This window comes from Silene latifolia, chromosome 10 (genome assembly GCF_048544455.1).
Source record: "Silene latifolia isolate original U9 population chromosome 10, ASM4854445v1, whole genome shotgun sequence".
Classification (NCBI taxonomy): Eukaryota; Viridiplantae; Streptophyta; class Magnoliopsida; order Caryophyllales; family Caryophyllaceae; genus Silene; species Silene latifolia.
In genome coordinates, this window is record NC_133535.1 from 636856 (window position 1) to 776075 (window position 139220).

The window sequence follows — 139220 nt, forward strand, 5'->3', positions numbered from 1 at the left end:
GGTTGTTGTAGCAAATGAATTCCCTGAGAAATTTTATATTCGGTGGCAAGGAGCAGTTATTCGAGACAGAGCTAGTACTTCAGAAACAGAAGAACCACTCGGGGTATATGGAGAGCTTGGAGTGTTATGTTTTGTGTCACAACCATACACCTTTCGAACTACAACACAATCGCTCTTGTTGAGTATAACTCGGACAGAACTTCTTCGTTTATTGGAACTGCATAGGAGGGAGTTGAGAATCATGATGGAGAATGCATTAGAGGAGACATTAGTGAAAGATCTAAATATTTTATTGGTAATATTATTTCCCTGATTTTTTTCTATTTCTGTTTTTATATGCAAATAATTTTTATTGTTGTCAATAGTGTCATATAAACCCGATTTTGCGATTGCATTAGGTTTTTAGGACAAAATAAACTCGTAGAAAAAATATTATGAATCAATACGTATATTGTCATAATATATCGTCAAAATATATTTATTGTTATGTATATGACCACAATTTGCTAAAATTTTGCCACGGTTTATTAGTATTTTGTCACGGATATTGCTAAGTTTGTTAGTGTTTTGCAATGGTTATTGTTATTATTGTTTTTTTATTTATTTTTTATTTTTTTATTATACTCCTTCCGTCTCGATCATTTTTCTACCTTTAATTATTATTTCATTATAAACAACCAATTTATGTAATTAATTCAACGTAAAAGAAAAATTTCAAAAAAATTATGATAAAAAAAAATTAAAAACAAACGTATGAATATTAATAAATAGTACTCCCTCCATTCAAGACCAAATACACATTTTCATTTACACACTTGTCAAGACACAAATTACAACGTAAATATCTTTAAGTTTACATTATAGAAAAATTAAAAATGTGATATTCTCATTGTACTTAGGTGAATCAAATAAGATCTCAGATGATCATATTTTGTTTTACATAATTACAAGGAATCATAAAGATTCTATTCGTTCATGAATAGTGTAAAAAAAAGGAATGTTCTATTTGGTCTTGAATCGAGGGAGTATAGTATTTGCTCATTATTATTAACCCGAGTTAAATGTCGAATTATGTGCGAAAAAGTTGGTGTATTTCTAAGTATGTTATTTGTCCCACATTGAAAAATATGTTGGTGTGGTGAATATATTACGTATAAATAATAGAATTGTCCCACATCGAAAGTTTAGCATAAGGTGGGTGATCATATGATTATAAATAGAAGGCATCCTTAGAACCTAAATACTAACCCAAAACCTTCTGAGTCTCTTAAGCATTGTCTTAGAGAGCTCTTAAGATTATATCATTATCTCCACGGTACGATATATATATTTTTAATATTATGTCAAAGTGATGTTTATAATTTTTATATAAAAACATATACATCTTATTTAGCAAAAAAGTAACATAATTTTTTTTTTTGAAAAATTATATAATTAGATATTAAACCGGGTTAGATGTTGAATTAGGTGCAAAAAAGATAGTGTATTTCTAAGTATATTGTTTGTCCAACATTGAAAATAATGTAGGTGTGGTAAATATATTACATATAAATAGTTGAATTGTCCCACATTATAAGATTATCATGAGGTGAGGTATCACATGATCATAAATATGAGCCATATTTGAAACTTAGGGGTATCAATCCAAAATCTTTTGAATCGCTTAAATATTATCTTAGATAGTTCTTATAAGAGTTTGTATTAACGGCAAACATTTATTACAACAATACCATACAAATATTAATCACGTAGATGTTTATAAAAGCGTTATATATTACTATATTAGTGATATTATAATGTTTATTTTAAGACAATCAATAGTATAATAACTTTATTTAAGACAAAATCATAATTAAAAAATAAAATGGGTGCTAAATATACATAAATTGGTTATTAATGTGTCATATATAATGATAATCTCTGCACTAAGGCTCCGTTTGGTACGACACTTCAGGTAGCTTATTTGACCAAAGTAGCTTATTTGACCAAAATTTCAGCTACCTGATTTTTTTGCAAGTGTTTGGCAAGTAGCTTATTTGGTGAAATAAGGTACCTGAAATGAAATGCTACCTCAGGTAGCATTTGAGAAATCAGTACACAAATGACTTATTTTCCATTTTTTACCCCTTTATTCTATAATATTAAATAATTTTCATATCCTTTTACGTCATTTTACCAAAATCAGCTACATTTTCAGCTAGTTTGTCAAACACATTTTTATATAATCAGTTACCTTATCAGCTCATAAATTTCAGCTACCTTATCAGTTAACTTTTCAGTTTTCAGTTACCTTTTCAGGTTTCAGCTACCTTTTCAGATAGTTTTGTCAAACAGAGCCTAAAACAGAAAATTTATGAATTATAATACAATCAAGTGTTGCATAAAAAGATCTTGAATCCATAAACAAATCAATAATGAGTTTTTTTCCCTTGATAAATAGTAGAATTAAATCTTTTTAGCTTTCAAATATAGGTAATTATTATGCCTCATTACATTTGAGTAACTAAAACACATCATAATTTTTAACTGTTCCGGGTGTAATTCCAGAGCAAGTATAGTTACCACCCGTGGCTTGTTGAATGATGTCTTGAGTTGGATTCTCCTTTGGTCTTAATCGTTCCTCTCGGCCTCTCCTGCAACAATGAACGAACTGAGGGCTTGGCTTTGTGCCAAGCGTACTCACTCCGACGCTCAAGTCAGTAAACTTAAGGGATAAGTTGTTACTTGACTGAATGTATATTGTAGAGAGATAAGGAAGATATTACCAGATGAATAGTGTATTTAGGTTTAGTTGTGGATTAGTTGGTCCTTTCCTCAATGAAGGTTGAGGAGTATTTATAGGCTTTCACCTTTTGTCACGTAGTGGCCAAGTGGCCAAGTGGCTAGCAGGTGGAAAGACTGATCTACCCCTCGGCCGAGGGACCTATGGCAGGCCGGCGGGCCCTGTTGACTCACCGCCGAGGGGTCTTGGATGTGAGTACGCGGGTATGTGTCCCGGCTGGCAGGTTGCCATGCCGAGACCCAGGCTGACCGGCCGATGGGCTGCATCGGCTAGGCTGTCTAAGTCGTTGACTTGCTGTGGATATCTTTGACCTTGCTCAATATGTTGACTTGGTCAGCGGTGCAGAATATGCCCCATCAATTTGCCCCCAGCGTAGTCTATGCCGTGGTATGGGCTCCGATGTACGTTTGAGCGTATATTCTGCGTAAGTAATTTGCGGAAAATTTTCTGCGTCGGCTTCTTCTGCGGCGGCTTCTTTTACCTCGGCCTGGTCTTTCTTAGGCCTTACCATATCCCCCCTCCACATGGATGTGTAAAGGGCATCCGATGTGGAAAAGGAAGTGACGCTGGCCGAGACCAGGATTGAGTGTGCTTGGTTGTTTTTGATTGCCCCGGCCGCGCTTCTTAGCTTGGTTGACCATGTGGCCGGCGGAGAACGGATGCTTGGGAATTTGTTGAGGAAGGTGAATAGGCAAGGAGATATGAATAGGCGTGTTGAAGACGCTTGTTCTTGTTGCATTGATTGACGTCTAACTGTTGCAACGATTGACATTCCGTGATTGCATGTCCGACACGTGTCCCGCACGCCGATTGGTTGACGCTTCATGGGTCATTTCGATTGGTCCTTCTTTATGGGCTTTTCCCTATAAATAGGGCAGTTATCCCGTGAAATTGGCCACCAATTTCATTCTCCAAAACTTTTCTCATCTCTAAACTTTCAAAGGCTTCTTCGTCTTCTGATTTTCAGTTGTTACTCCGGCGAGTGTTTTTCTTCAAGGTAAACAAAAAAATTTCTTCACTTTTTATTTTTTTAAATAATTGTTGCGATTATGTCTTCTGCTGACGCCGGGACTAGCGTTTCTGTGCCGGAGGGTTCCCCGTCGTGTCTTGATGGGGAGGGGATACTAGACGCCATCCCAATAAGGTTTGGTGGCCCTAGGTCTCCTTCTCCCGTAGCCGATCCACCAACTTTGGAGGGACGGGAGGATGAGGATGACGATGCTGGTGAGGATGAGGGGACTCCTTCTGATGGTGGGAGGCTGTCTATCCCGGATCATGGCGAGCCCTGCACGACTGGTCTTGACCGTGCTTGGTCTCATAAGTTCGCCAGTTGTTCCGGCGGGACACTTTTCGGAGGCCATTTCTCCTTCGGTGAGGGGTACAAGATCGTTATCCCTAAGAAGGGTCAGGCGGTCTGTTGCCCTCCACCGGGTCACACCGGCGTGTACCTCAGGCACCTGGAGTATGGGCTGCGGTTCCCTCTGAATAAATACGTCATGGCCATCATCAAAGCTATGAACGTCGCTGTGGCCCAGCTGCATCCGCTGGCCATGAGGACGATAGTTGGCTTTGTGTGGCTTTGTCTTTTTAGGGGGGAGATCCCGACAGTCAACTTGTTCCGCCGCCTTCATCATCTACGGCCGTCAATCGCTGGTAAAGTGGGTTGGTATAGCGTGCGGCGGAGCCGGGCTTCGTCTCCGTGTCCAAGCTTACTTCTTGCAAGGACGCACGGCGATGGGTGTACGTGCAAGTGCCGGAGGACTACCCCCTGCCTCGGTCTTTCCAGAGCCCTGTTTACTTGCGGTGTGAGAACCGGGAAGAGTATGAGGAGTGTACTTCCCGGGGTAAAGTTAAAATGGACGCTTCGATGGTCCCTCTTACTGAGGATGAGAAGCGTGCGATGCTGCTTGTTGACGCCGAGAAGGGATGGCTGCCCCCCGACTCGGATTATTCTTCGGGATGAGTTGCTCACACGTCGGCCTCATCCGGCCCTCGGCCCGGGGTGAGTGGGGTCGGTGTGAGGCCCATCTTTGCCTGTTATGCTCCTGTTTTTAGAGCTATGTTTTATTTCTTTCATGTAATTCTTGTTTGGTTTCTTGCAGACCGGTTTGGCCAGGATCTGTCCGAGAGTACCTTGAAGAGGTTAGGCCTTGATAAGGACGGGAAGGTCGTTGAGCAAAGATCCTACGGTGAAAAAAGTGATCGTAGACCGGCTCCCAACGAGCTTATGGACAAGCAAACAAGTCACCGGATCGACGGCGGCCCAAGCGCGGTTCTAGGTGGCGTGCTCGAAGAGAGCAAAGAAGGCGGCGTCCGGGGCCGGCGAAGGCGTGCGGGTCGACTCCTCTTCGACCCCGGTGGTTCGAAGGAGCCCGTGGAGGTCATTGATATTCTTGGGGGTCGGTGACCGTTGCTAAGGAGCCACCGCTTGCTTCCACCGTTGCCGGGGAGAAGAGGAAAGAGCCACCGTCTGCTTCCACCGTTGTCGGGAGAAAAGCGACTCACCGCCCTCGAACGAAGAGGGTCCAAACTGCGTACGGATCTAACTTGTGGTTCGGATTTAGGCCGGTTCGTTGGACATCCCGGATGACCGCTTTCGATGTGTCAATGCAAGGTGACATGGATGCTCTGTGTAAATTTTTTGTAGATCCTCCCTCCTCGGCAACCGCCGTTCTTGCTGAACGGCAATCGGGGAAGCGACACTGAGAAGGCTATTGAGAAGGCGGGTGACGAAATGTCATCGTTGACTCCTCGGCTCGGAAGATTCCCGCCTCCGAGCTTGTGGCGGGGGTGTGAAATTGTATAAGAGGTCGCGAAGTGGACCCAACAAGCCGGCTCTTACATCACGGAGCGGGAGAAAACCATGGCCCAAGTGCGCCGCGATTGCGAAGCTTAAACTTGACCTCTCTGCCGCAAGGGGGGAAGCCGCGAAGGCTAAGCTGGATCTTTTCGCTGCCAAGAAGCGCGTGGAGGAGACTGAGAAGCAGCTAGCGGCCGAGAGGGCCAAAGTTGAGGACGTTGATGCCGCCACTGCCAAGATGATGGAGGAGCGGGACAGGTATAAGGGTGCTTATGACGCCGCGGTTGCCAAGGGGAAAAGTGGAAGGATTTTTTCGACAACCGGGCGGAGGTGCTCGGGGACGCGCAGCTACCCTTGCTCAAAGGGAGAAGGATATTGAAATGCTTCAAGATGATCTTCTTCCCAAAATGTGCGCCCAATTCCGGGACCAGGCTGAGGAGGCGACCAGGGAGGCAATCAAAAAGCTCGTTCCCGAGGGCTCCTTCCCGTGGGATAAATTTGACCAGCTTCTGGACGAGATGGCTGAGGCTGCGGAGGCAGCGGCTGCGGAGAAGATGGAGGTGGCGAAGGCGGCTCAGATAGCTGAGGCCAAGGCGGCCTGTGATGCAGAGGTGAAGGAGGTTGAGGGGCTAAAGGCACTTGAAAACGTCGAGCCCTCTTCGAGCCGGCCACCAAGATGTTCTTCCATCGATGGAGGGCGACAACGAGGCATAGGGAGACGGGCGGTCGTCACCAGACTCACCCGGCGTCTCGGATAGCTTTAGCTGTTCGGGGGCCAATTATTGAGCCTTCTCTCCCTGCCATCTTTTGGCGCTTCAACTCACAAGTCTGTAACCTTTTGTTTTTTTGTTTCCTCGCTTTTTGTAAAGCTTTGGTAGGTAGAGTTTAGGCTATCCTTATGGGGACGGCCATCGTCTGTACTCTCCTTGCGATCATTTTCAATAAAGTTTTATCTTTTTGGTCCTCGGCTTGGCCGGGACTTTGATCACGATCCTTTACTTATCTTCTTGCGTTATTAATTGAGTGCCTTCGTTTTTACCGTCGGCATGGCCGAGTCAGTTAAAATGCATATCTCAACTGCGTAACGTCTAGCATTTCTTCTAGCGTATCGGTCATTGTGTCCCCGTCGCTCTTGGCTAAGGCCGAGGTAATCGGGGTTATGGCTCGATAGCAATTCTTCTAGCGTACCGGTCATTGTGTCCCCGTCGCTCTCGGCTAAGGCCGAGGTAATCGGGGTTATGGCTCGATAGCAATTCTTCTAGCGTACCGGTCATTGTGTCCCCGTCGCTCTCGGCTAAGGCCGAGGTAATCGGGGTTATGGCTCGATAGCAATTCTTCTAGCGTAACGGTCATTGTGTCCCCGTCGCTCTCGGCTAAGGCCGAGGTAATCGGGGTTATGGCTCGATAGCAATTCTTCTAGCGTACCGGTCATTGTGTCCTCGTCGCTCTCGGCTAAGGCCGAGGTAATCGGGGTTATGGCTCGATAGCAATTCTTCTAGCGTCGGGTCATTGTGTCCCAGTCGCTCTCGGCTAAGGCCGAGGTAATCGGGGTTATGGCTCGATAGCAATTCTTCTAGCGTACCGGTCATTGTGTCCCCGTTGCTCTCGGCTAAGGCCGAGGTAATCGGGGTTATGGCTCGATAGCAATTCTTCTAGCGTACCGGTCATTGTGTCCCCGTCGCTCTCGGCTAAGGCCGAGGTAATCGGGGTTATGGCTCGATAGCAATTCTTCTCTTTGAGTGCCCGCCTGGTGGCAATTATGGAGGAGACAAACACTTCGAAGGAGAACTTGGGTGATTCATTTGTTTGTTATGATCGTGCGTTGGGGTGTCCACAATGGGTTTGGACACCTCCGCCGCTATACAAAGTATTTTCTTAAGTTATCGGTGTTCCAATGGCTCATCAAAGGCACACCTCCCATGTCTGTCAGCCGGTATGTACCCGGCCTCATCTCTTCGGCCACTTTGTAGGGACCCTCCCAGTTGGTCGTCAGTTTACCATGAATATTTCCTTTGTTGGTGGCAGCCGACTTCCTTAGGACTAAGTCTCCCACTTTTAAGTCCCTTTTGTGGACTCTTCGGTTGTAGGCTCTTCTCATCCGGTTTTGATATACGGCCAAGTTGAGGCGTCTTTGTATCTCGGCTTTCTTCGACCAGGTCTAGGGAAGCTTTCGGGCCTTCCTCGTTTTCAATCGGGTTAAAGGTAGCCGTTCGAATGTTGGCACTTTGTTGCTTCAATTGGTAGGACGCCGGGCAACCGTAGACTAGGTGGAAGGGGTGTATCCGTTGCTTCTTTCTCCGTGGTCCGAAGGGACCACAGGACGCCGGGTAGTTCATCGGCCCACCTTCCCTTAAGGTCTTCAACTGTCTTCTTCAAACCGTTGAGGATTGTTTTGTTGGCTGCCTCCGCCTGCCCGTTGCTCTGTGGGTGGCAGACCGAGGAGTACGCAAACTTGATGCCAAGCTCTTCTAACCAGTTCATTATCAGGTCGCTCCAAAACTCTCGGCCGTGGTCAAATACCATAACTTGGGGTAACCCGAAGCGAGTTATAACATTTTCCCAGATTACCTTTCTGACGGCCGCTGTGGTCTTCGCTGGTACTGCTACGGCTTCAACCCATTTGGTGAAGTAATCAACGGCGACGATTAAGAACTTCCTTCCTCCGGAGGCCGTTGGGAACGGCCCTAGCATGTCCATCCCCCACTGTGCGAAAGGAAGGGGACTAAGCACCGGTTGTAGGTCCCTGGAGGGAGCGTGTATCACCGGGCATGCATCGACGATTCGTGCACTTCTTGGTCTTTGTTCTGGAATCTTGAAGCATGGTGGGCCAGAAGTAGCCAGCGCGGAGAGCTTTGTGGGCTAGTGTTCTTGCCCCCATGTGGTGTCCACAGATGCCTTCGTGAATCTCTGTCAGTATCAGTTCTGCGTCGGCTGGACCGACACACTTCAAGAGTGGTCTTATTACGGATCATCTGTACAGTTCTCCTTCGAACACCAAGTACCTGGCGGTGATCCTTTTTATTTTGGCCGAGGGATTGCGGCCCTCCGGCAATTCACCTGTAAGTTTGTATTTCATTATCGGAGTCATCCACGTTGTCTCGGTCTCTATGTTGCCCACCATGCCGACGGTCTCAGTGATGCTCTTCGCATTCCTGATATCTACCAGCACGGTTCGGCTGACATTCTTGATGGTTGAGCTGGAAAGTTTGGAGAGAGCGTCGGCCCGGTTATTCTCGGATCTGGGAACGCATTGGATTTGGAAAGATTTCAATTTCGCTATGTCGGCTTTTACCCTCTCTAGGTACCTTACCATTCCGTCGTCCCGAGCCTCAAACTCCCCTCTGATTTGGTTAGTAACCAAAAGTGAGTCTGTCTTCAACACAATGTGTTACTGCTCCGTGCGACCCTAGCTAGCTCGACTCCGGTTATCACCGCCTCGTATTCGGATTCGTTGTTCGAGGCCGAGAAGGTGAATTTCAAGGCGTACTCAAACTCGTCTCCGTTTGGGCTGATGATAAGGATGCCGGCTCCTGAGCTGTTCGTCGTGGAGGAGTCGTCGGTGTAAACCTCCCATATGCCTGGGTTTGGTTCTTCTTGATATGTGCATTCGGCCAGGAAATCTGCAAGTGCTTGCCCCTTTATCGAAGGCCTTGGTTTGTACTGAATGCCGAAACCAGAGAGTTCCACTGCCCATTTGATGAGCCTGCCGGATTGTTCGAATTTTTCCAAAGCTTTCTCCAATGGCTGATCGGTTAGGACCGTCACGGGGTGTGCGTCGAAGTAGGGTTTTAACTTCCTCGTGGCAACGATTTACGACGCGAAGGCTGCTTTTTCAATTAGTGGGTAATTTCTCTCGGCGGCAACAACGTATGGGTGACAAAGTAGATTGGGTGTTGCTTTTTGTCTTCTTCCCGATGATTACAAAGATCCGACCGTGGCCGAGGTAATCGCTATATATAGGTATAGCGTCTCCCCCAAAGATCGGCCTGGACAGAGTTGGGAGAGTCGAAGATGAGCTTTCGATTGCTTGAAAGCCGTGCTCTGTTCCTCCCCCACCAAGTCTTTATTCCCTTTCAATACTTTGAAGAATGGGGTGCTCTTGTCGGCTGACCGGGAGATGAAACGGCGAGAGCCGCCATTCTCCCTTCGGCATCATAACCTCTTTTCGATTCCTTGGTTCCGGCAGGTCTAGGATTGCTTGGATTTTGTCTGGATTTGCATCGATGCCTCTGGCACTGACAAGTACACCGAGGAATTTACCTGCCCGGACACCGAAGTTGCATTTCATTGGGTTGAGCTTCATCTTGTATTTCCTTAGTGAACAAAATGTTTCGTGTAAATCGGCCAGGTGCTCGCTGTCAGACTTGCTTTTCACAATAGCATCGTCGACGTAAGCCTCAATGTTTCGCCCTTTCTGATTTTGGAACACTTTGTCCACCAGTCTTGTATACGTTGCACCGGTGTTTTTCAAACCAAACGGCATCATTTTGTACATGTATGTGCCGTTAGCGGTGATGAATGCGCATTTAGGCATGTCTTCCTCAGCCATGAATACCTGGTGGTACCCCGAGAAGGCGTCTAGCGAGGCTCGGATGGTGTAGCTGCCTCGCCGTGGCGTCGATTAAGCTATCTATTCAAGGCAAAGGATAACAATCTTTGGGGCATGCTTTATTAAGATTGGTGAAATCTACACACATTCTCCATGCTCCCGATGATTTCCTCACCATCACAACATTGGCTAGCCACTCAGGGTAAGTGCAAGGCATAATAAAACCCGCCGTAAGTAGTTTATCTACCTCGGCTTTGATGGCCTCATCTTTCTCGACTGAGGAGTTCCTCATCCTTTGCTTGACGGGGCGAGCGGTGGGAAGTACGTTTAGCTTGTGAGTAATTACCTCCCGGCTCACACCCGGCATCTCGGCCGCTGAGTAGGCGAAGACGTCCTTATTCTTCCTTAGCGAGTCCAGGAGTTTGGCCCTGAATTTTGGTTCTAGGTTGACACCGACGGTTACGGTGCGGCTGGATCAATCTCCACCTCCTCTGTCTCTCTCCTTCAACCATGCGATGGTTCGGTCGTTCTCGGGCCTGGGAGTGTCTTTGATCTGAAGGATTTTAATTTTGAAGCGCCGGCTCTCACCTTCTCTAGATACCTTGTCGTCCTATAGTCCCGAGCCTTGTACTCTCCTTTGATCCGGTTGGTCAATAAGAGCGAATCTGTTTTCACCACGACATGCTCCGCCGCCCGGCGGTTCAGCTAGCTTGACTCCGGTTATTACTGCCTCGTACTTGGATTCGTTGTTTGAGGTCACGGAGGTAAGCTTCAAGGCGTGCTCAAATACGTCTCCGTTTGGGCTAAAAATAACGATGCTGGCTTTCGAGCTATCCGTCGTGGAAGGGCCGTTAGTGTGTATCTCCCATACGCCGGGATCCTTCTCGTTCTTCGAGACGAGTTTATGTGCTTCCCCGGTCCGAGACGTATATCAATGTCGGGGCCCGGATGGAGATCGCAGGCGTCGATTTCGCTCAAAGTGACCCGACCTATGAGAACGTTGTAGGCGGACGTGCCGTCGATGACTACGAATTCGGACATGACATTCTTGGTCGCGCCTCCTCGCCGAACCTCATCGGCAATGACGACCCCGGGGGTACCGAGGCCGGCTCCGGAGAAGGCGTACAACGGGTTGGTGCGGGGGCTCAGTCTTGAATCCTCGACCGAGGCCGAGAAAGCATTCTCTGTACATGACGTTTTGTGTAGGCGCCCGTGTCAATCGGGCACCTCTTCACCAAGTGGTTGGCTATGTCCGGTGGACCGCAAGTGGGTCGTTGTGAGGAGCGATGACTCCCTCGTAGTCCTCTGCCCGATGGTCATATCGGGGATGTTGGGAGCGGGGGTGGGTTTGTGTTGGGCACAAAGTTGATGGCCGATATGGTTCATTCAGTGCCGTTTGTGCCCATGAGCGGACCCATCGTTCCGTTGCCCCGATGACAACGTGGATTACTCCCATCCGTTCAAAGACGGGCTTGCTATTTGACCCGCCGGCATCTGGTTTTTTGCCTCCGGCAACATATTTGCCGAGGCTCCCCTTACGGATCAGTTCTTCAATGGCATTCTTCAGATGTCGGCAGTCGTTGGTTAAGTGTCCGGTGTGGCCGTGGTACTCACAGTACTGGCTCGTGTCACCGTCACTCCTCGGCCTAGGGGGTCTTTCCCACTTCTGGCCCTCGTTCTTGCTCAACGCGAAGACCTCGGCGGCCGATACGACTAGGGGGGTGTGATCATCGTACCGTTTTTTGTAGTACGTTCCCGAGCTCCCCCCCGGCAGGTCTGTCCGACCGTGACCTATTATTGTCACGGCGTCTCTCATCGGACCGTGATCCATTGTTGTCACGGCGTCTTTCATCCGGGTTGTCCTCCCGGCGGTTCTTCTTTTCGGAGTGTTCGGCCTCGGCGGGCCTACCCATGTCTTGTGATAGTCTTCTACCTTGATGGCCTGGTCGGCCATCCTCCCGGCGGCATCTAAGCTCGGCCTCCGCACTTGATGAGCTCATTTTTAAGTCTCCCCTTGGGAGGCCCTTCATCGCGGAAGGCCGCCGATTCGGGATTGATTTCCCGAATCTGCTGGACCTTTCCATCGAACCTCTTCACATAGCTTCGAAGAGACTCGCCCCCCTCCTGTTTGATAGTTAGGAGGTCCGATGTCTCCACGACCCTTCTCTTGTTGCAAGAGTACTGGTCTAGAAAGGCGTCTCTTAGGTCGGCGTAATAGTATACCGAGCCGTCGGGAAGCCCTTTGTACCAACTTTGAGCCATCCCATGCAAAGTTGTTGGGAAAACTCGGCACCAGACCTCATCGGGCTGCTCCCATACCGACATGTAAGACTCGAAAGCCTCAGCGTGGTCGGCTGGATCACTATCTCCTTTGTATGATAGGGGTGGCAACTTGAGCTTAGTTGGCACCTGGACTTCTAGGACGTGGCGTTGAGGGGTCTGTCGACCACGTGTCGAACGACACGCGGCGATCGGCTCCTCGCATTCCTAATCCGGCTCCTCTCCTCGTAGCGGGAAGGACTCCTTCTTCGACTCGGGCTTCTTCTCCAACTCTGCTGAGTCGGACTCCTCTGGTTCCTTTGGGGTAAGCCTCGTTCGTGTTGCGGGGACGCTGTCCTCCCATGAGTGCGGGAAGGACTTAGGTCTACCACGCCCACTTTGGGCTCCCCCGGCGACTTGGCTGGGTCAGCTTCTCCCAGTGCTCCGTTCAAATTTCTCGGAGTCACGTTTTGGGCCCTGGTCTCCTGGATGGTTTCCGCCGCTCTTATCGGCGTGACAGTGTGAGCGGGCGTATTACTAATTAAGTCCAGGACCATTTTCAGTTTTGCTATGTCAACCACATGTCCCATGACGGTGACCTGGTTGGCTGGCAGCGGCGTGTCCGGTATTATTGGCATCCCGAACTCCGGTTGGATTACTCCGCCGGTGGAGGGCTGCACGACTCCAGAATTGTTGAAAGTATCATCGTGGTAGAATGCGGTTTCGTCGGTCACGACTGCGTCTTGTTGTTTTGACATCTTCTTAGCTTTTTGGGTGGGTTTTTGTTGTTTTTTTTTTTTTTTTGTTTGGGAATGAATGTGACTAGCTTCTAGTATCTTTCCCCACAGACGGCGCCAATTGTTCCGGTGTAATTCCCGGAGCAAGTATAGTTACCACCCGTGGCTTGTTGAATGATGTCTTGAGTTGGATTCTCCTTTGGTCTTAATCGTTCCTCTCGGCCTCTCTGCAACAATGAACGAACGAGGGCTTGGCTTTGTGCCAAGCGTACTCACTCCGACGCTCAAGTCAGTAAACTTAAGGGATAAGTTGTTACTTGACTGAATGTATATTGTAGAGAGATAAGGAAGATATTACCAGATGAATAGTGTATTTAGGTTTAGTTGTGGATTAGTTGGTCCTTTCCTCAATGAAGGTTGAGGAGTATTTATAGGCTTTCACCTTTTGTCACGTGGTAGCCAAGTGGCCAAGTGGCTAGCGGTGGAAAGACGATCTACCCCTCGGCCGAGGGACCTATGGCGGCCGGCGGGCCTGTTGACTCACCGCCGAGGGGTCTTGGATGTGAGTACGCGGGTATGTGTCCCTTTGGCGGGGTTGCCATGCCGAGACCAGTGACCGTACTGATGGGCTGCATCGGCTAGGCTGTCTAAGTCGTTGACTTGCTGTGGATATCTTTGACCTTGCTCAATATGTTGACTTGGTCAGCGGTGCAGAATATGCCCCATCATTAACCATTAATCAAAATCGCACTAGAAAAAGAAAATATTTTGCATTTGTTTATACATTTTATTGCTACCTCTATTACATCTTAAAAGTCGTGTTACGAAAAAAAATTAATTTAAATCATATCATTTGTACATATTTTAATTATGACAAAAAAAAAATGGAAAAAAACATACGAATATAAATAGATAGTATAGTATTTTCTCATTATTAAATCGGGTTGGATATCGAAATAGATGCAAAAAAGATGGTGTACTTTTTCGTGTGTTATTTGTCCCACATTGAAAAATAATGTAGGTGTGGTAAATATACTACATATAAATAGTTGAATTGTTCCACATCAAAAAATTATGATAAGGTGGGGTGATCCTAAAAATTAATTTAGGAAAGAATTATAAATAATATATTTCGATATAAAAAATAAAGTGGAGAATCTTTTAATTATTATAATATTTATTTCTTATATTATATTCAAGTGATATTTCTAATTTTTATATAAAAACTTTACATTTCATTTGGTAAAAAAATATCGTGAAGAAAATTAAGAAAATAACATAATTTGATTCGTGGTAAAAATGTTATCATTAACGTATAGATTTCATATGATTGTATATATATAAAATTGTGTACTTCTTAGTATGTTATATGTCTCACATTGAAAAATAATGTGGGATTATATAAAAATAATAGAATTGTCTCACATCGAAAAATTAACATAAGATATGGTGGTCTTATGATTATAAATATGAGGCATCATTGGAACTTAGGTATTAACCAACATCTTTTGCGTTTCTTAAATACGATGTTTTGACTTTTGATCATATCTAAATACTCCCTCCTATTTCCTTATATCTTCCCCTTTTTTTGGGCACAAAAATTAAGAAATGGGAAGAAAGAAGGAATAAAGTAGAATAAAGTATTGTAAGTTGTGAAATTTATAGGTGAGAGAAAATAATAAAGAATGAATGATGAATAAAGAATAGATAAAGTAATGAGAGTTGTTGATTTTTTAGGAGAGGGAAATTAATAAAAAAAATGAATGAAACTTACCAAAAAAAGGAAAGAGAGAAGATAATCAAACTTGTGTGAAAAAGGAAAGAGGGAAGATAATAGAAAATTGGAGGGAGTAAATGATTAGACATAAGATATAAATATTAAGACATTATAACCAATTTTTTGTTACTAAGTTAATTACCTTGTTGCAACGCACGGGCATCCAAACTAGTATTAGATATTATCGCCCCATCGTCTTTCCCTTCTCCACCACCCAAATCATCACCTTTATATCTTCTTCCCAAATCAACAACAAGAGAGACGCACCTTCATTGCCATATCAAATCTGGGTTCCAATCTGGATTAGGCATTAATATTGATACTAATTGAAGATAAACAAGGACTCTAATAATCTGGGAGTCATGGTGATAGGGTCAATTTTACATATCCAATTAGAGTTTTATACGAAAGAAGAAGATTCATGAAATTTCTGGGTCTTTTGCTGAGGTTTGGGTGGATTTCTGCCACTGAACTGGTAGTGGGTGGGGCGTAGATGCTTATGGTGTGGTGGGGATGGAGTGGGGTGGGGGAGCTTATGGTTGATTCGTCGTTCACCAGAAACTTTGATTAAAGGGGTAAATTGAATTGAACTGTGCTTCTACAGTAAAAGAAAAACAAAGGGGGTGAGGGTTAGTCATTATAGTAGAGGAAACCGGTTGTTCAAGTTGCCTTTCCAAAGGTTCAATAAAAGTTAAATGTCGTCAAAGATAGGTTTTTTCTCAGTTAAACACTAGGATAGATTAATATGAGAAGAAGGGTCATATGATGGATTATTCACATGAAATAACCCTTAAAAAAAAAAGAGGTACAACATAGAAAACCGAAAAATTCAAAGTACACCGTAGATTTTTTTTTTTTTTTTTTTGAAGAAAACCCAAGAAATTTAGTAATCATTACGTAAATTACTTACATTGGCTTAAAAGCAAAGTTACAATGTCCAACAAAATATCAACTCCCCAAAACGAGAGGCACCCACGAAACAAAATGTGCAAATTTATGTGCTATCCTATTAAACTGCGGACGAGCGAAATTAAAAAAAAAAAAGTCTCAAAAACCAATTAATTACAAGATGCAAAAATGACTCTTTCCCAAATTTGCGGTTTATAATGGTTTTTGCTAATTTTTCAATTTGGATAGGCTTTGCTATTATCCAGTTATTCTTATCTTCCCCGCTGCATTTCTACTCCACATCTTGTGTTCTTTCAAAGTCTCCACCCAGGTATCTATTTTATTGATTTACTAGTAACCTCTTTTTATTTCCAATTAATTTGGGAGTTTACTCTATTACTCTTTCCGTTCGCTTTAATTCCGTACGTTTGATTAAAATATACCGTACAATATGAGTTTTATTCATTCATACAGTTATCCTCCCTTGTTATTTCAGGCACAGACAGACAGCATAAGCAAATTTAATGGACTTGTATTACGTCTCCATTTTATCCACCTTTTTACTAACGCTCTTGTTCTTCGTCACTAAACAATTTTTACCGATTAAAACTAGACACGGAAAATGGCCACCAGCACCACCTTCACGCCGTATCATAGGCCATCTCCATCTAATTAAACAACCCCTTCATCGCTCGTTGCAGCAACTCTCCTACACCTACGGCTCCATTTATTTTCTTAAACTTGGCTTCGTCCCCACTGTAGTTATATCATCTCCAAATTTAGTGGAAGAATGCTTCACCAGGAATGATATCATCCTAGCAAATAGGCCACGTCGTCGTACAGGAAAGCACCTTAATTATGATTGGACTACCCTTGGATCAGTCCCGTATGGCCCACTGTGAAGGGATCTTCGTCGTTTAGCCAGTCTTGAGCTTTTCTCAACTGTCAGACTGAATATGTTGTCTGAAATAAGAGCTGAGGAAATGAGATCACTTGTTAAGGGACTGTTCGTCGTAGGGAAGGAAGGACGTGTTAAGGTGGAGTTGAGGCCGAGATTTTCAGAGTTGACATTTAATATCATAATGAGGATGGTAACAGGGAAGAGATACTTTGGAGGTGAAGTAGGAGTTGAAGAAAGCAAGGTTTTCCGGGATATTGTGAGAGGTGTTTGAGCTTAGTGGTGCGTCAAATCCAGTGGATTTCTTTCCGTTCTTGAAGTGGGTTCCGTTTCAAAAGATGGAGGGGAAGATGTTGGCTGTCGGGAAAAAGATGAATGTTTTTCTACATGGTCTAATAGAAGAATGTAGGAGAATTCGAAATGATACTAGTCCAGAAGTGGGAAACTGGAAGGCCATGATATACAAGTTGCTTGATCTGCATGATAAGAACATCAAGGGAATCATAATGAGTATGAAATCTGTATGGAACCCTTACCAATCTGACAGTTCTCTTAGAAAAGCCAAAAGGGAGACTAGCATAACAGTAGTCGAGGAAGAGATTTTGTACTGCTCCTTTTCTATGACAACTATCTATTTCACATTAAAAAAAAAAAAAAAAAAAAAAAACAAACAAACAAACTAAACTAAATATTTTGAATGTAATTATGCTTTAAAGTTGTGTTCCTTCCTGTTTTCATTTTCTAAGACAAATTTTCAGAGTCGAGAACCTTTGGTAATGCTGAGTACGACACTTGGGTATGTAGTTATGTACACAAGTTGAGCAACATAGATGGTAGGTATAGAATTATAACAATAACATAGAGGTCATGATCACATTAGTATGCAAGCTACAAATTAATTATGTTTATTTGCTGAGATGAATGCAGTAGATAATCTGATAATGATAATAGCAGGGACAAATTACCATGGAATGGGTGCTATCGGTGCTGCTCAACAATCCTGATATACTTCAGAAAGCAAGAGTAGAAATAGACAGCATTGTTACCCATGCTCGATTAGTAGATGAGTCCGATCTCTCTGAGCTTCCACAATATCGTCAATGAGACGCTAAGGCTCTTCCCAGCTGCTCCCCATCTCGTACCACATGAGGCCTCGGAGGATTGCACCATTGTCGGGTACCATGTGAACGAAGGAACTATGGTGCTAAAACTGCTAATCAATGCTTGGGAAATACATAGGGATCCGGAATTCATGACCCCATGAGATTTAAGCCAGAGAGGTTTGAGGGTTTGAACAGTGAACAGTTAAGTCAAGGTGGATTCCATTCGGGCAAGGGAGAAGATCCTGCCCCGGAGCAAACCTTGCTAATAAGGTAGTAGCGCTGAATTTGGCTTCCTTAATCAAGTGTTTTGATTGGGACAAGGTTGATGGGAAGAATGTGGATTTAGATGAAGGTTTTGGTCTGACCAAGGCCGCTTGAAGCAATTTGCAGACCGCGTAAATGCATGGTTAATGTCCTTTCACAAATATGATGTGAATTGAATACTTCCGCAAATATGTAGTCTTGTTTTAGAGAAGTGTATCCATAACCTGTACTTTCCACTGTTATATATAAATAGTGACAAGTTACAACTTCATAGAACATATTGCATTTTCAATCATTTTATATTTTAGAAAAGTATTAACGCCAATTTGGACAAATACGACCACAAAAGTCACATATTCTGGACTTCCCTTATGTAAACCAACAACTTGATATATTACTGAAAAAGTACTGATGAAGTAAATACCTGAAATCTTCATCTTCTTTTATCTTTATAGTTCGTGCGGTGTCTAGTGTAGCTCTAGCCCCACCTGCAAGCAGCAGGTAAACACTAAAATCAGGTCAGTCTACTAGCAGATGTGCAGATAAAACAGAAGGTGGTGAGCACATAAAACAGAAAATGTACATCATTCTTGCCCTTTTAAAGAAGATATTAACTGGTAAACATACACGGTATGAAAAGCTCTGCTGCCTCTTTAAGGAGACTAAATTACTGAAATCCTGAGCCAGCAATCCCAAAAACATACATTTTAAGCGTTACAACATCCCCAGCCTGCAGTCCCAAAAACACATATTTTATAAAGGTTATATATCCCCAGCCTGCAATCCCAAAAACAAATATTTACATGGGAAATCATGTCTTTGTCTCTAAAGACGAATGCCTATAGTGAAGCATATGCACTATATGTGAATGTTTCATTCCATGGCTATAACTTGTGACATACACAAAACATTATACAAATGGAAAGTCAACGACATATCGTAAGAGACTCAAGATTTACAGCTATAGTTTTACTTTAACAAAAGACAATCGGTAATCCACGTTACCAAAGGCGAGTGGTTAACAAGAAAAAGATATATTTCGCATTACTTTTTCTATCCACCTACTATAGGTCGGTAACAATGTAACCAAACAATGTATTAAATTTTACTCGATATGAATCCAAAAACAGTTATAATTCCGAAAAGGAAATTATTAAAGCAACTCCTTTTAAGTTCAAGTGTCCTGCCCTTGAAAGAAGTTAAATTGTTTCCCCTTTTGTAATGTCCTGCAACATACCAGTGTCAGCGTATCTTACATTTTTTGAAAGGCAATGTAACTTACTCAAGAACTAATTCAGTACTCATGAATCCTCAAATATCACTCAGTATGAATCCTCAAAATGCAACCATGATCAAATACCCCAGCGCACACACTGAGCTAAAACGCATGAATCACCTCATCCAAGAGCTTCACTATCGGCAATGAGATCCTGCCATTAAAAAGAGCATGGTGCGGATTAGAATCAATTGACCTACAAGTTACAACTTATCTACCAAAGCAATCTAATTTTGTGCCCTGAAATGAGGTAAAAAAAGAAGAAGTTATTTTAATATGTCAGCCATCTATTGTCAAGGTCATGAGAATGACGAGCTACCTCGCCACATAATGTATCATATACATAGAGAAGAAAGGGACAGTAAAATTAAACCAATTTAAACCCTAACCTACAAAAGGACCATAATAACACCATAGGGTTGGAAAATGTCTTGCAACGACATTTTAAGGTTTTACAGTATTTCTAATAATACAAGAGAAAAAAGACCAAATCATAAGTATGTTAGCCGTATCTCAGCACCAACACTAAACCCAGCAACAAGCACGTAGAGTCAAGCACTTTGTGTACAGGGAGTGAAAGGGCTAAAAGGAAAGGTCTAGAGGTTCTATCTCCTAAAGCAATTTGCTTGTACACAACCCCAACAAACAAAATCACAGAAACCCACTTCAATTAAGGATTGAGATGATTATATTCAAAAAAAAAAAGCATAGCCACGTATAGAAACTTACTAAATGAAACACATTAAAGTAGGGCATACATAAAAGTTGGTTCAGACACCTGTTATAGTGAAGAAGCGAGTGAGTTGGTCGAGGATTGCAGTTGTTGACTAAGAGCAAAAACTGGTGTTTTTGGAAAGAGAAACTGTGTAAGCGTAAAATAATAACAGTTATAACCATGTACAGGCTTACATATTCGAAATGTATAACGCATAATCTCAGGTGTTTTCATGATCTTAAGGCAAAAAAGGACACTATTTCAGAGGATAGGACCATTTCAGGTTTATCAATTAGAAAAAAGAAACAATCCCCTAAAAGTAAGCATCAAAATTCCATAACTCACCACGATTTGGAAATAAATAAATAAATAAGCATACAGTGATAGGAGACCCGTATCCAAGATACGTTGACCCCGAATGAAACCCTCACTCAGTAGCATTCATAGTAAGTTTCCTGACCATGTCCTCACCCCAATATTAAGCAACCTCCCACACCAACCCTTAATTGTTGGATAGATAACGCAAATGAAGTCTCCGAATTAAACCTAAACCGAGTACATTTTGGCTTTGAGGATGTTGCGCAAAAAGGTGAGAAGACACCAACAATGAGACCGCCTATACGCTTGGCTTTTACTTTAAAAACGGCTGCAAACACATTCCCCCATAAACCAAATTTAAGCAATGATTAAGCCAATACAATTTAAGGTGAACTAGAATCAGGAATTCAGTTGCTAATACCGATATACTCCCTCTGTCCCGGTCATTTGTTGTCCTTTTCTATTTTGGGGTGTCTCGTTCATTTATTGTCCTTTCTATTTTAAGAATGAATTTGATGAGTAATTTGATCATTCACACTCAATTTATTCCACTTGTCATTTAGTAATTGGTCCCCTTCCCTTTCCTTGGTCTTTGTGCCAAAACCAAAGGACAACAAATGACCGGGACGGAGGGAGTACAAAACAAGACAATATATACGAAAAAAAATGTATAATTAGCCTAGCTATTAGAAAAGACAGTCGCGTCCATTCCTCTAGATGGAAGAATTAACCTTACGAAATAACCATATAAATCAACACTACACCATCATAGATACAGTTTACAAGTAAATGTTGAGTTGTACATTATTTCTTGCATAACCTAATTGCAATAAAAAGAACTCCTAGGCTATTTAATCATTTAACTACAAGCTTATCGGTAGACAAAGATATTGGTATCAGGCACACTAGGTTAATCTAGCTAGCTACTCAAATCATACACAAATTCAATTAGTTATGGATCTTCTGAAAGAGTTTCAAGGCAAACTCAAATCAATCATAAATTCATACATACTCAAAAGTCGAATTAACACGATATTTCCGACTATCGTAGCTGATTTAATTGTTCTTATGATAAAATTCTATCATGCATTCGCAATGGGTTCTCTTCTGTAAAATTAGAAATAAAATCAAGTAATCAACTAAAATTGAACAAAGATCATTGCAAATAATAAAATTCATAATAACAAGAGAGAAAATAAATACTTGATATTGTGATTAGGGAGGAGAGGATGATCTTGGTGAATACTTGATACTCGCAGAAGATGGAATACATGAACAAATCAAACGAATTACGATCACCGACAGAAATTCACGGCAAGATCAAACCTAAACTAACCGTTTGTGTGAGGATAAATACCAGAGACAAATTGTTTGATTAAGAAAAAGAAACAGACTATTATAATGACCAATTTATATGATGACGAAAATGACGATCCTGCCCTTAATGAAGCGCCATATTTCCTGCCCGTTTAATCTAACGGTCTAACTTCTTCCAATTCAAAAGAAACAGATTTTGATGAAAAAAAGAGGAGGCGGACGATTGTCTCGTGGATAGTTTTCGCTTCTTTATACCATGAGCGTAATTGCTGAATCCCGCACACTCTTTTGCTAAATCCTACACACTTTGTTTTAAGATTCCACACCTATCCTTCACCATAAAAAAAAACCCTAATCTCCCACAAACCTAACCAATTCAATAACTAGTCGAGGATTATGGATTGTATTTCGCACATACCACACGTAATTTTTCCATTTTATCAACAATTTTATTAATACTGTTTTTAAATTGATTTAATTTATTTATATATTTCGAAAATGGTTTTTTTATACAATTAGGGTTTGAATTAATTTGATTAAACAATATGTCGATTACACGATTAGTTAGATAGACATGAGGAAGGTTAAGTTGAAATGACGAACGCGTTTTGACAGATGAAAAACACCTGCAAATTGCACGTTGCTTCAAATTTAAGATGATCATATTTAACTCCTTCGCTTTTGATTTTAATTGGTGCTAATCGATTTAATTGATGCTCAATCGAAGATGGCGTGTGTTCTCTTACTTTGTATACTGAAGCAATTGCCGGATTTGGTTGTTGTAAACATTCATCACCGGAGTACGGTGTTAATGAGAGAGGGGGTGAGTGATTGGGAGGGGGCGAAGAGAGAATGAGATGTGTTAATTTTTTGGGTGTTTTTATTTTTCTCTTGGCTGGGGGTGAGAAATGAGGAGGGTATATTTGGAAAAAGGAGAAAAAATGTGCGGGATTTAGTAAAATGGTGTGCGGGATTTAGCACGTCCTATTATGAGGGAGAACTTTTTTTTCTTTTTTTTTTTGGCAGCGGTAAAGAAAGTGTTTTACATTGTGATGGTACGGCTCTCGAAATAATACCTATAAAATACAACATAAAACAAAGTACTACTAATAGTATAACCTAAAAAGACAAATTAATTGCATCGGTTAAAAGCAACGTGTTGATGTCGTTTGACGGAAGTCTGAACACTGCCTTCAAAATCAACTCCCCTTATCATCTTTAATTGACGAGCATCGCTGATCAAAGGAAATCACTCATCTTTGTTCGTCTTAATTGATGAAGTTTCGGAGAAATACCTACAACAAGACCCCAGAGAAAGTCTCGGAGATTCATCTCCTTGGCTGTGATAAACTTCCTCAGAAAACCAACAAGCCCCCATAAACTCATCTATTCTCGTCTTCATCGATACAGCTTCAGAGAAATACCTACAACAAGACCCAAGAAAGCGTCTTGGAGATTCATCCCCTTGGCTGTGGAACACGTCATCGGGAAACCTACGAGCCCCTTGACCCAACGAGAGAGAACAAAGTGCACTTACCCCCAAGGACGTAGAAAGAAAAGGCGGATAACAGACCACAAAAATATGTCTCCAAAGGAGAAAACACTCCTACACTTTGGACCATAATCCCCGCTGACCCGGACCTCGTAGCTTTGAAAAACAAGTAAAAAACTGGGTAATAATGGAGAAGACCATTTGAAAATCCTCCTTACCAAAACCTTATCTGAATACCACCGAGAGCTAGGCTCAACACAAACCGCATGCAATGTACCATTCGTCCTACATGACCCATGGATAAGGGGATAGGACACCCCAAACCAATAGGGGCTTATTATTTGAAATAACAAAAAACATGCTAACACGGAAATAACCAGTATTTATATAAGGATCCACCGCATCCGACCCAACCAACACCATAACCAGCAAACCGACTCCACACTACCCATCATGCCTTCATGACCTCACAACAACCAAAACCACACTCCAACCAAAGAACGGAAACGGACCGGACAAGCCAACCACAAAACACTGCAGACCCAACGAACACCCACCCCGAAAAACACTGAGACTCCAAATTCCGACCGACTCCCCCAGGACCATCGGCTACATGCAACATAACCACCCACACAGCCCGACACAACCCGAAGAGCCAAGAGTGGTACTATACGCGAGGGTAGTAGCACTACATGTAGTCAGCGGAGTACTACCTAGTTTACTATTATTCCCCGGGTGACGCTCAATTTGAGTACTACCTGGTGACGCTATCTCGTTTTCCTAAAACAAATTATAAGACAAACTTTTATTTTGACAACCATGATATTTTGCTCTTATTTTATAAAAATATTTATCATGATTATATCTTTGTATAATCGTATCAAATATTTTCTTTGATTTGCCAAATATTTTTATATGTAATCTTCAAGTTCTGTTATTGAAACAATCGAAAGAAAAAACGATAAATTAACATTTATATATAGGCTCGAGTTGAGCTCAAACTCGACTCGAGCTCCGGTTAAAGCTCGGGAGCATGATAATAAACCCAATTTTTTCAAACTTGAGTGAGCTCAAACTCGAGTTTTGTTTCATGAGCACAAACCAAGCAAGGTCAATGTCGCGTCTGGTTATCACTTATTATCACCCCTGCTACTCCAAGCCATGAGAAGATTGGTCGTTGTTACCAATGATATGTTGGCCTAAATTTAAGATGGAGGTGGTGACTATAAAAAGTGAAGCAGGGACAAACCACAAAAGTAGAATTTATCCCAATTTTAGGTACGGTCACAGTTTTTTTAGGTGTTTGGTAATCAAACTATATTTATGGCCTAACAATTCAATGTTGACGAAAAGAGAATATATATATTAGTAATATACACTTAAATAAATGGGTTTTATACAATTAAATAGTACTACTCCATAATATCTTAAAATGTATTTCTTATAAAAATATTTTTTTTGTTCTCTAAAATCCTTTTATTTTATTAGTATAAATTTTATGTAAGTATGTATACAATCTGGTATTAGTGAATAACACAAAAAGGTTAGTTACATTGATAAGTGTTAGAAGTTAAAAGGAATTAAGCTTTAGTGTGAGAGTTTGTAGGCACCATGCAATATTCTAGCTATTTGTTAGAATTGTTAGGTTTGTGGTTGTTTATATTCCTGCTCTTCAACATCATCAACCCTATTCCTATTGCAGCAACAACCAGAATGAAGCTCCCTCCGAACGTGACGGTACCGGCGATATTTGGGTTCGGAGATTCCATAATTGATCCTGGAAACAATAACAACCTTAACACACTATCAAAGTCTAATTTTCCACCTTATGGCAAAGATTTTATGGGTGGAATTCCTACTGGCCGATTCAGCAACGGAAGGATCCCCACTGACTTTATAGGTACATACGTTTATCTACGCACGTAGGGTATACTATTCAAGGGCTTTCCCCTTGAAATTATGTCATGTAATCAAGGGCTTTCATTTTATTTTATATTTAAATTTTTTTAATTTTTGTATGAGAAAATATGATACGTAGCATTTACGTTTAAGATAGAGTACGTACTCTATACGTGTTGCAACACAAGGCAAAAAGATGTCGAACATGTTCAAAACTAATGAGGTTACATTTGTAAATAAGGTATAAGGTTATATAATTAACCTAACATACATTTTCACTACTACAAAAATCAATTAGTACTACTACGTGGAATTATGTACGTATCTACTAAATATACACTAATTAAAGCTAAGGTGACAAAGTAAAATATTTATTAATTTTAATGGTTGTTCTTTAGTAAATATTGTATGTATGTACCTGACAGCGGAAATGTTATCAATAAAACAAAGTGTGGGAGCATATCTTGACCCAAGTATAAGTCCACAAGATTTCCTTACAGGTGTTAGTTTCGCTTCTGGAGGTTCTGGTTACGACCCTTTGACAAGTACCATTTCGGTATGTACATATATACACCTAATAACAATGCTCCCATATTGTTTTTAATTTCACACGATTAAGATCCGCCACTGAGTAGAACCATTTTGGTTTAATCTTATTTGATGACACTTGATTGGTGATAATGCAGTCAGTACTATCACTATCGGAGCAACTAGAATATTTGAAGGAGTACAAAGCGAGAGTGAGAGAAATGGTGGGAGAAGAGAGGACGGAATACATAATGAAGAACAGTATGTTCCTAGTTGTGGCCGGAAGTGTTGATATTGCCATCAGCTACTTTGATATCCCGATTCGTAGGATTATGTATGATGTTGATGGTTACGCCTCTTTCTTAGCCAACTCCTCCTCTACTTTTGTACAGGTTACATATATATATTTATATATAAATATACTCTCTTCTTTTTTTTAACGACATTGAAAACGTTTTGAGGTAAACAAAGATTGGATAGATAAGATTAAAAATATGATATGGAATTGAACGTACAGGATCTATATGAACTAGGGGCACGACGAATAGGAGTATTCAGTACACTACCAATTGGATGCCTGCCATCGCAAAGAACACTAGCTGGAGGGATAAGTAGGAAGTGTGTAGAGAATTACAATAATTTAGCACAAGTTTTCAAGTCCAAGCTGGCTATCAAACTTGATTCACTTTCTAACAGCCTTCGTGATGCGAAGCTCGTCTACATTGATTTCTACACTACATTGCTTGACATGATCCAACATCCTCTTAACTATGGTACGTAATCTCGACTTTTATTTCTAAAAGTAGTAAAAATCAGAGGAAACCCTTACAAAACTGTAGTATATTAAATTAAATGCCCTTTTTTCTTAAATGAATATAAAATGGATTTTTTTTTGAACTATTCAGGGTTTGAACAAGTGACGCGAGGATGTTGTGGTACAGGGTTAATTGAAGTTGCAGAATCATGCAACAAGTTTGATACAGTTTGCTCGGACGACACCAAGTACTTGTTTTGGGATAGCTATCACCCAACTGAAAGAGGCTATGAACTACTTAGTACTACGCTTCTTAATAAATATATCAACGGTTTTTTCTAAATTGATTTATTAGTACTCGTATTAGTCAATTTACTCAACCATCAATATATTAATTGTTCTTTTTTCAAAAATATCTCTACTTTTCAAAATTAATAATTGAGTCAAATACTCTAGTATAATTCCTATTATCTTTTATAGTATTCAAAATAATAAGTATAAAAAAAAAAAAAAAAAAAAAAAAGCAAACACATCTTCTTCCAATTATTGGGATTGCGTTACGACGCATGAATAACAAGAAGAACATCTTCCAGTGTCCCAATACTGGTGTTTCAAAAGCTTATATAGAACTCATTAACATATTCTGATTCGGATTATCTGCAATAGTGCAATATTAGGTAAATGCATGTTATGTGCAACTATTACGTAAAGCACCTATGTATGTATGGTATCTATTTATGATTTAAGGGAATGGAATCATTGTATAGTACGAGTAGTACTTGTAATTGTAAAAGCCCTTGTCCACAACATCGTGATTCACAACGTTGGATCCCGATCAATAAAATAACTATAGAGCCTATCAAGAAATAAATGGAACTATGGTTGGTAATCTCTCATTTTAATTCTGATTGATCTCAATCATCTATTTGCCTTTACTTAAATTATGGAGTACCTCTTACAATAAATTTAAAAAGTAAACAAATGACAAACGAAAAAAGTACGTGTTTAAGTGTCAGTTCCGTGGCCAGTGGCTACACGCCCTACTCATTAACATTATTCTAGCCGTATTTGTATCAACCATATAGTATGTCATACGAAGTAGTAAATATCAGAGGGAAACCGTATGTATAAAACTGTCAAATATATTAAATGTCCTTTTACTCCTTGAAGAAACATAAAAATAGTGATGTCAGACGAGTTACTTAATACGAAGTACTATATATATCCTTTTTTTTTTTTTGATGACGAGGGGGTTGAGTCCCCTCCATTCCCGCACCACCACATGGACCATGTAAGTCACCCCCTTCGGGGGCTGCAGTGGCCAAGTGATCATCGCCCCAATTGGTAGTCGAACCTGGGACATCTCAACTCCTGCATTTCTGCAAGCTTCAAGGTTTAACCCAGCTATCACTGAACTAACACCACTTGGTTGTACTATATATATCCTGCTTGATAAATATATCAACGTTTCTTTTAAAAATTGATTCAAAAAGTATTAGTCAATTTATCGAACCATGCATCAATAATTCAATATACTAACTATGGAGTATCTCTTTGCAAATACATATATTTCTACTTAAATGAGTTTGACATTAATAATGGAGTCAAATACTCTAATCCAATCCCCATTATCCTATCACATTCGAAAAAAAAAAAGAAAAAAAAATCTTTTTAAGATAAGCAGCACACAATGCCATTCAAGTTCCGGTTATTTGGATTGCGTTGCAACACATGAATAACAAGAAGATTTTTCAGTGACCCAATTCATTCTGGTGTTTCGGAAACATAAATCGAGCCCATTGACATGTTTTGGGTTATCCGCAATGAGAAAAATTAGGTAAATGTTATGTCCAACTTACGTGAAACGACTGACTATACATAATTTCTACTTGTAACAACCCTTGACTACAGCACCATGCCACTGTGTAAATCAAAAAATAAATGAAAGAATAAAAATATAAATTAGCCTCACTATTTGCATTGATTTTTAACTAGGTTTAAACCCGTGAAATTCACAGGTCTGCTTCAAAACTTTATATAAATATTGTAATCATAGTGAAGATACTGTGCTCATTATCAAGATACAAAATATTCAACTATACATATTAAGAGTTTAAGTTGGTTTTTAACTAATTTCAAACTATACATTCAACTTTTAATACTTTGTATATACTAAAAGTTTAGCCTAAACACTTTGATTTGACATGAATCATGAATCTCGAGCAACCAAACTTCCAAGAGAGTGTCTCACTGAACTTGCAAAGGTAGAGACTACTCTTTCATATATATTTTGTTGTGCGCTTGATTTAATTCTTTTAGTTAATTTCCATTGCGCCAAACCAACCCTTTAATTTAATTGTTATTTTCTTAATAAGTGTAATTATTTTTTATTCATAATTCGTACCTATTTAATTCCTCATAACAACATTTTAAAAAGACTTGTTAATAAAGAAATAATCCAAAATAAAAAAAAAGTTAGGTTAAAAACTTAAGTTTGATTTTATTTACTGAAAGATTGACATATAGGAAGTATCAAATAACATTATTGCATGCGACGACATTATTTTATGAGACGATCTTATTGCATAAAAAGGCAACTCTTTTACTACCATGCATCAAACAAATAACCGTAGTTTTCTTATCAAATTGGATCGTCTTAACAAGTATTAAAACAATTTTAGAGTCTCCGACTTCCGCGCAAAACTGGTTTATCGCACACCGGCAGCTTGAAATGTCTGCTGTTGCTCCTAAAATTTTGTGAGACCGCTTAGCTTGACCCAAGAATTCACATGTGTGACTTACGGACATTTTAGTTTCGGGACCTTAGAATCCCGAAAACATGTACTCCCTCCTATTCCGAATAAGTGTCCTATTTGGACAATGGTACGAAAATTAAGGAATATAGTTAAAATAATGAAAATTATTGTATAGGGGTAAGAATATAAGAGTTAAATAATGAAAAGTATTGAATACGATGGGTTAGGGGTGGTTGGGGTGGTAAATAAAGAAAAGAGCTAAGGGTAGGAAAGTAAAAAACCATGTCCAAATATGACAAATGGGACAGTTATGTGAATTGACGGAAATAGCAAATGGGACACTTATTTAGAATAGGAGGGAGTATTATATATACACTTCAATTTGAAGGTTCGATAGGCCGTTCCGAGTTATGTTTCTTTTTCTCCTGATTTTCTACGATATGTCCGGGGTCACTTCAGGAGATACATTATTCATTTTCAGCTCCAAATAAATAGTACTCCCTCCATACCAAACCAATGGTAATACTTACCTAATACGACTATACCTCACCAATGGTACCATTCCATATTTGGCCCACAATATGACCAAATTATCCTTATACCCATTTGATATTTACACAAAATGTCATTACATACCCCCACCTACCAACCCACAATAACATACCCTACCTATCTTTCCCACTTTACCCCTGCTTTTACCCACTTTTCTTAAAAACCCCATTTTTTTACCATGTTACCATAGGTCTGGTATGAAAAGAGTATTAAACCATTTTTAACGAGTATCCAATTTTCGTCTCTCACTTAAAGAGTACATGTTTGTATCTATGTCACAATCATGCTCTAATCTCTATCGGTTAACGATCGAACAGTGACCGTCACAAGGGGATGTCCACATTAATGATCTAGGTTCATTCGTTACGATGAGCAGGGGTTAGGTGGGCAAATCTGCGCCCCCCACTGGCAATGTTGGTTACCTATTGTGATGGGAACTATTGGATACTATGTGGTTAGAGTGCTGGAGTTTGGTAATCGTCGGCTTGAGTTGTATTGTTATATTGAGTTACTTTATTTTTCTGTCATTATATCTTGTTACTGACTTATGTGGTGTGTTGTGTGTTTCTTCTCTTTGTCTCGTATGCGTAATGATCCATTTGATATTGTCGGCAAATGGTGAGCAATGAGACTTTTCAGGTTGCTATGGTTGCTGTCTCAGTTGGAGGGATCGCATGACATAGAGTTGGCTTATTCAATAGTAGTTCATCAGTTGTATTTTATTATAATGTCATAGCTAGTTCTTGTCCTTTTGTTTCCGCTATAAGATTGTAAAGAGATTTACTAATTGTTCCTTTATGATCTATTTGATGTACTTACATCGGGCAACCGAGATGGTAACGCCCTTACTTATAAGGGAAGGTCTTGTTAAGGCTCTTTGGTAAGTGGGAGTGTTATAGGTACGACCTCACCAACAACTAAAATTGAAGTGTAAATGTGTAATTGAGGTGTATAATACACGGTTTTCAGGATTCCATGGTCTCGAAACAAAGATGTCTTTAAATCATAAGGACGAATTCTCCGTTCAGATTAAGCGACCTCACAAATTTGTGAAACATGAGGCTGCCAATGTGTGATAAACAAGTCTCGAACGAAAATTGGATAATCGTTAGAATATGGTTTAATACTTTCTATTTGGAGATGAAATTGGATAGGGTAATTCCCGAAGAGACCCCGAAAACGTTGTTAAAAAACCGGGAGAAAAAGAGATACAACCCGATACAGCCTGCTGAACGGATCAATTGAACTATATATCATGATTCAAGGGGTCCGTTACAAAATGTCCTTAAATCGCAAAGACGATTTCCGGGTCGAGATAAAGCGACCTCACAACTTTTGAGGAATTACGGATGACATTTGAGGTTGTCGGTGTGCAATAATTAAGTCGAGAGGGAAATCGGATATTCGTTAAAAATGGTTTAATACTATTTATTTGGAGCTAGAATTGAATAATGTACCTCATGAAGCGATTACGGACACGTGTTAAAAAAGCAAGAGAAAAAAAAACACGGTCGGTCCTAACGACCTCTCGAATGTACTCAAATTGAAGTATAATATACGTTTTTCGAGATTCTAAGGTCCTAGAACAAAAATGTATGTAAATCACACGTGTGATTTCTTGGCTCAGACAAAGTAGTCTCACAAAATTTTAGGAGCAACAGAGAACATTTGAGACTGCTGGTGTGTGATAAACTAGTCTTGGGTGAAAATGGAAGGCTTGGTTAAAAGTGTTATAGTACTTGTTATTTGGGGCTGAAATCGATTAGGGTGACTCCTAAAGCGACCATTGACACGTGGTAGAAAACCGGGAGAAAAAGAAGCACGACCCAGTACGACCTTCCGAACGGCTAAAAAAGGAGTTTAATACATTGTTTTCGAGATTTTGGTGCCCCTGGAACAAAAATGTTGGTAAATCACAAGGAAAAATTCTCGGGTTAGTATAAGCGGCCTAAAAACTTTTGAGGAGTATTGGATGATATTTGAGGCAACCATGTGGGATCTTGTTTGATTCGTCTCAAGGAGTAGAACAAAAATACGAAACTTTTAGAATTTTTGCAAATATAAAAGGAAAGATATTAATGAGATAAAATGTGCATTGACATAAAAAAAATTGTAAGTGTGAAAAACATGATTGTAAGTGATATGAAGGGATGGAGCATGTGATTTGTTGCTTGTCCTGATCAAGTTTGAGAATTTGCATAACAATGGAATGATAGATGTTGGCCTAACATACACACACCGTAAAACGCAATTGGGAAGCAACATTTATTTATATATCCCTATGGAAAAGCTGCACCTAATGGGTTATTTAGAGGCTTAACTGTTCCATATTTTCGGCTTAGACTGCAATAAAATTTTCCGTTTCAGTTAAAGTTAAAATGTTTCAATCACTTCTAGTCTTCTCTTATGCACAAGCGGTCATGCAAAATTTATTGCTGTAATTTTGTTCAAAGTCTAAACCTAGGAGTAACATAATAGAGTATTATGACGACATTTCTCATTCGTTTCCAAATTAACAATGAGGTTAAAATGTTAAATAACCAATGTTTATTACTCCCTCCAAGTTCATATTATCTTCCTCTTTCTTTTGGGCAAAAAAAAATAAGAAAAGGGAAGAAAGAATGGAAAGAATTAATATAATAGTGTAAGTTGTAATGTTTATAGGAAAGAGAAAATAATAAAAAATGAATAATGAATAAAGTAGTGAAAGTGGTTGATTTTTTATGAGAGAGAAAATAATAAAGAATGAATAAAACTTACCAAAAAAGGAAAGAGGGAAGATAATAAAACTAGTGTGAAAAGGGAAAAAAGGAAGTTAATAGGAAATTGGAGGGAGTACTTGTTAATTTTTTAGCATATATATAATCAAGTACTAATTACTATGGAGTAGGGTTTAAAACGTGCATTGACATACGTAAAAAAAAAGGTAAATGTGAGTGATTTGAAGGGCTGGAGTATGTGATGTGTTGCTTATTCTAATATCAGGTAATTCCTAGAGTATTTGAGAATTTGCATAAACTTGCACTTGCGCCAATATATATACAATAAACAATAAACAACAAAATGATGGATGTTGCCCTAACATACACTGTAAAACGCAATTTGAAAGCATCATTTATTTATATATCCCCTGCGAAAAAGATGTACCTAATTGGTTATTTAGAGGCTTAACGGTTCCATATTTTCGGCTTAGGCTACAACAAAATTTCCCTTTTCAATCAAAGTCAAAACTACAATCACTTCTAGTCTTATCTTATGCACAAACGATCATGCAATATTAATTAGTGTAATTTTGTTCAAAGTCTAAACTACGGGAATAACATAATAGAGTATGATGACGACATTTCTCACTCATTTCCAAATTAATGATGAGGTTAAAATGTTAAATGACCAATGTTTATTACTTGTTAATTTTTTAGGATATATATAATCGAGTACTAATTACTATGGAGTATGGTTAAAACGTGCATTGACATATGTAAAAAAAAAGGTAAATGTGAGTGATTTGAATAGATGGAGTATGTGATTTGTTGTTTATTCTGATGTAAGGTAATTTATAGAGTATTTGAGAATTTGCATAAACTTGCGCTTACACTTGCACCAATATATATACATTGTACAATAAACAATGAAATGATTGATGTTGACCTAACATATACTGTAAAATATAATTTGGAAGCATCATTTATTTATATATCTCCTATGAAAAGCCGCGCCTAGCTAATAGGTTATTTAGAGGCTTAACGGTTCCATATTTTCGGCTTAGACTGCAACAAAATTTCTCTTTTCAATCAAAGTCAAAACTTTTTTAGACTTGCAATTAGATCAAGCGGTCATGCAAAATAATTACTGTAATTTTGTTCAAAATCTAAACTACGGAGTAACATAATAGAGTATGATGACGACATTTCTCACTCGTTTCCAAATTAACGATGATGTTAAAATGTTAAATGACTAATGTTTATTACTTGTTAATTTATTATGATATATATAATCGAGTACTAATAACTATGGAGTAGGGATTAAAACGTGCACTGACATACGTAAAAAAAAAAAGGTAAATGTGAGTGATTTAAAAGGATGTAGCATGTGATTTGTTGCTTGATCTGATGTCTGGTAATTCATATAATATTTGAAAATTTGCATAAACTTGCACTTGCACCTGCACCACCAATATATATAAACTGTACAATAAACAATGAAATAATGGATGTTGCTCTAACATACACCGTAAAACGCAATTGGGAAGCATCATTTATTACCTCCATTTTTTCTCCAATATAATAGTCGTTTTTTTCCCTAATTTAGAGATTCGTTTATAGTAAACTCAATATCAATTTTTTTTTTGTTTATCAAATGTTCTAGGTCTTGTCATTTAACTATTCAAACGTTGTAAATTTAAAGATTTCGAATTTTCTCCCCTAAGAAAATCTTCATAACATAAAGTTTTAGCAAACAATCTATGCATAACATAAAGTTTTTTATAAGAAAATCTTCAATATCAATTGAGCGACACATGAATTGAAACATCACGTGAATTTAAAATTCTACGCAAATTCCATCTCCTCACGTTGAGCCAAACAATCCCTTCTTTTTTATCACTAGTAAATATAACAATAGTTGTGACAAAAAATCAATAAACCGTGGCAAATGTAAGTAAATTGGGGCAATATACATAACATAAATTGAATTTGATTTTGGTTTATTAAACGAATTTTTAATTATCTAATAAAAAGTTCATGAAAAATAAAATTGAATTTAGTGAGGAAAAAATGAAGTAATAATAACCTTCTATAGCAGGTAAAGCAAGGCACAAATTGAAAATAAACATATTATTTCACTTATGCAATTGCAGTAATTGAAAAAATAATTTTACAATGGCGAAAACAGAACTAAACAACTTACACAATAGCAGTAAAAATATTTAACTCTAACATGATTATATATTTAATAATTAAGATAGAATCGTGTGTATAGTAGAAGATGTAGGAGACGGAGACAAAGTTGTTGTAGGAGTAAAAGTATTCTCAAAAGATGATATTTACTCTGACTTTACAAGTTTAGTTTTACATTATTGGGAAAACGACAAAGTTGCCCCAGCATAGTCCTTCTCATTTTAGCACGACACGAATTTAACACGGCCTAATACGACCTGACATGTTATAACTTCCATCTTGCTTGCTCTTCAGATATTAAAGTATTGAAAATGGTTACTAATGATGTTTAGGTGTTTTTTTTTTGTGCAATTTATTTGTTACGATTGTATTCAGTTTATTTGAATGGAACTAAGTTCATATAATTTAATGAAAATATGAATTACCGGTTACTTGGTTCCAATATCACTAACAAAATCATTGGCAATGTAAAATCACTATCATAGTGGTTGTATTGAAAATGGTTGGCACTAACCCGTCCATAATTTTCAAAACATTGACAAAAGTATTGGCTTTCCGATGCTTGAACTCTTGGTTTCAAAATCATTTTCATATCGACTTATAGTTGACGTCAATGACTTTCCAATAGAACAATGAAAATCAAAGATTCATCTCATTCGAGAGATCGAGTTGTTTTTCCTATGTTTTCAGGAGTGAAAAAATTAATCCAACAAAAAAGACATTACCTTTAGAAGAGCATCAGACATACCCCATAAGTAATACGCCTAGAAATACAACAAGGTCAAACACAAGGCACCGCTGGCTGCGGGAAGCATCATGTCATCACTTTCATACTAGGATTGTAGGGATGAACATGTTACCATCAACAATACTCTCAATCCCGCTTTTATTTACCAAAAAAAAAAATCAAATAATATCCTCCATTTCACCATGTTTATTTTATACATGGTCTACGTAAGCGATAAAATATCATATTGTTATTATATGAATATCATATAGTAAAATATTATATTTAACAATATCTTCAATATGAATGTTTAAAAGATAAATGGGAGAAACAAAAAGAAATGATAAAGGAAGTATACTCTTTTTGATCATAATGTATAAATTTAATTCGTTAAGTAAACTTGCACCAATGTATACATGGTAAAACGCACCCATGTAAAAAATAAAAATATATACTCCATATTTGTAATCCAAAGACTATGAAGTGAGTACAAAATTAGAGTATATAATACGGAGTATCCTATACAAAAAAGTTGCACCCTAATAATAGCTACTACTACTATTTCAGGCTTCACGTCTTGGTGATTTACAAGTTTGGATGCAAGAAAACTTACCATTTCCATCAATCAAAGGTCAAACTTCTTACCACTCTTTTGACCCTCTTGTCAATCAAAGATAACTCAGTAAAATATATTTTCTTGTTTTCGTGGTTAGCTTACCATCTACATCTACAATACTCTACTCCATAAAAACAACAAAAATTCAATTTTCTTCTTCTTCTTCTTCTTGTTCTTTATTACGGCTTCTTCACCTTGCCAAGCAACCACCCAAAAATGTCTGGAGAACCACTTTTGCCTAATAGAAACCCACCGGATGAACAACCCGGAGACCACCGCGAAAAACGTTCAAACTACTTTTTCAACCTGTCTCATTTCTTGTTCAGATATACCTTTTTTCACTCTTCTTTTTAGGTCTTATGTAAAAGAGGCGGCATATTTTCAAGTATTGTACTCTGGTTCCGGAAAAGGTAAAGAAGGAAGAGAAGTAGGGAAGATAATAAGAGTATTGGAAGAATTTGCGTGTTACAATGATGATGTGAAGTGAATAACTTGTGCTGCTTTCTTTTACCCGTTGTTTTTATTCATAAAGTAGACATCTTTCACACCATTTCAGCATTTCTCCTTCCTATCTTTCAAACTTAAGTTCATCTACTCTTTAGGGTTACAAAAGATCAAACCTTTATTAATTTTCATGTTATTTGTTGAGATATTATTATGTGAAATTGTTATCTTGCGTATTACTGTGATGACTTTATTACATATATACGATGTTCATACATTGTAAAGATGACGAGTAATATGCAGTTAATTCCTAAAGTAACTACAATAGTAACTTGCCTTAATTAGTTATTACAATGGATCCCTTTTATGAACCCGAATAAGAACACGATAATACTAAAAAAAATGTCTCCTTTTATTATGTGATGGATAGATTAGAGATAACCGGTTTATAAGAATTGCATAATACTATTTACACACATGTTTTTAAGCCGGACGATTTGTGCACATGTTAGTCGCATAGTCGCGGTAGAAGTGCAAGGTGTGAGAAATAGTGGCATAGAGATTGTTTTCCAAGCCATGCTTTGTGGATAGTTCTGATGAATGTCAAGCAAGTTAGAGGTTATGGGAGGGAACATTCTTTTTTCTTGAAGTTGGCAACAAGAATATATAATTTGACTGTGATGAAACTGGGCCAAATTACCAAATTGGTAAAAAAAAAGTAGGGGTTAAGTGACAAATTGGTAAAAAAAACTTAGCAAAGTGACATATTGGTAAAAAAAAGTTGATGGCAAGCGACAAATTGATAAAAAAAACATTTCCGAGGACAATTTGACGGAAATTTGGTAAAATAAACATTTCGGAGGACAATTTGATGAAAATAAAACATTATTTAGACTAACTTATTACCGGATTGTTTCTACCATAAAACCGTCTTATAAAACTTTCAAATGGGTCCATCTACTATTTCGTATTCTAATTCCTCCGTAAATTCCATTTCGCTAAATACTTAGGTTGATTCATGACCTCATTTTGACATTTAAAAAAAAAATCTTTCGAATTAGATCAACTTTAGAGTTAACTTTCAGGTCATGTTTGCCTTTTCAAAGTCTAATAGTTTGTTTGGCTAGACAAAGAGGAAGGACATGACGGATTGGCAGGAGGAATGGAAAAAAAATTAATTTACAGTGTGAAATGCTAGGTTTCTCCTCCAAATACCTTCAGTTTAAACTTGGCCCAAAACTTTAAAACTTATTATGTAATGTCATAAAATCGTCTATTCTTTATTTAACAAAATCGGGCAAAATCGTTGAATCATGAATTTATTACGTTTTATGGAGTATATATCTTTGTAATAGTAAGTCGCCTGCGATTTAACAACAATAGAATAATAAAAATTCAATCTAACATTTAGTGACTTATTCGTGCCAAGTTTGGAAAATAAACAACGAACATATGTCCATTATATTCATAGTAAACATTTTTTAGTTCAACCCCATTTACGCAATTATCTTATTTTTTAACTAAAAAAAATAATAATTTCACTATAATTGTAATTTTTCAAGAGTTAAAAATTTATCATTTCATATTTTTCAACATAATAAAATTCAACATAAAGAAAAAAGAAAAAAATAATGACTATATTTCATCATGTTTTTTGCCGAATAAACGTAAATACTTTGACAAACAATGATAAAAGTTGCTTTAAAATAAAAATGTTTGATAAAAAATGTTTACTTATTTGGAAAACAAATTCACGTTAAATAAAAAATATTTATAATATTACCGTGTTTTATTTTCAGTTAAATTATCCTTGGAAACGTTTTTTTTACCAATTTGTCACTTATCATCCACTTTTTTTTTACCAATTTGTCACTTTGCTTAGTTTTTTTACCAATTTGTCACTTATCCTCTACTTTTTTTACCAATTTGGTCATTTAGCCGGTGAAACTGGCATGTGTATTGTGTATGTATGTGTTGTCGTGGGTTGAAGGGTTGTGTGGCAAACAAGATGATGAGTTTTTTTATCGATTGAGGTGGCATGTGGGTGTATAGGCTCATTTGGTATTTCATTCATTGTTTATGCAGGTAATAGTGTAATACTGCCCATGTTGAGTTTTTAGATTCTGGATTGTACATTCATTAGTAAATACATGCTTGAGTCCTAGATTTGTCATTCAATTAAGTTGCTATCTTGATGGATATTTTGAGTCAGGGCCGTCTCAAGAAAAGTGGAGGCCCGGCGCAAAAGAAAGAAATGAGGCCTAAAATTTACAAATCAAATAACATTTATATAAAATATTAATGCAATCTACAAATTATTTGAAAAGCGACTCTTTCGCGTAGTTTTTCGTCTATAATCCAATACATAATTCAGCAAACCACCACCAATCCAATACAGTAAACTACTAACAAAGCTAGATAGATAATCAACCTAAACTATAATCACCTTTGATACAGCCCCAGGTTGAACCTTGTTCAACACATTACAAAGGATCTTTCGACGGCTCCGCTGGTAGATCTTTCGCAACTACTACTGCCACCATCTTCCCAAGCCAATTGAATGCTTCATATCTCCTTAAAGCTATATACATACATAATTCAATCATCAAAACCACATTTTTTGCATTAATCACATTTTCAAAAAATTACACCAACTAAATTTGAATGCACAATTTTTTTAAAAAAGAGAGAGTTGTACCAGCTTCCTCAGCTCTTCGGGAATCTAAATCAAGACGTCTAGAGGGACGATTTTCGTGCTGTTGAAGAACATCTTCAACTACTGAAGCTACACTAAACGACAACGCTTCACTAGCGTACCATAACTCTTCGACACTCGATTAAATTTAAATTTAAATTCAAATTGAAAATACATACAAATATTCACCAAAATGGAATTATCCAAAAATCATGCTGAAAATAAAATCTGACTAAAAAGAGGAAAAAATCAAAATAATTTATCAAGTGCGCCTTTTTGGGAATGAACTAACTGTTCTATTCGCTTCTTTTTCTTCCGTTTTTCGGATCCAGAATCAAATTTTCTTATTCTAGGTAACATGATATTAGAAATAGAGATATGTAATGAAATAAAACAACCTTATTGATGCCGGATTCGAGCAATGAAGTATTATATTCACATTTTACCGCCCGACGATCTCCGACACCAACTTCCAATACCTGCAAATGCATTATCATTAAATTCATTAATCATTAACATTATGATTGAATACATTAAAATTCATCAAAATTAAGAAGAAATATTAGTATATTACCAATTTCGTTTGAATTCAAATGTAAATCTGCGATTTTTGCCAACAAATGAAACTGACAAAGTTTTGATTCTAATAGTTTTAATTGAAAACTTGAATGATTTGTGAATAATTGATTTGGAATAATCATCCTTAAATGATTAGAAAAAAGAAACGTTAGATAGGTTGAAGATTAAGGAGTAGATTTAATATTTCTGGGAAGGTAAATAATTTTATTTGGGGAATGATTAGATTTAGGAATTGATTTAGGTAAGTAATTGGAATTTGGAGTAGATGTTACGGTGCTCCTTCAATTACCAGCTTTACTCTTTGTTTTTTGTTTTTTTTGTTTTTTTTTTTTCAAAATTAGTATAACCCTGAAGTTTGGGCCCCAAAAATTTGAGGCCCAGTGCAAGTGCACACAGTGCGCCCATAGTTAGACGGGCCTGTTTTGAGTGAACATCTCCCACCTATATATTGCTGAGCATGGCAAAAATCTGAATAACATGAAAACCAATGAATTAGCGGGTGTAATACTCATATCGTGGCTGTTGTTTTATAAAACCAAGGACTAACGATTTTTTTTTTATTTGTATATAGGTCATGGAAGGTTTTCGTGCTATTGATCGTGGCTGTTGTTTTCTGGATATCCTCATATCTACTCTGTTTTGGACGTGCCCTTGAAATCACACACACACCCCAAATGGAGGATTTGGGATTACATTACGTCTGTGATTTTTCTTATCGATCATGTGGTGTCATTTAACACACCTTATCTTGACGAGAACACAAACGTAAAAGTTCTTAATCGTTTCATGATTTTCAAGCATTATGTCAGTTTATGGACAGTGATAGACTTCTTTGCTAGTATTTCAATCTCCACTGTTCTCCTTGTACCGTTACCAATCCATGCCAGCAAACAAATTGTGTCAATGGGTTGGACTTCAGTACGGTTAGCTCTGGTTAACAAGTTGTTCTTAATACCAAAAAGAGGATTATTCTTGATCTTTGTAAGTATTCTCATTCCAACAATGTTATATTACAAATTTAATTGACAACTTTGGATAATTAGGGTTTATAAGTGTGCTAAAAGAATGAGCTAAAAACATTGATTGATTTTCATGTGCTATTTTACAATTGTGCTGATTACCCTCTTTTCAATCCACTCGATAGGTTGCTCTTTTATTTACTAGCAAGAAAGAATCCAAATGTAACACACACGTGAGTTGACCTTGAGAAAGTAGAAGCGGATAATGAAACGGCTTGGATATTCACCTACGTCATGTCATTTTACTGGGCAACCACGAGTTTCACTACCGTGATTTATGGGGATATTCATCATGTCAATATCAGGGAAATGGTGTTTTGTTGTGTGGTGTTGCTCTTTAGTGCATGTATATTTTCATATGTCTTAAGTGGATTTATGGATCTAATAGTGGCTTATTGCAAAGTTCAAACATCCCCATCCCCCTTACTACTAAGAGAATAAAATTCTCTTAGTTTTCCCTCCAAATGCTTCTATCTAAATAAAGAAACAAGTAAAATTTCTTTCTTTAAACTATTATCCTTTCATTAAAATATAATCTTATAATTAAACTTTAATCTTATAATTAAATTCAAAATTATTATTTTTTCATCAATAAAATTCAATTGATGTTAAACTATAAACTATAAGTTGGTAAATTTTTCATTTAACGCAATAATAATAACTTTAGAGAATAACTTGGCACATACTAACCATTAACTTTATGATATAAAAAATCATTAAAATAATTGGAGAAAATTTATAAAATAAAATCCTTAATTTTATGGCAAAAAAAATATATAGATTTCATAAAAATACCCCTTTCATAACTTTAGTTTTTCATAATAAATAAAACCCTAAAAAATAACTACTCTATATATACCGCGCATTGTGCGGGATCTATACTAGTTTGTAAGTACATTCGTAATGAATTTACTCTGTTGGTTACTTTGTGATGTTTTTATCATTTTAATTCCCAAGTTTATTCACCATTTATATGTTACTGTATATGTTAAAAGGTTTGTGATGTTTTTATCATTTTTAATCCCAAGTTTATTCATCATTTATATGTTACTGTATATGTTAAAAAGTTAAGCGAGGTCAAATCAATGCTGTGAGAGAATTTAGCAATGCCAACTCTCTGTCCCGAGATCTCAGAGAAGAGATGATCTCTTATTTGACACACCGAGGCATAAGGGATGATGAAGTTAACCAAGGATTCTCAATCCTTTCTTTGTTTTCAAGACAACTCTAATCAAGGATTAAAGCAGCTATTTTCACTAAGCATCTCCAAAGTTTAACTCTATTTAAACGATTATTTCATGCCTTTCTGTTTCAATTGGTGAGTTCTTTTTTTATTACTTTGATTTAATGACTTGTCATTTTATCTTTTGTTGGATAGATCTGAAATATTTTTTTTTGAAAGGTTGTTGAATTAGAACTTTAAACTTTCAAAAGCAATGAGGTGATTAATATCGCAAATGAATTTACCGATCAGTTTTATATTCGATGGTGAGACGAAATTATCCGAGAGATTCACCAAGCTAGAGATCTTGGAGTGTGTGGGGAAGTTGGAGTGTTGTGTTTACAACCCCAAACTTTTCGAGCTACAACATCTTTCATCTTGTTAAGCATACGTCGGAGTAAACTTATGTGTTTATTGGAATTCCATGGGAGGGAGCACAATATATTGTTGGGTAATGTATTGATTTGAATTCTTACCAATGACCTAAATATTTTGGTAACTTATATTCTCCCTTTTTTGTTTTCAAATAGAAATAAAAACAAAGACTATTTTTTTTCTATGTCTGTTTTTATATGCTAATAATTTTTATTGTTGTCGATAGTATCATGCAAACCTGAGTTTACGATCGCATTGGGTCTGAAAGACAAAATAAACTCGTAAGAAAAAAAATATTATTAATCAATACATATATTGTCATAATATATTTATTGTTATGTATACGACCACAATTTGCTAAAATTTCGCCACGATTTATTAGTAAATTGTCACGGATATTGCTAAGTTTGTTAGTGTTTTGCAACGGTTATTGTTATTATTGGTTTCTATTTTTTTTTTATTATACTCCTTCCGTCTCCATCATTTTTCTACCTTTTATTATTATTTCATTAAAAACAACCGATTTATGTAATTGATTCAACCTGAAAGAAAATTTTCAAAATAGAAACTTCTATATTTTTATTCGTGAACTATAATTCAAGATAGATTAAATGATTAACATTGTTTTGAAAAAATGCGGTGAGAAATATAAACGCTAAAAAAAATAAATGATGATTTGTCAGTAAAATTTGAGAAAGATGAAATGGGTAATGAAACTTAGTTATTCCCCTACACAATGTTATTCTATTGGTCGACAACTGGTTTCACCACAGTTGGATATGGTGACATTCATCCGGTCAATTCCATAGAGATGGGGTATAGTATTCTGGTGATGATCTTTAATACCTGTTTGCTTTTCTATGTCTCGGATGCGTTCTTGGAGTTAATAAAGGCTAATGTCAAGGGTAAAACACTCGTATGTGTTCTCTAATTACTTTATTAACAATGAATTTACTCCATTCTTCATTCTAATTCATGAAGTTTTTATCACTTTTTGATTTCAAGTTTGTAGAATGAATAATAGAGTATACAGGAGCGTAATAGATGAGTTCATCTTCTTTTGCAAATATTCTAGAGCATGTGCTACACCGAGGGCAATTTTCAACCTCAAGTTCCAATCAAGACACTTATGATTGTCTGTAAAATTTACATATAAGATTACTACCAAAACCAAAACACATGAACAAACATAGGAAAACAGACCACACACCATACAAATAGTCTTCTAAAAAACCTCCAGGCACATACTCATAAACCAACAATCTCTCCCATACCGAGTAGAATACCCAATCAACTTGGCAAGATTTGAGTGAATTGCTTGGCTTAGTAGCGATACAAGAGCCACAAATTCTTCGAGAATATGAGGTACAAACACCCAAATATTTTTAATGGTAAACACCTACAAAACAAAAGATAAAGCTATAAAAATCAAAATCAACCTTAAATCCAGAAATGACTAAAGCATAACTGAATAAAATTTGAATGGGGAAATATGCTGTGATATTTAACAAATAACCTCATCAGTATCCACCATTTTCCCGATGAAAAATTGTCCCAAAGAATCAGCACCAATGCAGCGTTCTGATAGGAAGCCTTGTGTCACATCGGCGAGACATTGATAGTTAAATTCACGAAGGCAGGGAACCTTAGTCTGCTCCAATAGCGGTTGTGAGATGTCGGCCACATAGACATCTCAAAACAAAGCAAAGTGCAAACAAAATTAACTAGTTAGTTAGTGACTGACGAAATATAAATGCAAACAACAGCCGAATAGCATCGCATAAAACCGCCAAATGACACGCAGTTAGCTCATGAGCTCAAGTATGATAAGAGAAGGAACTTAGCATGCATAAAACCGCCAAATGACCCCTTTGTCAAGTGTAACTATTACTCCATCCGTTCAGGTTAATTGTTGTGCTTTGGTTGTTTTGGCACAAAGACCAAGGAAAGAGGAATAAGCCAACTACTAATTAACAAGTGGAACAAATTGAGCGTGAATGATTAAATTGTTCATCAAAACTGAGACATCCCAATATAAAAAGGACAACAAGTAGAGGGAGTATAATATATTGAAAATAAATAAATAAAATTACCAGTGGTGGTTTTGGTGTCTGCTCTTTTCTTCTTATGATCAGAGCGTCTTCTTAATTGAAGCAGAAGATGGAGAAGGGACACCAAAACGGAAGCGACAAACAAACCAGAGCAAACGAATGACCGTATGAACAGAAAACACTCCCATAACAACCAGAATCCAAATTGTTTTTAGAGAAAAGCAAATATTATAATTCAGATTCAGATTCTCCACCAGATAATCCATCTCCAAATTTCAAATTAATTAATGCTTTATACGGAGTAATTAATTGAGATTATCAGGAATTCAGTGAGGCGCAAGAGTTGTACTCCTTCCCAGTCACTATAATGTTCCCTCTTTCCCAAAACGGATTATTCAACTAATGTTCCCCTTTCTATTTTTAGAAACTTTTACTTTTATTTTATTCATTCCTCTCTCTCCTATCACCAAACCCCACACAACTCTTTTACTCCTATTTTATTACTTTTCTTTATGTTTTGACCCCACAATTCTTTATTTACCTACTAATAATTGATCCCCCTCTCCTATCACCAACCCCACACAACTCTTTTACTCCTATTTTAATACTTTTCCTTAAGTATTGTGCTCATATTAAATGGGAACAATATAGTGACTGGGAGGGAGTATTAAGTTAGGATTCCCCTTTTCATTGTAGGAAGATAAATAAACAGAGGGGGGTCTTTGATTTTGTTTCTGCATCGGTTCACTCTTCAAACCCGATACTTGTACGATTTCTCTTCATTCAATTTCACCCAACATAGGAATATATTATACGGAGTATATAGGATGCAGGCATGCGGCACCTAATTTTTTTTTTTTCGGGTTAAAAAGATACACCCATCTTAAAATATTTATTTATTATATCTCTCTCTTTCAAAATAAAACATTTTTTAGAGCGATTAGGTATAAGAGTCGGGTTAAGTTAAGAGTTCTTAGATACACCCATCTCACTCTTCAGATATTAAAGTATATTGAAAATGGTTACCAATGAGTTTAGTTTGTTATTTTGAGCCGTTAATTTATTTGGAGTACAAATTGAATGAAACAAAACTCGAAAGAGTCGAGCTAAGCTAAGAGTTCTATTCTAGCAAAATTAAAATCGGATTCTCAATCTCATTGACTCGATTCAGTTATGTTTACTTTTTTTTTTTGGGATATTCTACGGTGTACTCTCGTGGTTTTCGGTTTTCTACGTTGTACCCCTCCTTTTTTAATATTTTATAGTGTACCCCTAAACTCTATACATTACTCTATACCATGACCTTATTCATGTCATGAATCATAATAGATGTTCTTACTAATAGTTGGTGCTTATTAAAAGTGATTTGTGATGTTTCTCATATAGAATTGTGATATACAATTAATAAGTCAGAATAAAGGTCAAAGTACGGTCGTTTGATAGTGATAAAGTTAATGGAGAGTTAAACGAGCTTATGATAGAGAAATAAGTAAGAAGTTTATGGGTACAATGTAGAATTTAAAAAAAATGAAAGGTACAACATAGAAAACCAAAAAATTCAAGGGTACACCGTAAAATATTTTTTTAATTTTTTTGAAAAAAACCCAGGAATTTAGTAATCATTACGTAAATTGGCTCAAAAGCAAAGTTACAATGTCCAACAAAATATCAACACCCCAAATAAGAGGCACCCACGAAACAAAATGTGCTAATCTATGTGCTACCCTTTAAACTACGGACGAACGAAATTAAAAGAAATAATAGTCTCAAAAACCAATTAATTAGAAGATGCAAAAATGAGTCTTTCCCAAATATGCGGTTTATAATGGTTTTTGGTAATATTTCAATTTGGACAGGGTTTGCTATTATGAAATCAATAGTTGAATTGAATTGGGAGCCAAACTTAAGGAGGTCCGTCCAATAATCATATCCAGTTAGTTATTAGTTATTCTTATCTTCCCCGCTGCATTTCTACTCCACATCTTGTGTTCTTTCAAAGGCTCCACCCAGGTATCTATTTTATTGATTTACTAGTACTCTCTTTTATTTCCAATTAATTTGGGAGTTTAGTCTATTACTCTTTCCGTTCGCTTTAATTCCGTACGTTTGATTAAAATATACAGTACAGTATGAGTTTTATTCATTCATACAGTCATACAGTTGCTGCTATATTCATTCATACAGTTATCCTCCCTTGTTATTTCAGGCACAGACAGACAGACAGCATAAGCAAATTTAATGGACTTGTATTACGTCTCCATTTTATCCACCTTTTTACTAACGCTTTTCTTCTTCGTCACTAAACATTATTTACCGATTAAAACTAGACACGGAAAATGGCCACCTGCACCGCCTTCACGCCGTATCATAGGCCATCTCCATCTAATTAAACAACCCCTTCATCGCTCCTTACAACAACTCTCCTCCACCTACGGCTCCATTTATTTTCTTAAACTTGGCTTCGTCCCCACTGTAGTCATATCTTCTCCAAATTTAGTGGAAGAATGCTTCACCAGGAATGATATCATCCTAGCCAATAGACCACGTCGTCGTACAGGAAAGCACCTTAATTATGATTGGACTACCCTTGGATCAGTCCCGTATGGCCCACTGTGGAGGGACCTTCGTCGTTTAGCCAGTCTTGAGCTTTTCTCAACTGTCAGGTTGAATATGTTGTCTGAAATAAGAGCTGAGGAAATGAGATCACTTGTTAAGGGATTGTTCGTCGTAGGGAAGGAAGGATGTGTTAAGGTGGAGTTGAGGCCGAGATTTTCAGAGTTGACATTTAATATTATAATGAGGATGGTAACAGGGAAGAGATACTTTGGAGGTGAAGTAGGAGTTGAAGAAAGCAAGGTTTTCCGGGATATTGTGAGAGAGGTGTTTGAGCTTAGTGGTGCGTCCAATCCAGTGGATTTCTTTCCGTTGTTGAAGTGGGTTCCGTTTCAAAAGATGGAGGCGAAGATGCTGGCTGTCAGGAAAAAGATGGATGCTTTTCTGAATGGTCTAATAGAAGAATGTAGGAGAATTCGAAATGATACTAGTGCAGACGAAGGAAACAACAGAAAGGCCATGATTTACAGGTTGCTTGATTTGCAGGAATCCGACCCTTCTAATTACTCTGATCAGATCATCAAGGGAATCATAATGGTATGCTATGTTATTTCGACTCTTCTTTTTGTGCGGTTGGACCCTTTTCCGATAAGTAAATGAGTATGTAAGCTACAAGTTAATTATGTTTTTTTTGCTGGAGATGAATGCAGATAATGGTAATAGCAGGGACAGACACATCAGCTGTTACAATGGAATGGGCGCTATCGCTGCTGCTCAACAATCCTGATGTACTTCAGAAAGCAAGAGTAGAAATAGACAGCATAGTTAACCATGAACGATTAGTCGATGAGTCTGATCTCTCTGAGCTTCCTTACATCCACAATATCGTCAGTGAGACGCTAAGGCTCTTCCCAGCTGCTCCACTTCTCGTACCACATGAGGCCTCGGAGGATTGCACCATTGGCGGGTACAATGTCAACAAAGGAACTATGGTGCTAATCAATGCTTGGGCAATTCATAGGGATTCCGAATTCTGGGATGACCCCTTGAGATTTAAGCCCGAGAGGTTTGAGGGTTCGGACAGTGAAACATTCAAGTCAAGGTGGATTCCATTCGGGCAAGGGAGAAGATCTTGCCCCGGAGGAAACCTTGCTAATAAGGTAGTAGCACTGAATTTGGCTTCCTTAATCCAGTGCTTTGATTGGGAGAAGATTGATGGGAAGAATGTGGATTTAGATGAAGGTTTTGGTCTGACCATGCCTAAGGTTAGGCCGCTTGAAGCAATTTGCAGACCGCGTAAATGCATGGTTAATGTCCTTTCTCAAATATGATGGTGCATTTTCTTCTACTGTAACTTGAAGAGCCATTTCGAGTTTATTATTTCCGCAAATGGCCTTTCATAGTTTCATACATACAATAGCTGTAGTCTTGTTTTATACTCTTTTAAGTGTATCCATAACCTGTAATTTCCACTGTCATTTTACCAAATAAAGTGTAATTTCTTACAGAATACCAAGTCTAAGAACTTCCATACGACTTTCAATCGTGTTTATATTTCAGATATATGTTACTTTTCGACTAATAACTTAGAGTTAGTGACTTGTTGCGAATTTCTTCCCCCTATTTTTGGAAATTGCTTCAGTTTTCATAATTCTCTTCCCAATACTCCGGAAAATGGGACAATTCCGAGAGTAGGAGAGAGGCTGTGATTGCTATCTAAGGAGAGTTCTCAAGGCCTGACATCACTGTAACTTCATTGTACAATTGCTAATATTTGCTTGTTTTGATTAAATTATGCCTGGATATTATAGCTGCTAAAATGCGAAAGATGTAGAAGGGCTTCAATCTTGTTTTGGAACAGTATACAACAGCTTCAATAGGTCTGCATATCAATAAGGTTTCCTCGTCGAGGTAAACGAACCTAACCCCTTACTATTTATTTAGTACTGTATTCTACTGTCAATTTTCAATTTTCATTGTAGTTTTAGCATTAGTCTTGCGATGCTTTAATTCTTTTGCGACGTGATTCTCCTGTTACAAAATGCAGATATTGCCTGTTTCTTTGCCTCACGGCTAAATGTTGTTAGGAAGAAAGTGTAAACTAAACCCAATTCACGGTCAACGTCTCAACGATACAACTTCCAGAACAAAAAGCATGTGAACAAGTACGACAACCCACTCTACACCCTTCACGATTTTAAAGACCTGACGGTATAAATTAGAAGAATGCAAACCACATGAGAAAGAGCTGCTATGACTGACCAACTTTCCAACTAATTTTCAAGAAGGCACTACTAATGCATTGTTTCATGCACTTCCTTCTGTGAACATAATCACTCAATTCTGTAGTTAAATAACAGCAGGTGAAGGGAGGGGAGAGAAGGGGAGGGCAAATGGGATATGGGTGTTTGGATAACAAAAATTATGAAGGGAAATGGAAGGGGAGGAAGGAGGGAGATGAAGAATGGATGGAGGATTGAAGGATGTTGGTGGTATAATTAGAGTTCAAATAATGTTTTCTTTCCAAATCTTGCCACCCTTGGAAAGATTATAGTTTGTTCTATAAGAGGGAAAATAAGTCCTCTCATTTCTCTCCCCTTCCATTTCCTTTCTCCCATATTTTTTATCCAAACAAAGGAAATTAAATCCCTCCCTTTCCCTCCCCTCCCCTTCTCTCCAATTCCTTCAATCCAAACGGACCCTTAAAGATATTAGATCACAGGGTCAGCTCTGCTACTCTTCCCCACTGTATATGATCTGATCTAGCTTATTATATATGTGTTTTTGCCACAGCGGAGTCTCTAGGTATTAAGAAGCATGTGCAGGCATATCTGGACCCAAGTTTACGAGTACAGGATCTTGTCACTGGCGTGAGCTTTGCATCATCAGGTTCAGGATTTGATACCATGACATCTCATCTTGCAGTAAGTCCTATACCATATGCATTTAACATTTTTGAATGATTTTGTTTTGCACATTAAAAATTTAACCCATTATGATCTGAATAATTTTGTGTAAATGATCATTTTATTTACGCTGCTCATAAGGGTAATTGATCATTACTTGCAGTCAGTGAGATCATTGGACGAGCAACTAAAGATGTTCAAAAAATACCGTAAAACAGTAAAGTCACTTGTTGGAAGTAGTAAAACTGATTTTATCCTTAAGAATAGCATCTTCATTCTCGCAGCTGGGAGTTGGGATCTGGCAAATACTTACTTTGCCTTGCCGTTTAGAAGAGTACAATATGATGTTGATTCTTACACAACCCTCATGCTTAAGCACGCTAGTCATTTTCTCAAGGTAATCAAGCTTAGGCGGAACAATAGTCTAAAATTATCTACGTCTCTTCCAATAACTAACCAGTACACATCTTACTTATGTATCTAAAATCTAAATGCTATTGTATTTCAGAAGCTGTACAGATCAGGGGCTCGGAAAATTGGTGTGAGCAATGTACCACCCTTGGGAAACATTCCATTAGCAAGAACACTAGCTGGTGGTATAGCTAGAGAAAGTGCCGAACATTACAATCATGCAGTTCAAATGTTTAACACTAAACTCAACCTTGAGGTCCAGTACCTCAACCTCAGACTTCCTCAAGCCAAACTGGTCTACATTGACCTTTATGGTATTATGCTCGATATTTTAAACAACAAAACTCAATATGGTACGTCGTGTCATTCCCTTATTTTTTTTTATCCATCTATTACTCGTTAAAGCAACAATCAGTCAATGTAATCCCCTCCCAACTGTAAACATTTTTTTTTTATAGATCTGCCACTGCCTCTGCCCGAAAAGGACAGACACGTTTTGAGGCACTGGGCGATCTTGTGCCTGAGTTATGTGCATTGATAATCCTTAATTAACTAAATTTGGTAAAATGAACAGGATTTGAAGTTAGTGATAGAGGATGCTGTGGATCGGGGCTAATAGAGGCCGGACCTTTATGCAACCCGTTTTCACAGATATGTGATCCTAAGAAGTTTGTATTCTGGGATAGTTATCATGCAACGGAGGCAGTCAATAAGATTTTTGCTGAACGAACTCTAGAAAAACACTTCCCATTGTTCTTCTAAATTCACCCTCAGCTTTTTAGACTTTACATTGTACTTTATAATAATCATTGATATAGATATGCCCTTGTAACTGATGCACAGGAAAATATTCAATAAAGGGTTTATTTATGCTATTGTTTTGTATCTTTTAAGCCGATTTGAAAAGCCAATAGTCTCTTTTGCTTCTTTTTGGCTGAAGCATCCCTCCTTTCTCTGATGATATTAAAAAAATACCGGTTTTTAAGGGCTGGACAGACCGGACTGTACAATCCATAAACGATGGCCATCAAAATTAGCTACTGTAACTTTGATTAAAACACTTGATAAACGTACAATGTATAGATGTATACGAGTAATCCCTTGGGTTAATCACTGGTTACAACAAACGGACTTCTAACACTGTACTTGTTGTTGGTCCACGTTATCGCCCCAAACAAGTCACCCTTAGCATCAGAAGCTTTAAAAGTTATCTGGTAACTCAACTTCTTAATGTCTGCAGTGAATTTAAGTTCATTTGGTATCACAGTAACTTCCAATCCTTTGGGTGTATCCACAATTACAGTATAACTAGTCTCTTGCTGATCACTGTCAACATTCGTTACAGTCCTCTTTACTGTCTCAACGTTCTTGGATATAGCTATAGATGGGTAATTGATGTTTGATATCATGTCTTTGCTTGAATTACTCGGGCAAGAAAACCCGTCTGGGAGTTGGGCTGAAATGAGTTTTATGGTAGAGAGGTTGTATCCGTAGTAGCAAAGAAAATCAAGGTAGTCTGCTGGTTCAAGTTCATAGACTAATCCTGGTGTTACTCCTCCTGTTGGGCTCACCTCACCTGAACCATAGTCGTAAGGCGTGGCTGCTTGTCCGGATTCTGTTGTTGCGAGTTCTTTTAGATTGTTGATTTGGATTGCTGCCCATGCGAATATTCAGCCAATCATTAACAGTAGAATACATTAGATAAGAATAGATCTAGGTTAAAACAGGAGATGTTTCGTACCAGTTGTCATGATGGCGGATCTTATGGTCGCAGGACTCCAAGTGGGATTATGAGACTTAATGGTTGCAACAATCCCCGAAACATGAGGGCACGCCATGGAGGTTCCAGAAATAAGATTGAATCGAGGAGGGTCTTTACCAAGAGGGGTTGTATCTGGACTTGTATCATTGGCAAACCATGCAGCCAGAATGTTTACTCCTGGCGCAGAAATGTCCGGCTGTAAACATTTCATCAAAACCCTAAATGTCAGCATGTTTTCACGCTCTGACTGAACTCCGAGGATAATTAAACAGTTACCTTAAGAAGGTTCTTGGTGGTATATGAGGGCCCTCTGGATGAGAAATACGCCACTGTCGGTGCTGGCTTATAATTTGTTACTGTTTCTGTTGGTAATATTGTTGCCATTGGATTCCTATTATCAAAATCATATCAAAGTTTTCATTTTTTAGCTACTGGTAATTTTTTTTTACTGTTTTCAGCCTAGAATAAACTGTTAAAGTAATACTATAAGCAGAAGCTAATAAAAGGTGGTCGATCTAACCCAGTAGAGTTGATGTATTGAATGATGTCATCACCATCTTTAGAGGTGACTACAGTGGCAGGGAATGCACCAGTATTAGTAGCAACTAATCTCAATTTATCGCTAATAAAAACAACTCCCACTGCTCCTAACGCCTTGGCCCCGTCCCTCTTTTCTTTCATACTGTACTGACTATTGCTGTCATGTTGACACACTACAATAGTACCGTTGATTATCTTTGCGTCTAAGGCGTTTGGATAACAATTCCTGCGTAGTTAACGATACAAAAAGTTCTGATACATTATATTAGTCGACTAAAAAGATCAATAAAGACGCTTGGTGAAAGTAGATATTTGAGACAAGCTTAAGATCAGAACACCTTGCATCAATTTGGATTACAGAGCTATTCTTGGTAGAGCCACCATAAACCAGTGGGTATACCGGTGATTTTTTAAGATCGGAGAAGTTTATGGATCCACCCTGAAATTCCATATTAAAAAATAATACATATATTATTATTGCTGTTTCAAATATTTAAAAATAATACACCTTGCAGTCACCTGGATAACATTGTTGTTGCCAAGGACTACAGCAGACTCAAAATCACGATCAATAGTAGTAGCCGCAACAGTCAATATCCAAGGAGCCACATTAACTACAGATTTTTGGGAAGGACCATCATTCCCGGCAGAGCAAACCACAGTAATCCCCCTCTGAACAGCATGGAAAGAACCAATTGCGATAGGGTCTTCAGTGAAATCGGGTGCAAACCCACTCGAGGCACCAAGGGACAGGGATAAAAGGTCAACACCATCTGCTATTGCATCGTCAAATGCAGCCAATATTGCTGAACCAGGGCACCCAATGGTGCTACACACCTTATACATAGCAATACGCGATGAAGATGAGCCGCCTTTTGCTGTTCCCTGGGCTAATCCATAGTATGATGCATCCTGTACGGATGCTCCTGCTGCTGTTGATGCTACATGGGTCCCGTGCCCTTCTGAGTCTCTTGCTGTTCTTACTATTGATTCGCTGTCTTTGTCTTGGTAGTATCTTGCTCCTATCAACTTCCTGCAGGCATTGCATCATGTACCTTTTCTGAAATGGGGCCTAAAGCGTGAATTAGTTTGATTAATGACATACTTGTTACAGTTTGAGGAGTTAAAGTCTTGTCCGTCAACACACGTCCCTTTCCATCTTGACGGAATTGCAGTCATACCTTTGTCATTAAAACTCTCAGATTCTGGACATATACCTGCAGCCAGTACCATAGTTTAATAAAACTAGATCAGCTAGCTTACCGGGGTTCAGTCATTTAATTGCGACTATTTAGTAAAATTAACCTGTGTCCAAAATGCCAATGACAGTATCAGAAGGCTGAGATACAGAATAAGTAGGATTTAAGGGAGGTTGAGAGGTAATCAACAAAGAAGTTTCATCCTCGAGAAAATCCCAAGAGCGAGTCGTGTGAAGTTTAAGGATGGGTTCGGGGAAGACTGACACAACACCAGGGTGTTTGGCAAACTCTATAGCTTCTGATTCTGTTAATTTGGCCGCAAATCCTGCAATTCCGTTCTTGTATCTCTCAGTTATTGCATTCTTGTTCCTGTCACACCATTTAATTTCTACATTGTTAGTTTCATTTTTCTTTTTAATATTTTTTGCGAAAATACAAGTTCACCATATAAATTCATTCTTGCATCCGCCACTGCATGCGACACAGACTATAAATATTAATGATGAAGTAGGTACACACTGTTAACAATATTCCCACAAATCAAATCAAATATTCATAGTCAATCACAATAGCTGTCAAATATATGTAAATATAGCAAAGACTTTATTACTCCTCTAATTGTATCAATCAGCTGATTGTATATAGGCTCCTCTCCTAAAATAGCTTACCTTGTTCTACTATAAATATGTACCTCACTTGTCAATAAAAATAACATCTTTCATTCATCTAAAACCTACTGTCTTATATGGTATCAAATAGTCTACATCGATCCAACTATCTCCGACCCAAACGCAACTCCTTCAAACGTTCAAAACACCAACTCCCTCACCCGTCCTTTACCATGGCCACCACTCAAACTGAATCAACCATTCCCAACCCCCATGATGCCGCAGCACCCTTGACGGCACCAAACCTAAACCACGTTGTCAAACTAAACTCCCAAAACTATACCACATGGAGATTTCAACTTACCAATATCTTATTTGGATTAAGCCTGTTAGGCTTCCTCGACGGCACACAACCCGCGCCTGCCGTCACCATTGTCGATGCTAACAACCAGGAATCACCAAACCCAGCCTATATGTCTTGGTTGAAACAAGACGGGCTCATACTAGGTGCCCTTATGGGTACCATAACCTCGGCCCTTCAAACCTTAATTGTTAGGGCCAAATCCGCGAAGGAAGCTTGGGACATACTTGCCCAAACCTATGCTAATCCCTCGCGCATTCACATACAACAAATAAAAACCAAATTCGACTCAATTTCCAAAACCACAGACCAAACAATTACCGAGTATATTCACTCGATAAAAGCTTGCGTGGATCAATTAGCTCTTATGGGCAAAATTCTTGATCCCGAAGACGTAATTTCGAGAGTCCTTAATGGCCTCGATTACGAACTCTATAAATCAGTTATTGACCAAGTTCGAGCCCGCGACACACCAATCCCGTTCGAAGTGCTCCATGAAAAATTGTTACAGCAAGAATTGCTCATTCAACATAACCCATCCACCAATCAAAACCATTACCAACCTTCTGCCAACCCTGCTTTCAAAAACCAAAATCAACAACGTTTCACCAATCGCTCCACCAATACCTATAACCACCAGTCCCAGTCCGTTGCTCCACCACACCACCAATCCAACCCACGACCATTCAAAGGAAGGTGCCAATGGTGCCGCGAAACAGGCCATGTTATTGCTCACTGCCCCATCTTCCGCAAGCTCTTTCCCCACATCACCTTCCCTGCCCCACCACCAAATCGCTACCACCAACCTTCTCCTCAAGCCCATGCCGCAGCCATACCCGCTGGTTACTCGGCACCTAACCCAAATTACCTACTGGATAGCGGTGCAAGTCACCATGTGACTCACGACCTCGATACACTCGCTTTCCATTCACCATATTCCGGCCTCGATGAGCTCCTGATAGGAGATGGTTCCGGCCTCCCCATCGCCAACACAGGTAAACTCAATCTCAATGGTATTAATTTATTTAACGTCCTTCACGTTCCGAAAATATCGCGTAATATTATTTCGATATCTCAACTGTGTCGAGACAATAAAGCCTATGTCATATTCTCACAAAATTGTTTCTTTGTTAAGGCGATGGCAACGGGAACCACGCTTCTCCAGGGCCGAGTTAGAGACGGAATTTATGAGTGGTGTCCTCCGCAACCACGAGCCTACAACGCCACCACAGGAACCACTCCGCTGTCCTTACATCATAGGCTAGGTCACCCCTCTTATGATGTAATGAAAATTATCAATAAAGATTTGAATTTTTCTATTAGTAACTTTGAACACTGTGCATCGTGCAACATCACAAAAAGCAAGAAATTACCGTTTTCGCTTTCTTCATTTCGAACTACTGACTCGTTACAACTAATGTTTTCGGACCTTTGGACGAGTCCAGTACCTTCGTTTGATCACTACAAGTATTATGTTATATTCGTCGATCATTTTAGTAAGTATATTTGGATGTATCCGCTTAAAAGAAAATCCGACACAAACCAAGTTTTTCTACAGTTTAAAGCCATTGTCGAAAAACACTTTGATAAACCAATTAAACATTTCTTTTCCGATAACGGAGGAGAATATGTTAAATTAAATACTACTCTCCTTAATAACGGAATTTCACACTCAACGTCCCCACCACATACTCCCGAACACAACGGATATGCCGAAAGACGACATCGTCATATAGTAGAAACGGGTCTTGCTCTCCTTAAACATGCTAATCTACCCACCAAGTACTGGCCATTTGCGTTTAGTACCGCCACCTACCTTATAAATCGACTTCCCACTCGATCACTAAAAGGTAAGTCACCATATCTTGTACTTCATAATAAACAACCGGACTATACAAACCTTCATAATTTTGGCTGCTTATGTTACCCTTGGTTAAGGCCTTACACCAAACACAAGCTGGAAGACCGCTCCATTCCATGCATATTTGTTGGTTACTCTACCACTCAAAGTGCCTTCCATTGTCTTGACCCAAAGACCCACCGTATCTACACCTCTCGCCATGTCAAATTTTACGATGACATATACCCTTTTACTACCGTATCAACCACTCCCTCGCAATCCCCTACCACCGACGAATGGACTACATTATCTCTCCATATTCTCCCCCCTACCACCTCCCCGCCACCAGTCACCTCACCCATTCGGTCCCAGCCATCACACCCCCAACCACCCGTCACCCTAGTCTACTCTCGTCGACCCACCTCTACACCCCATCCCTCTGTTGAGCCCTCCTCGACAACTCCTATCCCACCCGAACCCATTATTCCTTCCTCAACTGCCAACCCCATCGAACCCACTACCACCACTCATACAACGACCTCCACTGCCTCAAATCCCAGCTCCTCCCGTCCACAAACCAAACCGCCTCCACCGGACAAAACCATCACAACTCGTCTTGCTAATAATATTCGTAAGCCAAACCCAAAATATGCAAAACTCGCTCTTAAATCAACCTCACCTACCACCCTTCCCAACACAATAAAACAAGCTTTAGTACTCCCTCATTGGCGACAAGCCATGCAGGAAGAATACGATGCGCTAACCCGCAATAGAACGTGGACATTGGTTCCGCGCTCGACCGCTCACAATATCGTTGGTTGCAAATGGGTATTTAGAAACAAATTCAATCCCGATGGAACACTTAAGCAACACAAAGCTCGCCTAGTTGCAAAAGGGTTCCATCAAAGACCCGGTATTGACTACACAGAAACCTTCAGTCCAGTTATAAAACCCACCACAGTTCGTCTTATTCTTTCTCTCTAGTTTGTAACCAAAAACTGGCCTCTACGACAACTTGATGTTAACAATGCCTTTCTCCAAGGCACTCTTACAGACAATGTTTTTATGACTCAACCACCCGGGTTTATTAATCAAAATAATCCCGACTTTGTTTGTAAATTAAATAAAGCAATTTATGGACTCAAACAAGCTCCTCGAGCCTGGTACACTGAACTTAAAACATATTTATCTTCAGTCGGTTTCAAACAATCTATTTCTGACCCCTCATTATTTATTTTACAAACACCTACAATCACTCTTTACATGCTCATTTATGTCGATGATATCATAATTACTGGACCTAATTCATCGCACCTCCAAACATTTATCACTAAGCTCTCTACTCGATTCTCATTAAAAGACCTTGGACCCCTATCCTATTTCCTAGGCATCGAAGTCACTCCGAACACACTCGGAATTCACCTAAGCCAATCGAAATATATTCATGACCTTCTAACCAAATACAAGATGGCCGATGCCAAACCAAATACAACACCCATGGCGACCTCTCCGCCACTTACTCGTGAAGACAACCACTCTATTCACGACCAGTCTAACTACCGAGCAATAGTAGGGAGCCTTCAATATTTATCCCTCACTAGGCCTGACATTGCCTTCTCGGTCAACCGCTTAGCTCAATTTCTTCATCATCCTACCTCCAATCACTGGGTAGCCCTCAAACGCCTCCTTCGTTATCTTCAAGGAACACAAACACACGGGATTCAACTGTATAAAGACACGCCTCTTTGCCTCCATGCCTACTGCGATGCCGATTTTGGTGGTGACAAAGACAATTACATATCTACTACCGGTTACATTGCCTATCTTGGAAGAAACCCAATTGCCTGGTCCTCCAAGAAACAAAAAGGAATTGCTCTCTCTACAACGGAAGCCGAGTTTCGTGCTATCGCCTCCGTCACAACGGAGACCCTGTGGCTTCGCAATCTCTTGTCCGAGCTGAATATCAAAATTCTCCAACCTCCTGCCATCTTCTGTGACAATATTTCCGCTACTCTCTACGCCAAAAATCCAGTCTTCCACTCGCGCATGAAGCACATGGCCATCTCCTTCCACTATGTCAAGCAACAACTCGAACTTGGTCAGATACGTATATCTCACATCGCAAGCAAAGACCAACTAGCTGACATCCTCACTAAGCCGCTGCACAAACAACAATTCCATGAACTACGGGACAAGCTTGGTCTTATCACAAGAACGTCCAACTTGAGGGGGCGTGTTAACAATATTCCCACAAATCAAATCAAATATTCATAGTCAATCACAATAGCTGTCAAATATATGTAAATATAGCAAAGACTTTATTACTCCTCTAATTGTATCAATCAGCTGATTGTATATAGGCTCCTCTCCTAAAATAGCTTACCTTGTTCTACTATAAATATGTACCTCACTTGTCAATAAAAATAACATCTTTCATTCATCTAAAACCTACTGTCTTATACACACCTCTTAAGCAAAGAGGCGACAAGAGTATTATGGTTATTCATGTTGATCGGTGAAGCAGCGTCTCCCATATACACAATATAAACTCGGCCTTCATGCTTTGGTTCCGACTCAATTATTTCTCCAAAATGCGGTGAAATTAAGAGGGATAAAATCGCGAAGAATAATAATAGGGCAGCTTTCATTATTGTCATTTTTTGTAGAAGATAGAAAGAAGAATGTGTTAGAAATGCATTATTTTGCAACTAAAAATTGGATGGTAATTTATAGAATTGATGTACCAATAAATTTTCAAGTATGTGTATGTGTATGCATAGCATAGTGCGCATGCGTATACTGCACCGGCCATGATATGTTATACATTTCCTAGTGCTCACCCAAAGTGCGCCATTTCTTATCTTCAAATTACACCACACTGTAAGACTGCTAGATAAATGTAAGGTGCTAATAACCTTGGTGATTAGTATGATTCATATATTATATTGTTCGGATTATAAGTGGTGGTACTCATGAGCTAGACTATATTAGAAAGGAGTTCTGTTATGGAACGGTAACTGCAACCTAACCAAAACCACTTTAAGTCACGGTAAATTTCCCGATTAAAGTTGTTAAGTAGGTAAGTGAGAGCAAAGTTGGAAACTCTTTAAGGACAAGAATAGCACATGTTATGGTAATAATTAACAAACAAAAGTCATTGAAACACATTGCTAAGTTGGGTGAGAATAGTGGGAATTATGTAATTGTGTTTGCTTCAAAGTGGTGATCTAGTTGGAACACAGACATTTGATATGATGCCCTCCCAAGTTTGTGGTTCATATTCAGCTTAATTGCATTCTCATTTGAATGACTAAATGACCAAAAAGAATGTATTGTACAAAATGTAATAACAGATAAATTGGCATGCTTCTTGGACGGCCTGGCCTTTATGGGTTATGACAGCAACTAGAAGTAAGTCGCATTAAACATGCATGTGGTTTTCAAGGTTGCTTATCATTTCTCCAACTCCGACCACCTAAATAATGTATGTTCAATCTTCATGACCTCAACTGTATCTCCTTCAAATACGCCACCTTTCTTCTAACCTACTAACTCTTTCTTCCTATATGCACTCCTAATTTTCATGAACAAAAATAGTACTCCATTATTTTCTGTACCATAAGTCCGACTCATGGCTCGTGCAGGTTCACAGTCTACTGCAAGTTCTAGATCATGATAAACGTCTTAGATGAATTGTTGTATGAGACGGTTTATTTTATTAGTAAGGTGAGTTTATTGATAAATAAGTTTCCAAAAAAAAAACAATTAGTCAATTTTAAAGTCTTGCCAAATGTTACATGTCCTTTTCATAATTCTTGTAGGCCTTAGGGTTTATAAATATAGACACTCCTTTTATAAGTATATATGTATAATTTATTTGATTACAGCCGGCCAGAACAATGTCTTAATACTCAAATCAAACATAAAAAGGCACCATATATAAGTTTCATACCGACACATTCTTTATTTCAAGTATACAAGATTAAAGTTTGTAAACCGATAGATATAGGGTGTAATAATCCAACGTCTTTTTTTAGCAAACAAGATAAGTTTGTAAACTTATATTGGTATGTTTTTTTAGGTTATTGAGGAGTATGAGTAATTCTTATTATGAAAAAAATAAAATAAAAAACATAGAGTAAGTCACTAATAATACAAAAGAAAATACCATAATCTTGTAGCTTGTGAGCCAAGTTTGAAGTCTCCTACTCCAATAACCCACTATCAACAACAAATATGTAGACCTGGTAAAATTAACCCAATTTAAATCGTATTGATCAATACGGTATGAAAAGGAGATTCAAAATTATCGTTCATTACTGTAATCACTATTTATCTTTAATCATTTCTTTCAGAATCAAGTTATACAAATTGAATTTATACATACATCATCCTAAGAAAAAGCACTTTTATATAAAATGATAAGAATGTCACATACACACATGAGTAACAATGATTATCTTCTACGTATAATTGTAGTATAAAACATAATCCAACTTGATATACCTTATACTACTAATATACGTATCTTAATACCAGAAAGGATCTCCTTACTCCTTAGCTTGTCCAAAAGTCTCACACTACACACAAAAACTATACTCCATAAAAACAAAACATATCGCCAAAAATAAAATAAAAAACAGAAAAAACGTACTAAAAATAAGCTATCGTGCTACAAAAGCCATACTATAACTTAACCAACTTTTGAATCTTGTAGTTGACAAAATAGTAAGGCGGTGTAATTTATTTTGTGTGTTGTATATAAATACTCCATCACAACTTTCTTGTTCTCTTCCTCTTAATTCTCTCTACCTTTGCTCTTAATTATCCTTAATTACTAAGTTTATTACAAATAACTAATTATCGTCTCGACTCTCGAATCAAACCATTTTAAAGCTCTTTGGTGTGTTACATGATACTTTCTACTCTTACAAAATCTTATGCTTTATGAGACCATATATTTTCATCCAATATAATGGGTAGTGAGACGCGTTCCACAAGGATGTCCGAGTTTTGGCCCAGGTTGATGAGATCTCCATTTCGTTCTAAAAAAGGTTAGTATATATCTCACTTTTCGTACTTTATAGTTTGTTACATAATATGAGTATAACATTTTATCTCGTTCGATTAATAGGGTTTTATCAACAGGAAAAGGCCGACTAGTCGCTAATTAGCAACCAATTTACCGTTAGTCTCTAGCATTGATCGCAAACTGGCCTTTTTCTTGTAGTGCAAGAAATCATCTCAACCAAAAGTTTAAGCTGATGGTTGGAGTCCCAAAATCGGTTTTATATTCTAACAGGTTTAGATAAAAAAAAAAATTGATTTTCGTTGGTTAATGATTTTGATGATTATGGTTGAATTTTGTTTGTCTACGTCATTAGAAAGTTGGTTGTTTTTGTGGTTGACATGGCATGTAGTAATTATCTAAAATTGTCATTTTCTTAGGAAGATCAAAGAAGAAAGATATGGAAGACGAAGAAGGCGGCTTACGCAAGAAGCTAAATGTAAATGAGGAGTACAAGCAAGTATTTAGGAGTAAATCATACGTAGACATTTGGAGCAGAGTTCAACTACAGCTTAAAGGATCACCTCCCATTTCTCACAAACGTAATTCGTCATCCTCGTCTTCCTCTTCCTCATCATTATCCGCTTCCTGTCCCTTATCTTCATTCTCGAGCAGTCCTTTCATTTCTTCCCCAATTAGCCGGTACACCCATCTCCCCAATTGCCTTCTTGAGCCGCGACAGGAAGTAGTTCTTGAGTCGATAAAATCATCCAAGCTTCAAGTCCTTCTCAAAGACTACTTTGAGGTAACCCTAGAGGCCTACAATGTATGTGAATTGCTCCTTAGAGGAATTCATAAAACCCGGTCCAATCACCGGATTATCAAAAGGGTCTTAACCTTATCTACTACTGAAGAGGAAACTACTGATTATGAAATGCTAATCCAAGAGTTAGCTTCATTTGCAAGGTCAAGCAACCCGTTATCATTCATCATCAATGGCACGGTGGAGTTCCCTGGTATTCACGACCAACACGCTATATTGCTTCAAAAATTGACCTCGAGGAGAAGAAGAATCAAACGCCGTGGAAAATTCATCAAGTTTTACAAGAAGGTGGCAAGTTATAGCTTCTTGATTGTTTACACCGCGTTAGCCATTGCATTGCTAACCCTAGCATTGCACAGTGTGGTAGGATTGTTAGGAGCACCGGCGTTATTATTCCCATTTTCAACAGGTGTGTTCAAGAAAGTCGATTGTGAAAGTCTCAACCCTAGCGCCCTAGAACGCATGGGAGCTCAAGTGGATATCGCTGCTAAAGGAGCTTACATTCTTATCAATGACTTTGACACAATGGCTAGACTCGCAGCTAGGGTTCATGACGAGGTTGAGCATCAAAGAGCCGTTTCACAGATGTGTGTCAGAAATAGTGAGAGCAGTGAAGTTGTGAAGGAAGCCATTAGGGAGCTTAGGATGCATGAGGGTCGATTTGCGGAGCAACTGGAAGAACTTGAAGAACATGTTTACCTGTGTTTCCTTACTATCAATAGATCAAGGAGGCTTGTTGTCGACGAAATTTTGGGTTGAGATCTTGAAGATGGTAGGAAACTTGGTGACGGAAATGCAACCGAGCTGCTATTGTTGATAATTTAGCATACATTGGATTACATTCATTCATTTGAGAGTTATTGGAGAAACAATCAATGTAGAGATATTTGGTAAATTACTAGGCTTAATAATAAGAAATGTAAATAGTAAAAACATCATAACATTTTTTACTCCCATTGATATGTAATAACATTTGTCTGAAGCAACATACGCAACGAAATGTATGTGCTTCTTATATTGAGACGCAATAGTCGTCACTTGCTCTTTTGAAACAAAAATGATAGTTGACATTTCTAAGATTCGTGTATTTCCGAATTACAACTCGCTTGCACAAATGGATGAGTAACTTGTCTCAGAATCTTAATCCCCAGTTCCAGTTGGAACCATATCATTCAATTATAAAATACAAGAAGGAAGGGAATACAATAGGTACTGGGAAGCGTGTCGTTCATACCTCACTGACGGCACAAGCCCTGGATAGAACCTTATTGCCCATGACGTAGCCTGGATCTCTTCCATAATCAAGTGTACACAATTCCTGAGCTTCAGCAACATTGGCAGAGATGTGCAGGTGAAAACAATTTCAACTCAGTTTTTTAAATTTCGTATACTCGTCAAAACTCACGAGAGATTCCTTATTCTTAAGCCAATCTGCTGGTTTTGGCATTACAATCGCAATGTAACCATCCCTGTCAGCCTGAAATATAAGAACATCGTGAGCTTCTGTTTTCAAGAAGTAGAAGATGACCGTCTTGTTCTTGACTATGGGTTACTTGAGGAAAAAGGTGCTAAGTTCATTTTTGCAGTTAGGCTACCAGGCAATAACCATCAAATTAAATCTAACACGACTTCTTAACACTCGTGTTGTACTGTTTCTTAACAACATGATCCATCAAAACGCAAGAAAATGAAGCGTCATTATCTTAGTCCTATTATAACTCCCTAATAATAAAAAATGAAAGTATAAAGGTCAGTAAGAGTAAGGACGTGTTCTCACCGAAGTATTAAGCAATCCTGGATTATTCATTAATCTATTGTTGACTTCAAGTAAAGACCCTTTAACACAGCACCTGTTTAAAACATTGTAACCTCTTAAAATTGAGAACCAAGAGAAATCCATACGAGAAAAAACACACTCGGAAATGATACAATAAAAAAAAAAAGGGTTTTACCTGATTATATAGGAAGTGTCACCACTAGAGACATTGCATAATATACTGTTGGTTTGAAAGAGTTGCGCATTCTGCAGAGACACATTCATCAGCTTAAAACATGATAAATGGAAGAGTAGAAACCCAAATCAATCATGTGAATCATGGAAATAGCTTTCCTTGTCTTTTCTTCACTTCTACCAAAATGGATAAATGTATGATCTAATATAAACAAGTCGCCCAAAATCAAACACTAAATAGGTCGCATGCATGGTCGCTGTAGAGAATCAAGCACCACATGTAAATACCTACGAGCATAAGACTAACTCACATAAGACTTGGGATAACTTCACTACGAGGTTAGGAAGCACGAATCATTACATACTTTCACCTTGCAACTGACTTCTTTCACTCATTAATTGCTGCCAAATATCAGACTTGACGGCTTTCACTCTGCGACCTATATTCCACTATACAGTATACACATGACCGAGCTGCTTTCCCTTGTAAATATTTGATTGACTCTACATATCTTTTTCAGTTTAGAAAATAGAAACCTACTAAAATGCTACATAATACAACTTAAAAGCTCGAAGCTATTCAACAGAAATCTGCATAAGAAGTAATTTTGATCTTCCTCTGGAATTTAACACGGAGGTGCCGTGCTGCAATGTTCGGTTTTTGCAAGTATATAATGTTACCACAATTTCTGAAGACATTAAGTTACCAAAAAACACTACTTTATACTCCCTCCGCCCCGGTTAATTGTTGTCCTTTGGTTTTGGCACAAAGACCACGGAAAGAGAAAGGAGTCAATTATTAAATGACAATTCGAACAAATTGAGTGTGAATGATCAAATTGTTCATCAAGTTCATTCTTAAAATAGAAAGGACAACGATTGACTGAGATACCCCTAAATGGAAAAGGACAAGAAATGACCGGGACAGTATGCTTTAAAGTTTAAAACACTTGTGATTTGCATCAAATTTTGGTTCTGTTATACTTCAGATCACCAAAAAAAAATCACTCTAAGAGCTCAGGACAGCAATGTCAAATCCAAGATCCGTCAAGGTACCAAAGTGGAATTATCTCATACCTAAGCTACCAAAATGAAATTAGTTCAAACTCAAAGTGAAATTTCTGTTCAAAATATTAGGCCTCGTCTAGTTCAGACAACAGCATTCATTCCTCAATTCGAATTCCCTCCAAAAACCCACAAACAAAGATGAATACAAAAAAATTCACAAAGAGAATGAAATACCCTCTTGCGCTTGCCAGTGACCTTGAATTCGCTCCTATCAGACTTGCCGACATTGAAATCTACAGAAGTAACACCTCCTTGAGCCTGAAGCGCCACATGGGTTGGTGCCAATCCAATTACACACAATCTGTTCTTCCCCTCCCAACAAATCAAACAAACCCAATTTAGCCGAAACCTAGTACAATTAACTCAAATCAAAGAAACCAAATAACAACCCAATATCATATACAACCCAAATTTCAGCTTTACATCCACAGAAACTAAAGAAGTTTCAATCTTTTCCAAGTAAAATCATCAATACATGAAAAATGAATAAGTTTCAATCTTTCTTATTCTATATACTCCCTCCGTCTCAATCAATTGTTTACCTTTGATTAAGATATCCCTCACAACGAATACAGAAGGTAAAAAAATGAACAAGACGGAGGGAGTATATAATTAGAAGCGTAAATGAGAAGTGGGCAATAAGAAAGCATACCCATTAGCATGGCGATATACATATTGATCATGCCCTGGCTTCATAAAATCTGGAACAAAAAAATAGCAAAAAGAATGCAAATTTTTCAGCAAATTGAAAGCAGGCAACAAGAACAGAATAAATGCAAGAATGAAGAAAGGAAAAGAGAGGAGACCAATGGTAAAATAGCGGACAAAATTGGTTTCAACAGAAGTAGGCGGGAAGAGAGGGAGAATTGAGACATCTGGTAATATCAGCTTCATCATCTCTTCATCTTCTTTCTGTATTTGCTGTAAATCGACAACAACAGTGTCTAATCCGCTCGTCGCAGTCGCTGGGTGTTCATCTTGAAGCTCTTGTTTATGCACTTCAACTTGTTCATCGCCCATTGTTCTCTAAACTCAACTGCTTCCGTCACCCTGTATTTGACGGCTCCTCAGTCCTCAGTGTGTGTTTGCTTAGTTTTGGAGAGTACTGACTTATTATTATGGGCTTAGTCAATTGATTCATAGGGTGTTAGGCCCATTCGAATTACCTTTCTAATTTGCTCTACTCAACTTGGGCTGCCTTTGCCCCTTCCGATATTCCAACTTTAGTAGATCGTCTTGTGTCAAGCGGTTTTACACAAACATTACTTAAGATGGATCCTATGACTGTCATAGGAAAATCACATATCCATCCATATAATGCAAGTAGTTATCAAAAAACCTGTTTTGTAGGCAAGAATTGCGAGGTCCCGTGTTCGAACCCACGGATGAGCAATGCATGCGGTTATCTCGGCGGCCCCAATTAGGGTGGTTTACATGGTCCAGGTGGTGGTTTTGGAATCACTTTGGCCCGGGGATTAAACCCCTCATCACCAAAAAAAAAAAAAAAAAAAAAAAAAAAAAAAAAAAAAAAAAAAAATTGTGTAAAATCAAGTATTTGTGATTTAAACCATTTTTTGTATGCGAGTTCTATCCGTATCAACACTTCATTAACATTTAGCCTAACCCGGCAGTATTAAAATTCAACATTAGTCAGTACCTGCAACTACAAGCATCTTTTTCAAGTGAGCTAAATTTTTACAATGCTTTTCCTGACTCGGTTATTGAACGGTGCATTTTTTTCACGCACATCAACCACAAACGTATACTCCATCACAATCACAATATGAAAAACTACCCTGTGTGCTATAAACATGAGAATCAGAAGCGTATGATAATGTCACATTATATAAGTTGAAAACAAGTATGTTCCAAACCATGTGAAGTTTCCCTCAGCTGATGAGTGGTTAACTAAAATGACAGCCAGAACAGATTTATCTAAACCGACGATCCTAAACTCGAAAAATTTCAAGGCATTTGAAACACACATACATTTTTGTAAGAAGTTAACAGTCTCACTACTCCGAACACAAGTATATGATTTTTAGAGAGAATGTCACGGAGTAACTTTAAACAGGAGTAGGAAACAACCCCAAAAAAACAAAGGAATTCTAGGTTTCATCAAAACTCATCATCCTCCTCTTCAGCGATATGTTTCGCAAGCTCTTGTTCTTGCTGCTGCCTTTCCCTCCTTTTCTCCGCACTTTCTTTCTCCTTGTCGGAGTTAGGAGGGTACCTTAGGGCCCTAACTGCTTCATTGTGCATGTTGAGGCAAAAAGCAATTCTAGAGTCGAAGGCAGATTGTGGCTCGGTTGTTGAGTAGATGTCCCCTGTCTCCTTTGATAACATGTACCCATTTGCATGATCCAAAGCGGCATCAATGGCCCCATCGCGGATTGCCTTGGCCACTATGCTCTCTGCATCAGCAACGGGATTGGGGGTGTCCAATCTAAGCTTCTTTGCAACGTCAGCAAGGGAGATGCGAGAGTAGGAGATGCTGATGTTTCGAAGCCCGGTCCTGATGACATTGTGCCTCAAGCGAACAATCAGATTGTGGGTGCGATCTTTCTCAAAAGTTGAAGAGAAGGCCTCGTTTACATTTTTGAACAAACCCAAGTCGCCAATTCTAACAGCCTGTACCACATCAAAACTCCTCAGTGTTAAACCAGGAAATAAAAAAGAAAGCAACAAAGCTGAAATTGACTATGTCGATTGTCGACCAATATCCCTGAATTAACAGAAAATTCTGCAGGAAGGCCACAAGCCAGATTCTTTTACACTTACATTAGTTAGTTCAAAGTAAGGACGCAATGATTTCTCCATGCCTTTCTGCATGAAAAGCGTCCTCTCAGGAATCTCCCCCAGCAGTAATCGTACTAAAACTGCCCATTTGTTGCACTGAATCCTGAAGCCACGGGCTGAGACAGGGGCTTTTCGAGCAGCTTGAAGCAAGCTCTCTTTAGCATCAGTGTACTCCAATTGAATCGTCTGGATCTTCCCAACATAGAAGAGATATCGACAATGCTGTGAAAAATAGTTCAAAACATGATCAGATCACAGAGTATGGGCCCTAAAGTACTCAAGAAATTGTGACATGAGATAATCAAAAAGTGAAAAACTTGTATCACTTGATGTAGAGAAAATTTGATACTGTCTCAAAGTTGCATCAACTTGTATCATAGCTCGAGAAAACTGCATGTCTATTCATTTCCTTGATTACTCTCGTTGGCAGTGGGGGTGTTTGGGCAGAGGGGGAAATGGTAAAAGTAAATCTTACATCTCTGATGATAGAAGGGGGTCACAACTCACACATTCTCAAGGCAGACCTTGATATCCTCTTTTGGTAAAGTGTTTGTTGACCAAAATACCCGACACTTGATGCAGTTGATTAAGATTAAATTTAGACATGAACTGACTACATTCCATAACTACCCAATTGACATAGAAGGATTTGATATGGGGAAGAGGAATGTCAGGAAACAAAATTCTCCATAAGACTTGGAAGAATCCCATTTCTAATCTGCTTATGTCATACAGATACAAGAACGAGTACAAGTGTACACCTTTTAGTTTTAGCCAGAACTTTTATTTACTTCAGTAGCAGGTAAAGGTCACACTTTGCACAGTATAGGCAGGCACTACACCTCAAATAAAAGGCCACAGGAAACTACACAAAAATAAAAGAACCAAAGACGATAGAGGTACCTGTTGGTTGGAATGGGCCCCAAAACTAGGTGCCTTGGATCTCAGCTTCTCAGCCTGGTCATATAAGTTGTAGTGTAGATAGTTTCGAAGTAGCAGGTTAAGAAGTGTTTCCTGCACCGAATATAAAATACCATACAAGTTTTTAAAAAATGTGCAATTGAACGGTTTAAAGCTTTGTTTATTTCAAACTTTAATGGTTAACCACCATGCCATCATTCTATTAAAAGGACGCACCTGACCAAGCTCATCATGGTTCAAAGTCGCCAAACGATGCAAGGCAAGGAGTTCTCTGAAACAATAGGCACCAAATTAGAGAAACAAAAGAGTGGAAGTGCTACTCAACGTCTTCTGCAAAGACATGCTGAAGAAAATAGCTGGTAAGTTTGAATTAATTTAAACCTACCCGCGAATTTCAGAAAGATCACCCGTAAGCTCATAACTCAATGAGTAGTAAGAATACAATTTGGAAGCCAGAACATCAGCAACCCTTCTTTTCAGAGACTTCAAGCGTGCAATGCTCGCAGATGCACAAGCTTTAGCCTGAAACGTTCCGAAAGAGCAAGAGGTGAAATCACAAAGGCAGGCATAATGGAGCAGGCAGAAACTGTGGGCTGAAAACAATTACCTCGTTGTACATCTTCTGATCAATCAGGAACAGCAAGACTATCAAGGAACAGAAGATCTCCAGCTCTGGTAGAGTGCTCTTTGCTGAGGTTTGAATCGTGGATGTTGCAGTGTCAACATCCATCTCATGATCAGTTCCCTATAACCAATACCACAATAAAACTAGATAACCCGGGTATCAAGGTAAAGTAGAAATAAGTCGTGCAACTAGCTTGGGACATGTAAAATGATATAAATGTTTATGGCGTGAATGCCTCAGATGATTGCCCACATACATGTTCTCCCTCTGTCCCATTCATTTTGTTTACCTTTGATGAAGAAACTCCTCACAGATAATAAAAAAGGTAATAAATGAATGGGACGGAGAGGTATAACAAGAGTGTATTATATTTATATTTGAACATTTAAAATACTTTTGAGTAACATAATTGTAAGTGAATTTATAAAGGGGGCTTTGAATTGTGTTAGATGTATATCATTCTCAATTTCTCAGCTACTACACTTAAAGCTTTAAGTTGACATAGGTAGTGTGGACGTGTAGTCCTTAACATTCTCTTATATACACAACAAAAGAACTATGTTTCTCTTACTTTTTTGGATAGCAAAGTGGGAGGAAAGGGAAGGGAGGGAAATGGAGGGGGAACGGAGTGTGGGTGTTTATATACAATTTTCCTCCAAATCTTTCCTATGGTAGAGGGATTTTGATTTGCCTTAAGAGGAGAATATACAATTTTCCTCCAAATATGTGTTCACGTTCTCTCTATATTCTATCCAAACCAAAACAATCCTCTACTTGTATTTCAACATAAGCACACAATCCCTTCAACAGTTCACTGAGAAAAACAAGCAACCAAAAGCCAAACTAACCAAACAATTCAGTAAATCACATATGCAATACTACCAAACCAAATGCAAAATCACGAAACGGGTATACCTTAGGGAGATAACCAGTAAGCTTAGCGAGGGTATCAGAACCCGAAACAAGAGCATGATCAAGAAACAACGACAACACACGAGCTGTAAGCTTATGACGAACAGTGAACGTAAGACGAACAGCACGAGAAATACGACGGGTTTCCTTGCTAAGTGAACCCGTTTCAAGTAACGACGCAATCTCCTTCAAATCTACACCAAATCACACCCAATCAAAAAAATTACGAATAAAAAAATCGGAAATCAAATAGAAACCCTAGAAATTGGGGATAATATGAACATACGTTTGAGAGTAGGAGAATCAGGTGAGGCGAGCGAATTGGAGTGAGTAGCTTGAGTCATCTCCACGTCTTCCGTCATCCTATAGATGCAAATCTCAGAAAAATTGAAGAATTGATGTAATTAAAGAGTGTAAAATTGAAGAAATTGTTAAGAAGAATTAAGGAATTGAAGGAATTATACCTTGATTAAATTAATCTGGAGAAGGTAATTAGGGTTTGAAGACGATTGAATTTCTAGAACAGTTCTCCCTCAACAAGCACACTGCCACAGTTTGGTGGTCAGCTAGTAGAGTACGATTTAGAGCCTGCGGGTTACGTATACAAATACTGGGTATCGATGTAAACCATTAGACTGAGACGTTTTCGGTTTAAATCGAAGTCTTGGGACGGGAATATTGGACCAACGGACCAGGAGTTGTGATGGGCCAGATAATTGCGATTGAAGAAGATTTATTAATAAGCCCGTTGTTACGACTCCTTGATGGAGTGTCATTTACCAGATCGCTATTTGTCGTCGACACATTATCTTAACTAGTCGATAATATTTAGAGTATATTTGGCCTAACTTAATGAAAATGAGTTTTTGGTTTTTAAGCTTAATTTTTTAAAAGTGTTTTTCAAGAGTAGGAGTAGCAAATTGCTGCTTTTATTTTTATGGGCAAAAAGATAATTTGTTGGCTTTTGAAAAATTTTGCTTTAACTTTTAAATAATGATGTGTTTGGCCAAAAACTATTTTTAAAAGGCAGGTCAAACACACACATAATAAACTTCCCAAGTTGGCCCCTAATCCAAACATTTCAATCAAACGATCGATAAATAATATGAACTAATATTGATGATGTAATGCTGATGTAATACATAGGTTAGTTAGAATACAGTTGGTATATAAACCAACATCTGAATTGTAATAACTAACTTTGATCATTTACAATAATAACAACTTCTCTCTCTTACATCTCTCTATAACAAACTCTCTCAATATTATAACTATAATACAAGCTTCTATATGTTCATCAATGGAGATCATACATCTTCACTTTGTATTTCACTTGATTAAATCCCTTAGCAAAGAAGTTTATCATAGCCCTTGTCTATGTTGATGATGTGCTGTTAACAGGAGACTCAATTGAAGAAATTGAGAGCATCAAAGTAGGACTTGACAAGGCGTTCACTATTAAAGATTTGGGCAAAATGAGATACTTTCTGGGTTTGGAAATAGCCAGAAATGAATCAGGTCTACTCCTTAATCAGAGAAAGTACACCATGGACATCATCAAGGATATGCAAATGGAAGAATGTACACCTGCAGATTTCCCTATGGCCAGAGGCTTGAAACTTTCCACTGACTCAGGAGAGATCTTACCTGATCCTGAAAGATACAGACGTCTTATAGGAAGATTACTATACTTAAACATGACACGCCCTGACATTTCATACTCTACACAACATTTGAGTCAATTTTTACAACAACCACGAGTGCCCCACATGCAGGCTGCTATTCATGTTGTCAGATATTTGAAAAAGATCGTGAATTACTGATCAGTATTATCCTCGCAAATACAGTCCATTAATCATCACAACTTACATGTGACTCGATCGGGGGTCAATGTGCATTCTCAGCAAGATCTCTCAGTGGCTATTGCATTTTCATGGGAAAATCTTTAGTGTCATGGAAAACTAAGAAGCAAAAAACGGTCAACAAAAGCTCTGCAGAAGCTGAATACCGTAGTATGTCATACACTGCCAGTGAAATGATTTGGATTAATAATCTTCTATCAGATTTGCAGATTGATGTACCCAAGCCTATTCCTCTTTTCTGTGACAATAAAGCCGCTCAACATATTGCACAAAATCCTATTTTTCATGAGAGAACAAAACATTTGGACATTGATTGTCATTTTGTGCGAGATAAGCTTCAAGAAGGGTTCCTTGTTCCACAGCATGTTCGTACAGGGTTGCAGCTAGCAGACTTGCTAACAAAAGCTTTAGGTTCACAGCAACATGCTTTTTTAAGTTCCAAGCTTGGATTACAACAACATAATGCAATCCCGCTTGAAGGGGGGATATGAACTAATATTGATGATGTAATGCTGATGTAATACATAGGTTAGTTAGAATACAGTTGGTATATAAACCAACATCTGAATTGTAATAACTAACTTTGATCATTTACAATAATAACAACTTCTCTCTCTTACATCTCTCTATAACAAACTCTCTCAATATTATAACTATAATACAAGCTTCTATATGTTCATCAATGGAGATCATACATCTTCACAAATAATTTAATCGACAAATCAAAACTGACAATTAATAACGAATAACAAACAATTGAAGAACCTTAGATTTGATCCACAAATGGAAAAACGTTAAACTAATCGACCTAAAACAAATCTTTTTTTATAAAATCAAAACACCGAATTACTAAGTGAAATACGTTAAATTAATTGATGTAAAATGAATCTACTTAAAATAAAATCAGAACAATGAATTACCAATCGTGACAATGTAACTAATCGACATAAAATTAATCAATTTTTTTATTTTAAAAAAAAAAAAAAAAAAAAAAAAAAAAAAAAAAAAAAAAAAAAACTCGGATGTAACCATACACGTCCAAGTGTCCAACCCTAGGTATGGAATTGGATGTGTATGTTCCACTTCCACACTTTTCTTGCACCGTCTTATTTTCGTAAAACGGCCTTATCTCCCATATTTTTTATCTGTTTGGGGATTGTGACCTATCGTTAGAACCGTAAGAGAATAAGCTATCACCTCCAACTTGAATTACTTCATTCTCATGTCTAGTTTTCAAATTATAACCGTTTAAAGTTGACATTTGTTGTAGACTGATTCCAAATTTGTTGTTTTAGGGTGGGATTTATGAGTTATGACTTTATGTTCTTGTTGCTTATGCTTCTAAATCTTTGTTCTAATGCTCATTTATTGTGTGTTAATATTTGTTTTTCATTGAAATCCTTAGTATATGTCTCTCCCATATGTTTACCTTGAATGGTCATACGTGATAGTCGTTGAAAGCGGCAACTAAAAAACTGAATCGATTGGTTGTATTAAGATCAATGATCATCCATGCGTTGAGAAGATAAAGCCAAATGCGACCTACCTCTTACCCTATCCGTCAAATTGGAACAAGTAATAGAGAATAATAGAAGAAAGAAAAGGTGTCAAGCTTCCATACATAACAAGATAAAAGAGGTTTCTTAAAGCCTAAAAATGGTCCATACTGCCATTAAAATAGGTGTTTTGGCATACCAATGTCACTGTTTGATCTGCTTGTTAAATGATAATGCGCTCTGAGTATTACGTTTGATGTTAACTTTTCAATCTGCTTTATTGAGTTAGTGACAAACACAATCGTCGTATTTTTCTAAGTGGCAGGCTTATCTACTTGACATTATATGCACTCTTTCAGCCTTGGTGTATATCTGTTTAAGTGTTTATACTGTAACAATATCTAATCTTGTTAGATATTGTTAAATATGATTGGCTTTATTAGTTTATGTCATTGCTTTCCTCAATCGTTTGTTAATCTCATGCCTACTCCACTAATCACTATTGCTAATCCAATAATAATCCGTACTTATACACGATGATTTGATGATTTATCATTAGTAGTTTCGTGTTAGATACACTTTATAATAGTACTTTATACGAGGCACTTGATTTTGCAACACGTACTATTCACGTAATGAGATACGTGTTTCTTGATGTTTTTGCTATCAATTGATTATTATGAATTGATAGGAGACTCTTGATGAGTTGTTTGGAAGATAGTAGAGTCGGCCACTGTACATGCTCATCATATAGCTATGATTAGGGTTTTAAGTAATGATCGATACACTTCTAATAGTTCTTTATATACGAGGCACTTGATTTTGCAACACGTACTATACTAGGAAACGAGACGTGTTTTCTGGTGTTTTTTTTTTGCTATCAATTGAATAATACGAAGTAAATGTGTATCAATTGATAGGAGCTCTCTTATGAGTAGTTGGAATTTAGTAGAGTCGACCACTGTACTGCTCTATCTTATAGTTATGATTTACTCCGTAAGTTTTAGTAGAGATCAATAAATTAGCTGAAAAAGTCGTTAAATCTTGATAATTTTAAGACTTGTGAGTTGTGACTCGTTTACACCGCCGTACACATAGAGTATAATTTATAAGAACCATATATATTTGATGCTTCTTAGGGCTGAAGGGCCAAACTATGAAAAGATTAGATAGATAACATAGATTGGTGTATCCAAAAGCTAACAAAAAAACTATGTTTCCGTATAGTTCAAAGTGACTTTGAGATTAAGGTAGTAAGTAATATGGACTAATGTAATCGGAAAAGGAAAGAATTAGGTAATACCAAATAACGACGGTCCACGACAACAGTACTTATGTCTTATGTTATTGATAGGTTATATAGTTCAAGGATTCGCATATGATTTCCACTTTTACGTACTTGCTTAATTAGTGGTCGGAACTAATCATATATTACTAAATGAAGTTATCTATATTGTGAGCATCATATTCTTAATGTTCATTAATATTATTGTTGTACTGATGTACTCTCTCTATCCCGATCATTTTATTTAAAAGAAAAGCTGGAAATACAAAGTTAAATATTTAGTACTACGTAACACGGTTGTGATAAAAGTATTCATCAAACAAGGATTTGTTCAGACTTGTTAAGTTGTTATGCTCGTTTCTAACTTAATTTTCACAACAAACAAGTCTACATGGACTCGTTGGTTGTTCGGTAAATCCTTTTAAGTTTTACCCAAACCTCATCTCACTAGAATAATTAATTCCAACATTATTTTAAATAAATAAATAAAATCCAACTTAGAGAGGCCAGCTTCTTAGTTCTTACCTTATGCGAATTGAGATAACTTGATGTATAGATAGTAAATTATAAAGAAAAATGTAAATAGCCAATGAATTGCTTGAGATTTCAATAAACAGAAACAATTTAAGAATCTGCATAATCGTGCACAAATGGTGAGGAGAACTACAAAAGGCATACCCTGCATAATAATATATGCTCCACGTTGTCAAAGTAAGAGATGCGTTCGTAAGCATTCATGCACAGGGGTGGAAAAAACCAAAAAAAAATGTTGGCACACTCTATAATATCAGAGCCAGGTTTCGATCCTGGGACCTGTGGGTTATGGGCCCACCACGCTTCCGCTGCGCCACTCTGATTTGTTGTTTTATTTTGTTTACTTTCATATTTAACCATAAGATTCTGCTGTGAGTATTCTAGTCAAGGTCAAAGAAATCTGATTTGCAGAAGGCCCTTGTCCAACCAAAAAAAGGCATCAGAATAGAGAGAATAGTGGCAAGACAGTTTAGTTTATTTATTCATGCATCCTTGCTTTTTGGCTTTTACGCAGTTAATACTTGCTCTCTCCGCCCCAATTACATTGTCTCTCAAAATATATTGGTGTATACGCTTTGAATCGAGTACTCCATTATTCCCTTCTTTGGTACGAATACATAATAGTCTTGCTTTTCTAATTTGTGTTTTGAATAGCTTAAATAACATCCATGTAAGCGGGGGCGAGCCTAAAACTAAAATTTTAGGGTTACGAATTTTACTCATATTTTTATACATGCTGATGTTAAGGTCTCGTATTAAGAATTTTTGGGTAGCAAAAATCGATAATCATAACTATTTTTTGGATATTTGGAGTAGTGAATGCTACTATTTGCCACTAACTAGGTTACCCTGATTATAAGGTCATATGAAATTTATCAATTAAGAACTTCAAAAACACGACGTTTCGCAAAAAAATGATGAACAAAATGAGCAATAATAGGGTTATACTCCATATATTATTTTCATTACCTTTGTTTGCTTTATATAAGTAGTTAAGTTAATTTCAACTATTCTTGATATATTCTCATCGGATAAATTTTCTTCACTTGCACCGGTGAGGCCGTGATAATCAATCTACAAGTGTTTCTTTTTGTTTTGGTTATATTCCATATGATATATTGTATAGGTACGTAACGTAATAATGGAAAAACATATTATCAATTTTTTCAAAATGGAAAAAAAAATTACTCGTAGCCATTATATAAATACACCGTATAAAGTACTCCGTATATAAAGATTAGGAAATATAATAAGAAACATAGGCTTTTATAGGGGAGTGCATGCTCCACCTTTGACCGTGAAATCCATGGACCGGGGAGATTTAATAAAGCGGAACAAACAAAGGCAATTCATTCAATTATTACGATATGAATCTCAACAATAATACAACGGCCCAAGAAATTCTTACAAACATCTTTAAAATTTAGCCACAGGCTTCAGATGCATATATAGCCTTCAGATTATTTATGTTTGTTGCTTCGCTTAAAGGAAAACTTTTGACCAACATAACAACATGGCTATTCAATGGTTCTTATGTGATTTTGTTTGCGATCCTTTATTTTTGTCACCAACTTTATAGTCTAAGTCTATACTAAAATAAATTAAACTTAGGAATCCATGCGTTTACGGTGTACAAGTACCAAATGATCCTCTTGCTTTTAGTTTGGAGAGGGCTTTTGTTGGGAATAAGTTTCTAGCCTATCAATATTTATATAGTAAAGCTACTACATGATGAAATACTATAGAACTTTTCCGGTCTTAATTGAAAAGAAAGTATCTTACATCAATATTACAATAATACGGACTGAGATAAATGTAAATATTATCTTTGGCTGAATATCAATTTTCACGTATATATATATGTATATCTTAATTCATAACTAGGGTCGTGCAACTATTAGTTTGTTATCATCATAACTTGATATTAAAGTATTGAAACATTAATTAGTCCCTAAGCTAATCATCAGTTTAACCTTTTAATTTGGTTGAAATGATTTTTCTACATAGTTGCAAAGCTAGATGACCTTGAGCGAGGTCCAAAGTTCGAATCTTGGGAGCTGCAGATCTTACGAGGGCAATACCAGTGAAAGGGTCGGTATATTAAGGTGTAAAATCATTGATTAGTCTTTAACCATATCTCTAATCAGACTTAAACTAATTATTATTATTATTGTCTTACTAATATAAAATATTTGCATATGAATTAGGATTTAAGAGTTATAATAAATTAATTAACATTGAAAATAATACAATTTGAAAATCTAAAAAATAAAAAATTACTTATATATATATATATATATATATATATATATATATATATATATATATATATATATATATATTCAGTTTTAACATATTTTAGCTAATTTTCTGTTAGTTTGCATTTGCCATTTGGTACTTTCAATTTTCCAATATAAACTTGAAATGAACGACTCCAATATCATTGGACTCTATTCTGCAATAGATTCTTTCCACTTTACCACAAGCACATCATTAAAATTAGCACAAAAAAGTCAAAAATCAGATGTCTTTAGTTAGAAGCTAGTTGCTGGCAAGCACAACTATCTGCTCATATGCACCTCAGCAAAACATACATCTTTTTAGTATTCAGAAAAAGTATGTGAAAATCACGCAATAAAGTTAAAATTGAAATCGACCCAACTCTACATATCAAAAAAATCTTCTCTTAAGTCAATATGCAATTATCATTAATCACACTATTGATTTTTTTCGACATTAAATAAACGAGTCACAAAGGCAGTACAATATCAAAGGTGGGGAGATTTGAACCCGTTGAAACATATTCACTATATCTTCATCTTAACTACTAACCTAAGACCTTTTCGATATTAATCACACTATAGGTGGAGTCGTGGACATATGGTTTACTTAAAGCTGTGAAAATCATACAAAAAGGTGAAAATTGAAATTGAGCCAACTCTACAAAAGATCTTCTCTTAAGTCAATATTGCAATTATCATTAATCACACTATTATTGTTGAAGTCATGGAGATATGGTTTAAAGGAGTCCAGCTATATGCCCTATGTCACACACTTCTTGATTTCTATTGGTAAATTTACTAAAAAAAATCACCTTGCTTTACAACTCACCATGGTTAATTTCTACATACAAAAAATGTTGTTTAAGAAAGTGCTTGTATAGTGCTCCTTTGACTAAATAGCCAAAAATCAGGTTCTTTTCATGTACCTAGACAACCTAAGTGCCAAACAAATCTTCAATTATAAAACCACTTAATAAACAATTGCTTTGGTAAATTATTTTGTTAATTTTGATTTTTATTAAATGATTGATAGGGAGAACTTGCAAGTTACATGACATACCGCCACATTAAAGTCGCGGGTGTGCTCACGGAGAAGTAAACGCCTAGCTAAAGAGTTTGCTTCATTTTTCTGGGCAGTGATTGAACCGTACTCCCAGTCTCATGGTTTTAGGGATTAGGTTAATAACCACCATACCAAACCCGTTTAATTATACGAAGAATTATTATTGTGAAGTAACAATCTTGAATACAACTCGCAATGTTCAATGACACTTGTTTGTGGTAAGATTATTTATACTTGACGTTTGTTATGATAATGTGTAGACCAAGTCATAGTCATTAGGCTAATTAATAATATCATTGGAAAACTTTAGCATTACATATTTGATTAGGTGCACTATCATCAAATAGAGAGAGACACTATTAACAAATGTAGCAAAACAACATTCAATATTTCTACTCCACTCAACTTTGATAGTACAAGTTGATCACATTTTTCACCCTAAAAACACTAATCTACCTTTCGAAAAAGCAAAAGGAATCGAAAGAAAATAACAACAAAGTATTCCAAAGGAAGAAGCTTGCTGCCCAATAAAAGTGTCATCCCTAGAGTACAACAGTACATCAACTACATGCATAAACCTTCATTTCAAAACACCGCAATTTTATAAAATACACAATAATATTTAATCTTAAACTTAAAACGGATCAAATAATGTACCCACTTTTTCTCTCTCTGCAACACTATTCATGTGGTTCCCTTTCTCCACTAACCCATTTTGTTACCATTTTATCTCACAAAATATCCGTCACAAATGATAACCCGTCACAAGGGAGACCAATTGTTAGTAAACACAAATTCTCATTGAAGACATGACATATCCGTCACAAGCTGAAGACGGATACCATTTTACCTCATAATGTACCCACTTTTTCTCTCTCTGCAACACTATTCATGTGGTTCCCTTTCTCCACTAACCCATTTTGTTACCATTTTATCTCACAAAATATCCGTCACAAATGATAACCCGTCACAAGGGAGACCAATTGATTAGTAAAAGACTTATCAATTTGTCATATCTATACATGGGGATGTTATACAATCCGTCTTAATCTTAAGACGAATATATCCATTTTAAGAAAGATTATAATCGTATAAAATGAGCTAAATAGCAACAAGAAGAGGATTAAAAAAGTGAAAGAACGGTCAAGATTAGAGTGAACATAGGTCCCCCTTTCCTTCTCTACCCTTCATTTTGCAAATCACCAAACACCATTCAAATCAATCAATTAATGATCCATCATAATTACAAAACCCACCACTATACCCACATAAGCACATATATCGCCCCACAACCCTGATCTCCTCCCAATGCTTATCCCAATCTTGAAAATTTTCCGTGTTTATATGCTTTAGTGAGCTGAGACGGTCTCACACGAGATTAACTATTATTCCTGTTCAACCTAGCTAAACACAAAGTTCATATCTTACTTAACATGTACTAACTAAGTAACTACTAAGTTACGTAAATGATAACCAACTAATGTGAAGTCGAGTTCACATAACATCGGTGAACTTAATTAGGAGGAAGAACTTTATCGACCTTTCCCCTAATCAAGCCGATTAACAATAGTGTATACATACAACAGAAACTTCTTAACTTTATTTTACGTGATTAGAGGTAATTATTTTTATCAACAAATCATTCGACTTTTTACGGAATAATATATTTTCGCCTCATCACAAAAATCATTACGTTAGACAATAGAGGGTCCATGCATAGGGAAAAAAATAGGAAACCAAACAAATATAGGCTAAAATAAAAACAAAAAGAAAGATGATCGATTATTCTGAAAACCAAGGAGTCTTCGACTAAAGAAAGTATGGGGTCCGTCCACAGAGAAAATAACGAAGAAAACCATAGGTTAAAAAAAAGAGAAATTATTCATTTATTCTTAGCTGTCACGAAACGCGTCGTTTTGGAAAAATGTCACCTTCTCTTCTTCCCTTTAAATACCGTTTACATCCTCCATACTCTTCTTTCAGCCTTCACTTAATTCACAACACATTCCTCTCATTTTACACGTCACCTCCCTCTTCACGCTTTCCTTTTAACTAATCATCTACTTAATCACGATCACACCTTACCATCTAGCTACGTACGAATATTAATTACTCGTATCATTTAATTATTATTAATCATTATTCACACATCCCTTATTAACAAATAACAACACTCCCGCCACCCTTATTTTTCTCCTTTATAAATCCCTTGCTTTTCATACTTCACCATGGTATACGACACGCATCCGTCCCTCCTTACCCCGCAAAAACGATAACTTTTCCCTATATTTATATTCATATTTTAGCTCAAAACATATTTCTATTACCATATAGCTAAACATCAGTATCGCAATATCTAAATTGCGATACTAAGTTAAAATAACGTTACTCCAACGTAAAATATCGACTGTAACTCTGTAAGAATGTTGTTGTCAATATTTCTAGCCTTGTTCCTGCCATGTGCCGGAATGAGCGTGGTGTTCGTGGTGTACATTTGTTTGCTATGGTACGCGGCAAGCCACGCGCCACAGGAACCGGTTAAGCCGGTGGTGAAGAACGGGTTATCGACAGCTGAGCTAGAGAAACTGCCACAAGTGACCGGTGATAAGCTGGTACATGGGAATGAGTGTGCAGTTTGCTTAGATGAAATTGGTGAGGATGAACCGGTTAGAATGGTTCCAGGTTGTAATCACGGGTTTCATTTACAATGTGCTGACACGTGGCTGGCTAAACAACCCGTTTGCCCTGTTTGTCGTACTAAGCTTGGGCCCGAGTTCTTCGATTCCTCAACAAACCCTTGCTGATTACGCTTCTCAAAATATCAATCAATCAGAATTCAGTGTTCTATGAGACGGTTTTATACTATGTCGTCTAAAATTCAAATGAAGATCAAAGAGACAAAGACATAGAACAACAATATACTTGTGTAAAGCCGATTTACACAAGTTACTGGGCCAAACATTTAACAACAACAATAAAAAATACTCGTAACAATTAAAATTTCCGTAGTTTTTTTTGTTTAACTTTTCTAGGTTGAGATATTTTTCTAGGCATTTTTGGGTCGTTTGTAGAGATGTCATTTTATTAATTTGTTAGATAATTTATATTATTGTAGTAAGTTTTTTTAATGGAATTACTTCCATTTTTCACTTATGTCACATGAATCTATTTGTTTTTATTTTGTTTTTATGTACACATCATTTTGGTGTAGGTAACATCATTTGTCATTCGTAAATATCAATGATACATTCATACTATAACGCTATTCACCAATGAATAAGTACACGTGAATTGTAGTTGCATTTGATCAATCATAGAAGAAGAGTGTGTTTACTTGCTCTTTTTTACAACTGATTTTGCCTCTCAAAATGTTCGGGTTCATAACTTCATATATATTTGATCGAAACTTTCAACAAATATATTTTCATTTTTATCTTTATTACGGAGCATAAGTTTTGACGGATTTTTTTTTGGGAAATGTCACATTTTGTTGGCGAGAAAATCATTTAAATATTCTTTACTGCGCATAAGAAATTGTTTTGTACAATAATACGAGTACTATTTTACAAATTTGAGAAATTTCGATTGAAAACATTGGTATATAGGAAATTGTATTTGATGTATATAGCGAACTTACTTAATATTATATGCCACAAATTCATATATAAATAATACAACTATACGAGTAGGTTATTTATGTACATATAACAATTTTAAACACGAACTTGCATTCGGACAAAGCTAGGAAGTGATCTATTGTCACAATAGCGAAATTGCATGGACTACATGTCTACATAAATTTTATGCGAAATGATCTCACGATAATTTTATATATATTTTTTTTGTCTAACGAAGCATATACTTTGTCGCATTATAATAAAGAGGACAAAAATTCAAACCTGAGACCTATTATACATAATAACTGAGTCTTATACTCTTAACCACAAATATCTTTGACACGGTAAATACTGAATTTTTTCCCGTTTTCCCAACATAGAGAGAGATTCGATTGACAGTACATCATATTGGTCATCAGATTGAATTGGCCTAGAGAAGTATGGTCAGGTTATCAGGTGCAATATGTGGACGGGATTAAGCTTGGTTGATGATTATTCGTTGACATAATTTAATATTTTACTATCCATGAGCACTTAGATCAACTGATAAGGGGTTGTTCTAACTTAACCAGAGGTCTCGTGTTCGAGCTCTGGGAACGCAGCAGTGTTAAAACTCATGAGGGAGAGCTTTACCACCTTAGTGGTCCTACCCGGCTCGAATCCGGATTAAACCGGATGGTTTACACCAAAAAAAAATAATTTAATATTTTACTCAATATTCTATTCTAACTAATTTCAATAACTATTCAAATTTTTTTGAAAGTGTATAAAGTGTACATGCTTATTTGTTCATTGGTTTTACATTAACTTTATTGTACAATAATTTGATTTTATACTAAATTCATTAATTAATATTGTTAAATATGAATCATATTCAATCATATTAATTAGAAAAATACAAACACAAATGTACTCGTAGTATAAATATTGATACTTGTTTTTTGGTACCTTGTTGATGTATCTATATATTAATCAGGTACTGAAAATGGAAATGAAAAAATATGCGTCAGTACTTCTAATTAATCGCCAATGTTTTTTCCGTATAATAGTAAAAGATTTCAAATAATAAGAAGGGCTTAAGTATCCTGCCAGACCAGAGTGGCAGACGGTCTCTCAGTAAATTTATCGAGAGACCCTTTTATAATTTAAAGTAAATAAAAGAGGTACGAATCACCGTTATAGATAACATGAGTACTTTTTTTTATGGAAATATGCATGAAATTAAAGAACTATAAATCCTGGTAAACAATAAAAGGGGTACGAAAAAAACATTAAGAGTATTGAAAAATAGTCTCTCAATGACTTAGTGACTGACCGTTTCTCTCAGGTCTAACCACAACAAAACATTTTATTTCAGAAGCTCGAGAAAGATCTTGTTGCCCTATTATGCGAAGTTAGCTAATTATTCGGAGTACACTGCAAAATTGATGTAGTAGTTTAAGCTTGTGAAACACTTAAGAAGTTAGGTTAGTTTAATTAATGGAGCGATCAACTTTGTATATTTATGGCGACTAACGATTTTTAGTATAACTCTAGACTCGGGAGTTTTAAGGCCTTTAAAAATTGGTGATTGAAATTGAATAAGGTCATAAGGAGCTTCTGTTATGTCCCTCAATAATTGATGATGCAATTAAGAAGTTGCGTATTTTATGGTCGTTACTTCGCTTTCTAATCATGTACATGATAACATGAACCAAATGTAGACATGTTAGTATGGTCTTATGTCATGTGTATGGAAATGAACATCTCATTTAATGAGAGTTTTTTTTTTTTTTTTTTTAAATAGCTTCAAGCAAATACGTAAAAACATACCGCTTCGTTTATAAACTTATAACTAATATCATTGAGACCCGTTTTTTTTGGATGAATAGAGCTGAAATGAACAGAATTGAGTTAAACTGAACTGAAATGAGTTAAATTGAATTGAAGTTAGCTGAGATTAATAGCGTTGAGATAAGCTGAGTTGAACTGAATGAGCAGAATTGAGCTAAAAGAAAGCTGAAATTAAGCCGAAAAAAACATAACCTTAGAAAAACAGATAGTCCGTATTCGACTATGATGTAACCTACTCCATATAATACATTGTTAATAAACACGAGATGGGTCTGGCCTTACCCGCGGTGGAGGAGAGAAGTCTAACTCACAAGTCCAAGAATGCTCTTATCTCCCAAAACCAATTGGCTATGGGAGAAACACCCCAGGCCTTATAAGATAGACAATCTCTCTCTTTTTCACCGATGTGAGACTCACAAGTGGATTTATACTCCAACAATTGTTTTAGTTTTAGACCCTAAGTAAAACTTGTTGAAAAGAATAGAGGCGGGTTCAAACCAAGGTCATAAATATCACCTTACATAAAAACCTAATATCACCAAATTTTTTCATCATTCTAAGTCACCAACTATATACAGTAGCTAGGGGCATAGATATTTAAAAGGGTAAAAATACTTTGTACTCCGTAGTACTTTAGTATGTAATTCAAGCCATCTGATTAATTTAGCAAAGTGTAATTAACAAGTGTTGGCACCACCTGAAAATTAAATAGCAAGCATAACTAACTGTATGTAGTCGAAGCATTAAATGAAAAGAGAGTGGGATCCATGCAACATGCAATGAACGGCTGAAGTCACAACATACAAAATGGCTTAAATTGATGTAAAGGGACGGTCCAAAATCAATCAGGTATATAGGGTAACACATACGTACATTAATACATACAGATTCTGGGGCGCAATTAATAAATACGGAGTATGTACAAGTAAGAGTACAAATTAAAGTTGTATGATGAAACTGAATACCTGAATTTTGAACAAAGGCCATGCTGCAAAGCCAACCAATTGGAAGCCTTTATATCCCTTATTAATTAAACTGAATGTATTATGTATGCTATACTTGTAAAGTGAGGAATCCAGCCTTGTTTCTTGTTTTTTATTATAAAGTTCACAAGTATGCCACTTCTTCTTTACCTTCTTACTAGACTACTAGACTACTTGACACCAACTTCCTCCCATGCATTCACATAATGCTTTACAAGGTTGCTTTTTAGTCAAGGAATCACGATTTAAAGTCAGTTGGTGTAAAAATTATAATAGTAATATTATAAGGTAAAATAAGGAAAAAAAGATTCAATGTATAACTTTGTTAGAGGAATTAGGGTTAGGTTACTAGTTATGACAGCTATATTGGCTATGTATAATAAACCACAATACTCTAAACCCTAGACGATAGTTGTCATAACTCGTAACCTAACCCTAATTCCTCTAACAAACTTTTCGTTGTTCATTAGCTGTGAGCTAAGTGTCTGTGCTAGCCTTCCCTTAGATTCGCCAGTGGTTATTGTAGAAAGGATTAATTGTATTAATTCAAGGATGATTACAATGAGGTAAATACAAGCATATTTATAGTTATAGGCTAAGGTGTGAAAGGGTTAGATGATATCTATATTTAAGGAGAGAATTAAGCTAGAGTATATACACAAATCAATAGTTAGCTAAAATAGAGGAGAATAATTAGGCTCAGTTGACTTCTCTACATCCCCCCGCAAGATGGACGGCCTTTGGGAAAGACCAATCTTGGACATTAACATGGTGAACCGAGGACGATGTAAGGGCTTGGTGAGTGCATCTGCAAGCTGGTCATCATTAGCAACAGGGACTACACGGAGGGTGCCAGCTTGGACTTTCTCACGAACAAAGTGAAAATCAAGTGCAAGATGCTTCATACGGGAGTGGAAGATTGGGTTGGCACTGAAGTTTGTTGCACCAATGTTATCACAGTACACAACCGGTGGGGTGTCGGTCTTGACTCGTAGCTCTAGAAGGAGATTCGAGAGCCAAATGATTTCAGCTGTTGCATTAGCTACGGACCGATATTCGGCCTCGGCCTGAGGACCTGAACCTAGCAACGACGTTGCTTCTTCGAGCTCCACGAAACAATGTTTCGTCCCAAGTAAACAATGTAAGCAGGTAGTGGAGGTTAGATCGTTGGGATTGCCACCCCAATCGTAGTCGGAGAAGGCATGAAGATGGACCGGGGAGTGTCGAAAAATTGTTATGCCATGGGAAGGCGTACCTGCAAGATAACGAAGTAGGCGCTTGAGGGCATTCCAATGACATATCGTGGGGGCATGCATAAATTGAGAGAGCTTGTTGACAGCGAAGGCTATATCCGGACGAGTTAATGAGAGGTGCAAGACCACCCACTAATGTACGGTATTGGGTTGGATCATCGTGGGCGGGATCACACCCAAATCGAGCGAACCGAGGGCATCCATAGGCGTGGTGGCTGCCTTAGCATCAGACATTTTGGCGCGTGCAAGGAGATCAAGAGTGTACTTGTGTTGATTTAGGAAAAGTCCTTGAGAGCAGGGACGCACTTCAACACCGAGAAAGTAATTGAGTGGACCAAGGTCTTTGAGGGAGAACTTGGCAGAGAGAGCGGCAATGAAGGCGGCAACTTTCGATGGACAAGCACCTGTAACAATAATGTCATCAACGTATACAAGAATAAATAGTGGGCTAGTACCGTGGAGAATGAAGAGCGAGGTGTCACAGATAGAGTTGGTGAAACCCGAGCTTGTAAGGTAGGAACGCAGTTCATTGTACCACGCCCTTGGGGCCTGTTTCAGTCCATAGAGAGCCTTGCGTAGTTTACACACATGAGTTGGTTTGGAGGGATCAACGAACCCTTGAGGTTGGGCCATATAGACCGTGTCAGTGAGGGTACCCTGGAGAAAGGCGTCATTGATGTCAAGTTGACGGAGCGACCACCCATTGGTAACGGCAAGACTAAGCAACAATCGGACTGTGACAGGTTTTATAACGGGGCTAAATGTTTCCGAATAGTCGAGTCCGGGTCGTTGATGAAACCCTTTCGCGACAAGACGGGCTTTGTGTTTATGAATGGTTCCATCGGGGTTGTATTTGGTGCGAAAGACCCATTTACAACCCACAATGTTTTGGGATGGGGACGGGGGAACGAGTTCCCAGGTTTGGTTATTTTGGAGAGCACGAAATTGGGTCTCCATGGCGGAGCGCCAAGTTGGGTCAAGGAGAGCTTGCTTGGCAGTGGTAGGTTCGGGAGAGTGAAGGTGAGCACTGAGATTGAGTTTATTAATGGGTTTGAAGATATTGTGAGAGGCACGAGTGCCATGGGAGTGTGATGGGGGAGGGGGCGGTGGAGGAGGTGGGGGAGGCGAGGGCGAGGGAGTTGGTTGAGTAGGAGAGGTGGGGGAAGAGGTAGTGGGTGAAGGGGAGATTGGGGACGCGGGAGTGGAGGTGTCAGGGGGAGTAGATGTGGGAGACGGTTGCGAGGGAGGTGTCGTGGCAGGGAGTAGGGAGGGAATGGAGACAGTACACCATTCGGTGGAGGTGGGTAGGGGAGCCGTGGTGGGTTGGGAGGCAAAAGGATAGGTAGTTTCGACAAAGCGGACATGACGGGAACTGTAAACTCGGTTGGTAGATGGGTCAAGGCATAGATAGGCATGTTGAGAGGGTGAGTAACCAATGAAAACGCAGGCAATGGACCGGGCCTCGAGTTTGTGGTGAGTGTAGGGGCGGAGCCAAGGGAAGCATAGGCATCCGAAGTTGTGAAAATTGGTGTATTTAGGGTGAGTTTGGAAGAGGCGAAAGTATGGAGTGTCATTTTGGAGAGTGGGGGTGGGCATTCGATTGATGAGGTAGGTAGCAGTTTGGAGGGCATAGGACCAATAAGGGAGAGGCATGGAGGCATGCGCGAGAAGAGCAAGGCCGGTATCGACTATGTGCCGGTGTCGTCGTTCCGCAAAGCCGTTATGTTCCGGGGTGTGAGGAGGGGAGGTGAGGTGTTGTATGCCAAATTTGGCAAGGTCAGGTTTTAATTTCTCAAATTCGCCCCCATTGTCGGAGTAGAAGGTGAGAATTGATCGGGTGAATTGTTTTTCGACGAGATTTTTAAATGATAAGAAGATGGCATGAGTGTCGGATTTTTTCTTTAAGGGAAAAAGCCAAGTGAATTTGGTGTAGTGATCAACAAAAATAACATAATAATTAAATTTATTAATTGATTCTACCGGGGACGACCATAGGTCGCTGAAAATGATTTCGAGTGGGGCTGTGGATTTAATTGACGATGTATGAAAAGGTAACTTATGACTTTTGTAGATATGGCAAGACGAACAATCAGTATTATTATTGATAATAGCTTTGGAATCAAAACAAGAAACAATATTCTTTAAAACGGAAAGGTGCGGATGACCAAAACGGTGGTGAAGGTCAGCCGTGGTGAGGGAGGTCGAGTGGGCTTGCGGGGGAGACGACGCCGGCCAATAGTAGACTCCGTCCGTGGCTGATCCCGTGTATAGAGTGGCTCCATTTTTATTGTCCTTCACAACAAAACAATTGGAACAAAAATCAATAGTCACATTATTGTCAAGGCAAAATTTAGATACGGAAATAATGTTTTTGTGCATAGTGGGAACATGAAGAACATTATGGAGTTTAAATGAGGAGATAGAGGCGGAACCAGTGTTAAGGATCGGAAGGCCAGAGCCATCACCAATAACGATTTCATCGGTACCGTCGTAGGGTTGGTGAAGAGCAAGATTGTCGAGGTCCGAGGTAACGTGGTGCGAAGCGCCACTGTCAAGAAGCCACGGGGACGGGGTGGAGGCAGTGAGAACCGTGGGGTGAGCCTGGGCTGGGGTTTGGGTCGATGGTGCGGGTGTGCGGATATAGGGAGGCACTTGGATATGTGGGTAAAGGGATTTGAAAATGGTGCAATAGGAGAGGGTGTGGCCTTGGGTATGACACCACTGACATTTCCCTTTGAATGGGTTGCGTGGATTCTGATTCGGGGTGGAAGGAGGTGGAGTGGCAGTGTTAGCAGCGGAATGGGTTGGGCGATATTGATGGGTATTGTGGCGGGTGTATGTGGGATGGGCAACGACTGGGAAATCAGTCGAGGGAAGAGGACTTGGGGTGGCTTGAGAAAGGGTCAATTCTCGATTTATTAATTTTTCGAGAAGGGCAGAGAAGGGAATGGGATCGTCACGAGCGTTGATAGCATCAATGACGGGTTGATAGGTAGCGTCAAGACCTTCGAGCACTTGGTCCGTGACATCTTCATCAGGTATTATGGTACCTAAGGGGGCTAACTCATCAACCGTGTTTTTGATGCGGGTCATGTAGTCGGATATGGAAAGGGAGCCTTTGGTGATATGTTTTAGTTTATGGCGAAGTTGTTTGATATGACCACGAGACGGGCGAGCATAGGCGGCTGCAAGAGCATCCCACGCGGCACGCGTCGTAGTCACACGGTTGAGGAGGGGGGAAATGGCAGATGTGACGGTGCTAGAGAGGGCGGAGAAAAGAAGCTTGTCTTGCCGATACCAAGAGTCATACGCGGGGTTAGGAGCGGGTTGTTTGTCGATGAGTCGACCCCCATTTTTTGTGGAGGAGGTGCAGTCCCATCGATGAAGGAGGCGAGTCCATAACCATCAAATAACGATTCAAGTTGAATGCGCCATTGACGGTAATTTGTGCCATCGAATTTCACGATGGAATGCACATTGAGTAGGATAAAGGGGTTTTTGGGGTCATTGGGGTTGGGGATCGTTGCGCCTGACATAGTCGATCACGGCGGGGAGGAGGATGGTGTTTGTAGGGTTTGAATTAGGAGGGGATCGGGCCTTATTCTGATACCATGTAGAAAGGATTAATTGTATTAATTCAAGGATGATTACAATGAGGTAAATACAAGCATATTTATAGTTATAGGCTAAGGTGTGAAAGGGTTAGATGATATCTATATTTAAGGAGAGAATTAAGCTAGAGTATATACACAAATCAATAGTTAGCTAAAATAGAGGAGAATAATTAGGAACTAATTATTCTCAGTTGACTTCTCTACAGTTATCTCCTTAGCCTTTTCCTATTTATACTTCTTATACCCAGGCAACCTATGTTTACTTTGTACTTGCAACCGTATTCATTATTAAATTATTTTGTGCTTCATGATAATAATAGTGTATAAAAAAAAATGACATTCATAAACTCAACTCGATCTGCCAAGCTTCTCTAGGTGTCATGAACATATACAAAACTTGGCCCCGTTGTTTGGAACGACCGCAATTTAGGTTCAAGACTCGTACAACTTAAATGTACAAGAAATGTGTTACTAACTCTTTTTTTTTCCATCCACTTTCATTTTAATTTTTAGGAGGCCAAAAATGTGTCACATTAGATTTTGATAGGTCATATTTATATCTTAAATAAAAATTAAGTTGATTTTCTAAAATACTATTGCACGTTTAATTTGTTGCGATGATGATTATTGAGGAGATCGCTACAGAAACATCAATTGTACTAACAAAGACTATACTTTATCACAAAATTTTACTTAAGATCGTCTTTAAGTTAAGACAGACACCGTCACACCCTTACTGATGGATTCATTGAATTGGCTTGGGACCCGTTATTTTACATTTGCACCTATGTGATTTGAGTTACAACCTTTAGTTTCATGTTAGCTAAGCAACAGAATGATTTGGGACCCGTTATTCAATCATTTAAACAGTTCTAATTTCTTATTGGACTTCCTATCAATATCCAAAGTCTGGCCCAAATTTAGAACTAACACCCTAATCGCACAATCCAGTCCAATATTCAACTTTCTAGAACATTTGATGATGATTATCTTTTTTTTTTTGGGGGTGGATTATTAAGAATTAAGATATTGGTATTACTTTGGATTTTCATTTGTTTCCTTTTTTTTTGGGGTGGAGGTTAAGCTAGTAAGGCTTTGAATTAAATTGAATGAAGCTTAGTTGAATTGAAATAAGAGTTAGATCCTGTTTTTTTTGGATGAAAGAAGTTAAAGCGTGAATTGAACTTAACTGAATTTATTGAAGCTGAATTGAACTAAACTGTACTGAAGTAAAAGTTAATTTGTAAAAAGATGAGATGAACTTAACTAAACTAAACTGAATTGAACTGAAATTAACTCCAAAAGAACAAGGTCTAACTCTTACTACGGTTCACTCCATTCAGTTAAATTCAGCTCAATTAAGTTTAGTTCAGTTTTTTTCAGTCGAAAAGAACAAGCCTAAGAGTTACTTTGAGAGGACATGAGCTAAACTAAACTGAACTGAATGAAAACTGAACTGAAATGAGTTAAAATTAAGTGTGTGTTTGGCCTAGTTTGTAAAAGTGTTTTTGACTCAAAAACACTTTTTGGTCAAACACATAGTTTTCTAAAAGTTAAACAAAATTTCTTAAAAGCTAAAAATCCATATTTTTGCCCATAGAAATAGAAGCAACTATTTGTTGTTTCTGCTTTTGAAAAACACTTTTGAAAAATTAAGCTTGAAAAACAAAAACTTATTTTTGAGAATCGAGTCCAAACATGCTCTAAATCTAAAAGAAAAGTGCTTTACCTTGTGAATAGATAAGCTGAACTTAACAGAACTGAATGAAACTGAACTGAACTGAAATAGGTTGAAATTAAGTTAAAAAAACAGGACCTAAGGCTGCCCGCTCCTTTAAATATTGAATTTTCAAAAAAAAAAAAAATATTAAAATCACAAAACTTTTTTTAATTATACTTTATATATGAAATACTCAGACGGTAACCGGTTCGTTCCCGTTGAAAATCCTCACCCAATCACCCTCCAGGCCTCCATAACGTCAAATACGGCTCTACGACATGGCATATTGGCACCCCTTGTTAGCTGATAGTAGTTGAAAATTTGGGTTGGGCTCATTATGGCATAAGCCATAAGGCATTGTGCTACAACAAGTTTGCCCAATTTCTTAAAAATGTTGCTTAATTATTGTTCTGATCCTATAATCCAAGATTTTACATTATGAGACTATATTTAGTTTGATACGAACATGTTTAGGTTTAGTTTAAGTATGTCATATGTGTTAGTAGTTAATTACTAAAGGTTAGTTCATATAATCATCGAATATAAAATTTAAACTTTATATAATTCAAGTGAATTTTTTGCTTAAAAAAATGATTTCCTGTTAATTATAGTATGATACGAGTCCCAATGGTAATTAGTTAAATTATTTTAAGGAGTAACGTTGATTAATGAACCGAATTGGGTCGACGAGAGAAATCCGGGTTCAATAACAATAGGAGCAAGGAATTAGGGTTGAATGTTTATCCAAGGACATGGAGAGAGTGTTGGTCCAATAGTTAAGTATAATGAGAGATCACCAAGTGTGCCTATTCTTAAGCGACAACATTATGTGAAAGTTGGCTTGTAGGTCACGGTGTCACCTCATAAATTGGATCAGTAGGCCTCTTCCATTGCCCCCATTTTCTTACGGCATTCTTCTCTGTTTAACAAGTGTCTTTTGTTTCTTCTTTTACATTTACTTTCCCCTTATTTGACTAACAGTAAGTCTCCCTTATAATGAATATATACGTCACAATTTTGTGACAGTGGCGGAGCCAGGATTTGAGCTTAGGGGGCGAAAAATTTTAGAGGGGATGAGTAATAATATAAGGTACACTCGGAAAGATTTCGAAAAATTTAACTAAAAATTTATACGTGTTTTACCAAATGTTATATCTGTTTCACGTTTACAACTATCCTAAATATACTTTCACCACCTAAATTTACGAGTAAATCACAAATTCTTACTTGTGTTCATTATAAGTTTAATGACGTTCACAATTAATTTAAATAATATTGAAAAATACGTCACAGTTGGTGACAGTCACAAGCCAAACTTGCTTGGACTAGTTCATAATACACTCAATGACTCACACACCTATAATTGTGTTGATGTGATACACAAATTTAGCAATGGAAGAACATAGAAAAAGTGTGCCACAAAAAACAGTAACTTATAGTGCTACGTGTTATGGTGGTAGGGTATTAATGTATTATGACTTTGTGTGAGATAGTGAATGGTGCTCCCTACATACGTACTAACATTGCCAATTTACCATACTCCTTTGAAAAAATCACACGCATTGTATGTGTTGTCATTTAGGTTAAGGATAACAAAAGAATGTGGTTCTTTGGTATTCTACATCATTTCTTTCTTTTTCTCTCAAATTAAAGGTGGCAACTACTTCACCTTGTTTTTATCTCTTTTCTCACTAAACTTCGTAAAATCGTAGAATCGTAAATAATAAGCTGAATTAATGATGGCTTCCTCAAGATTATCTTCGTTGTTAACGTCGAAAGACCGTGATTTTCTACTAGCATCTGATGACACCAAGGTTTGATCTTATGATTCATACATGTATTATGTATACGTGACTATTGTCTCTGTCTCGATTATTTGTTTATCTTTAATAAAACGTAAATAAATGATTGAGACAAAGAAAATATAAATCGACTGATAATTTTATGTATAGGTGAAAGTCTAAGAGCTTCAAGGTATGATTCATACATGTATTAATTATGTATACGTGATAACGTGATTACATACTGCCTCTGTCTCGATTATTTGTTTATCTTTGATAAAGGTAAATATATCGACTTGTGATTTTATGTATATAGGTGAAAGTCACAGAGCTTCAAGGTAATGTAGTTGGAATTTACTTCTCCGCAAACTGGTACACCCCATGTCGAGAGTTTAATCATCTTTTAATTAAAGTTTACGAGGAACTTAAAAGCCAAGGGCACGATTTCGAGATTGTTTTGGTATCGTCTGACGAGGATATAGGTGCGTTTAACAATTACCGTGCCTCTATGCCATGGCTTTCGGTACCATTTTCTGATTTAGAGACCAGGAGATCATTGAGTCGGATTTTCGACGTTGAGGCCATACCTTGTTTAGTTATTTTTCAGCCTAATAATAACGATGTTGAGGTTCATGATGGGGTTGAGCTTATTTATCGTTACGGAACTCAATCGTTCCCTTTTACAAAGGAAAGATTGGATGAATTGCTCAAAGAAGAAAGGGAGAAAGAGGAGAAACAAACTATTGTTAATTTGCTAGCGAATCGAGCTAGAGATTACCTATTGAGCCATCCTTTATCTCACCAGGTTTGCATAATTGTACTCCTCCGTCTTGGTTAATTGTTATCTATTTTCATTTTTGGGTGTATTATTCATTTGTTATCTATTTACACTTTTGTTATGCTTTGCACAAGTGGGCATGTGGGTGTGTGTTGTGGTTAAGTGTAGATATGAGAGAACATCGTTAGTTTATTAATTTTTTTCTCACTTCTTTGGTCTTTGTGTCAAAATAAATAGATAACAAATGACCGAGACGGATGGAGTATTTAACTCCATCTCAGTTAATAATTTACATTTACTTTATTTTTTCCTCACAAAATAAAGCAAATACAAACTTTTCACTAAAACAGAGGGAGTATCATCTTAATCTTGTCTACTTAGGCCTGCTTTTTTTTGGACCAAACTTATCCGATCCGAATCAACTAAACTTATAGGATCTCGAATCGAATCGAATCAACTTATAGATCCGAATCAACTTATTGGATCTCGAATCGAATCAACTTATAGGATCTCGAATCGAATCAACTTATAGGATTCGAATCAACTTATAGATTCGAATCGAACTTAACTTAACTTATAGGATCCAAGTTAACTTAAATTAAGTGAGGTATAGGATCTCGAATCAACTTATAGATTCGAATCAATCGAATCAATCAATCAATCAACTTATAGGATTCGAATCAACTTATAAGATCTCGAATCGAATCAACTTATAGGATTCGAATCGAATCGAACTTATTGGATCTCGAATTGAACTTATAGGATTCGAATCAATCGAATCAACTTATAGGATCTGAAGTGAACTTAAATTAAGTGACTTGAAGTCCAAAAAAACAGGGCCTTAATTATATGGCTACTTGTGAGCTTAATCCGACCCAAATCCAAAGAGTCCAAAATTATAAAATCCAAATCCAAATTACTCAACGATATGCGTCGTTTCAGACATTTTTAGGACTTTATATACTCGATTCAATCATTTAATTACCTTTTATATGCACAAGACATTAGTGAGTTGCTCCTTCCGCCTCAATTATTTGTTTCTTTTGATTAAAATATCGCTCACAACAAATATAAAAGGTAATTAAATAATTGAAGCGGAAAAAGTACAATTTTTGATTAGATTTGCAAGAATTAATTTGTTTCAACACTTCAGGTACCTGTGACATCTTTGGAAGGGAAGACAATAGGACTTTACTTTTCAGCAAAATGGTGTTTACCCTGCCTTAAATTCACCCCCAAGCTAATCTCAATCTACCATAAGATTAACCAAATGTTTAAAACCCGAGAAAATCCCGAAAAGAAAGAGTTCGAGATTGTATTTGTGTCAAGTGACCGAGACAAAACATCGTTTGACACCTATTTTGAAACAATGCCATGGTTAGCACTTCCCTTTGGTGATCCAACCATCAAGGATTTGGTTAAGCATTTCAATGTACGCGATATCCCAAGTTTAGTTATTGTTGGACCGGATGGTAAAACCGTAACCAAACAAGGAAGGAACTTGATTAACTTGTACCAGGAAAATGGTTACCCTTTTACCAAGGCAAGGTTGGAGTTAATCGAGAAGGAGATGGAAGAAGTGGCTAAGAAGTTGCCTAAATCAGCAGTTCATGCAGGACATCAGCATGAGCTTAATTTGGTGTCGGAGGGCTCGGGTGGTGGGCCTTTTATTTGTTGCGATTGTGATGAACAAGGGTCTGGTTGGGCCTATCAGTGCCTTGATTGTGGGTTTGAGGTCCATACTAAATGTGTTACGGCCGTCCAACAACTCAGTACTTGACTTGATCGGAGCTGGAATCACAAATTCTTGTAAAAGACGACATTACCTCTAAAGGGCACTCTCTCGGAAAAAAAGAGAAAAGGTAACTGTAGAAGTAAGTCTTAACGCGTTTCACTCTTGTTGTTCTGGTTATAAGTTTAACAAGATATTTTCCGTGGACATGTGTATATACATTTCCGCTTAGAAAAAAATCATGATGTGTTAAAAATATGGAGCACCACATAAAGAGTGTGTACCATAAAGGCTACAAAATCACAATGTTATTCACTGGCAACTAGAATTGCTAATAAAAGGAAGTGAATTTACTACTTTTTTTGACTGATGTCCCAAATTACGGTAGAAATGACTTAACAATGCTATTGGTTGTGACTTGCGACTGTACGAGATTCAAGCAAATCGTGTAGTTGATGTACGAGTAAGAAGAAACTACATTATGCTTCAGCAGTTCACCTTCAACGGCAAAGTTCCTTAGGTTCAACAATTTTCCAAAACAACGGCAGATGGGAAAGAAATTCACAGCATTAATCCTGCAATTACAGGCAAAGCAGCATTCTCAGAACAGCATGATAGCATTCTCAGAACAAACACACCCCACTCTTTAACTCACTCAAACTTGAACATGATAAGTATCCGCATAATACCATTCAATTGAACTATTCAAAACTCAAAAGCATTAAACTTTTAACATTAGTAATGGCCATTATTTGTCAGTAGTAACTTTTAACAACAATGAATAAAAAGCGTCTCAAACCTGCAGAACTTGCAAATTGTCGTCACATTGGAATTTGTCAGTAGTAAGGTTCCATTGTTTATTAGTAAAATCGTAAACTGCTACGGAATCCTCACGGACAGCCAGGGCCAAGACTACATCATCTTTGTGTGAGTATCTATATCCAAGAAAATACTTCACACCTTCAGGGAGGAAGGGACAGGTAGGGATGCGTAAGGTTGTTGGGTGTATTAGATGGCTGCACACGGAACAACCCCTTACAACTCTCTAGTAGATTACCCAAAAGATTGTGTTCTTGATAAGTGTAAAACCAGACTATCACGAATCATCAATGTATCGCAACTCCGAATGCTTACCCTATCTCTATCTCTATCTCCCATGTTCTCCTTCCAAATCTCTCTAGGGCTAAACCCGATTTCGTACAACATTATTTGGGCAAAGTCTGAAGTGGGCAGAAACAAAACTAGAATCGTGTCAATGGTAGAACATCACAGCTTGTAAACAGGCCGAAACTGTAAAAAGGTTTTTCACGGGCAGCCGGGTTAGAATATTAAAAATCAATACATCTTGTAGGAGATCATGAGAATTAGACCCGGTTCTTGGACGTTTCTTACTCTAACCACAATATCCACCATTTATAAAACCCGAAACCAATCAATGTAAACAGAAAAAAGACGGAATTCAAGCCCAAGTAAATCATTGATCCATTGATCCAAGACACCTGGGTAAGGATAGTTTTCTTAGTAAAACTCGGTTATTGGACTTTCTTGTTATTCTTTAACCACAATATCAACCCTTTTCAAAACCCGAAAACAATCAAACAATACAAATTGTCGTCGTCTTTCTTGAAAAAAGATGGAACTCAAACCCGGGTGAAACGTTGATTCAAGAACCTGAGTAATGGTGATTCTTTTAGTAAAACTTGGTGCTTGGACGTTTATTTTTATTCCTAGCCACAATATCGACCCTTTTTAAACCCGAAAACAATCAGACAATATAAACGAACGTCTTTCTTGAAAAAATATGGAATGTGAGTCCGAATAAATATTTGATCCAAGAAGCCGGGTAAAAGGGTGATTCTTTTTAGAATAAGAGAAAAGTTGAGTCTAATATTCAAGGCAAAGAAAATCAGTAAGTTGTTATAGTACTATATTAAAATGAAGATAAACTACACTAATAGAAACTTGAGTACGCTGAATAAACTAATAGAAACTTGAGTTTTAACCACGCTAAAAGTAAACTGTGATTATATCGTCAAAATATATTTTTCCACAATTTACTAAACGTTTGCCATGGATTATTAATATTTTGCCACGAATATTGTTACGTTTATTAGTGTTTTGTCACGATTATTGTTATTATTATCATTGTCTTCAATTTTGTTTGGCTAGGTAATTAATTCAATATAAAAGAAATTTTTCAAAATAGAAATTTTTATATTTTTATTTGTGAACAATAATTCAAGGTAGTCAATGATTAGCATTATTTTGAAAGATTATGATGGGGATTATAATTTGTATTTAATATTAGATATATTGACTTTAATTTTAAGTTTAATTTTTTGTTTAATTTTCTTAACAAATAAAAGACAAATATTAATATTTATTAGCAGTCCTACACTCCTACTTGAGAATTAGCTACTTATTAGCAGTCCTACACTCCTACTCGAGTACAATCTATATTGAGTTTCACAAATTCTCATAGGCATTCTGCTTTTGTCTTATCTACCTACTTGGGTATTACTTGACCCGCCTTCAGTTTGTGACAGATATATCCGTCTTCAATAAGACTTGCTAATTGAGCTTACTGAATCTTAAAGGCACTCGTATGTGAATTATGTTATGCTCAATGAATCCACCCACGGAGTATAATTTACAAAAAATACTAATTACCATTAAATCATTACTTTTTTTTTTATATTTATTTACGGCAACACATCATCCAAATAACATCAGCAGGTAAAAGAGAGTTATTAGAGCACAAACATAGTCTATTGCAGGCTTGCAGCAAGGTGTGACATGAAGATTAGTTAGAAATCTAAGCGGACAGCATTTGCTAATCCTAAACATAGAAAATTTCTAGTTTAACCTGCAGTAACTTAGGTTAAGCACATCCGAAATAGTAAAAATCTAACCAAAACAACGGAATACATAAATTGCATATAGTTCATCACGATATCTGGACACACTTTACCTCGGATTTATCATTTGCCATGAAATGACTAATCAACCCAACCCTGGATCAAGAAGGATACTTGCCAAAAGGTTGCTAGGGTAACTGTCGCCACAAATGAAGCATATGCCTTCACTTTTAAGGGTAGATTATTATATGTTTACAGTTTCAAGCAACAGGATACCATCAGTGTAGTTTCACTACTCATTCAGAAAACACAACTTGGAGACACTAAGAAACAGAAAGGACGTTATTCAGTCAAACCACGCTCCTAGTGAGAGAGAGCCAGCAGATAGATACCTCTATAATGGCAAGGCCGAAGGGGCTCGCTTTGCTGTTCTTGGTTCATGTCTGTACAGTTACAGCATTCTGGCGCCAAGTATGATACCCTGAAATCATGATCATTCTGCAATCAGAGTTTCCAACAGCAATTTCACTTATCAAACGAAAATGCAAAACCCAAGGCATATTTCATGAAGGTCGGATCAAACGAAAAAAAGGAAAAACTTATTTATTTAACACCGAGTATTATTGAATCACGCATTATTAAGTCACCACCAAAAGATGATGATAATATGCAGGCAACAAAGCCATGAAGCTCATCATTACAGTACAATAATGGTACAAGGACGTCACTACATATGCGACATCAGTAAACGTCATGGGCAGCCAATCACAAGCTTTCCCTGGTTTTCAAGCTCATGAAATAAGAAAAGAGCAGCAGAATCTTGAGAACTTTTCTTATCAAGTCTTTGTTCTCCCATGGCCTCCACAACACCAAAGTCAGGTATGCACAAGGATATCTTCGAAATGAAACTATTGAACCCTTTCTTCTTGTTTGAACCCTCTCCGAATTCAAGCAAAGATCTTGACTGGCGTGCAATAGTTTCAAAGCTAGGCATTGGCCACTGCTGACTTTTACATAGTTCATACAATGAGCACCTGGGTCCTCCTTTCGCCTCGTTAATGGATGAAATGACGGGAACACCCTCGATAGGGGACTGGGTTACCTTTTGCCTTTTCTGAGGCAGGGTCTCCAGTGTGTCCATCTCATTCAACGGATTACACTTCATTTCATGCAGTTCTCGTTTCTTCCCGTTTGCAACAACACGGGCGTATGAGATTCCTCTCTCTTCTAAATCCTTTAATATATGAAAAGCCGCTTCTCCTTTAGCGGATTTTCTAGTTTTACCAACTCCCTCTCCTATAAGTAAAATGTCTTCCAACTGTAATCTAAGCTCTGCAAGTACCGCGTCATCATGATTAACACAGTGATCTTTGAGAAAGTAGCCAAGGCAATCACATAACTCGATCAGTTCTCGGAAAGGAGGCAATTCGAGATTATCGGGAGTTACTATGGGAGATAATAGCGGGTGTAAGACTCTCCAAACTTCCTCAACTTGAAGCTTGGAATCAATTAGTATGGCTCCTGTAATGCTCTCCACCAGGTCACCGAGCGCCTTAGGGCATTGCCTGCCTTGGAGTGTTTTAGCATCATCTACCTCTGTAATTAGCTTCACATAGTCCGTCACTTGTTCAGAAAGCAACGGAGAAGAATGCTGAAGATGCTCGAACAAGTTCCGCCTAACAGCAACCTGAGCAAAATTCTCATTATTCACCGAGGCTGAACGTAAGTCAGTCAATTCTCCAGGGTCAATATTTGTGTGATTCTGATAGAGATACCATGTTATAAGCAAATCCAGGACGGCATCCCCAAGGAACTCGAGCCTACAACAACAACAACAACAACATCAGAGCCTTAATCCCAAAATGATTTGGGGTCGGCTGACATGAATCATCCTTTCGAACCGTCCATGGGTGAACGCACGCCTCAAAATGCGAATAAAAAGGGAAGATGAAAAACAAAAAGGGAGAACGAAAATGTAATGGAAAGTCAAGGTGAACTTAGAGGTTTTAAAATCGAATTCCGTCTTTCTTTTATAAAAATTTAAAATTTAAATCGAGAGAAAAGATTAAAGCGATTTTTAAAAACCGAAAGCTTCAAGTAACAGTCCCTTGGTGGTAAATTCATACCCTAGCTTGGACTCTAGGGTTATAATGTGATCAGATTTTTGAGTGCATGACCGATCAGATGCCACGTCAGTAAATCTGTCGACAAAACCAGGGTCCAGCTCAGCTTCAATGCCCAGCCACTTCATTACATGGAGGGCCCCAACTAATCCACCGGCAACATAATACGCCCCAATAACTGCCTCGACACAATCAGCTATGCTTTTGGAGACTAACCACCTATGTCCGTTGTCACATGTTTTACCGAGTACAAGATTTTCATCATACGTTTGGAATTTGCCATCTAAAGGAACCTTAGATTGGTCAATACCATGCAAACAAGGGACAGGATGAACAGAAAGCTGCCCAGGGGCAACCCAACGACGAGGCTCAAACGGGTTGTCCCGTATGTACTCTTGTAGGCCCCGCTTGATACCCAACAAATGTAAGGTAGCATTGCAAACAGCTTGCTGGCGAAGAGAAGATAATTTTCCTTCATGTTTGTCGGGATGCGTGAGAAATAGGTGGCAGCTCACTGCATACTTCAGCACAGAATCCCCAAGTAGCTCTAAACGCTCGGAAGAAAATTCTTCACAGCATCTTAAAGATGTAATTGCTTCCAGCAGTAGTAAACTCGGAATCTTAAATTTTTCTGAATCTAAGCCGATTTCTTCCCTCAGCTGGCAGGCCAACATGAGACATTCCAGCCTATGCATTACAGACGGGATTAAATATAATCCTCTCAGAACTGATAGAGGGATATCAATACTAACTAAAAGCTCAGGAGGCAGGTGAGCGTAATTCAGAGGTTTTTGATTTGTGCCATTTAACAACTTTTTTCGACGTAAGGCACCTGCTTCACTATTGGACAAAAGATTGAATGGGTTATGAGTTTGCTTCAACAACAACAACGGTTGCCCCGGATATAACAGTTTGATATTATACTTTTTGCTAAAGTAATCAGCAAAAGTAGGATATTTTGATGTGTCGAAAGAGCTATTAGCAGAGGCATCGGCTAAGACATCGAGAACATAATATATCCTCCCGGTGTGAATGGCTATAACAACCATGTCTTTCAAGTTTCTCATTGAATATGAGCAATTTGCTAGATGTATAGTATTTTCACCAACACTCTTTCCATCTAAAGGAGACGGAACACCTCTTGAAGAGCAACTTTTCATATATTCTACAACAGTGACACAAGCGTCAATGGCTTTCCAATTAATACTCCAGGAAGAGGATTTATCTTCAGGATTCGAAGACTCGAGCGGTAAGACCAAATACGTGTTTGCCATGCTCCAACGAAGATTATCTTCATTTTTTAGAAGAAACTCTCGCGGTGTATCCCTTGATTTGGTCGATAGCAAGAGTTTACCAAACAATCCATTAAAGAGAAGTTCATGAAAGCACATTGCCCGTTTGATTTGATCAGAACTCAAATGTATTTCTCCACACGGAGCAACAGATGATTTCGCTGTCTTATCGAGCAAATACAGGTCAATTTTGGTATTAGCAACATCATGATCTAACTTTGAACCAGTCAGAAGAACAAACCCAGAGTACGACTCGCTGTCACAAAAGAAATCAATCTTATAGGAATGAAATAGAGCCTCATGAGTCTCGTCTCTCCAAGTACCACATAGAGCACGGAGTTGAACTGTCCCATGTAACTCCTTTCTTTTTGTGGTTCCAGCACCCGCTAATTCATTGGTTTTCATATTCTTTCGACTTTTGTCAGGCTCGGCAATAGGTGGGAGATGTTCACTCAAAAGTATCCATCAAGATAACAACTTAATTGAATGGCAAATCTAGGACTCAAGCATGTATTTACTAATGAATGTACTATCCTTTCAATGACAAGAATCCAAAAACTCCATGTAGGGAGTATTACCTGCACAAACAATGATCAAGTTCTTCCTTAGTTTAGTAACTTTATTATATACTCTCGTCTTCTCCCTTAAACTCACAACAAGACTCCAAAGTATCGTTGTCAGATGGATACATGAACCTAAACAAGACTCCAAAGTACTGTTGTCAGATGGATACAAAAACCCAATCTGTCTCGAATTCAAATACACTAACTTCCACAAATATATCACTACGAGTACTATTTATCTCCGCTATCTATCGTTTCTTAGCGGTCTCCCAACAAAATTACCCAATGTTTTAGCAAATTTTACTCCAAACCAAGCCTTACAATTTAAAATCACACTCTCTTTGATTGAACCAACTGAAAAATTCCCAATTTACAAACTTGCCAGACAAACAAGACTGGCATATGTTTACTCCGTCCCAAATCCCAATCATTTGTTTACCTTTGATTAAAATATCTCTCACAAAGAATAAAAAAGTTAAAAAAAATGATTGAGACGGAGGGACTATTCAAACAACGAGAAAGTAAACAGAATTGAAATCACAATATGCTTATCAACAGTTTTCCTTCATCCTTGTACTAGATATGCATTCAAAATTAGTTCTTTACTGCATGCAATCCCACAAATAAACTAAGAACAATCAGAAATCTATCATTGCATGGAAACCCCACAAATTGTTTAATACTCCCTCCGTCACGATCATTTGTTTACCTTTGGTTAAAAAATCCTCACTAATAATAGAAAGGTAAACAAATGATTAAGACGGGATTATACAGAAAGCATAACAAATCAATATCATCATTAATCTATCATAAACTGATCATTTGACAAGGATAATAATACAAAAAATTATTCTCATGAAATCATCACCACCAATTCATATTCATTTTATTTCAGATAATCAATGGCCAATAATAAAAAAAAGTACTCCCTCCGTATCAATCATTGGTTTACTTTGATTAAAAATCCGATCATAAAATATATATGGGTTAAACAAATGATTGAGACGGAGTCATACATGCATTATAGTTTATGGACGTAATAAAAAAAACCTGCTTAAAGTGTAAGCATACCTCAAGTGGAGAAAGTAGTAAGATCCTGTTTCAGTTTAGAGTTGAAAGTTTGCGAGTTATGGCTTTATGGGTTTCTGTGTTTATGTTTCAGACTTTCGGTTGTGACTTGTGACTGACTGACTGAGAGTTACTGTGCACTTATTTATTTCAGTGCGGACCCGTAGTATGGCGTACACCCTAATCAATGAGAATGCACCTTTTTTTTCCTTATAGTTTAATGGGTGATTAGATTGCGTTTTTCTTTTTTGGAGAGGAGACTAGGTAATTATCTTCCGACTCAAAATCCGATTGCAAGTTCGAGTAAGTTTAAACATGTTTATTTGAAGACGCCTTAAAATTTGGGTTGAGTAGTCCGCCGTTGATTATCTTTTATAGGGAATAGGAGTATCTATACTTTAGGTAAGAGGGTCATATCTAACACATTTAAAATCATACCAAACCCTTTAAAAATATACAAATTCTCGTTTAAGATGCGTATTAGTGTATTACCAATTTACCATACCATCCAAGCGACTACCAAGTCAAGCCACTTTACACAATGGGCTTATGTACGTTGAGGCCCACTTTCCTAAACCCTTATTCAAAACCCAATCAGACCATGCCCATAAAAGCAACCCAAAAAGTCAACAACTAACCACCACACCAGCAACAAGGAAAAGGATAAAGTAGCTATATTCCTACCAACAACCAACACTTTGTGCTTCTTGTTGTTGTTGAAAAATAATGGGAACAATTACACCAGTGAAAGTATATGGACCGCCATTGTCAACAGCTGTATCGAGAGTCCTAGCTTGTCTCCTTGAGAAAAATGTTCAATTTGAGCTTATTCATGTCAACATGGCTAAGGGTGAACATAAGTCCCCTGCTTACCTTCAAATTCAGGTTTGTATTCCTTTTCCAATAGAATATACCGTATAGAATAATATACTGTTTTTACGGAATTGTTTAAGTGTTTAATCATTTCTTTATTTTTGTATTTTTATTCTTTGTGAGGGGCGAGAGGTAATTTAATCAAAGTTAAACAAATGACGGGGACGGAGGAGTACATATAGGGGTGTAAACGAGCCGATCTGATACAGAACTCACCCTTACTCGAGTTCGGCTCGTATAAAAAAAACCAAACTCGAGCTCGGCTCTTAGCTCGACGAGCCTTCAAAAGTAAAGCTCGAGATCGGCTCATAAAATTTTCTTTGAGCTCGAGCTCGAGCTCGGGCTCTGTTGCACTGCTATTATTTGCTAAATTTAAAATGGCAAAATAAATATATCAAATAAAATGGATACTTTGAAAAGACAATTTAATATTCCGCTTGTTCAACAAAAATAGGAAAAATTACATGATTAGTTGATTACATCCAGTAGACTACTACAAATAAAAATGCAAGGCATACAGCCAAAACTCGATAAGATTAGCATCTTGATTTCGTTCTTTACGTCCAGTAGCTTGTTCGCAGCATTCAAACCTTCAACCAAAACTCTTACGTAAAATTGTAGCAGCAGCAATCCCATAGTCCACAGCATGGAAGCATACATCTGAGACAAAATTTTAGGAATTTAGCATACTTTAGGGTCGATTGACGATGAATTCTGCTATTGATTTAGCATAAAATAAAACAAATGATATTATACAAACAGAAGAAAAGGAGAATGAATTATTACGACCTTATTTTCAAATATCTGGTATAATAACAACCTCGTCAACACTCTCTTCCTTAGTGACCTGTAAAAAGACAATTTCGTATGTGTGATGAACTTGGACAGTATAATATCAGTAAAGAAATGGTACTTAGTAGTTAATAAGTGAATATTACCTTTTGCTTTTTCTTTACTCCATGTAAAGCTCGACACCAATCACCGGCACAAAGCAACACCTCAACTGTCTCGGGAGCTAAAGAAGCACGATATGAATCAATTACTCTACCTCCTGCACTGAAAGTTGCTTCTGAGGCAACTGTTGTTATAGGAACGGATAACACATCTCGTGCCATTTTAGATAAATGTATCATGGAAATTGTTTAAGTCTTTATGAGGGCGAAATAGTAATTCTACAGAATGTTAACTTAGCTAAGCTCAAACATGTATCGAAAAGTTCTAAGGGGGCGAATTAGTAATTCAACAGTGTAACATGGAAATTGAAGAGTGTTGGAAATTAAAATTAAAATTTTGGTAGTATATATTCATTGCTTGGAAGATGGTAGAATTCAAGGGCGAACCTAGAAGTTAAATTTTAGGGTAGCGAATGTTCCTTGTAATTTTTTATACTTATGTTACGATCCATATTTAAGGATTTTGGGTAGCAAAAATCAATAATCTTAATCAGTTTCTGGAAATATGAGGTAGCAGATGCTACCCTTTGCTACTAGCTGGGTTTCCCCGATTTGTATGTTCAGTTAGCCTATCGCTCTTCTACTGTTTCGAAACAAATTTTCTACGAGTTATATGGGGAGCTTTTGCGATAATGAGATATTGTTGTCTGCTAAGAAAATGGGTGATAATAGTTGTTGTTAATTAATTATGTTGATTATTGTTATCAGCCCTTTGGTCAAGTACCAGCTTTTCAAGACGACGACATTTCTCTCTTCGGTAAGCATTCATTTCGCCTTTGTGGACAATCTACCTTAGTACTCCCTCCATTCAACAATTATCACCCCATTTCTCCATTATATGTGAGAGGTATTATATTTAAATGGGGTGATAATTATTGAATGGAGGGAGTACCTTATACTAATGTGTGTTATTGACTTATTGGGACAATTGTCCTATAGTGCCTTAATTTCATCTCTATTGTAAGCATTCGATTTTGACGAATAACCACCGTAAACTTTGAATATTCATTTCTTAAAGTCCTGGTCACGGTCTCATTTATCAAAGCAACAATTTTATTTTTATCACGAAAACCATCCAGAAAATTTAGTCCAATATCTTATTTACTTCTAATTTGATGTCACCTCGCTTAGTCAGTAAAGTACATTCTAATTTCTAATATATCGTATTTCTGTGTACCGAAATTGAAGAGTCAAGAGCAATATGCCGATACATATCAGAGAAGCACGCGAGTGTAGGAAACATAAAGCTATACGGCACAAACCCATTAGAGAAAGCCTCAATTGAGCAATGGCTGGAAGCTGAGAGCCAGAGCTTTAACCCGCCTTCATCAACTCTAGTTTTCCAGCTGGCATTTGCTCCTCGCATGAACATCAAGCAAGACCAAGGGCTTATCGATCAGAGCAAAGCCAAGTTAGCCAAAGTGCTGGATGTGTACGAGAAGAGGCTTGGAGACAGTCGTTATTTGGCTGGAGATGAGTTCTCCCTCGCTGACCTTTCTCACTTGCCTAACACTCAGTACTTGGTGAATGGCACTGATGTTGAGGAGTTGTTCATGTCGCGGGACAATGTTGGAAGGTGGTGGGGGGAGATTTCGAGCAGGGAGTCGTGGAAGAAGGTTGTTGAGTTGCAGAGAGCTCCTCCTTCCTAAAGGATTAACATTTTGATTATGGCTTGATGTTGATTTTCATTTGAATAAATGATGGATGTACTATGATCATGGAAGCATGTCATTTTCCTTTTTCTTTTGTATTTGGATGGAAGATTGGTTTTCTAAAGTAATGAAAATTGGAGTACAAGGTATCGAATTTTTACGTTTTGCAATGAAAGACGATGGTGAATTCACAAAAGTTCTTTTACTCCGTTAGATCAAAATCCAACAAAAAAAAAAGAACGACTAAAAGTTCGTGATCACCACAAAGTTGCAAACATACATTATTCACTCAAATTAGTTGTGATATGTTATGTGATTTTGCTTACTTCAAAATTCGGGACGTCTCAATATCTCTTTTTTCTGTTTGTTTTGTTACTTTCCCTGTTTATTAAATATAGAAGACGAATTTGAAAAGATTTAAAAGTTTGTGTTGACACAATTACATCCTTTTTCTACACACAAGAAGTTAAAACAATATCGTATAAGATGAAAACGTTTACAACCAACTTTAATAAATACAAACTGGCAAACCAATTTTCAAAATAACCGAGTACGTAAACAAACAAAACACTTAGTCATTATCTACCGATCAACGTTGCAAGATCAAGCCGACTTGTTCAAGTCGCAAAATAGTGGAAAATGCGGACTTTCATCTCCCTAAAGTCTGCCCACCAACTGTTCGACGAAATGCCTGCTCGACAAGCACTTCTCTTAACAAGTATGGACAGTACCCAAAACCTTATCTAATTTCGCACTTCTAAATAAATAACTAACTTTTCTAGTATATGCATTTATTTAGTTCCCATTTCCTGAATTATTTGTTGGTTTTATTAATTCACTATTGTTTTCTATAGATGGGTGTATAATTGATTGAAGGAGCACATATGTAAAGAGGGTTGTAGCAATCTGTAGCCGTGGTAGCCAAAGAGTGTGATTTCGGGTTCGTTTCGCTACCCTTACTTAATTGATCATTTATGGTTGGTTTGTTATTGTTGTAAGATTATTGCATTTTTTTGCTAAGTGAAAGCTCAGGAGATCAGAGTCAAAGTAAACCATTAACTCGATTACCCGAACTTGATACCATGATGGCACCAAAGTGAAATCTTTCATACATATACAGTTGTGTATGATCATAGTGTTGACAGGCGAGGTATGAGTTTGAGATAGCTATGGAGGGGGGCTTACAAGAGTTTAGGAATTTAATGTGTAACCCTAATCGATGTAGAATTGTCGAGTATTTCCATGTCTTCGATACTGGCTTAAACAGCTGAATTCAATTTAGTAGTTTGTGATATGTGAAGGAAAACCGATAGGTTAGATTGTTATCGAGTTGGTGCTTTACTAGAAGTTTGATAATGAATACAGTAAAACCAAGCGTCCTTAACCTTTTCTACAGAAATATTGTTAGAAAACCAGTATGACATTCTCACAAGTCATAACGTGCCAAGGATAAAACAAATTTGACCCTCATTTGCAAATGTTTCTGTTCGGGTGAACAATCTCTTAGTTTGCCTAAGCGGCCTTCACTGTTGCATTCTTGCTGGGGGCTGTTCTGGATGTACGACAATTTCGGTAGGGCAAAGCCTATTCAAGAATGCTACCCAGTAAATAAAGTTGTGTGTTTGTCTGTTAAAAGCTTGAGATGTGCCATTCTCCTGAATGTGCCAGTGCTGCTTAAACTGTGTATGGCTGATACTCTGCATGTTTAATGATCTCCTTTTTTTCCCCATTAACATACACAGATTATGTATGCCGTTAATAACGTTCATAAATTTCATCTCTTTTGTTTTCACTACGGTTACAGGATCACTTGTTGAGTCATTAGCCTGATTCGTTGCTTCAAATTCAGCTCTCAGTTTTCGCTTCAGCATGGTTGACGTAAGTTTCTGCTCTTCATACTGAATGATTTGACCCATGCTTAACATCTTCAGCGCCAGCCAACCTTATTATTGAATTCACTCTTGATTCATTTGTTGGGACTTTGGTTTGCGAATTCGCTTATCTGCCCAGCAAGTTTCATATCTATTCGACCGTATTCTATCACGGGATGCTTAAATTCCGTATGTTAGACACTTAAGAGCCTTCTGTGTATGGAGTGTATTATATTCATATTGAATTAGTTATTTTGGACTAAAATTGACCAAACTAATTAATTTGATTAGGGAAGGTTAAAATGATCTACTCTGTTTAGCCTTGAAACGAGGGGTTGCAATTGATATGAATAAATAACTGAAAGTCGACAAAATAATGCAAAAACAAGGTAAAGAAGTAGAGACACACAAAAATTAATCTAGTATCTTGTACTAAGTACTAACATAGACATAAACTTATACCAAAAAATGGCTAATACCCGAAAGTGACCTAGCCGAAAATAACTCAGCCGAAGTGACGCCGTGACTCGTATACCCTTGTGACTCGTATCCAAATGATCTCAGAGGTCATATGATACGGAGTCTGATAATCAATATTAGTACTCTGAAATATTTTAGGACTTTCAGCTATTTTGTTCGAAGTTTTCGCTGCTTTCTTGGTCTCATATTGAATATAAAACGATTGTTTCATTAAGTTGATGTTGTATTATTTGTGTATACATTGGTGAAAACAGTACAACTGTGAAAGCAAACAGTTGATTTAATCAGCCAGCTGAACGAATGGCTGAAACTAATTTAGCCACCTGTTTCTCGTGCCACATCCACCCTTTCCGCCAAAATATAAGAGTGGCTGTGACTAATGCTACCCCTGTGAAGAACCCAACTCCAATCAGTATGTACAGCCACTCAATTTCTGAATCATTACTTGCCACTCTTGCTTGTTTTAACGCTATGTTTGAGGGTGTTGATTGATAGTTTGGCTTTAAAGGGGGTCCACATAATCCGGGATTACCAATGTACGCATTTGAATCAAATGTTTGAAGCTGGTTGCCTTGTGGGATCGTTCCTGATAAATTGTTGTAGGACAAATTTAACAGTGAAAGAAAGTTTAGCTTCGCAATTTGTGTGGGAATCCTGCCACTGAGACTGTTATGTGAGAGGTCCAATGATTCGAGTATCATCATATTCCCAATGGAAGACGGGATAGGACCCGACAAGGCATTATTTGACATGTTGAGGAATATAAGTGCAACAAGATCTCCTATGGTGCTTGGTATTTCCCCATGAAAATCATTACTCGAGATATCAATGCCTTTGTAAACGGTTAGGATCTTTTGCAGGGCGATTTCTTCACCCTTGGGGGTCACTACAACCATGTCTTGGTAATAGATTTCATCAAGTGTCAACATAGCAACACGCAATTGGGTGGTAGCTGAAGTGGGTTCTATAGTCATGATAGGAACACGCAGTTGAGTGGTAGCTGAAGTGGGTTCTATAGTCATCAGTGTTTTGAATTTCGAGAAACATTGAGCCTTTAGCTCACCATCAAAGTGATTGAACGATAGGTCCATGATTTGCAGCAAGGGCCAGCTTTCGTGGTTACCTGGACATGACATAGACCCATAAAAGTTGTTGGCTCTTAGAACCATCACCCGCAAACTAGACAAGTTCCTTAACGAGTCAGGGAAGGTGCCAGTGAAACGATTTTTCCTGATGTCTAACACCTCTAACTGCTTGCAGTTGGCCAGTGATCTTGGAATTTGTCCTTGAAGAGAGTTGTCACCAATGTAGAGAGTACTTAAACTGCATCCTGTTGGAAATTCATCGAACAAGGTGCTATTGAGGTTATTTTCCCTCAGATTCAACACATTAAGTGTCGAAGACATTTTGATTACACACTCAGGAATTTTGCCTGTCAGAGAATTGAGTGACAAGTCCAGAACTTGAAGGTTAGTGAGATTGCATAATGTTGTGGGTATTTCATGAGATATGTTGTTCCCTGAGAGAGAAAGATAAATAGCATATGGAATGGAATTACCAATGGTAGGACTGACGGAACTGAAGTTATTGTTGGAATAATCCAAGTACAGCATCCTTGGATATGTCAGGCTTGGAATTTCTCCTTGAATCTTGTTGCTATGAATATCGAGGACAATTATACTTGATATGTCTGAAAAAGGCTGTTCAAGTCTTGTAAAGCTATTGCAAGAAAGGTTTAAGTAGGAAAGAGACCCATTACCAACACCCCATATCCATTTTGGCATCACTCCCCTAATGCTATTGATTGAGAGGTCAAGATATTGTAGAATGGACTGATTTTTCAGAAAATTGGGCAACACTCTCAAATTGCATGAAGCAAGTCTTAGATCGCTCAGCTGGGGAAAGGAGGAAACATTAGCCATTGTATCATTTGCTTCAATTGACAGGCTATTAAATGAGAGGTCAAGAGAGGACAAGTTCTGGAGTTGTTGTATCTCATTCAAGTTGAGAGTTCCACTAAAATTGTTGGAGGAAAGTTTCAGAATTTTAAGAGCTTTCAATCGAAACAATGAGTTTGGTAGCGAACCTTGTAGGTTGTTGCTGCTCAAATCTAGAGTATTTAGAGATGGCATGTTTGTTAATTCCTGGAGTATCCCACTGAATCTATTTTGAAATAGTGACATCATCTGAAGACAAGGTAAGGAAAACATTACAACGGGAATGCTCCCTTGCAACAAATTGACGCTTGCGTCAATGTCGATCAACTTTGACAGCCTTGACCAGTTTGTGGATGCAAGTGTACCAGTCAGTATATTGCTACCAAGATGCAGGCTAATTAGATTCTTTGCTGATGAAAATGAGGGAATTTGACTCGAAAAAGTATTTAAGGACAAATCAACATACTCAAGTTGGTCGATCTTTCCGAGTGAAGATGGAATTGACCCACTGAAACTGCATCCCTGTAAGTCAATGATCCGCAATTGCAACAAATTCCCAACAGATTCTGGCAACTTCCCAGAAAAATTTGTAAAACTCAGAACTAACTCTTGTAGTAATGCACCCACTGGAAATTCAGGCAGAGTACCTTGAAGGAAACCGTTGTCTGATAAGTCCAGGCTTCTTAAGGTTGGCAATTGGAGAACTTTCCGCGGAAATATTCCATTCAGCTGGCTGTTACTTAAATGCAACAAGGTCAGATTTCTGAAATTGGCCATGAAATCAGGTACCACATCTGCCAAGTAGTTCTGGGCAATATTAATCTCTGAAAGAGAGTGCAATTTTTCAAGGGATGGGTCAATTCCACCTGAAAGATAGCAGCCAGACAAGCTCAGAAATTTCAGGTTAGGCACTGAAGTGGATAATGCCTTGCACCATTCGGCCCCACTAGCTGAAATTTCCACACCATTTAGATGTAGTCCTTTAAGGTTTGTCATGTTTCGAATTATCTCTCCAAAACTCGGGTTCTCTAGTTTCAGAGGATTAAGTTCAAACAAGTAAGAACTAGCTGAAAGATCAAGAGTGACCAAGTTAACCAATCGCGAGATCTCTATCGGTATTTGCCCACTGAACCCAGCTTCAGACAAATTCAGGTAAGTCAAGCCAGTAAGTTTCCCAAACCCTGTGGGAAATTCCGTACCGTTGTATGTATTGTTTGCCAAATTCAGACTTTGCAGGGACTGAAGACGGAACAAAGAGTGGAACCCATCGATGTTTTTAGATATTGATTCACCAGACAAATCAAGGCCAATAACATGCCCCGTTGAACTGTTGCATTGAACACCATTCCAACGACAACAATCTGAGTTTTGGTTCCAAGTAGCTAATTTGAGTGACTCTGATATGTTGTACTGAAGCCCCTTTTTCAGTTCTAAAAGCAATGATCGTTGATCGTCAAGACACACGCTTGAAACCAACTGGGTACTGAAGGAGGCGAGTGAATGAATAAAGGATATCCAAAAAATCCAATAAAGCATTTGGGATTTCATTGAATGCCTTTTTTTAGAAGAGATGCACAACAAACTGAGCTAAGAAGTGTTTATAATATTGGAGCTTATTTTCATTGGAGCGTTTATCTGCAATTTATATAAAGTCCTCGTAGTATGATACAGTACTATGAAAGTTCTTAGTCGTGAAATGTGTGGTTCTATGACTCCCATGGACTTTGAATATTCAGTCTTTGGTTGATATCTTTCAAAGGGGGGCTGGATTGGAGACCACTGCAATCATGTACTGGTTTTGCGTTTGATGGAATTGGAGGAATTTTCTCATAAGATAAATTAGAATCATTCCGACATAGTAATCCGTAGTCTGTACTAAACATTGGAATGAAAATTGTATGCTATTTCCATTCTATAGATTATTTGATGAAACTCGTGAAAGTATATTGTATGACTTTACAGGCGGGTTTCTTTCCTTTCATTGAGGTAGGACATTATTATTTGTAAGAAGTATTTTAATGTAAATAAATGATTCGGAGTTGGAAAGGAGTATTATTTTTCGTTTGAGATGCTTGAAAACATTTCTTGTTTTACTAGTTGAATGTTACAAGTCAATCTTTCAGCAAGACTGGTTAGCTGCACAGCCTGGACTGTACTGTTTTTAAACCAAGAAGACTAATTGAATTAAGGAATTGTCAAAGTATACGTCGTCTTTGCAAAGGGACTAAGGGCAACCAAGTGTTTTTGCTAGAGTATTTGACGGGGCCAAAGTGTTTATGTTAGTGACGCCTAACCAAAACAGATGGAAACCCGAAATAATAATATCTGTACTACGGAAAATGAAAAGTTGTCTTCGAAGTACGAGAGCACTCATGCATGAACTCATGCCCGAAAATAACCCTAGTTGAAGTGACCCGACCCAAAATGACCCAAATCCGAAATAACCCGATAACTTCACATATGAAATTGACCTGAAGCCTAAAACAATTTGGGTCACTTCGGTCCGATTGATTCATTTATCCCTAATAAAACTCAACTCGAAAAGTATGTATACAGACTCAAAATGACCCAACTTAGACCGGTCCGATTGATTCATTTATCCCTAATAAAAGTTGAAACAATTTGAGAACGTTCCCCAAACACCATCACCAAATTTATTATCAATTGGTCTACCTTGTGACGGGTTACCATTTGTAGTGGATATTTTGTGAGATAAAATGGTAATAAAATGGGTTAGTGGAGAAAGGGGACCACATGAATAGTGTTGCAGAGAGAGAAAAAGTGGGTACTTTGTGAGGTAAAATGGTATCCATCACTCAAGAGTGACGGATATGTCATGTCTTCAATGAGAATTTGTGATTTATTATTACTTCTTTGTTTCGGTCAGTTATTTAATTTTGATTTGTGACGAACAATGGAGTAAAGTACCTAAATTGAAAAACGAACAAAACACGTCAATATCAACCGATTACGAGCATGGCATTTACCAACGCATTCGGCATTACCAATTTACCATCAACGTTGCAAGATCAAAATCGTGGGAAATGCCGACTTTTATCTACCAAAAGCATGCCCACCAACTGTTCGACGAAATGCCTATGAGACAAGCACCTCTCTTATTTCTATCTCGACAAGTATGGGCACTATCCAAAACCTTATCCGATTTTGCACTTCCAAATAAGTACCAACTTTTCTTGTATATATACATTTATTTAGTGTCCATTTCCTGAATTATTTGTTGGTTTTATTAATTCACTTTTGTTTCTTATAGATAACTGTATAATTGGGTGTATAATTGACTGAAGGACGCACGGAGCACATATGTGAAGAGGGTTGTAGCAATCTGTAGCCAAACGGTGTGATTGACTGATTTCGGGTTCGTTTCGCTACCCTTACTTGATTAATCATTCATGGTTGGGTTGTTATTGTTGTAAGATCATTGCATTTCTTGCTTAGTGAAACCTCAGGGGATCAAAGTTGTAGTAACCCATTAACTCGATTACCCGAACTTGATACCATGATGGCACCAAAGTGAATTCCCTCCGTCCCAATCATTTGTTTACTTTTGATTAAAATACCCCTCACAAAGAGAAAAAGGTAAACAAATGATTGAGACGGAGGGAGTATATAAAGTTGTGTATGATCATAGTGTTGAGATAGCTATGGAGGTGGAGTTGGCCTTACAAGAGTTTAGGAGCTTAATGTGTAACCCTAATTGATGTAGAATTATCAAGTATCTCCATGTCTTTGATACTAGTATAAACAACTGAACTCAATTCTAGATTGTTATCGAGTTGGTGCTTTACTAGAAATTTGATAACGAACATGCTAAAACCAAGCATCCTTAACCTTTTCTATACAAATAATGTTGGAAAACCCGTACGACATTCTCATAATCTGCTTCGGATAAATCGGAATTAACCCTCATATTGCAAATGTTTCTGTTCGGATGTACCCCCTCTTAGTTTTCCTAAGCGACCTTACTGTTGCATTCTTGCTGGACAAAGTCTATTCAAGATTGCTGCCCAATAAATAAAGTGTGTGCTTGTCTGTTAAAAGCTTGCGATGTGCCATTCTCCTGAGTGTGCCAGTGCTGTATAAATTTTGTATGACTGATACTCTGCATGTTTAAAGATCTCTTTTTTTTTTCACATTAGCGTACTTAGATTATTTATCTCGTTAATAACATTCATATAATACTGTGTATTGCCTACGGTTACAGGATCACTTGTTGAGCCATTAGCCTGATTTGTTGCTTCAAATTCAGCTCTCAGTTTTCGCTTCAGCATGGGTGACGTAAGTTTCTACTTCATTGAATGATTTGACCTATGCTTAACAACTTCAGCGCCAGCCAACTTTATTATTGAATTCACTCTCGACACATTTATTGGGACTTGGGTTCCCGGATTCGCTTAACCGCCCAGCGAGTTACAAATCTATCCGACCCGTATTCTATCTCGGATTGCTTAAAATCTATATATTAGACAATTAAGAGCCTTTTGTGCATCCAGTATAGCATATTCATATTGAATTAGTTAGAGCCTTAGTTGGAACCAGCATCTTTTTTACTGAGCAGTGTCACTACTTATATTGTTTTCTCATCTTTATCTTTGGTATCTACAGGGATGTGATGATAATGTTCAGCTGACTGATATCGGTATGACACTAACTTCTGTTGATGTTTTCATAATTATATTGAATGAGTTAAACTGTTAAAGTGCTTATTCAGGCGGGTTGTTTTCAAAGTATTCAAGTTGGGTTGAATAAGCCTTAGGGCTTTTATTCGGGTACGGGGTAGGGTCAGTTTTGCTAGGTCTACACTCTACCCTTATCCATTTTTATATTGTATAGAGTAATTGCGGTACGATTTTTGGGACCTTTAATTCCGGCGCCCAATTGGCCCAAAAACATTAATTTATAACCTTCGGATTTGGCAGTTCAAGTAAATTTTCGAAACTCGTGAAATTTTTGTCGAAACTTTATCAATTGGACCAATATGCTCTTAAATGACTCCTATTGTTCAGAACCCTCTTAAACGACTTAGAATTCAGCGTATACAGTTGGTTTCGTCTATTTACGACACAGCTCCACATTTTTTATACTGTATAGAGTAATTGCGGAACAATTTTTGAGACCATTGATTCTGGCGCGCAGTTGGCCCGAAGGCGTTGGTTATAACCTTCGGCTTTGGCAGTTTTAAGCAATTTTCCGAAACTCGTGAATTTTTTGTCGAAACCTTATCAGTTGGACCAATATGCTCTTAAATTACTGTGTTGATGTTTTCATGATAAGCACTGTTTCCAGTTTTTGTTAACTTCAGTAAGCAGCCAGGGCTTTGCTAAGGCTAGAAAGCCCTGAACATCAATGCTTCGAGCTTGGTTGGCCAGAACGCCTAGAAGTGCTCTTATGCTGCACATTCTACCCTAGTGTAAAATAAAGATTCTTTTTTCTGTTGATGTTGTAGCATGACATTAAAAGTTAAAACAAATCATTTCCCTAAGAGTACAAACTGTTACATAGAGTTCACTGTTAAGACAAGATTACCCAACATCTAGCTTTTTTAAGTCAACTATTGTTGTGTTTCTCCTAAAATACATGAAGATCACAAAATTTATACATGTATTAAGTTTTTGGTAACAACATTAAGTCTCATATGAAACTGCCGACACTTTCAGATTTCATTCTGTTAGTAATGAGTAGCCGTGGTTTGCTCTAGATTAGTAACCATCAGCCTCCAAATATCTTTTTCAGGTGGTACAATAAGAACTGGAAGAGAAATCCTTCTTCAGGTATATTTGCTAGAACTGATTACTGATATGCACTCTTATTGAATGAACACGGCGCTTCCCCTGTATTAGTAATCAAGAATTACTAATGACAATAGCTGCCCTTCCTTCCCTTTTTCCTATAGAGAATTCCAAAAGGAAGAATAAAGTGGGAGAAATTTCTGAAAGCATAAATTTCTCAGAAAAAACATTGAAAATTATTTTCTGTAAAACAATAGTAACATCGTGGGTAATAGGCCTTCAATTGGGAGTCTCATAAACATGACTGGTGGAGAAACTTGGAGAAGAAGGTGCCTGATATAGCCAAGTCTGGGTTCACCTGTGCATGGTTGCCACCTGCAACACAGTCTGTGTCGCCTGAAGGTAAGAGGAAAGAAGACTACTATTGTCGTTTCGGTTCGTAAATTATGATCAACATCATTATCTTTGCTTTTACAGGTTATCTTCCTCAAGATCTTTATTCACTTAACTCCAAATATGGTTCAGAGCGCCTGCTGAACGATTTACTTCAGAGATTGAAGCACCATAAAATTAGAGCGATGGCTGATATAGTAATTAATCATAGACTTGGGACTACCCAAGGCCATGGAGGGATGTACAACCGCTTTGATGGACTTTCTTTACCATGGGATGAACACGCTGTTACATCCTGCACTGGCGGATTGGTAAGTAAACTTAATATTCAATCCCAATGCAGCTGATGCTCATTATTCTACCTTCTGATGATTTGTCCATTCCTCTCAAGTTTACTGCTCTGTCTCAATATCTTCGGTACAATATCAAATTGTTAAATACTCCGTAATTTCCTTCATCAGTTAAGGAAGGACTTCATCAAATGTAGTATTTCTTAGCGGAAGAACTTAAAAAATGGTGATACTGATGTTGCTATCATGCCGTAAACTTGGTTTCTGTATGTAATATGATGGGATGTAAAAACAATTGTTCTATTTAGCTTCCATTATCGTGAAGCTGGAGTTGGTTGATGCAGAAATGAAATAGTTATCATCTTGGGTCATCTAGAACATTCTGTTTTTAACTTTGGGGCAAGGTTGCGTAAACCCAACACCCTTTTAATAAGTTTGCACATTTGTAGTCATTTAGAGTAAAGGATCACACTAAAATGTAATTTTCATCTTAGCTTGGTTAAGTCTTATCCTCATGATGACTATCTGAAACAACCTTAGCGATTTACAGAAAAAAAAAAAAAAGAAGAAAAAAAAGCAGGACAGTTGTGAGAATTCCACTGCGGCTTGATAAAGCACCATAGCTGGCAGGCGCATTTTCTGAAATTGAAGGAATCTATACAAAACTTTATAAGCATTTTCGTAGTTTGAGGGATGGGATCAAAAATCAAATTGAAGCTACTATGGGTTAGATCTTTTGCCTTGGAAGAATTATGAGCTATTGCTGTTTCAAATTGCCTACATTCAAATAAGGAAGATAAATTAGACCTACTTTGCAGACGTTTCTTATTTTTTCAAGCTTTCTTTTTTATTACATGGTTAGTTGTATAATGGATGAACCCTTAAGGATGCCGAGTAACATCAGATATCCAAACAATCTGCTTGTTTGTGCTAGAAAAGGCTCTCACACGCTTCATTACTTCAGGGCAATCAGAGTACTGGTGACAATTTTAGTGGTGTTCCAAATATTGATCATACCCAACCGTTTGTTCGAAGAGATGTAACAGAATGGCTTACGTGGCTGCGTACCAAGGTTGGCTTTCAAGATTTCCGATTTGATTTTGCAAGAGGGTACTATCTTAGAACTCTATATACATATGTGTTCTTCCGTTGGTTATATTCTTTGAAATATATGCATTGTGGTTTATTTTCCTATTGTTGGTTAGTTATGCAGCAAAATATGTGAAGGAATATATTGAAGGGGCGAAACCAGTTTTTTGTGTTGGGGAGTACTGGGATTCTTGCAATTACGAAAATGGTCGTCTGGCCTATAATCAAGGTGTGCCTTCCAATTCTCAACAAAAAAATATAATAATAAAAATCAGTATTATGTTTTTAAAAAATCACTTCTATATCATAATTGCTATTAAGCGTCATGGTTCCTTGTCCCTTTATGCTGTTTCATATATAGTAGGAGATCATGTGGGTAGGTTTTCAAGAAATTAAGGATATTAGATTTTACCAGAAAAGGTTGAAAATCATTCTTGGACATAGAGAAGTTTTTACCTTAGCTGTCGGCTTCCTGTTAGACACTTTCTGTAAGAGCTAAGAAGTGAATTGCTGGGAGAACAAAAAGTCATAGGAGCAAATGTAATGAAAGCTTTTAAGGATATACTGTGGGACATTAGGTGGGTAGAAGCATGGAGTGAAGAGGCTGAAAAGTTGAGTCAACAATAGTATTTTTGACGCTCAGACAAACATTTTCTTTTACCTTAGTCACCATACTGATAGAATATGAGTTGTCGCCACATGTATTTTTTTTATTTAAGTAGAGTGAAAAACATACATAGATATTACATGGATTAGCTTGATTGGGTTATAGATTGTTGCAATGTTGCATTGATCGATCGATGTTGGGATAGTTTCTAGATTTTGTTCTCTGATTTCTTTCTTTGGTTGTCTACTTTAAATTGAAACAGCATATTGCTAACCATAGAAATATGGAGTTGTTCTAGAGACAGCCATTACCTTATGGTTAAATAAATTAAAGTGATGCAAGTTCTGCATGTCGTGCTGACGCCTGACGGCTAAGTGTTGAACTAAAGGTGATATTGTGTATATTTCATAGTTGTCGGAGGGGGTAATCTAGCTCGTTATAACAGTTAGAAACACTCTCCTCAGACTTACAGTTGACTCCCTACATGGGTCAGTGGAACTGGAACGAATCGAGGTATCTCAGTGAGACTAATACAGTTTTGATGATCACTTTTAGTTCAATATTTACTCTTTCCGTAGACTTCTCAGTTGTGCTAGTTCATAGATATTCAAAAGTTTTTATCGAAATTTTTTTAACGCAGACAGTCATAGACAACGGATTATCGATTGGATCGATGGTACTGGGCAACTGGCAACTGCATTTGACTTCACAACAAAAGGAATTGTTCAGGTATTTCTCTTATAGTCATTCTTTCGTCTTGTCGTCTCCATGGGATTTGTGTTAGTTGTGGAGAACCAGAAGGTGCATTATATCAGTATGTATATGTCCAATGTTGTAGTCTTGGATCATGGTATAATTATAGTTATTGAACTATGACAACAATTTAAATTCATCAATATTTTCCTAATTCACCCATGTTTTTCCTTAAAAAACAAACTACTGAACTAGTAAGGGCAAAATAGATTAAATAAAAGTTGGTCTCGAAAAGGAGTTTTACTGTTGGCTTCATAGTGCATAGTTACATATATCTAAGTCTCTGTTTCCTTTATCATGCAGGAAGCTGTTAAAGGGGAATTATGGCGTTTGCGGGATCCTCAGGGTAAGCCACCTGGTGTAGTCGGATTGTGGCCTTCAAGGGCGGTTACATTTCTTGATAATCATGACACAGGCTCAACTCAGGTACACCTTTGTTAGCTATGCAAAATAAGTCCAATGTTTTATGCCTTAATAGTAGAAGATGCCTGTTGCTTATGGGTATTGCTTTAAATTGTGCGCTTTGGGTTTTAGAGTTATAGGTTGATGGTGATGGACATGCGGACAAAATAATGTACCTATATTTATTTATTTACTTTTAGGATCTCTTGTGCATGCCAAGCATTTTCATTTTCATTCTTCTAATTTTATTTCTCAAATATTCCACCTACATGAAAAACGTTGATATTGGCTTCTGTTAATGTTGAGTTTAGGATAGTTTTATAGGGTGAAAAAGCGAAGAAAAACATGTTTACAGAGGATAGTATATATTCTGGTGCATGCTTTTTATTTATTTTTGTATCTCTAGTGCATGCCAAGCATTTTTATTACTCCATTCTTTCAGATTTATTTCTCAACTTGCCATCGAAAATTTGCTTTGTTGGGGGAAAACATGTTTACCAGACGGAAGTATACTCTGATAATCTGATGTGTTCCTGCACTTCTTCAGTCTCTACTCTGTAGAATACATTTACTCCATATCTAAATTTATAACATAAGGATATTACCTCTCTTAGGAATTAGGATAGCAGAAATGGCATATCAGCATGCCTCCTTGCAACTCAAAACTACATGTGTCCAATCTTCCTCCCCCAAATAGAAACAGCCTCTTTGTGTTGCTAAACACAAGGGTAAGGTTGCATACATCCGACCTTCCCTTACCTCACAATGCGGACCCCCCTTACCCCGCAATTTGCGGGAGCCATTGAAGCACCGGGGTAATGTTGTTTTTTTTTTGTTGAATGTATCCTAAGAGAATAAATTTGTAAGAAGTTAGTTTCTGCAATCCTCAAAGCATTCTTCCTAGAGCCTAGAGGTGCATGCCCATTGACAAAGCAGATTAAAGGTTGCTGCCTCAATTTTTTAGGTTTTGTTTCCCCTTTTTATTCCCTGTATAGCTCTGACTCCTCAATCTTTGTTTTTATTTGAATTTCTTGCCGCAGGCTCATTGGCCCTTCCCTGAAAATTTCCTCATGGAGGTACCGATGCTCTTCTGTCACTTATATAATGCAGTTAGATGATATATACGGTTTTAAATGGCGCAAGTCATTTTGGACTAAGACTATATTGATATTGTTTTATTGGATCATTATTTTTTGTTTTGGGAATCCTATTATTTACGCTTTTTAAGGGATAATCACTGACCTTAGTCACTCATATTCTTAATCTAAAAATTTGTTCCAGGGCTATGCATATATCCTCACACATCCAGGAACACCAACCGTCTTCTACGATCATTTCTATGATTGGGGTACTTCTATCCATGACCAAATAGTGAAACTGGTATGGTGCCGATTTTTCTCTTAGTAGTTCATGAATTAGACAAAACAAAGATTATTAGAACCCCTGAACTCTCATGTCAACTAGTAAAGCCACTGAATGGTTATAGTCATGAAGTGGTTCGAAATCTACCAGTGTGAAAGTCATTGAACTTTCATATTTCTTACTCACCAACTATGTCGGGAGTAATTCCCTGAACATGTTAACGGCCTTAAAATTCACGAGTCCTACTAAACCAAATGATAAGTACTAGAAGTTCTCCCTTGAACCTTGTTGATATGCAGATTGACATTCGGAAGCGCCAGGATATTCATAGCAGGTCCCCTATCAAGATACTAGAGGCTCAGCCAAATCTGTATTCAGCCATTATAGGAGAGAATGTTACCATGAAGATTGGCGGCGATTCTTGGGGCCCTACTGGTAGAGAATGGAAACTTGCAACTTCTGGAGATAAATATGCTGTATGGATAAAAGGAAGTTGATTGTACTGTTGCCACTTACCACCCAGTTCTAGATTCGAGTTGATAGGATTATATTTGTGGCTTTGTGCAATAACTGTCGCTCATAAACCGAACAAAGTTACATACACGTACGACTTGAGATCTGCAAGTTGATAGGTATTTCTCTTAGTCATTGCTATAGAATGTAGACTTACTGTCTCTAAACACCATACAACTATAGTCTCTAAACACCGAGTCCCACAAAAAAAGTTAGTCTCAAAACACATTATCTGTACTTTATTCTTTAGTCTTATGGTCTCCATGGGAATTGTGTTTGTTTTGTAGGACCAGAAGGTGCATTAAATCAGTGTATCTCCTTCTCATTATATTAATAAGTTATTGAGTGGTTTGAAGATGCACACTATATGTTCCAATGTTATAGTCTTGGATCATGGTATAACCATAGTTATTTGAACTATGACGACAATTTAAAATTCAATATTTCCCCAGTTTGCCCATGTTTTTCGTAAATTACAATGGCAAAATAGATTAGCTAAAAGTTGGTCTTGAAAATGAGTGTTGGCTTCATAGTGCATAGATAGTAGATACATATATCTGAGTCTCTCTTTCCTTTGTCATACAGGAAGCTGTTAAAGGGGAATTATGGCGTTTGCGGGATGCTCAGGGTAAGCCACCTGGTGTAGTCGGATTGTGGCCTTCAAGGGCGGTTACATTTCTTGATAATCATGACACGGGCTCAACACAGGTACGTACATCTTTGTTGGCTAGTTATGCAAAATTAAGTCCAATGAATTATGCCCAAGTAGTAGAAGATGCTTGTTGCTTATGGGTATTGCTCTGAATTGGGCTCTTTGGCATTTTAGAGTTATAGGTTGATCATTGATGATGCTGGACATGCGGACAAAATTATGTACTCTGTATATATATGTTTTTTTTTTGGATCTCTAGTGCATGCCATTCATTTTCATTCTTTCAGTTTTATTTCTCAACTATGCCATCTTGATGAAAAAAATGTGAAAATATGCTTTTGTTGAAGAAAAACATGTTTGGCAGACGGACTGATGTGTTCATGCCTCCTACTCTAGAATAAATTTACTCCTTATTTAGCATAAGGATATTTTATACTCAATTACCTTTCTTAGGATAGTAGAAATGGCTATTAACATGCCTCCTTGCAACTCAAAACTACCTGGGTCCAATCTTCCTCCCCCAAAAAGGAAATCAAATTAGTTAATTGTCCTATATTTTTATTGCAATGAAAAATTAATTTGAGTAATCTTTCCTAAGTGAATAAATTTGTAAGAGGTTAGTCTCTGCAATCCGCAAAGCATTCTTCCTAGAGCACAAAAGGTTGCTGCCTCAATTTTTTAGGTTTTGTTGTCGGTTTTTTCCCCTGTATAACTCCGACTCCTCAATCTTTGTTTTTATTTGAATTTCTTGCTGCAGGCACATTGGCCCTTCCCTGAAAACTTTCTCATGGAGGTACATACTGATGCACTTCAGTCACTTATATAATGCAGTTAGATATATGCGGTTTTAAATGACGCAAGTCATTTTGGACTAAGACTTTGTTGATATTGTTTTATTGGATCATTATTTTTTGTTTTGGGAATCCTATTTTTTATGCTTTTTAAAGGATAATCACTGACCTTAGTCACTCATATTCTTAAATCTAAAACTTTGTTCCAGGGCTATGCATATATCCTCACACATCCAGGAACACCAACCGTCTTCTACGATCATTTCTATGATTGGGGTGCTTCTATCCATGACCAAATAGTGAAGCTGGTGTGGCGCCGATTTTTCTCCCAGTAATTCATGAACTAGACAAAACAAAGATTATTAGAACAACTCCTGGACTCTCATGTTAACTAGTAAAGCCATTTGAATTGTGATCATTCTGACTGGGTTCGAAATCTACCAGCAGAAAGTCATTGAACTTTCATATCTTGGGATTAATTCCCTGTGCATGTTAACAGCCTTAAAACTTACGAGTCATACGGAAATGCCAGGATACATATGGACCTTGTTGATTATTAGTTCTCCCTTGAACTTATGCAGATTGACATACGGAAATGCCAGGATATTCATAGCAGATCCCCTATCAAGATATTGGAGGCTCAGCCAAATCTGTATTCAGCCATTATAGGAGAGAATGTTACGATGAAGATTGGCGGCGATTCTTGGGGCCCTGCTGGTAGAGAATGGAAACTTGCAACTTCTGGAGATAAATATGCTGTATGGATAAAGGGAAGTTGATTGTACTGTTGCCACTTACCACCCAATTCTAGATTTGAGTTGATAGGATTATAACTGTCGCTCATAAACCGAACAAACTTACATACACGTACGACTTGAGATGTGTTCTTAACATTGTGAGTTATTTGTCAACTTGATTTCTATAAGCGTTCAGATCTGCAAGTTTTCATATTCCTTGTAGTTTTCTACGATCGCTTACTGTTAATTATTTGCCTTCCTGTAGATTCAGGTTTTATTTTTTTCAAATTAGTTCAGTAATACTCAGGACCAGAAAATTGTACTCTGTATTTGAAATTTTATCATTTGATGAATTTGTATCTTAACTAGTAGCTAGCTCTACTTCAATAAACGAGTGACCAAGTGCATAAACTTCCCAGCTTCTCATACAGGAAAGTCAAAAAGATTTGGGAGCACCTAAACTATACAAGGATTATTCAAAAATATAATAAGAGTAGGTAATTATTGGGCAAGGTCTCATGCTATAACTGCCTGCATCTGCCTGTAAGGTCCACTTATATAATAATCACTCTTCTATTAATTGCAATAAATGAATTGAGTTTTTATTAAAAAAAAGAAAAGAAAAAAAAAAAGACCGTCTCAAAATCAGTGGCGAAGCCAGGATTTCTCTTTGGGGTCTCAGATTTCAACTAAGAAATTCGAAATTCTCAATGTCCAGCAGGGCAAATGTATAATGGGACCATGTTGTATTTGAAGTTGAATGGAGGGAGTAGAAAACTAGAAGTTTCGGATCGGATCGAATATCCAAATGTTTTAACTCTAATATTCATATCCAAACCAAGACCAAAGATTTCAGATCGGATATCCAAAAATTTAGATCAGATATCAGATTGGTTTGGATAATCGGATTTTTGTTCAGCCCTACCTACTAGTCCCTCCTAAATCCACCATTACTCATAGGAGAAAAAGGAACATACATCGGATGTACTACCTCCAACCTTTTTGTTTTTGAGCATATTTGTATATTTTTTGAGCTTATTACCTCAAACTTTATTTGTTTTTGAGCATATGTATATTGTTTTTGAGTTTATTAAAATTTATAAGTTAGATTTTAATTTTTTCCCTTCAAAACTCAAATTTTACTAAATTTATAAGTAATGTGTTTGAGTTTATTGTAATTTTCTAGAACTTAATGTTTAAATGAATAAACTCAGAAACTTTATAGTAAAACTCATAATTTTTAAAACAAAACTCAATTTTTGTTATAATGCTCAAAAACTAATGAATTGGCGGTAATATATCAGATGTATAATCCACCTACTGTTACTCATAGTATAAGACCATTTTATTCTAAAATTTATTAATATAATCACGGTGTACGTTCAGACATGAATGATGAATTTTATTGTATTAATGCATGGGGGTCATGGGATAATAATTGGTAATAATATGTGTCACTTGCATGGCATAAATTTGGCCTTAAATTTAGACTGGGATTATTGTTTTAAATGAAAAAAACACATGCATTTACATTTTACGATACGAATCTTGTGGGGGATCATTGATCAACTCACATGAGAGATAAAAGGCTGGAAAGGGGTGTGTGACCTCCCTACATCACCATCATTACTAATCTTCATCTTCCTCATCATTTCCTGTTTTGAAACTCAACTACATTTTGCCTTTTGTCCCACACTTCCACTCCTACTCCTAGGCCCTAGTGATGGAATTTAGGAGGAGCTAGTCGCGGCAGGCACTAGGGATGGCAATTATGGCTCAAATCGAACCGAACCGAACCTGAATCGAACCGAAGGAAAAAATTCGATCCATACCCACTCTTTAAAAACCCATTCCCGATCCACTGTTTTAAAACCCATATCCATATCCACTATTGGAAAACCCGAACCAATCCAAACCCGATCTATTCATACCCGAACCCGATCCAAGTGGATATTATTGAAAATTTAGGTTTTATTAACCTTGAAATTTAAATTTTTTTATATAAGATTAAATTTTTATGTAGTCAAAACAAGTTTCGTATTGGGTTTTGGATTATGTAATGGATCGGGTATGGATTTGGAGCGGGTATGGGTTTGAAAAAAAGTATAATGGATCGGGTATGGATTTTAAAATTTTGGATATGGATCAGGTATGGATATGGATCTGTGATCCAATAAGTAAGTGGATCGGGTTTGGATCTTGCAAAACCCGATCCAACCCGACCCATTGCCATCCCTACGCGGCACTCACCTTGCTGGTGAATGAAAATTTCGATGATTTTAGTTAAATACTGAATTTTTTTCAAGTTTTGCTTATAACATTAACTATTCATTTCCGCTAAAATTTTTCACCCGCTAACTTCAAATTATAGCTCCATCACTGCCTACTCCCTAGCATGTCATATCCTCAAATAAAAAATTTAGAGCTATTAATGTAGTACTACAAATTAGAGAAAATTAGAAAGACAACAAAAATTTAGCTAAAAACTAATTAAATTTTTCATTGTTTAACAGAAGCGACTGGCCCTGCTAGCTCCGCCAAACTCGGCCACTTTTTTTTCCCTTATCATATCCGAAGTAATGTGATATGTCATATCCTCAGGACTTAAGTAAAAACGTTTATGCTTAAAATGATATTAAGCAAAATGTAAACTATTAACTGAGACAGAGTGAATAAATGACTACAAAATTAAAAGTCAAAAACTACTAATTGTATTAAGTTTCAATTTCATATCTAATATTTTTTCATTATTCCATATTTTTAAAGGGTGAATTAATTTTGCCAATTCTAAAGTATTTTGAAAATGTTTTTGATCTAATATTCTAAAATATTTTTAAAGAGACCTAAATCAATTAGACTGGTCCTATTGTTTTGACTTAATTTCAGCTTATTTCAGTTTAGCTCGGTTTTATTCAGTTCAGTTCAACCCAGATCTATTAAGCCTTGTTCTTTTCGGCGGAAAGAAAAGGAACCAAATAGAGTTGAGATGAGCTGAAGTAAAAGTTAATTTGTGAAGAGATGAGCTTAATTGAAACTGAATGAAGCTGAAAGAATTAAAGAGAGTTTAGTTGAATTAAAATGAGTTAAAATTAAGCAAAAAAGAACAACCCTGAAATTAACTCTTATTTCAGCTATATTCAGCTTAGCTTCATCCCAGTTCAGTTCATCATCATTTAGTTCAGTTCAACTCTTTTCAACCAAAAACAACATGATCTTCACCACAAAATAACCCAAAACCCAAAGATACTCCCTCCATGATTCTATATATGACGTTTAAGCAAAAAACACACTTATTAAGAGAATTATTTACTCATCATTATGACATTAATTATGTTGTGTGTATAAGCTTTGGAAATAGAAATATTCTACTGTATAATTGAAGAGGTGGGTTAATAACTTGAGGGGAGTTAATGCTTAGGCCCTGTTCTTTCTGGCTTATTTTCACCTACTTGATTCGATTGATTCATTTCGATTCGATTGATTCGGGCTCGATTCGATTGATTCACTCCATTCGATTCGATTGATTGATTCGATTCGACTCCATTCGATTCGATTCAAATTTAAATTTCACTCCATTCGATTCGATTCGATTGATTCACTCCATTAAGTTCAAATTTCATTTCAAATTTACTCATCTTAAATTTAATAGTTATTATTAATTTTGTTATCAATAATACTATTTTTTAATATTATTCTTTATTATTATTATTATTATTATTATTATTATTATTATTATTATTATTATTATTATTATTATTATTATATTTAATAATAATGTTATTAATAATTTATTTATTATTATTATTATTATTATGAATATTATTATTAAAATGAATAATTATGTTGTTGTTGTTGTTGTTGTTGTTGTTGTTAAAATGAATAATAATGTTATTAATGTTAATAATAATATTATTTATTATTATTGTTATTATTATTATTATTAGTATTGTTGTTGTTGTGGTTGTTATAATTATTGGTATTATTATTAAAATTAATAACATTTATTATTAATATTATTGATGGGGCACGCCCAACCGACTTGACCCAATAGCCAATACGGGGTCATACAAGTCAACACGCTTGCCAACATGGTTACGGATTCGCTTGATACTCTACGAATCACGAATTGTTAAAAGCGAATTCTATCAACTGATTACTGAAAATACATATAACACATTTTCTATAAGCGAATCGCGAATCGATAAGGCGTATTCATAGCGAATATGGTAACCATGCTTGCCAGCCATCATTTGAGGTACACATAGAAATCTATAAATACCTCATTATTCACCCATCAATGGTAAAATACTTCTCACCAACAACTTCCTCTCTCTAGAAGTAAGACTACTCGAGCTACTATGAGAAGGCACGGAAACCTTAGCTTCAAGCAAGGTCCCAACTATCCACCAGTACCGTAAGGCATCAGAGAAGGACCTATTGCGAACCCTCCGAGGCCCTATTTGTTACGCGTGAAAGATCCATCCGGAGAGAGCAAGCATAGGTTCGAGGTGCCATCGTCTGAAAGGAGCGCGTTGACCCGACCCGGATTCGAGCAACGCTTACTTGAGTGTTTTTATTCGAAACAATTATTTTTACTAATATCATTATTAATATTGACATTATTATTTATTATTGTTATTAAGAATATTATTAGTAAAAAATTACTATTTTTTCATTATTATAATTTATGATTATTCATATACTCCTCCCTCTATCCCGGTCAATTGTTGTCCTTTGGTTTTTGGCACAAAGACCAAGGAAAGAGGAGGGGCCAATTATAAATGACAAGCGGACCAAATTGAGTGTGAATGATCAAATTGCTCATCAAGTTCATTCTTAAAATAGAAAGGACAATAATTGAATGAGACACCCCAAAATGAAATAGGACAACAAATTACCGGGACAGAGGGAGTATAATATTATAATTTTTTTTCTTAAAAATATTAATTTTAGTATAAATAGTATTATACTATGAATATTATTATTAGTACAGTTGATAATAACAATAATATTAAATATTATTATTATTAATATTAATATGATTATTTCATTCGATTCAAATTCAATTCACTTTATTCATTCGATTCGATTCAAAATTTACTTATCTATTCGATTCGATTCCCAGCTCACTCCATTCATTCGATTCATTCGATTCACTCCATTCGATTCGATTCATTCGATTCGATTCGATTCAAATCCATTCGATTCGATTCGATTGATTCAAAAAACACTAAAAAGCGAAAAAAACAGGCCTTAGTGGAGAATAGATGCAAATTTGTTGCTTTGGAATTGAAAGAGACGTGTGAAAACACAAAATATAATAGCAAATTTATTGAATATTGCAAAACGTCATCTAATAAGTAATTTTCACCAAAGTCTTAAACGTCATATATAGAATTATGGAGGGAGTACAAATTAAACCCTATTTTTTCACTAATATGAATCATAATGTCTTGATATCTAAATCGTTTTACCTAGGTAATTTAAATCAACATTACATTACAAGAAAGTAAGAGACCAAAAACATCATTTGTGTACAACACATCATAAATAGAACCCAACCGTCCCTTCTTTCATTTGCCACTCCCACTTTACTTATCATCTTCATTCTTCTATACTTCCTCTCATCCAAATTAAAACTCTCAAAACTTGCAAAAAATATGAAAAATACATCAGTTTGTCAACAAGGTTAGACATAGGGCAGTTAATTAGCAGAGATCTTTGGCATTCTGTCCACCTCCCATTATTATTATTTTACTTTAATTATTTCGAAATTGTTGTTTAAATTTTCAAACTTTTTCCGAGTCTAACTTATGCTATTACTAGTTCGCCACTACCGTAAATCCTGACTTTGTCACTGTAAATATTACTTGGGAGGTGGACATCCTGCCATAGGCTTCTGCTTGGCTTCCCTCTGTCAAACCCTCTTGATCTCTATTTACTTCCATTTTATTTCCCTTTTTCTTTTTAATCTTAAATTGTTTTCTTTATTTTTGTTTGTTATTGTGGTTGACTTGACTTTTACAGGGTTGTTTACTTGCTGATGATGCATCACTGTTGAATAATAGTCATCTGATGAAAATATCCAAAGGTAATCTTTTGGTTCATCTTGAAACTTTTCTTTTTTCTTTCTAAAAATTTGAAAGTGAGATTTTTGACCATTTTTTAAGGAAACCCTAGATATGTGTTTGTTTATCACTTTTTTTTATTGTATCATACAGCTGAATTTAGGGTTTCAAGCAAGTTGACCTATGCATGCCGCTCCATGATGATGATCTCTCACAACATTTTTTCATTTAGTTCAACCTCAACTTTTGGATGTGAGAGCCGTCTTAAGTTAAAACGATCTTAAACAAGATTGGTGTTTCTCTACGGTTGTTTAAGTTTTTTTGGTCTCTTGGGTACACCGGGTGTACAAGATTATCGTACACCCTAACCAATGATAAACTTTTAATCATATTTCATTTAGATTTTGCTTTATTATTTATGGAAAGTGTGGGTAATTCTAATAATCTTATTGGCTCGGGTGTGCGATTACGTGGTACACCCGATGTACCCAAGAATTTTTCTTATAAAAAATCCAAGTGATGCGGCTGAAAAGAAGGAATTGATGAGACAGTATGAAACAGTTGTGTCATGTTAAGTTCAACGATGCACATTATGAATTTTATGACTATGTTTGACAAATTATGGATGTCATTGTGTCTCTGTCCCAGTCATTTGTTGTCTTTTTTTATTTTTGGAATATCTTGGTTAATTTATTATTATTTTTATTTTAAAAATGAATTTACTTAGTAATTTGATCTTTCACATCCAATTTGGTTTACTTGTCATTTAGTATTTGACCTTCTTCTTTTTTTCTTGTTCTTTGTGCCAAAACTAAAGGACAACAATTTGACCGGGACGAGTACTATTTATGCTTTTGTAAAATTGTAATTTCCATGTTGTGATATTTCCTTTAATTTTTGATTTATGTTAATGACTTAATGCTACTAAGTACATAACAGAGATACCGCCTAAATCATACGGAGTATATAGTAACCAATTAAAGAGTCGGATTTGACTATTTTAGTGGCAGGTTTGTCTATTTTGGTTTAAGATGAGGTGTCCAAGTATCATATCCAATCCAATAGTCAAATGTCGAGTTTAATTTCAAGTATCGGGTAATTAACTACTCTGTACATGTCTATACGCAAGAGAATTAGAAGAGTCCAAGTAACCTATTATTTATATCAAATGATGAAGAACATAATAACTAAATCAATAGGTCTTGGTATAGACGGGTGGGGCGAACAAACGGGTAAAAATCTATAATAAAATGGGTAGGGGGATAAGGTGGGGCACCCCCATGTACTTCCCACTTTATAACAAATGGATATTTTGTGAGGGAAAATAGTATCCGTCTATACGTATAGACGGATAGTGTCCATCTATAATGAGAATTTGTATAACTAAATATGGAGGAGACAAAGGGAGTAGGATGAAAGACGTTTGATGTATGTAGAGGTCATGAATGAGAGGGATAGCGACACTTCTCCATATACAAAGACAAGTGTGTCCTAATAAATTTGGTTTCCAACTTCTTTCACGAATAAGGTATATTATTGTACACACCCAAGTTTTTTATGTTTAAACTTTAAACTAGTTTCAGATTAAAAATGTGAATTTGGTTACTTCAAAAGTCCATTTGGTTTTTACTGTTTACAAAGGAAAGGACTATTTACCATTATGAGGTTAATGCGTACGTACAGTTATATTTACTGTTTACATTGATTTGCCACTTATTAATCATTATTATGGGACAAGGTGAAGCTAAGCATGGACATTGTAACTTTTTACTCTTTTATTTTTACAGTTTTAGGTCCTCAATTATGACTTAATATTGGTGGTAGGCAACGTGGGACATGCATGTTAAATGTCAACGTTATTATATGTGTCAGAGTAAATTATAAATTACTCCCTTTTAACTTTTAGTTTTCTAAAATTACTCCCTTATAAGTTTTTTTTTTAAAATTACTCCCTTAAGTTGACCTCAGGCCAAAAATTGCTACCATTTTTCAGTATTTTCACCTCTTTTTAAATTTTCCCTCCATTTCTCTAAATTTATGACGAAAATGCCCCTGAAATTCCTTCACTGTGTTAAAATCACCCATCTTCCTCTTTATCTCGCTCAACCGCCCCATCAGCCACCGCCCCCTCTTTCCTCTCCAACACCCAGCCCCCGCTTTTCTCATTCCTCATGAAAACTCCACCATCAGCGCCTATCTCTCCGTTCTCGCCCGACCCATTTGCGTTTTTTGTCGATAACGGCCACATCCGGTGAGCGACGTCGCCGGCGACTCAACCACGAGTCAATGCAACCAGTTTTGGGCTTTAATTTTGCCGATGTAGTCGGAGATATTAGTTTTTTGAATTTTTGCGTCGTTTTTTTGTAGATCTAACTTTTTGAATTTATGCCGACGTATGATGGGACTGGTGGTCGGGCTAGTCGTCGGTGTGTTAGGTGGGGAAGGGAGCGAGGTGCTGGTTATTGTCGGTAAATTGAAATGAGGATGGTGGCGTGTGCGGTGGGGGCATTGTCCTACAACAGGTAGTAGGAGGGAGGTTGTTAGGGTGACGGTGGTGTAGCTTGTGCGGTGATGTGGTGGCCGGTGGCAGCAGGGTGGATTTAGGAATGAGGAAGAGGATGAAGGGTAATTTTTTCGAAGGGCAATTTTGTCTACTTACTTATTTTTTTCACCTGAGAACTAGTTTGATAGCAACTTTTGGTCGGAGGTCAAATTAAGGGAGTAATTTAAAAAAAAAAAACTTATAAGGGAGTAAGTTTAGAAAAGTGGAACTTAAAAGGGAGTAATTTATAATTTACTCTATGTGTCATTATACATGATTTTTTTTTAAGACAGACATATTTATCTTAAATAATACGAGTACGAAGTATCTTTGTAAAATGGTCATATATGCTGCTGTGCAGAGACGTCGATACTCTCTTATTGGGCCTCTATTGTATCGGTGTCCATGGTCAATAATAGTACGATATTGTCCACATTGGGCTGAGCCTCACGGATTTTTTTCTTGTCTTTCTGTAAAAGCCGCGTACTATTATAGTTAATAGACAGTAGTTATAAAAATGATGTTCTATCTTTTTACTATCGATGTAGGATATGGGTTAACCGCTAACATATACAAAAACGTGGATTAAATAGTGAGAATGTAATTGCCTCCTGGTATAAATTCGTAATATTAGAAATGTGATGAATTTATGTTGATGATGATGAGGAGGTTGGTTTAAAGACAAATTGAAAGATACTGGTGGGCATTTAAAGAGGTGCAGGAGAACAACAGGAGGAGTATGCAGTAATTACAATGCATGAATGAATGAATTATTTTTGCAGGAATTACGAAGAAATAATGGTGCTGCTGTTCATACTGGTCACTGGTGCGTTTCATGATTGTTTCACGGGTTTTAAGGTTTTGTCATCACTATTTACTGCTTCCACCTTCCTGTCTTTTAATCTCTTCTACTCTTTTGCTGCTAAAGTTGATGCTTGTGTAATTAATTGTGTACTCCCACTTTAAACCTGACTTGAATGTTTATTGTTGTAAACTAATTATTATTCACAAATAACTTGATAATAGTTGACCCGAAAATAATCCGAACCCAAAATATCCTAACTTTAGGTTTACAGACCAGACCCCAACCCGATTGACCCATGTAATAGGTCTACTCCCACTTTCCCTTAATTTTAAATATGATCTTACACAAATATTGGTGCTGTCTGTTATGAGATATCGGGATATGTCGAAATATCGACATATTCATAATTAGGAAATACAGTATCCTACCTTCTCCACACTCGAGTATTAGTGTATTACCTCCCATTTCTCCCAAGAAAGAATATCCTAACTTTTTATCTTTACCATTTCTTTTCTAATTGTAAACTAGTCATTGACTTTATTGTGGTTAGTGGTTGACATACGCCTTGCATAGACCGTTTGTTTATCTTATTGACCCGTCAAAATATGACTCGATTTGAAATAGTTATGTTATAACAGAAGCAAGAAAGAACTGATAAAAACAATAAAGAGGCAAACGCACAGATTTACGTGGTTCACTAACGGTGTGTTAGCTACGTCCACAGGGCAGAATGGAGAGAGTTTTATTGATATGCGAGGAGTTTTCAGATTATAGATTCGATCGGTATGATCATTAGGTAGAGGCTTAGAGAGTTTATATAATACTCTCTAAGACCTAATACAGAATGACCTAATAAAGGCCCAAAATAGACCTAGCTCAATAACAGATACGGATACCGTTTAAGTTATTCGAAGCGGCGGTTAACAGAATCAAGACACAAACCCAACAAGTTAAAGTCTTCTTTTATTTGTTTTTTTAATCAAATTATATGAGAGCTAACAAATCTCAAGTCACTCTAAAAATTAATCATAATGACAGGCCTTCTAAAATAAAGATTACCTGAAATTTAAACCTTTGATTTAGGGTTATAAAACCTCTAATTATTCGAGAAATAAGCATCATGACAAGACAAGGCTAAGTTTAATTAGTCGGTCTCATAAAAAAAATATATAGTTCGAGAATAATTATGTGTACTTGTGGTGGATTTAGAAAAAATTTATAAGTGTCCTTATAAATATTACTTCAGATAAAAAGTATGCAACACTTATAAATCCATTATCTATTGTACAATCATTTTTTCAATGTATTTAACTTGCAACCTTGCCTTTCGGTTGAAGTAAAAAAAGTTTTATAGCTTGAGCTAACTCTTATTCTTAGTAAGATTAGCTAAATGTGAATTTACAAATGAATGCCCTTGATTTCTTGGCCTCCGTTGAATTAAAAAGAAGTGTCATACAAACTAGTAAGAGGTATTTTTCTTTTTATAATTGATCAAACGAAGGATTTCCTCATCAAAAGCTGAATGGAGATAGCGATACGTGGCCGAGCCAAAATGTCAAATCATGGTTTGAGACAGTTAATGTATTATACAACTGGTTGTATATACAACTTATTTAATGTAGTTGAGTTTTATTATAAAGTTATCGAGCTCTACTCACAAAATTATCGAGTTATGATACAAAGTTATTGAGCTTAACAGAATAATTATTAAGCTCAATAACTTCATAAAATAGCTCGATAACTTGTAAAATAGCTCAACAATTTTGTGTAAGAGCTCAACAACTTTGAGGCGGTTGTACAATGTTATTATACAACTGGTTGTAGGATAATATTTGTGGGTTTGAGACTTTGAGATCCCTAGTTTACAAAAAAGTTATTTTTCTTTGATTTTTAACATATTCATTTTCGATTATAGATATTATTTGTAAGTATCGTATGACGTTCTATTAATGAACTATTTCTATATTTAAAAAAAAAAGTGTGCTGACTTGTCCAACAAGAAAATAATGACAATAAATGCAAAAAAAAAATGCAAACATCCCGTAACACCCTTATTTCCTCAGCCCAACACTCTCTCGGCCCATGTCACAATCCAAATCAGTTTTTTGGTACAAAAGAAGGGCAAAGCCCCAAACTAACTAGCTAAGATATGAGATAAAGAAACATCTAAAACATCCTCACGAAGAATAGAGCGTAGACTATAAGGGGGAGCGGATAAAATGGTAACTGATCCAAATCAGTAATCACCCTTGTTTCCTCACCTCGGCCTATGCCCATACCAACAAAACACCGACATCATCTTTTTCCTAATAAGACTGTCTTATAGAGGAGGGTGGTCCGTAAAAAAAGAGCTTAAGATTCTGTTTAACAAGACATTTAGAAGTACCTAATTTATTCAAACTACCTAATTTAATCAAAAATTTAATTAGTTTATTCTTTTAGAAGTGTTTTGGAAGTAGCTTATTTAAACCAAATAGCCTTCCAGAAACGAGATCTTTGATAAATAAGCTAACTCATTTGAATTGTTCAGAAGGTCATATTGGGTCACGTTTATTTTTCTCCGGGTTTTCTACCACGTGTCCGGTGTTGCCTCATAAATCACTCTATTCGATTTCAGCCCCCAAATAACAAATATTAATCCATTTTTCAACTATTTGATTTTCGCCCAAGGCTGGTTTATCGCATTCAGCGATCCTCAAACGTCCTCTGTTGCTCCTCAAATTTTGTGTGGTCGCTTTATCTGAACCTAGAAACAATTAGTGTGATTTACAGGCGTTTTTGTCCCGAGACCTGAAATCTTGAATACCGTGTATTATACACTTTAATTTAAGCCGTTAGGGAGGTCTACCGGATCACGATTCTTTTTCTCTCGATTTGTCTACCACGTATCCAGGTTCGCTTCAGGAGTTACCCAATTCGATTTCATAACCAAATAACAAGTATATATTAATCCTTTGTTCACGATTATCCGGATTTTGTCCAAGGCTAGTTTATCGCATAATGTCACCCTCAAGCATACTCCGTTGCTCCTCAAAATTTAAATGACCGTCTTATGAGACTCGAGAAACTGCATGCCCATGTAATTTATGGACACTTTTGTCCTGGGACCCTTAATCCCGAAAATCGTGTATTATACACTTCAATTTTAGCCTATCGAGAGGTCGTTCTGGGTCACTTTTTTTTTTCTCCCGATTTTTCACCACGCATTCGGGGTCGCTTAACGAATTATCTTATTCGATCTCAGTCCCAGATAACAAGTATTAATCCATTGTTCACAACTATTCGATTTTCACCCGAGGCTGGGTTATCGCATAACAACACCTTCAAACGTCCTCTGTTTCTTTTAAAATTCTACGTGGCCTCTTTATTTGGCACAATGAACCGTTTGTGTGATTTAAGGGCGGTCTTTTTATGAAAGATTTTTTATAGGACCCTGAAATCCCGAATACTTTGTATTATGCATACACTTGAATTTGAATCGTTCGAAATGCCGTATAGGGCCACGTTTATTTTTCTCCCGATCTTTCTACCACTCGTTTGGGGTCGATTCAGGAGTTCCATCATTTGATTTCATCCCAAAAAAACACGTATAAATCCCTCGTTCACGATTATCCTATTTTCGCCCGAAGCTGATTGATAACATTTATGCCCCCTCGAATGTCCTTTGTTACTGCTCAAAATTTGTATAACTGCTTTATCTAAACCGAGTAATCGTTCATGTGATTTACGGACATTTTTATTCCGAGACACTGACATTCCGAAAACTGTGTATTATACACTTTAATTTGAGTCTTTAGGGAGGTTGTACCGGGTAACATTTTTTTTTCTCCCGATTTTTCTACCACGCGTCCCGGGTTGCTTTTTTAGGGTATATTGTTTGAAAGTCATGCAATATATGGAAATGATATAAATTTATCATGTGATTTGATATGTATTTGATCCGTTTTAAACTTAGAACAAATAATACCTATGCTAAATGAAAATTTGTAATTAACCCTACAAAAGTGGGAATATACGCCAAATTTTGCATTCGACATTTACGAACCAAACGTACGTTATACTTATTGACAACTACTAGACGATATTCTAACGAAGCATATTATAAAGGCAAACAAGAAAGTTGGAATACCGATAGCAAATGGCGACACACAATTGATAACATGACAACATCCTTCACTTATCAAACACAACGTACTTATATGGCGACATCCTTACAACACCACTAACTTATTCCCAAATCTTGTTCACAGTCTTTTGTTCATCCTCTTTTCTTTTATTCACTTTATGATAATTCAATAAATAACCTTATACTGTTTGTAAAACCCGTTGTTCATAATATCTCCGTCTTAACTATTAGATTAAAACAACTTCATTACTATGTTAAAAATGTAA

General features: G+C 37.2%; 14 protein-coding genes, 3 long non-coding RNA genes, 1 other non-coding gene and 1 pseudogene across 31 annotated transcripts; 11 read left to right on the forward strand and 8 right to left on the reverse strand.

Annotated features, from left to right (window-relative positions):
• The first annotated feature begins 16131 nt into the window (after window positions 1-16131).
• LOC141604593 (cytochrome P450 81Q32-like) lies at window positions 16132-18328 on the forward strand (annotated as a pseudogene).
• On the reverse strand, window positions 16950-21749 carry LOC141604594 (uncharacterized). 7 transcript variants are annotated; one of them, XR_012526172.1, is made up of 7 exons: window positions 21570-21749; window positions 20112-20173; window positions 19340-19487; window positions 18685-18787; window positions 18482-18545; window positions 17656-18293; window positions 16950-17166 (listed from the first exon to the last, which is right to left on the reverse strand). It is a non-coding gene; the product is annotated as an uncharacterized LOC141604594 (long non-coding RNA). The 7 variants fall into 7 exon arrangements; XR_012526167.1 differs by having other exon boundaries at window positions 20112-20195; XR_012526166.1 differs by lacking the exon at window positions 20112-20173 and having other exon boundaries at window positions 21570-21748.
• Window positions 21750-24577: 2828 nt separating this feature from the next.
• On the forward strand, window positions 24578-27256 carry LOC141604589 (GDSL esterase/lipase EXL3-like). 2 transcript variants are annotated; one of them, XM_074423010.1, is made up of 5 exons: window positions 24578-25075; window positions 25575-25630; window positions 25761-25994; window positions 26120-26375; window positions 26508-27256. In XM_074423010.1, the coding sequence occupies exons 1-5, from the start codon at window positions 24787-24789 to the stop codon at window positions 26696-26698; spliced, it is 1026 nt and encodes a 341-aa protein (XP_074279111.1). In that variant the 5' UTR covers window positions 24578-24786; the 3' UTR covers window positions 26699-27256. The 2 variants fall into 2 exon arrangements, with proteins under 2 accessions (XP_074279111.1, XP_074279110.1); XM_074423009.1 differs by having other exon boundaries at window positions 24579-25075; window positions 25500-25630; window positions 26508-27255.
• An 11323-nt stretch (window positions 27257-38579) lies between these two features.
• LOC141604595 (uncharacterized) lies at window positions 38580-39934 on the reverse strand. Its single transcript, XR_012526174.1, has 3 exons — window positions 39616-39934; window positions 39045-39520; window positions 38580-38927 (listed from the first exon to the last, which is right to left on the reverse strand). It is a non-coding gene; the product is annotated as an uncharacterized LOC141604595 (long non-coding RNA).
• Window positions 39935-46206: 6272 nt separating this feature from the next.
• LOC141604597 (cytochrome P450 81Q32-like) lies at window positions 46207-48350 on the forward strand. Its single transcript, XM_074423014.1, has 3 exons — window positions 46207-46297; window positions 46494-47437; window positions 47551-48350. Exons 2-3 carry the CDS (start codon window positions 46526-46528, stop codon window positions 48169-48171), a joined length of 1533 nt encoding a protein of 510 aa, XP_074279115.1. The 5' UTR covers window positions 46207-46297; window positions 46494-46525; the 3' UTR covers window positions 48172-48350.
• A 301-nt stretch (window positions 48351-48651) lies between these two features.
• On the forward strand, window positions 48652-51032 carry LOC141604599 (GDSL esterase/lipase EXL3-like). The gene is made up of 5 exons (XM_074423015.1): window positions 48652-48912; window positions 49634-49764; window positions 49910-50143; window positions 50255-50510; window positions 50732-51032. The coding sequence occupies exons 1-5, from the start codon at window positions 48882-48884 to the stop codon at window positions 50917-50919; spliced, it is 840 nt and encodes a 279-aa protein (XP_074279116.1). The 5' UTR covers window positions 48652-48881; the 3' UTR covers window positions 50920-51032.
• A 146-nt stretch (window positions 51033-51178) lies between these two features.
• On the reverse strand, window positions 51179-59678 carry LOC141604596 (CO(2)-response secreted protease). The gene is made up of 9 exons (XM_074423013.1): window positions 58934-59678; window positions 53765-54027; window positions 53565-53676; window positions 52979-53492; window positions 52798-52898; window positions 52440-52685; window positions 52196-52310; window positions 51899-52115; window positions 51179-51811 (listed from the first exon to the last, which is right to left on the reverse strand). Exons 1-9 carry the CDS (start codon window positions 59122-59124, stop codon window positions 51264-51266), a joined length of 2307 nt encoding a protein of 768 aa, XP_074279114.1. The 5' UTR covers window positions 59125-59678; the 3' UTR covers window positions 51179-51263.
• A 1678-nt stretch (window positions 59679-61356) lies between these two features.
• On the forward strand, window positions 61357-63356 carry LOC141604590 (UPF0496 protein At1g20180). Its single transcript, XM_074423011.1, has 2 exons — window positions 61357-61521; window positions 61916-63356. Exons 1-2 carry the CDS (start codon window positions 61443-61445, stop codon window positions 63055-63057), a joined length of 1221 nt encoding a protein of 406 aa, XP_074279112.1. The 5' UTR covers window positions 61357-61442; the 3' UTR covers window positions 63058-63356.
• LOC141604591 (uncharacterized) lies at window positions 63343-66406 on the reverse strand. The gene is made up of 6 exons (XM_074423012.1): window positions 66124-66406; window positions 65970-66018; window positions 65492-65618; window positions 64251-64321; window positions 64076-64148; window positions 63343-63775 (listed from the first exon to the last, which is right to left on the reverse strand). The coding sequence occupies exons 1-6, from the start codon at window positions 66335-66337 to the stop codon at window positions 63662-63664; spliced, it is 648 nt and encodes a 215-aa protein (XP_074279113.1). The 5' UTR covers window positions 66338-66406; the 3' UTR covers window positions 63343-63661.
• Window positions 66407-67144: 738 nt separating this feature from the next.
• On the reverse strand, window positions 67145-71198 carry LOC141604600 (putative 26S proteasome non-ATPase regulatory subunit 3). The gene is made up of 9 exons (XM_074423016.1): window positions 71039-71198; window positions 70861-70937; window positions 70578-70768; window positions 69645-69782; window positions 69423-69559; window positions 69254-69308; window positions 69020-69130; window positions 68099-68338; window positions 67145-67948 (listed from the first exon to the last, which is right to left on the reverse strand). Exons 2-9 carry the CDS (start codon window positions 70934-70936, stop codon window positions 67436-67438), a joined length of 1461 nt encoding a protein of 486 aa, XP_074279117.1. The 5' UTR covers window position 70937; window positions 71039-71198; the 3' UTR covers window positions 67145-67435.
• A 4804-nt stretch (window positions 71199-76002) lies between these two features.
• TRNAM-CAU (transfer RNA methionine (anticodon CAU)) lies at window positions 76003-76074 on the reverse strand. The gene has a single exon. It is a non-coding gene; the product is annotated as a tRNA-Met (tRNA).
• Window positions 76075-81519: 5445 nt separating this feature from the next.
• LOC141606946 (E3 ubiquitin-protein ligase ATL23-like) lies at window positions 81520-81900 on the forward strand. Its single transcript, XM_074426329.1, has one exon. The coding sequence runs from the start codon at window positions 81520-81522 to the stop codon at window positions 81898-81900; it is 381 nt and encodes a 126-aa protein (XP_074282430.1).
• Window positions 81901-93509: 11609 nt separating this feature from the next.
• Window positions 93510-96763, forward strand: LOC141604602 (putative nucleoredoxin 2). Its single transcript, XM_074423019.1, has 3 exons — window positions 93510-93930; window positions 94214-94702; window positions 95829-96763. The coding sequence occupies exons 1-3, from the start codon at window positions 93853-93855 to the stop codon at window positions 96453-96455; spliced, it is 1194 nt and encodes a 397-aa protein (XP_074279120.1). The 5' UTR covers window positions 93510-93852; the 3' UTR covers window positions 96456-96763.
• A 3082-nt stretch (window positions 96764-99845) lies between these two features.
• On the reverse strand, window positions 99846-104431 carry LOC141604601 (endoribonuclease Dicer homolog 3-like). Its single transcript, XM_074423017.1, has 3 exons — window positions 104315-104431; window positions 101392-103258; window positions 99846-101085 (listed from the first exon to the last, which is right to left on the reverse strand). The coding sequence occupies exons 2-3, from the start codon at window positions 103083-103085 to the stop codon at window positions 100017-100019; spliced, it is 2763 nt and encodes a 920-aa protein (XP_074279118.1). The 5' UTR covers window positions 103086-103258; window positions 104315-104431; the 3' UTR covers window positions 99846-100016.
• Window positions 104432-104941: 510 nt separating this feature from the next.
• On the forward strand, window positions 104942-107943 carry LOC141604603 (glutathione S-transferase-like). The gene is made up of 3 exons (XM_074423020.1): window positions 104942-105196; window positions 106846-106894; window positions 107326-107943. The coding sequence occupies exons 1-3, from the start codon at window positions 105038-105040 to the stop codon at window positions 107784-107786; spliced, it is 669 nt and encodes a 222-aa protein (XP_074279121.1). The 5' UTR covers window positions 104942-105037; the 3' UTR covers window positions 107787-107943.
• A 461-nt stretch (window positions 107944-108404) lies between these two features.
• On the forward strand, window positions 108405-110007 carry LOC141604604 (uncharacterized). Its single transcript, XR_012526175.1, has 4 exons — window positions 108405-108516; window positions 108644-108729; window positions 109594-109677; window positions 109727-110007. It is a non-coding gene; the product is annotated as an uncharacterized LOC141604604 (long non-coding RNA).
• A 417-nt stretch (window positions 110008-110424) lies between these two features.
• Window positions 110425-113625, reverse strand: LOC141606947 (receptor-like protein 7). The gene has a single exon (XM_074426330.1). It carries the CDS (start codon window positions 113623-113625, stop codon window positions 110425-110427), a length of 3201 nt encoding a protein of 1066 aa, XP_074282431.1.
• Window positions 113626-115096: 1471 nt separating this feature from the next.
• LOC141604605 (putative alpha-amylase 2) lies at window positions 115097-125660 on the forward strand. Of its 7 annotated transcripts, none has more exons than XM_074423023.1 (15): window positions 115097-115211; window positions 115349-115453; window positions 116300-116373; window positions 116701-116734; window positions 117829-117866; window positions 118100-118226; window positions 118302-118528; window positions 119472-119617; window positions 119713-119825; window positions 120844-120932; window positions 121260-121382; window positions 122399-122434; window positions 122640-122738; window positions 123020-123344; window positions 125556-125660. In XM_074423023.1, exons 3-14 carry the CDS (start codon window positions 116365-116367, stop codon window positions 123215-123217), a joined length of 1239 nt encoding a protein of 412 aa, XP_074279124.1. In that variant the 5' UTR covers window positions 115097-115211; window positions 115349-115453; window positions 116300-116364; the 3' UTR covers window positions 123218-123344; window positions 125556-125660. The 7 variants fall into 7 exon arrangements, with proteins under 7 accessions (XP_074279124.1, XP_074279125.1, XP_074279123.1 ...); XM_074423024.1 differs by lacking the exon at window positions 125556-125660 and adding an exon at window positions 123819-123907 and having other exon boundaries at window positions 115122-115211; window positions 115383-115453; window positions 123020-123352; XM_074423022.1 differs by having other exon boundaries at window positions 115152-115258.
• Window positions 123748-125660, forward strand: LOC141606948 (putative alpha-amylase 2). The gene is made up of 5 exons (XM_074426331.1): window positions 123748-123765; window positions 123819-123941; window positions 124643-124678; window positions 124886-124984; window positions 125258-125660. Exons 1-5 carry the CDS (start codon window positions 123748-123750, stop codon window positions 125453-125455), a joined length of 474 nt encoding a protein of 157 aa, XP_074282432.1. The 3' UTR covers window positions 125456-125660.
• Window positions 125661-139220: the final 13560 nt, after the last annotated feature.

What these genes read in the sequence shown, in the direction of transcription:
- LOC141604589 (XM_074423009.1), top strand. Translation starts at nt 24,787, where the DNA reads ATGCAATATTCTAGCTATTTGTTAGAATTGTTAGGTTTGTGGTTGTTT. An exon ending in CTTTGACAAGTACCATTTCG is followed by an intron (nt 25,631 to 25,760) that starts GTATGTACATAT and finishes GTGATAATGCAG; the next exon opens with TCAGTACTATCACTATCGGA. An exon ending in CCAACATCCTCTTAACTATG is followed by an intron (nt 26,376 to 26,507) that starts GTACGTAATCTC and finishes TGAACTATTCAG; the next exon opens with GGTTTGAACAAGTGACGCGA.
- LOC141604597 (XM_074423014.1), top strand. Translation starts at nt 46,526, where the DNA reads ATGGACTTGTATTACGTCTCCATTTTATCCACCTTTTTACTAACGCTT. An exon ending in TCATCAAGGGAATCATAATG is followed by an intron (nt 47,438 to 47,550) that starts GTATGCTATGTT and finishes AGATGAATGCAG; the next exon opens with ATAATGGTAATAGCAGGGAC.
- LOC141604599 (XM_074423015.1), top strand. Translation starts at nt 48,882, where the DNA reads ATGCAGATATTGCCTGTTTCTTTGCCTCACG. An exon ending in GCCTGTTTCTTTGCCTCACG is followed by an intron (nt 48,913 to 49,633) that starts GCTAAATGTTGT and finishes TTTTTGCCACAG; the next exon opens with CGGAGTCTCTAGGTATTAAG. An exon ending in CCATGACATCTCATCTTGCA is followed by an intron (nt 49,765 to 49,909) that starts GTAAGTCCTATA and finishes CATTACTTGCAG; the next exon opens with TCAGTGAGATCATTGGACGA.
- LOC141604596 (XM_074423013.1), bottom strand. Translation starts at nt 59,124, where the DNA reads ATGACAATAATGAAAGCTGCCCTATTATTATTCTTCGCGATTTTATCC. An exon ending in AACTCCTCAAACTGTAACAA is followed by an intron (nt 53,493 to 53,564) that starts GTATGTCATTAA and finishes CAATGCCTGCAG; the next exon opens with GAAGTTGATAGGAGCAAGAT. An exon ending in CAATACATCAACTCTACTGG is followed by an intron (nt 52,311 to 52,439) that starts GTTAGATCGACC and finishes TTTTGATAATAG; the next exon opens with GAATCCAATGGCAACAATAT.
- LOC141604590 (XM_074423011.1), top strand. Translation starts at nt 61,443, where the DNA reads ATGGGTAGTGAGACGCGTTCCACAAGGATGTCCGAGTTTTGGCCCAGG. An exon ending in TCCATTTCGTTCTAAAAAAG is followed by an intron (nt 61,522 to 61,915) that starts GTTAGTATATAT and finishes TCATTTTCTTAG; the next exon opens with GAAGATCAAAGAAGAAAGAT.
- LOC141604591 (XM_074423012.1), bottom strand. Translation starts at nt 66,337, where the DNA reads ATGGGCGATGAACAAGTTGAAGTGCATAAACAAGAGCTTCAAGATGAA. An exon ending in TGTCCGCTATTTTACCATTG is followed by an intron (nt 66,019 to 66,123) that starts GTCTCCTCTCTT and finishes TTTTTGTTCCAG; the next exon opens with ATTTTATGAAGCCAGGGCAT. An exon ending in GTATATCGCCATGCTAATGG is followed by an intron (nt 65,619 to 65,969) that starts GTATGCTTTCTT and finishes GGGGAAGAACAG; the next exon opens with ATTGTGTGTAATTGGATTGG.
- LOC141604600 (XM_074423016.1), bottom strand. Translation starts at nt 70,936, where the DNA reads ATGACGGAAGACGTGGAGATGACTCAAGCTACTCACTCCAATTCGCTC. An exon ending in TGATTCTCCTACTCTCAAAC is followed by an intron (nt 70,769 to 70,860) that starts GTATGTTCATAT and finishes GATTTGGTGTAG; the next exon opens with ATTTGAAGGAGATTGCGTCG. An exon ending in GATCTTTCTGAAATTCGCGG is followed by an intron (nt 69,309 to 69,422) that starts GTAGGTTTAAAT and finishes CTATTGTTTCAG; the next exon opens with AGAACTCCTTGCCTTGCATC.
- LOC141606946 (XM_074426329.1), top strand. Translation starts at nt 81,520, where the DNA reads ATGTTGTTGTCAATATTTCTAGCCTTGTTCCTGCCATGTGCCGGAATG.
- LOC141604602 (XM_074423019.1), top strand. Translation starts at nt 93,853, where the DNA reads ATGATGGCTTCCTCAAGATTATCTTCGTTGTTAACGTCGAAAGACCGT. An exon ending in TAGCATCTGATGACACCAAG is followed by an intron (nt 93,931 to 94,213) that starts GTTTGATCTTAT and finishes TTATGTATATAG; the next exon opens with GTGAAAGTCACAGAGCTTCA. An exon ending in GCCATCCTTTATCTCACCAG is followed by an intron (nt 94,703 to 95,828) that starts GTTTGCATAATT and finishes TCAACACTTCAG; the next exon opens with GTACCTGTGACATCTTTGGA.
- LOC141604601 (XM_074423017.1), bottom strand. Translation starts at nt 103,085, where the DNA reads ATGAAAACCAATGAATTAGCGGGTGCTGGAACCACAAAAAGAAAGGAG. An exon ending in ACCCTAGAGTCCAAGCTAGG is followed by an intron (nt 101,086 to 101,391) that starts GTATGAATTTAC and finishes TTGTTGTTGTAG; the next exon opens with GCTCGAGTTCCTTGGGGATG.
- LOC141604603 (XM_074423020.1), top strand. Translation starts at nt 105,038, where the DNA reads ATGGGAACAATTACACCAGTGAAAGTATATGGACCGCCATTGTCAACA. An exon ending in CTGCTTACCTTCAAATTCAG is followed by an intron (nt 105,197 to 106,845) that starts GTTTGTATTCCT and finishes TATTGTTATCAG; the next exon opens with CCCTTTGGTCAAGTACCAGC. An exon ending in CGACGACATTTCTCTCTTCG is followed by an intron (nt 106,895 to 107,325) that starts GTAAGCATTCAT and finishes CCGAAATTGAAG; the next exon opens with AGTCAAGAGCAATATGCCGA.
- LOC141606947 (XM_074426330.1), bottom strand. Translation starts at nt 113,625, where the DNA reads ATGAAATCCCAAATGCTTTATTGGATTTTTTGGATATCCTTTATTCAT.
- LOC141604605 (XM_074423023.1), top strand. An exon ending in TCGTCTGGCCTATAATCAAG is followed by an intron (nt 119,826 to 120,843) that starts GTGTGCCTTCCA and finishes TTTTTAACGCAG; the next exon opens with ACAGTCATAGACAACGGATT. An exon ending in CTGAAAATTTCCTCATGGAG is followed by an intron (nt 122,435 to 122,639) that starts GTACCGATGCTC and finishes AATTTGTTCCAG; the next exon opens with GGCTATGCATATATCCTCAC.
- LOC141606948 (XM_074426331.1), top strand. An exon ending in ATGACACGGGCTCAACACAG is followed by an intron (nt 123,942 to 124,642) that starts GTACGTACATCT and finishes TTCTTGCTGCAG; the next exon opens with GCACATTGGCCCTTCCCTGA. An exon ending in ATGACCAAATAGTGAAGCTG is followed by an intron (nt 124,985 to 125,257) that starts GTGTGGCGCCGA and finishes GAACTTATGCAG; the next exon opens with ATTGACATACGGAAATGCCA.